General features: G+C 40.0%; 2 protein-coding genes across 15 annotated transcripts in view; one reads left to right on the top strand and one right to left on the bottom strand.

Moving 5' to 3' along the window:
• Nucleotides 1–27,658: 27,658 nt before the first annotated feature.
• On the top strand, nt 27,659–115,740 carry LOC117394444 (zinc finger E-box-binding homeobox 1-like). 5 transcript variants are annotated; one of them, XM_059019604.1, is made up of 9 exons: nt 27,659–28,353; nt 87,057–87,263; nt 94,018–94,077; nt 98,296–98,451; nt 103,619–103,821; nt 104,233–104,338; nt 106,317–108,118; nt 111,000–111,180; nt 112,821–115,740. In XM_059019604.1, the coding sequence occupies exons 1-9, from the start codon at nt 28,296–28,298 to the stop codon at nt 113,741–113,743; spliced, it is 3,696 nt and encodes a 1,231-aa protein (XP_058875587.1). In that variant the 5' UTR covers nt 27,659–28,295; the 3' UTR covers nt 113,744–115,740. The 5 variants fall into 5 exon arrangements, with proteins under 5 accessions (XP_058875587.1, XP_058875578.1, XP_058875603.1 ...); XM_059019595.1 differs by having other exon boundaries at nt 98,293–98,451; XM_059019620.1 differs by lacking the exon at nt 27,659–28,353 and adding an exon at nt 30,180–30,375 and having other exon boundaries at nt 98,293–98,451; nt 112,821–115,739.
• A 25,819-nt stretch (nt 115,741–141,559) lies between these two features.
• Nucleotides 141,560–144,179, bottom strand: part of LOC117394392 (rho GTPase-activating protein 12-like) — a 70,473-nt gene continuing 67,853 nt past the window's right edge. For all 10 annotated transcript variants that reach the window (XM_059019558.1, XM_059019559.1, XM_059019562.1 and 7 more), the window contains one exon: nt 141,560–143,374. In XM_059019558.1, coding sequence (XP_058875541.1) covers nt 143,200–143,374 — 175 coding nt within the window. In that variant the 3' untranslated portion in view covers nt 141,560–143,199. The remainder of the gene's footprint in view (nt 143,375–144,179) is intronic.

The raw sequence follows: 144,179 nt of genomic DNA, 5'->3' as shown, positions 1-144,179 counted from the left end.
AAACAGAAACTGAACTAATTCTTAAATTGCTTAAATTAAATGAATATTATCTCAAATGTGCCAACAATATGTTTACAATATTGTGAACACCATGCTTCTGTTATAATAAATGTTTAATATGTTCTTTCAACAGTTTATTTCCAATTCAGATACTTTAATCATTTTATTTTACTCCACTGATCTGTTATGAAGTCATTTAAGCTTTCAATGGAAGGTCCAGTTATTTACCTCTAAATACAGGCCACTGTTAACATATTAGAATGTAATAGCTTTATAGTAACTGAACTAATTATGACCTTTTTCTCTGTTCATACAAAATCCAGTTGAAGCAGGTTTTAAGACACCCTTTCCTTTTGCCAGTTTCAGTGTTGATTAATATGAGACACTACCGTAAGCATTTTCTAATACTCATTATTTTAAACCAATTTTTAGCTTAACGCTACGCTTTTCGTTCCCATTTCTTCTTGTCAGGTTCTAATTAATTCCTGCTATATATAGAAAATGTTTATTTTAATATAAACTCCTATCTTCTGTTATCTGAAAGGTATTTAGTTTGTTAATATTAACGAGATTGCTCATTATAGAGAGGATCTTGGCTTTTAAATCGCTGACCATCAAAAAACCCTGCTTCATTGGCCAAAACCAAGGAGTCATTTCCAATACTGCTTTTACTACCAGCAGCTAAAGACGAGGTTACAAATCAGTTCACTGTATATGTAAAGTTCATATTTCAAATGATTTTATAACATGTATTTCTAATTCAGATACTTCAATATAGCAGCAGTGTGGAGTAATGGTTAGGGCTCTGGACTCTTGACCGGAGGGTCGTGGGTTCAATCCCTGGTAGGGGACACTGCTGCTGTACCCTTGAGCAAGGTACTTTACCTAGATTGCTCCAGTAAAAACCCAACTGTATAATGGGTAATTGTATGTAAAAATAATGTGATATCTTGTAACAATTGTAAGTCACCCTGGATAAGGGCGTCTGCTAAGAAATACATAATAATAATAATAATATAGCAATCTCTTTCATCTCTTTCCCATTGATATACACAGAAGACAAGAGGTTAATTTTTAATTAGGCAAATGCAACCTTGAATATTAAAACTTAAGACTTCTCATACATTTACTTAATGTTATCATATTAGGTTTCTTATTTATTTAAATACTTTTGTTTTTTCTTACTATAAATTGAACAGAGTTAATTCTGGCATATTAACTCTGTCCATAGAGTTTGCCATTCTGCTCTTGCTGGATCAGAATGTTTTGAGGCTCTGAGTCTAATTAAAAAATATGCTTTTGCCTGATAAGGGAGGTTTGGAACTTTCAGCAGGTCGGCCTGAACTTTTGATACCAGGAGCTCTCTTTTTCAGACCTTACACAGACTTATTCAAAAGGATACAAAATACAGGGTCCTACAACATTACTATTAGCAATGTATTTCATTCTTATAGCATCCAATCCATATCTAATAAGTCAGCTTATTCACAGCAAGATTCGAATTCTCCTCCTCGCTCAGCTTGAAGTGGCTCTGCGAACACCATGACAGGCCTGTGCAGCCAGCGTTTTACATCACAGGTGTGGGCAACCAGGGTCTTTACTTGATTACCTGCAAAAACTTCAATCTTGTTAGCTGGGCCCCCATCTCTACATTCTCATTCCCATCATCAATGGGCAAACACATTTCAACTGAATCCATCAAAGAACTGCACACCCTTGCAACCGAGGCCTTCCATGCAAAAGGATTTAATGACTTATCGCACAAAAGAGACGTGCCAGAACCATCTGTGACACCTTCCATGTAAAATATATTGAGTGCAGTATTATCCACAGCACTTTCAGCCTGTTGGGTTACATCTACAAACTGTCCTGTAGCTGTGAAATTGAAGCAACCTGCTCACAGTACAGCTGGATTCAAGTGCTGTCTTCTGTCCATGTCTTGGGCAGTCGGGCATAGTGTTGTCAGCTAGTGATTGTGTATCTTCAGGGTGTGTGCATCCCACTCAGTTAACAGCCCTTTAAAACCTCAACTTTCCCTGGCAGGTGCTGCTCTGTGGTGGCTGTCGCTGTCAGGCTAAGATGGCTTCAGAAGAAAAGTTCATATATTCTAAGTCCCTGAAACTTTTTATTTTTTTTCCTGTCACACATGTATGCGCTAATCCCATTGCCAGCTTGCTTAGATCATCTTTTCGCATTCCTATTCATCCATATAAAGCAGGTGTGTTTGCAACTAATATGTTGGGTTTTTCACAACTGGGTAGGTAGGACTAACATATTGGCAATGTTGTAACGCCAGTACATACTAAGGCTGAATTAACTAACATTTAATTGATAATTAATTAATTTAATTACATTTAATTGATTTAATTGATCGTTGCCTCGTGCTGTTGTTTTAGTGTAATATTGACTGTGTAATTGTGTCATTTGATTTCTGAATGTATTGTGTCACCAAATGCAAAATAAATTCCATTGTTTTTAATACATTCAGAATCAATCATTCACTCTATGTAACAAACACAATTTATGGATGTCGTTTTTAGAGAGAGATATCAAGTAAAGTGTTATGTATTATAATAAATGCAAGGTCAAACAGGGTTGTTTCTTATAAAGTGGTGGACAGTGTCCAGTGTCCATACTGTGTTTCGTTTCACTCTAAACAGCGCTGACTTGGATGATGGTATACTGGTAGGTTTTTATTTATTAACAGTTTTACTGCTGATTTATTTTAAAACAAATCTCTCATGTAAGATATATTTTAAGAAAATGTAAATAAGGTACAAAATGATTCAGACATATATTGTCATTAGCAAATCAATATGACCCAAACTGGCCATAAAATTAAATTGTCGAACTGACTTTGTATTATAGCTTATATTATAGCTCAGCCCATCTTCATCTTGAAACTTTTCCAGCCTGAATGAAATTCTTACTTTCTTTAGTCTAAAAGTACTTAATTTACCTTTGTATGAAAAACCATTTTGCATAATTATACTGCCTTCCATTCAGTCTTGTACATTGTTCAGGAAGCACATCAGCAGCAATGCATAAATTAGCAGAAAGGCTTGTAAGACACTGCTAGACCCGTCTAGATTCTGTACTGTGCCGGAAATGATTAGTTACCATAAAAGAAAGAATCGAATTAGCACTGTCATCTTAAAGCAGGCAATCCAGATTATATCTTGATGTTCAGAAGAGATGATGATCCATGCTGTCCTGTGTTGGACTGGTCTGTGCATGCAGTAAAACAAGAAACTCAGAAGTGGATTGTATGGGTAAAGTAACTCCACACTACCTAAATAATGTGCATTGGAATGAAATCTCCCCTTGGTCCGGGTAGCAGGAGGGGGTCCATCACACTGGAGAGTTGGGTCCTTGAAGGTAGCAGACTGACTAGGTCAGCTAGATAGGACGCTTAGTGGATGAATAACATCAGCCGGAGGCAGCTTTTTTTTGTCCTTTTTTTTTTTTTTAGCATAAAACAGATTCCGGTTATCCCTAAAGGCTGAAGCGCACGCTCTTTCTGAGCTTGCTCACCACCTGACTTCATGTCATCATTTAAATACATCAACACTCTTAAAGGGGCCACATCCTGCTACTTCAGAATCGCTCTACACTCATTGACAGCATGTAATTGCAATTTATTTCATTCACAGTCACATCTTCAGCACTTGATGATTGTGCATAGTGTGAATAGGATATATATATTGTAAGTGCCACTTGTAGGTAGGGTTACCGCATGACTGCATGTACATTAGGACAGTTTGGGGCAGTTCAGGCTTTTCAGCTCACACCCCAATGCATTCTGGTAAGTGTAAAGACAGGTAGAAAGTACCAGAATGCATTGTAATGTGAGTTGAAAAGCCTGAAGTGTCTCACTATCCTAGTGCACATGGAGTCATACGGGAGCTCTACTTGTAGGTGTAACTCTACTTGTATGTGTATCTGGTCACCTCATTACAAAAAGGATATTGCTGCTCTAGAAAGAGTGCAAAGAAGAGCAACCAGAATTATCCCGGGTTTAAAAGGCATGTCGTATGCAGACAGGCTAAAATAATTGAATCTATTCAGTCTTGAACAAAGAAGACTACTCTGTGATCTGATTCAAGCATTCAAAATCCTAAAAGGTATAGACAATGTCAACCCAGGGAACTTTTTTGACCTGAAAAAAGAAACAAGGACCAAGGGTCACAAATGGAGATTAGATAAAGGGGCATTCAGAACACAAAATAGGAGGCACTTTTTTTACAAAGAGAATTGTGAGGGTATGGAACCAACTCCCCAGTATTGTTGTTGAAGCTGACACCCTGGGATCCTTCAAGAAGCTGCTTGATGAGATTCTGGGATCAATAAGCTACTAACAACCAAACGAGCAAGATGGGCTGAATGGCCTCCTTTCGTTTGTAAATTTTCTTATGTTCTTATATTCTTAACAGGTCGGGGGCCGGAAGACCATGCACAACATTAACCTTTGATTAGTGTTACCGTAGTCTATCTCCATGATGATGTATTTAAAATAAATATTTAATACATTTCAGGGATATCTCTGCCAAACCTGTGTCAGTATCCAAAGTCTTTTCGTGGTTTAAGGGTTCCAGTCATGATATAAACAGCAGCCTTCTCTTTTTTTACATGAAAAACCTTGTCTCACACATATGTGCAAGATAAGGAGGCGAGATAAGCTTTTAGGTGTGTGTGAGAAAACACAAGCAGCAATTAATAAGTGTATGCAAGACGTGAATCTGTTCTACACGCTCATAGTGACGCAGTCCCAGTCGAGGCTCATTCAGGTTATCACCATTCCTTATGTGTTGTTAAATATTTTGAATCAGAGTAAGTGATTCAGTGCTAACTGAAGTATCATGTCAAGTGTGATGTGCTTTGGTCGTTATTCTGGCACGTGAGAATTACTGTAACACTGAAGGCTGAAATCACAGGTTTTCAAAAACATGTGGAGAACAAAAGCATTCAAGGTTTAAAAAAAAAAAAATGTATTTCACATTAAATGTATTCTAGTTAGATTTCAAACCTACCTAAGAATATTATTAACTTTTGGTAATGTTGAGATATTCTAAGCTTTTCCATTCATTCAGCTGTAAAGTAGGACACGTTTTTAGATAGAGTGTGACATAACATGCTTGGTTTTGGTGTGAAAAAATACATGAGCATTGTATAAATATACAATAAACTGTAGAGTGGGCAAAACTTTACGTTGAGTTTTGAGCTGTACTGGGATTAGACAAGATACTTGACAAGTATACCCTGCTGCTTAATCCTGTTGTCATCTTATAGAATACCTCATATCAGCTTCTTGTATCTGTCATCTTAGCTTTTCTTTTACATGCAACGATCAGCAATGCACGACTTTCTTGTGTATGTCAATCATTACAAATGTGATCTGATTATATTTTAAAATGTAAACAAACCCTGGTTATTTTGATGTCCACTTTCAAAACAAGTCTTCAGAGCATGTATGTCAATGCAGGATTCCCATAAAAAGTTATTACAAACATTTTGGCTACTGGATTCTTTGGTGTATTAGAGTTTTACCTCATATCTGTAGATTTATTTCGTAAAAATGCAATGTTATGTTGATTGTGTGGCTTCAACTGTTTGGGAACACATATTTATAAGATGTAATTCATCATGTATGCTAGCTTTATTACTGGGTTGCTAAATATTCCTGAGGTGTAATGCCATTACATGCATTTGAAGGGCGAAGCACTGACTTAAATGAAATGCAGTGCTTGCTGAAGGCAAACTGAGAGTGGAAAGATTCCCTCACTATGCAAACACCTGTCAGTTTTATTTTTATTGCGGTTTCTACTGTAGTGCACCTCAAAGGGAATGATATCATTTTCCATGCAATTAAATCATTTGTTCCCCCAACAAGACAAAACGTGAAAGTTATCCTCAAGTCGGGCATTATTATTTATTTATTTATTTATTTATTAACAGATACCCTTACCCAGGGCAACTTACAGTTGTATACAAAGAATTACAGTACAATTAAGAGCAAGATACAAAATACAATGACTTTAGTCCTAATAAGAGCATGCAAAAATGTACTGGAAGATCATTGGGCATGCAACGGATTTAGAATTACTGATTTTTCCTCCACTGTATTTTTTAAAATCACAAAAGAAAACACGATGTGTATTGTAAAAATCAAATTCAACATCAATTTTATTAACCAACATTTTCAACATTTCATGTTTTAAAACCAGACATCTTGGGGCTTGTTATGAACATTTCCAAGCCCACAAAATCTTGGTTTGGTCGTAGTAGTCAGCATATTTGGGCACTAGTTCTTTGACTGGATCACTGAGCTATATATGTTCAGCTGGAGGTGCAACCTGGTTTGTACTTTATAATCTCTGCCAAATTCAACCTCCTACATGTTGCTTTGTTATTGGGTTTGCTCTGGGTTAATCACTATGGATGCCCACTTTGACAAATCCCCCCAAAGAAGCTGGATTTTAAATCCTACCATCTCTGATTTACACCAAACCTGGTTCTTGGGGTTGTTTCAGGCAAACAAGCCCACATTTACATTTACATTTATTGAGTTTTTCAAAACAAACCAAAAATATTAAATGTTGTACAGACAAAGCTGAGACCTTGACCTTTTCTTGGTAATTGTTTTGAGATTTAAATTTTTGGGGTTTCACTCTAAGGTCAAATGTCAAAAACTTTGTTAAGGTGTAAATTCCTTTTGTTTTCTTTCACATTTTGACCTCTCAATAACTTTTGTAAAAGGATGTATGGGAAAAAAGGAAATATGGTAAGCAATTAACCACAGTAACGTTGTAAAGAGTAGTTAGGGGTTGGTTGCACTTCAATGGAGTAACAGCTAAATAACTAATTTCTATTATATTTAGTAAGGTAACAGACATTAACTGCAGTCACATATTACTGAGCCTACTGTAGTATAAATATTAGGCATAAAGCCAACAGAGACAGAGAAGCCTCTAATACCTCTAGGATCATCATGGACCATCGGTGTATCAGTCTGAGGGCTCTCTCCAGGGGTTGAGGTAATCTGCTCAATTGCCAATCTCTGTTAATGATAGTGACACGTATTGTATCTAAACAATAACTTTCAATGTAACATGTAATGTGGGTATTTGGAACTAATCAATGGAAATTTTTGTTAAAATTTGAAGCATGGTCTGGTGTCATCCTTATAGCATAACAAAGTAGTTAATTCAATGTTTACCTTAATTCATAAACCTTACATGATGTTCAAGAGTGGGAATCCACAACCAGAAAAGTATTTTTTATTGCCGAGCAACCAACTTATTACAAAACCAATCCAAATATCTTCTTATAAGAAAGATTGTTTCAGTCCTATATGTGCTGTTCACAGGAGAATCTGTGGTTGATTATGTAATTGCTCAAATGATGCCACAAATCCTGAAACCTTGCTTATATCACACCACATTAACAAAGCTAATCTCATAACACATTGCATGCTTTTCTGAATCAAATCATTATTCACTGCCATGCCTGAAGCCTGACCTAATTGCCCCACCCATCACATGCTGATCACATTTCACAGGTCAATACAGAGTAACACAAAGTCTTTTAGATTTCCAGCAGAATTGCATTAAACTGCTTTCGCTAACAGACTGCAGGGAATAAATTTGGAAAGCCCATATCTTAAAATGTAGATACTGCATATTGGCATGAGTAAATTAATAACACATTCAAACTATAATTTCAAATTAAAATCTGTATACAGTGCTCTTGAAAACATGTCAGGCATTTTCCATCAATAAAATGAATACCTCCATAAAATACCCTTCATAAGAGTGTGACTGAGCTGTCCAATTTCATGACAAAACACAATATGGTCCACAGAGGGTGGAAGTCTTTTTTTTTGTTTTAAGTTGAAATGTCATGTCTGTCTTATGCTGCTTTTCCATTATCCCCTTGTGAATGTTTTATTGTTAACATAGCATTGATCTACCTTGCATTGCAAGGTAGAGATCATAGATTTATGAAACAGTACATATCTTTACCTAAACATTGATGTTAATTAGAACATAAGAACATAAGAATGTTTGGCCCATCTTGATCGTTTGCTTGTTAGTAACTTATTGATCCAAGAATCTCATCAAGCAGCTTCTTGAAGGATCCCAGGGTGTCAGCTTCAACAACATTACTGGGGAGTTGGTTCCAGACTCCCACAATTCTCTGTAAAAAAGTGCCTCCTATTTTGTGTTCTGAATGCCCCTTTATCTAATCTCCATTTGTGACCCCTAGTCGTTGTTTCTTTTTTCAGGTTGAAAAAGTCCCCTGGGTCGACATTGTCAATACCTTTTACAATTTTGAATGCTTGAATCAGATCGCTGTGTAGTCTTCTTTTTTCAACACTGAATAGATTCAAATATTTTAGCCTGTCTACGACATGCCTTTTAAACCCGGGATAATTCTGGTTGCTATTCTTTGCACTCTTTCTAGAGCAGCAATATCCTTTTTGTAGCAAGGTGCCCTTTGCTGTTGCATCAGTGTTTGCCACTCCTCCTATTTTTGTGTCGTCTGCAAATTTAACAAGTTTGCTTACTATACCAGAATCTAAGTTATTAATGTAGATTAGGAATAGAAGAGGAACTAATATAGATCCCTGTGGTACTCTACTGGTTACCTCGCTTCATTTTGAAGTTTCTCCTCTAATCAGTACTTTCTGTTTTCTACGTGTTAACCACTCCCTGATCCATGTTCATGCATTTCCTTTAATCATTATTGCGTTCAGTTTTAGAATTAATCTTTTATGCGGGACTTTGTCAAACACTTTCTGGAAATCTAAATAAACTATGTCATATGCTTTGCAGTTATCCATTGTCGATGTTGCATCCTCAAAAAAATCAAGCAGGTTAGTTAGACACGATCTCCCTTTCCTAAAACCATGCTGACTGTCTCCCAGGATTGTTATCATATAGGACATTTTACATTATAGTTTCCATAAGTTTCCATATAATAGAAGCCAGGCTTATTGGTTTGTAGTTACCAGGTTCAGTTTTGTCTCCCTTTTTGTGGATCGGTATTACGTTTGCAATGTCCAGTCATATGAGAGGAAGAAACTGCAGTATTCTCAACTAGCCACTGAAGCGGAATAGAGAGGATGGAAAGCCTGGGTTTACCCAGTGGAGGTGGGTTGTCAAGGATTTGTGGCACACTCTACAACCCGGTTTCTCAGAGATTTCGGATTCAGTGGCCAAGAGTTGCGTCGCACAGTGAAGAACTTATCTGAAGCAGCAGAGAGGAGCAGCAACTGGCTGTGGTTGAGACAGAAAGATTCTGGTTGGGATCTCAAGCACAATAGAAAGAAAGAAACGCTAATGTACGGGTAAGTAAGCTGGGCTGAGTTGAGTGGGGGACGGAGGGGGGTGGTGCTGGGACGCCAGAATCACCGTCGAGCCTGAGGTGTCGTGGGCTAGTCGACGAAACACCGTGGACGGAAGGTGCCCACTTGAAGACCCCAGAGATGTACCCTACTTAGATCAATCCAGACGGTTGTCATGCTGATGCACTGGGGAGACCGCACTGTGGTTGATCCCCGGAGCCAGCATCGCAGCCGTTGTGTGTGCTGATGCGCTAGGGAGGCAAAATAAGATGATCCCTGGAGCCAGCATTACACTTCAGCCATCAACACCAGGCAGAAGGATATCTACATCATCATATGGAAGGAAACGCAAATGGATGGAGACACAGATGGCTCATATTAGTTTACTGTAAAGCTACGTCTTAGTTGGTGCTTATCTTGGCGAGAGCCGAGTTCAAATCAGCATGAAGTTTAACATCTACTCTCGTGTAATGAAAACCGTACAACCCCTGTCTCAAGAGACTGTTGCATGATCTTGGTTAGCGGTTTGTAAATAACTTCTTTCATTTCTTTGAGTATTTACACAGGTCTCCTATTTTTATATATGAAAATAGAACACATCACTTTGACATCATTATACAAAAGCCCATACTCTGTGGGTAAGCGGACTCAGTCTGTAACCTGGCTAACAAAATGATTTTCTTGGATTATTGAGGGAAATAAATCAGCAGTGAATAATAGCCCTGCCTCAGTCCTCTGGCTCTCTTCAGTCAAGACAAGTGCTTCCAATGCTGATCTCAAAACATTCTTATTTTAATAGTGGTTGTAAAACATCAAAATGAAACACTTGGAGATTATATGATTTTAGTTTAATCCAGGAGTTATAGAACACTGATACGGTCAGCTACAAAAAAAAAAAAAAAGATTACATTTTGAAAAAGGTACACATTTTTACTCTGCACTCCTTAAGAAACTCAGCTTAGATTTACAGTGCCTTGCGAAAGTATTCGGCCCCCTTGAACTTTGCGACCTTTTGCCACATTTCAGGCTTCAAACATAAAGATATGAAACTGTAATTTTTTGTGAAGAATCAACAACAAGTGGGACACAATCATGAAGTGGAACGAAATTTATTGGATATTTCAAACTTTTTTAACAAATAAAAAACTGAAAAATTGGGTGTGCAAAATTATTCAGCCCCTTTACTTTCAGTGCAGCAAACTCTCTCCAGAAGTTCAGTGAGGATCTCTGAATGATCCAATGTTGACCTAAATGACTAATGATGATAAATAGAATCCACCTGTGTGTAATCAAGTCTCCGTATAAATGCACCTGCATTGTGATAGTCTCAGAGGTCCGTTTAAAGCGCAGAGAGCATCATGAAGAACAAGGAACACACCAGGCAGGTCCGAGATACTGTTGTGGAGAAGTTTAAAGCCGGATTTGGATACAAAAAGATTTTCCAAGCTTTAAACATCCCAAGGAGCACTGTGCAAGCGATAATATTGAAATGGAAGGAGTATCAGACCACTGCAAATCTACCAAGACCTGGCCGTCCCTCTAAACTTTCAGCTCATACAAGGAGAAGACTGATCAGAGATGCAGCCAAGAGGCCCATGATCACTCTGGATGAACTGCAGAGATCTACAGCTGAGGTGGGAGACTCTGTCCATAGGACAACAATCAGTCGTATACTGCACAAATCTGGCCTTTATGGAAGAGTGGCAAGAAGAAAGCCATTTCTTAAAGATATCCATAAAAAGTGTCGTTTACAGTTTGCCACAAGCCACCTGGGAGACACACCAAACATGTGGAAGAAGGTGCTCTGGTCAGATGAAACCAAAATCAAACTTTTTGGCAACAATGCAAAACGTTATGTTTGGCGTAAAAGCAACACAGCTCATCACCCTGAACACACCATCCCCACTGTCAAACATGGTGGTGGCAGCATCATGGTTTGGGCCTGCTTTTCTTCAGCAGGGACAGGGAAGATGGTTAAAATTGATGGGAAGATGGATGGAGCCAAATACAGGACCATTCTGGAAGAAAACCTGATGGAGTCTGCAAAAGACCTGAGACTGGGACGGAGATTTGTCTTCCAACAAGACAATGATCCAAAACATAAAGCAAAATCTACAATGGAATGGTTCACAAATAAACATATCCAGGTGTTAGAATGGCCAAGTCAAAGTCCAGACCTGAATCCAATCGAGAATCTGTGGAAAGAACTGAAAACTGCTGTTCACAAATGCTCTCCATCCAACCTCGCTGAGCTCGAGCTGTTTTGCAAGGAGGAATGGGCAAAAATTTCAGTCTCTCGATGTGCAAAACTGATAGAGACATACCGCAAGCGACTTACAGCTGTAATCGCAGCAAAAGGTGGCGCTACAAAGTATTAACTTAAGGGGGCTGAATAATTTTGCACGCCCAATTTTTCAGTTTTTTATTTGTTAAAAAAGTTTGAAATATCCAATAAATTTCGTTCCACTTCATGATTGTGTCCCACTTGTTGTTGATTCTTCACAAAAAATTACAGTTTCATATCTTTATGTTTGAAGCCTGAAATGTGGCAAAAGGTCGCAAAGTTCAAGGGGGCCGAATACTTTCGCAAGGCACTGTATCTACCTTTTTTAGTCCTGTATCTGCCATTGATCCTAGCAGCTAAAAAGATTTGAGGCCACTGAGTTAAGAACATAAGAACATAGAAAAAAAAGTTGGGGAACGAAAAAAGGCCATTTGTCTCACCAAGGCGCATCCCTTGTTAGCACATCACTCTCCCCTACTGGGGGGGGGGGTACTAATTTAAAAGCACAGAATCTAAGAATCTAGTCTTTTTATGTTCCTAGTGTTTGATATCCTACTACTTCGTCTGGTAGGCTATTCCATGCATTTATAACTGTGTAAAAAGTGCTTCCTAACTATGCCCACTTGTTCTTCTCTGTGCTAAATTTTTAGCGTCTTTTGACTTTATCTATATCATTTATGATTTTAAAGACTTCAATAAATCTTTATTTTATATAGCGCCTTTCATAGTGGACCATCATCACAAAGTGCAATCAAGTCCCCACTTTCCCTTCTTTTTTCTAGCCTGAAGAGATTTAATTATTTTAACCTGTCTTCATAGCTCATGTCATTAAGGCCTAAAATCAGCCTAGTTGCCCTTCTCTGTGTCTGTATTGAAGAAGACTTTTTTGTGGTGCACGACTTTGTTTTAAAATTTGTCTTTGTCATGTCAGCTGCTTTGGGTTTGTATTTTCTAAGATATGCACAATGCAAAACACATTGGACAGGAAACAACAACATGTATATGCATGGTAAAGCATATGCATGTATGGAAATCACAGACAGATCCATTGTACCCACCATAAATGCAAGAGAAAAGCATGGTAAACTAAAACATGTGCCAGGCAATCTTTCCATGGAAATAGGGTATAAGGGTTGTTGCAGAACTGTAAATAGAATTCATTTCAGTTTCAAGAGCAATCTGTACAGCACAAATCTGGCTGCCGACATGCTTATGAATAATACTTTTGAGCAACGCCAGTTAAATGAAGGATTTTCTTTAATATATCTCTGTTGTGAGCTCTGGTTTTATTGGTTATTACTTTTCTTTGGAGTTCTGACTTTATGATTTTATCAAATACTTCCGCTGCCAGCATTTCCAATAGCAGCATTTTCGCTGCCGGAGTGCCCCGCACCGCTGGCAGCATTGCCACTACCAGCGTTGCCATTGCTGGAGTGCGCCTGACTGCTAGCAGCATTTTTGCTGCCAGCGTTGCCTCTAGTAGCATTTTCACTGCTGCAGTGCCCCTCACCGCTGCCAGCATTGCCACTACCAACGTTGCCTTTGCTGGAATGCACCGCACTGCACCACTAGTAGCATTTTTGCTGCCAGCGTTGTCACTAGCAGTATTTGCGCTGCCCTAGTGTTCCCCACCGCGGCCAGCAATGCCGCTACCAGCGTTGCCGCTACAGAGGTGCCCAGCGTTGCCAAGGCCAGAGCAAGGGATGCTGCGGTTAGAACTGGGAGGAAGAGAGCAGCTGGCTATAGAGAGGGGGAAGGAGGTGAAGAGACCACCTCCACCACAGCCCAATCACCAACCCGCCCACAAGAATCCATGGGAGGGAGATGGACATGAAGGGAGGGGGGTGGTGTTTTAAGGGGGGAGGTGGCAAATAGTGACCATGTGTGCTACGCACAAGGGGGGCGGCGGGGGGTTATGGTCAGTATGGAAGGGTAAAGTCCTGCCAGTGCACGGGTGTGTGTTTGTGTGGGGAATATTAGGTTGGCAGGGAGGGGGTTACATTTCTCTCTGTCAACATGTGGAAATGTGGTGTATAAAATAGGTGTTCACGGGTGTTAGAGAAGTTGGTAGGATTAATGTTGGTGATAGAGGTGGAGGTCTGTGTTCTCTGTTCTGTGCTGTGCTGTCTTGTCTTGTTAACATTCATGAGTTTTTGTAAAACATTTTGTTTTGGCCATTGTGCCTTCTGTTTTGTCGAGTGTTTTGATCGTGTGATTTGTGTTTATTAAAAGAGCGCATTAGTGCAATTTAACTTGCAGCTTTCTGTGTCTGAGTTCTGTCTGTGCCAAATATCACCTGGGCTGTGACGCTGCTGCGCCACAGCACCCTAACATAGATCAACAAGATATCAAATAAGCAAAACATTGACATATGAACACTTCTTCTCAAATAGCCTAACCCTTTGGAAAAGGCTAGTGGAGTTAATGAGATGTTGAATTTTGCAGGTGAGATTTGGCCAAAGTGGCTCACAGATCTCCATGGCAACGTGACATTTGCAGCAGCAGGGACCACATATATGTCATCAGGTTGTACAGATTTTGCTGGCTAGGTGTAGGTGAGGATCCCTGAAGACACACTTTATCTGGGCCGTCAGGAAACCACTGCCTGGGAACAGCTGATCCTCCAGGCTGACGACACCAGGTGGCAATCCAGAACTCCAAATGGAACCCTTGCATGAGAACTCCCAAACCTCTGGCTGTTCTATAGTATACAATCCCAGACGAAACAGGTGAAACTCTCTGCTTCTATCAGTCATCTGCTTTGCAAGGAATCAATACTCATCTAAAGTGATTGGCATGATCACTTGCCATAAAAATTGAAAATGGTTTGTGTTTGTGGGAATCTATACCCTTTGATTATTTTGGAGAAAACATCACAGAAAGTTATGCATGCTGTTCAACAACATTTTAAATAGTATTATTTTTCATGCTTCTTCTTCATTAGAAAGTAAGTCAATTTCCTTGGAATATTGTTGTGGTTTTAAAGAGCATTTGCTTGTTTTGGATGTTTTCAGCCATCTTGTATTTTTCAAAGGCTGAACATGAAGATATCAGAAGTGGAGGGGGAGGTAAATCATAAGCTACACTACCTTGTTGTCTGAGAAGCAAACACAGCAGGAGGTTTTAGCTGGTGGATCTTCATGTTCAGCCTCTGTTTTGGGTACATGAGGTACTTTATTAGACTACTCAATACAAAAAAAAGAGCAACCCAGAGCTTGTTTGGTTCTATTATTATTATTATTTATTTCTTAGCAGACGCCCTTATCCAGGGCGACTTACAATCGTAAGCAAATACATTTCAAGTGTTACAATACAAGTAATACAATAAGAGCAAGAAATACAAAAACTTTTATTCAAGTGTGACAAACCACAATTCAATAATACAGCAGATAATAGTGATAGTTACATCAGGATATGATTAAATAGTGATAGTTACATCAGGATATGATTAAATACAAAATACTACAGGTTAAACACTTGGCAGATTACAGTATTCTGAAGTACAGGATTAAATGCAGTAAAATAGGGGGCAGATAAGAGCAAAATAAAGCACATTTAAATGAAGGGTGATAGTGTCCCAGGATACAAACAGAGGAGTTCTACAGGTGCTGTTTGAAGAGGTGAGTCTTAAGGAGGCGCCGGAATGTGGTCAGGGACTGGGCAGTCCTGACATCTGTAGGAAGGTCATTCCACCACTGCGGAGCAAGGGTGGAGAAGGAGCGGGCTCTGGAGGCAGGGGAGCGTAGCGGAGGTAGAGCCAGTCTTCTAGTGCAGGCGGAGCGGAGAGGTCGAGTGGGGGTGTAGGGAGAGATGAGGGTCTGGAGGTAGCTGGGTGCAGTCTGGTCAAGGCATCTGTAGGCTAGTACAAGAGTCTTGAACTGGATGCGAGCGGTGATCGGGAGCCAGTGGAGCAAGCGGAGTAGTGGAGTAGCGTGGGCGAAGCGAGGCAGAGAGAACACCAGGCGGGCAGCAGAGTTCTGGATGAGCTGGAGCGGACGGGTGGCGGACGCAGGGATGCCAGCCAGGAGGGAGTTGCAGTAGTCTAGGCAGGAGAGTACCAGGGCCTGGACCAGGAGGTGGGTAGCGTAGTTGGTGATGAAGGGTCGGATTCTTCGAATGTTGCTCAGGAAGAATTGGCAAGTGCGTGCCAGAGTGGAGATGTGCTGGGAATAAGAGAGGCAGGGGTCCAGGGTGACTCCAAGGTTCTTAGCTGAGGAAGAGGGAGAGAGTGTGGTAGATTCCAGAGGAACAGAGACAGAGAGATCAGAGGAGGGGGAGGAGGAGGGAAAGAAAAGGAGGTCAGATTTAGAGAGGTTGAGTTTGAGGTGATGCGAGTGCATCCAGGAGGAAATAGCAGACAGACAGGTAGAGATACGGGAGGAGATGGTGGAGTCAGAGGTGGGGAAGGAGAGGAAAATCTGAGCATCATCAGCATAGAAATGGTATGAGAAACCATAGGATGCGATGAGGGGGCCCAGGGAGCGGGTGTAGAGAGAGAACAGGAAAGGACCCAAGACTGACCCTTGGGGGACTCCAGTTAAGAGAGGGTGAGGTGTGGAGGTTGCTCCACGCCAGGTTACCTGGTAAGTGCGGTTGGAGAGGTAGGAGGAGAACCAGGCCAGAGCAGTGCCAGAGATCCCCAGGTCAGCGAGAGATGATAGTAGAATAGAGTGATCAACAGTGTCAAAGGCAGCAGAGAGGTCGAGGAGAATTAGGACAGAGGAGAGAGAGGCAGCTATATGGCTATGGGGGGGGTGGAGCTCACCATCAGTCCCTCATTACACAGTTGTTTTCCCATGCTTTTTCCATGGTTATACTTGCACTTTGTATTGACCATAGTTAAAAACAATATATTGCCACGTTTTTTAATATGCTTTACCACACCTCCCTGTGCTTTACAATGCTGGTCTGCACTTTATCGTGCATTCACGATGCATTATTACATTTTGCTGTGCTTTTACTATGAACATTTTTATATTTACGCTTGAATGGCATTATAGTTTTTGTAAGATGCCTTTATACTAGTTGACACCCGTTCAGCAAAGACATTATTTCTGCATTTCAAAAAATGAACAAAATACATCTCTATGCTAGAACTGGAATCCAAAGAAAATGGAAACACATTATTTTCCACAGACTAATAATTATATTTTCCAGACTGTGTGTGGTATGAACACCAAATGTGCCGGTATCTTTTATGTAAACTCCCCACCTCTTGATTTTGGCTTGTAGAGTAATTCCATTGTGTTGGCAATCCATGGACACCTATTAACTAAAGACAACTATAGTTGGAAGTACAGTATTATGATTTTCCATATTTCAAAAATCCACCAAATTGTTGACTTTTCCCCAAAGAAAATGTAAAGTCTTTTGTGTTTTATTTTATTTCGCTATTTTATTTTAAAATAATTAATCTATTATCTTTAAATCACACTGGTGCTGCCTTATTACACAAAATGAAAAATATCTAGTCCAAAATGTGAAACAAAATGAGTGTTTAAGAAACTTTAAATTATATCATCATGGGACTGATTTGAGCAACATCTACCCCTCTTTACCTTCTCCAGTCACAGTCAGCTTCTCCAGTCACAGCCAGACTCATCACAGCCAGCTTCTCCAGTCACAGCCAGACTCATCACAGCCAGCTTCTCCAGTCACAGCCAGACTCATCACAGTCAGCTTCTCCAGTCACAACCAGCTTCTCCAGTCACAGCCAGCTTCTCCAGACACAGCCAGACACACCACAGTCAGCTTCTCCAGTCACAACCAGCTTCGCCAGTCACAGCCAGACTCATCACAGCCAGCTTCTCCAGTCACAGCCAGACACACCACAGTCAGCTTCTCCAGTCACAACCAGCTTCGCCAGTCACAGCCAGACTCATCACTGTCAGCTTCTCCAGTCACAGCCAGACTCATCACTGTCAGCTTCTTCAGTCACAGCCAGACTCATCACAGTCAGCTTCTCCAGTCACAACCAGCTTCGCCAGTCACAGCCAGACTCATCACTGTCAGCTTCTCCAGTCACAGCCAGACTCATCACTGTCAGCTTCGCCAGTCACAGCCAGACTCATCACAGCCAGACTCATCACAGCCAGCTTCTCCAGTCACAGTCAGCTTCTCCAGTCACAGCCAGACTCATCACAGCCAGCTTCTCCAGTCACAGCCAGACTCATCACTGTCAGCTTCGCCAGTCACAGCCAGCTTCTTCAGTCACAGCCAGCTTCTCCAGACACAGCCAGACACACCACAGTCAGCTTCTCCAGTCACAGTCAGCTTCTCCAGTCACAGCCAGACACACCACAGTCAGCTTCTCCAGTCACAGTCAGCTTCTCCAGTCACAGCCAGACTCATCACAGCCAGCTTCTCCAGTCACAGCCAGACTCATCACAGCCAGCTTCTCCAGTCACAGCCAGACTCATCACAGCCAGCTTCTCCAGACACAGCCAGACACACCACAGTCAGCTTCTCCAGTCACAACCAGCTTCGCCAGTCACAGCCAGACTCATCACTGTCAGCTTCTTCAGTCACAGCCAGACTCATCACAGCCAGCTTCTCCAGACACAGCCAGACACACCACAGTCAGCTTCTCCAGTCACAGTCAGCTTCGCCAGTCACAGCCAGCTTCTTCAATCACAGCCAGCTTCTCCAGTCACAGCCAGCTTCTCCAGACACAGCCAGACACACCACAGCCAGCTTCTCCAGTCACAACCAGCTTCGCCAGTCACAGTCAGCTTCTCCAGTCACAGCCAGACTCATCACAGCCAGCTTCTCCAGTCACAGCCAGACTCATCACAGTCAGCTTCTCCAGTCACAACCAGCTTCTCCAGTCACAGCCAGCTTCTCCAGACACAGCCAGACACACCACAGTCAGCTTCTCCAGTCACAACCAGCTTCGCCAGTCACAGCCAGACTCATCACAGCCAGCTTCTCCAGTCACAGCCAGACTCATCACAGCCAGCTTCTCCAGACACAGCCAGCTTCTTCAATCACAGCCAGCTTCTCCAGTCACAGCCAGCTTCTCCAGACACAGCCAGACACACCACAGTCAGCTTCTCCAGTCACAGCCAGACTCATCACAGCCAGCTTCTCCAGTCACAGCCAGCTTCTTCAGTCACAGCCAGCTTCTCCAGTCACAGCCAGACACACCACAGTCAGCTTCTCCAGTCACAGCCAGACTCATCACAGCCAGCTTCTCCAGTCACAGCCAGCTTCTCCAGTCACAGCCAGCTTCTCCAGTCACAGCCAGACACACCACAGCCAGCTTCTCCAGTCACAGCCAGACACACCACAGTCAGCTTCGCCAGTCACAGCCAGCTTCTTCAATCACAGCCAGCTTCTCCAGTCACAGCCAGCTTCTCCAGACACAGCCAGACACACCACAGTCAGCTTCTCCAGTCACAGCCAGACTCATCACAGCCAGCTTCTCCAGTCACAGCCAGCTTCTCCAGTCACAGTCAGCTTCTTCAATCACAGCCAGCTTCTCCAGTCACAGCCAGCTTCTTCAGTCACAACCAGCTTCGCCAGTCACAGCCAGCTTCTTCAATCACAGTCAGCTTCTCCAGTCACAGCCAGCTTCTCCAGTCACAGCCAGCTTCTCCAGTCACAACCAGCTTCTCCAGACACAGCCAGACACACCACAGTCAGCTTCTCCAGTCACAGCCAGACTCATCACAGCCAGCTTCTCCAGTCACAGCCAGCTTCTCCAGTCACAACCAGCTTCTCCAGACACAGCCAGACACACCACAGTCAGCTTCTCCAGTCACAGCCAGACACACCACAGTCAGCTTCTCCAGTCACAACCAGCTTCGCCAGTCACAGTCAGCTTCTCCAGTCACAGCCAGCTTCTCCAGACACAGCCAGACACACCACAGTCAGCTTCTCCAGTCACAGCCAGACTCATCACAGCCAGCTTCTCCAGTCACAGCTAGACACACCACAGTCAGCTTCTCCAGTCACAGTCAGCTTCTTCAATCACAGCCAGCTTCGCCAGTCACAGCCAGCTTCTCCAGTCACAGCCAGACTCATCACAGCCAGCTTCTCCAGTCACAGCCAGACTCATCACAGCCAGCTTCTCCAGTCACAGCCAGACACACCACAGTCAGCTTCTCCAGTCACAACCAGCTTCGCCAGTCACAGTCAGCTTCTTCAATCACAGCCAGCTTCTCCAGTCACAGCCAGCTTCTCCAGTCACAGCCAGACACACCACAGTCAGCTTCTCCAGTCACAGTCAGCTTCTCCAGTCACAGCCAGCTTCTCCAGTAACAGCCAGCTTCTCCAGTCACAGCCAGACTCATCACAGCCAGCTTCTCCAGTCACAGCCAGACTCATCACAGCCAGCTTCTCCAGTCACAGCCAGACTCATCACAGCCAGACTCATCACAGCCAGCTTCTCCAGTCACAGCCAGACTCATCACAGCCAGCTTCTCCAGTCACAGTCAGACTCATCACAGCCAGACTCATCACAGTCAGCTTCTCCAGTCACAGCCAGCTTCTTCAGTCACAGCCACTCATCACAGCAAGCTTCTCCAGTCACAGCCAGACTCATCACAGTCAGCTTCTCCAGTCACAGCCAGCTTCTTCAGTCACAGCCAGACTCATCACAGCCAGCTTCTCCAGTCACAGCCAGACTCATCACAGTCAGCTTCTCCAGTCACAGTCAGCTTCTCCAGTCACAGTCAGCTTCTTCAGTCACAGCCAGACTCATCACAGCCAGCTTCTTCAGTCACAGCCAGACTCATCACAGCCAGCTTCTCCAGTCACAGCCAGACTCATCACAGTCAGCTTCTCCAGTCACAGTCAGCTTCTCCAGTCACAGTCAGCTTCTTCAGTCACAGCCAGACTCATCACAGCCAGCTTCTCCAGTCACAGCCAGACTCATCACAGTCAGCTTCTCCAGTCACAGCCAGCTTCTCCAGTCACAGCCAGCTTCTCCAGTCACAGCCAGACTCATCACAGCCAGCTTCTTCAGTCACAGCCAGACTCATCACAGCCAGCTTCTCCAGTCACAGCCAGACTCATCACAGTCAGCTTCTCCAGTCACAGTCAGCTTCTCCAGTCACAGCCAGACTCATCACAGCCAGCTTCTTCAGTCACAGCCAGACTCATCACAGCCAGCTTCTCCAGTCACAGCCAGACTCATCACAGCCAGCTTCTCCAGTCACAGTCAGCTTCGCCAGTCACAGCCAGCTTCTTATCCAGAATTTGAGAAAAAATGTGTTTCCATTTTCTAGCAACTGGAATTTTTTGAAATGCAGAAATAACATGTCTTTGCTGAAAGTCTTTTTTAATGTTGTTTTTATATTTGTTTTATTTTACTTTATTCTTTATTGCTATTCATTTCAAAACAATAATAGATGTGTCCAGGTTAATACTAAAGAAGGGGAGTTCAAGGCACTTCAATGTGCTAACTTGCAGGAAGGTGCACATTTGTGTGTTTTCCCCCCCACTTCATTTATTTAGTTTTGCTTCAGGTTATGCCATTGAATATTTCTTATTTTTAATTTGCAGTTTTTGTGGGGCATTTTATTATATTTGGAAAACACTGTAGACCCCCTAAAAAGTCGACCAAAAAAAATGAGTGCCCTTCCATAATGAAGCTGTGCCCCCCTTGGTGCCTCCTGTGTGCTATACTCTAGAATCACCACTGCTGATCAAGTGCAAACACACAGGAAGTTTGGAGGGTGTGTCCCTTTTGTCGTTATTGGAGCCTACCCTTACATTTCTGCATATGTCTAGAAAACAGCTTATTAAATTGTTATAAAACCTGGTATTAACAATATTTAACACAATTTATTGGAGTATTGGGTGTCAATGGGGATATATGGAGGTGTCGCTCTGTCTTTACATCTGTTCATCTGTATGCCACATTTATATTTTTACATATACAGTCAATTCTTATTAAGATGAAATCGAATTAAACAAATGTCCTGATACTGATGACTTTTCTACACGGTCCCAGCCAAATTTAGCAGTCACTTATAATAAATTACTTCTTATAATACAAATTCTCTTAACACAAATGTCCTGTTAGAGCAAATTATTTTGGAGCCCCACCAGGGAAGAAAACATGTATTAACTTGCATCCAGATTAGTGCCTCTGTACTGTATTAGCGCTGTTTTGTGACTGCTGATCCTATGATGCATTTGGATTTGCCACAGTGCTCACACAATGCCATTTCCATGAAGCATTGAAATGAGTGACAAATGCAAAAAACATGCACTATCTTTGCAGATATAAGTGGAGGTGCTCAAAGTGGTGGATAATGCACCGTTGTACAAGAAAAAAAAAATGCAGATTTCAAGATTCCCCACGAACACTTTCTCAAGCATTCTGAAAAACAATAATACAGGCTTAAGAATAGCAAAACTGTGGATGCAAGTAATCAGCGTCTCCAATTTGCTCAATGCCCTGATGTTGAGGACGCCGTGCTTTTGTGCTTTTAAAAATGCCTGTGATCAGAATGGGACATGCAGATTTCAAGTTGCAATGCATACTTTTTTAAGGTTCACGTACTACTGTATTTTCAAGAAAATGCACAATACATTAAAATGTATAATACTTTTTATAGTACTGTAATTAAAATTAGGTTTCAGTGTTACTGTAACCTCAACAAAAACTGAAAGCATGCATTTGGCTTAGACTCCTGATAATAAAAATGACATTTTTTTTGCTGGTCCCTTGAAATTTGTATTAATGAAAGTTGACTGTGTCTTGAGAACACAAGAAGTTATTCCACTTATTGTAAATCACTAATTAATTCTTAAATATTACTTATCCGATTGTCTTTGTTTTTCTCACTGTCTCAGAATGATCAAGAAGCCACTCTTAGCCTAAAAAGAGGTCTGGAGAGTGCACTTATAATTGGACAAGTTCCACGCATATTTTAACAATTCTAATAATAATACATTTAAAATGTGTTAGCATAAAAATGAAGACAAACCTGACAGAATCTAATTAAAATTAGATGATTACTAGGGTTTAAGACGTCCCAGGACAGGGGATGAGATTGCCCTTGGTTATTCTCCTGAGTTGGGTGCCATAAAAGTCCTTTGAAACAACACAAATGTGCAAAATCCTGATTTACATAATTAGAATCTGCGGGATTAGCAGTCTGGGGAAGTATCTAAGCTTACTACACACTATATTTCAGTTTGTTGTATTGCTGGATGCAGAACATCGACTTGCTTATAAAAAACAATGGCTTCTGGTGTCTTGTTATACAGTGGGGTCTTGGCAGCACTTACATGATGGCTTGGCAAGAATACTGATAAACAGTTTAATGTTTCTTCAGTGCATCTTTGTGTGTCGCCTTTATCCAAGGCGACTTACAGAGACTAGGGTGTGTGAACTATGCATCAGCTGCAGAGTCACTTACAATTACATCTCACCCGAAAGACGGAGCACAAGGAGGTTAAGTGACTTGCTCAGGGTCACACAATGAGTCAGTGGTTGAGGTGGGATTTGAACCAGGGACCTTCTTATTATTTGTGCCATCCATTAAATATCTCCTCATTTTTTGGCATTTTTTTAAACTTGTAGTCATTGTTAAAGAAAATTCTGCTTTAGTCATCCAGAGGCAAACCTTTCCTGGGGACCTGAAGATCCGCTAAAGCCGCAATGTAGACTGTGTGCCAACTATTCAAAAAGGGTCGAGAATAACCTGAATGAAAGCACCCAAACTGGGGCCAGGGGCAAGTCATCATTGATATTCAGTATGACAAGCATAATCACACCTTTAATTGAGATCGATTTTCATTAAAAAAAACAACAAGAAAAAGGCTTTCAAGATGCAGTATATACTTTTCCAATCTCACCAGCTGCTTTGGAAAAAAAATAAATCCTGCAAAATGAGCCAGGTACTTTCTGCAGACATAAAACTGCAGGATTGCAAGGGTTTCAACCTCTTTTACGGAAAATGAAGACCGCATTTAGAGAAATGACATTGAACAAGTAATTCCATGGAGGCAGAACAGTACAAAGCTAGTAGAGGCAGCAGCATGAACAACAGGATAGCAACTCCTTCAGACACCTGATACTCATCCAGGTACAAAAATAGCACATTCTGACTGCTAATGCTGCTCCAGTGACTTGGAATAGACTAGCAGTGGGCTTGAGAACACAGAGCAACCTGGGTATTTTGAGTCAAATGTACTTCCTTTATAATAAGAATGATGTATTTGTTCAATGTGGAAACTTTGATTATATGAATATTGATTCAACAGCTGTTTATCCCACTTAAAACATTTTTTTTTAATAGTATTGCCATTGTTCACCACTTTTTGGCAGTTAAACAAGGTTAGGATTAAGAATTTATAACAAAAGGTGCAACTGATTCATTGACTGGGGTTTCTCTGACATATCGAATTTTTTTAAGTGAATATATACCAAAACTTTTCAGTTTAATATGAACTTTTGAAGGCATTATTTACACAATCTTCTCTTGCCTACAAAAAAACAGTTTCTGTAATGGTGACTGCTAAAACTTGTATTCCATTGTATGAAGAACCAAAATCCCACCAAGTGATTCTTCATTGGTAACAAGTGTGTCAGTAACATAACAGCATCTGTATGTAGATTTTAAATTAGAACTAGCAGTGTGGTGAAAAAGCTGATGACCCTGCCTTATATGAGTATATACAGAATAGTACAGAACACGCATTAGCAATTCAATGTGTATTCACAAATTGATAAGTGATTCTCCAGGTATATACAAAGATGTAAGTGTGACAACATACAGAAACCTCCACTTATCCCCAGAAACTGATCCTCTCCTCCTCTGCAGCCTCCTTCATTTTTGGGTATCGATGGGTCCCGTCTCTTGGCCTTGGTTGACCGGTGACAGCTGTCAAAGGTCTCCCCTCATGCAAGGGCAGCTCCTCTCAGGCCACAAAGAGAGATCCAGGGCCACTCCTATCCTATCAGTCCCTGGAATAAATATCCTACCGCTTAATCATGCTGTCGTCTCCCTCTTTGAATTAGAAGATAAAAATGGAATCAAACTTGCATTTATGTAAGGGGCAGTGCTGTGTGATACACTGCCGTTTGGCATTCTGTCCTGCCCCCTGTTGGTGAGATGAGATGAGGTTACAAGCTCTATAACCATGAATGCAGAATGAGCCAGGCTCTTTTGCATTGTGGTTAAGATGCTCGCTTGCAGTGTGCAGGGTTGCCACTGCTCACAACTGAATCAGAGTAACCACCTGGTAGAGAAATGATTTGCATTAGGGTTTTTAAAGTATAAAGGCTTGCAGTTGCTGATGTTTAATTTAATGAAAATCAACTTCTAGAACAGTGTACTCTTAAAAGTACAAGTTTAGATCAATAAATTAGGGTCAATTGTGTTTTTTTAATTGAATTTAGCATCTGCAGTAAAAGAAAATACCTGCACAATGGGTGTCTTCAGTAACAGTAAATACAACATATCGACAATAATGAGCAACCATTTTGTTACAGACTTTCTAACAAGTCTGGCATAAACAATTTTGGCTTTACTTAATGAAACCCTTGTTAAACAAAAAACGAACACAAAAACGCAGAACATAGAAAAGAACAGTCCTACTATAGCAGCAGGCGCAGTTGACACTGCCTCAGGGTTTCTGATCACATCAGATAAATTCACGATTTTTTAAAATCCTTTAATGGATATGTCTGGTCTACTTTTAATGTTTTCATCCCTGCCATTCTCATATCCACTTTGACATCTGATACATTATTTTCCTTGTCCAGCGTTTTTTTAACCTGTTCTGTATACCAGTCTGCCAGAGGGCGGGATCACTGTATGCAACAGTCTGATTGGTGATGTATTACTGGTGATCCAGTCAAAACCGGCAATAAGGCAAAAATAAATTCTCAATCAAAATTTCCCGTTATACGGTAATTATAAATCCGGGTTCGTGAACACCAAAAACAAGTAAGGAGAGAGAGAGAGACATTTTAACTGAATAAAAAGATTTGAAAACATGAATACAAGTATAAGGCTTTTTTTGTCAGATGCAATAATCTATACTGTCTGTAGCGAATTCACATCTTGACCTTTAACTCGCAAGTATTTCTGGGGAAAATCGGTAGTATCTCCTGCCTAACTCAACTCAGGTGATAACTCGGGTAACTCGGAAAAGCATGGAACGCCTCCTTTTTCATTAACTCCAGTTGTCCATCAACTCAAGTTCTGGGAGAATTCAGACCAATTCGAGCGCACTTGAGTCGACCCGAGTTGGCTGTCCATGGAAACGATATTAGGGGCTTTTTAATTTTCCATTTACATGCAGTGGCACTGAACATTATTACACAGTTATCCTAAGTTTCAATAGACATGCTGTAATTTTATATTTTAGTACCATAGTCAGACTGGAAGTTCCCAGTAAAGTTGAATTCTTAAACAAAACACTGAAGAAGACATCTAGTCAAAATACATTTTTTTTAATATTACTAACTATTCTTTTAGTATTACAAATAAATACATACAATTTACACATAGCTTTTAAATTGAATACACCATGCAGCTATATGCAAGTTGATTGTCTGTTTTACCAGTGGCCACAGTACAGTGCAGCAAGAAGACAAGTGTAACATGTACTGAATATAAATAAAATAAACACAACAGTGAATATTGAAACTGGTGGTAACTGTGGATACGTGTTGATGCCTTGCTTTTGCATGCTGTAAACATACAGAATGATTCCAATGTGTGCAGTGAGATTACAAAGGGATACTTGTGACATTTCAGCTAGTAGGCCTTTATCAGACTGTGACAGTGAAGGGCAGGCTATGAGGCTTATTACAGTAACTTGCCTGTTTCCCTGAGAGCTCCCATTGATGCATGGTAGTGCCACATTCTTCAAGTAGAAATTAACATATTAACCTGGCTCTCTTCACAGATAAACGCTGATGAAGGCTCCTCATGCAAACATGTCAATTTAATTTTAACCATTTTTTTTCTTTTAATTTATCACATCTAGCTTTTTTTTTTTTTAAATATATATATATATATATATATATATATATATATATATATATATATATACAGTATATATATATATATACAGTATATATATATAAAATAAAGACAGTTACTGTATATGTATATATGTTTATAAAATGCAATTATGTAACTGGGTCTATAAACAACTCTGAACCAAACATGTACTCTGGTAAACTGGCTTTATCTTTTGTACATATTCATCTATAGTCCATTGTAAAACTTTTTTTAAACGAATAACTGCTGCAAAAACCGAAATTGAAACAATGCCAGAAAGGTTTTACTGCTCGAAAACAACGCTGTTAAACTGTTTTGTCACGGACAAGTGTTCAGATTTCGGAATTACGAACTCCTGGTAGCACAAGATTGTTCCTGCAGGTACGCAGTAGGCTTGCAGCAGAAATAAACGACTGATTAAATAGAACTGAGACACCATACTGTACACAGTGAAAAATGATCACAACAGGGCTACAGCAGATCTACACACTGCTTCTCAAATCACTCTTCTTACGACAAACGTACAATGTTGTTGTTTTTGTTCCATGGCAAATTGGAATAAGTGCCCAAAACAGCCAAAGTATCTGTGCTTGCACTGAAGTTGCAATTGTAGACTCCGCCTCTGTGTAATGTTGATGCAATGTGCTGCAACAATAGTGTAAACACATGCCAAGTTGTTTCCAAATGCCAAACGCCCTTTACACGGTGGATAAACACGTGTGAGTGTGAGTGTGAGTGTGTGTGTTCATAATGTATTGTGTCGTGCATTTAAGTAAGCTTTTAATATTAAAATATGCACATTTTGGACGGCTGGGCTCTGCTTCACACACTGTCATTCTAACTAACTTCTCACTAAGCTCCACTGACCCCCCCCCCCCCCCCCCCCCCCCCGGCATAGCGGTTTGCCAATCACCACAAATAAGAAGCAGAGCGCGCTAGGGGGTGGGCGAGGGATAACATCATCCCTGCTCCAGTTGAGACGCGTGACGGCCGTGCTCTGTGTTTTCACTCAGTGGCTCCTCCCTGAACGATAGCACCAGTCTGTCAGCTAACGGTAAAGTAGTGGGTGTCGGATAGCTAGCTCCGCAGAATGGAGACCCATTTGGCACCGGTGACGCATTCTTACCTTATCGACTTATACTATAGGCTAAAGTTAGTAGGGAAAAAAATGCAAAATTACAAAGTGTTTAAGCGTGGCTGCCACGCTTTCATCCCCAGGCGCCCCACCCTGCGCAATGTAAAGGGTTAATGGTTTCTGAAACGATACTTTTCCTACTGCGCTCGTAATTTGAGTTTCTGGTAAACGGTCACTACAGTGGAAGAATATCGCTTTGCGGTCCCTAGCGACTCGCCTACTATCTCTTGGTTCGCTTTCTCCCTCTTTTAATTAATTACCTGAAGATCTTTTTTTTCCCGTTATGAACTTAATATGTTGTGTGACTGATCAGCGTCCCTTTCCCCAGTCTCCCTTAGCAACATGGAGTCTGAGACAGGAACGAGGAAAGAGGAAAACAGCAACGAAAAAAAGAAAGCGATTGAGTTGGACAGGAGGGGAGGGCGAGGTGTAAGCAGTAGGAAGGTGATGTCGTAAAGCAGTGTCGTAAACCAGGTGCAGGGAGGGGAGGTGGAGAGGAGGGGGGCCAGGGAGGAGGAGGTGACTCCAGCAGCATTTAGACACAGCGAAAGGATCATGGCGGATGGCCCCAGGTGTAAGCGCAGAAAACAGGCGAATCCGAGGAGGAATAACGGTGAGTAAAACTACTCATGTTTTCGGGGGGGGCATTGGATTGGGAGAGGAGAAGGTGCTCTTTGGATCCCCGAGACCCCTGTAGTCGTGGGACGCTCCGATCTCTGTCTTTAGTGAGTTAAGTAGAGGAAAGTAGAAACTAAGGTCTAATGTATGCCTATGTGGTGTACCGTTATACCTGGCTTGCTTCTCTCTCTCCGCCTAGCGGTTCATTGCTCTCTGGACCGTTATACGCACCTAGTCCCGTTACATTGAGGGGTCGCCTTTTGTTTCCCCCATGTTCTCAGTTTTAGTTCAGTTTGACTTATTCTGATTTTATTGCTTCGTGTTACTATTGTAAGTTTAGACGCGAAACTTTAGACTGCTCTCTTTTCTTTTCTTTTTACGTTGATTGTGCTGAACCGAAACTTCTTACCTGGTTTACAGCATATCAAAAAAGAACTATCCCAGCGCCACTGCGTCGTTTTATTTTTGATTAGACGTTTCTGATATATATATATATATATATATATATATATATATATATATATATATATATATATATATATATATATATATATATATATAATCATGAAATTGCGTTGGTTCTTGATCATGGGGGAAAGGGGTGACGTTTATTCAGCATTGGTTAACTAGTTTCATTGTATAAAAACTTGTTACCTGAAAGACACAATTTGGGGTTGCTCTCTCACGCTCAGTTGCAAATGCAGGACACACTGTTGCTGCAAAATTAAGTTTTATATTATTAACCTTCGTTTTTATATAATATTAGAATTACATTTGAAAAAAAAAACATGTTGTCATCTGTTTTATGACGAAAACTTAAAATAAGGAGTGTGTACAGTTTAGTAGCATCTGAAGGTTATGTGATTAGCGATCATTTTTCATTTGTGCAATGAAAACTAAAGGGTCTTAATTTGGAAGCAAATATTTGACTGGACAACTTTTTAATGAAAAAAAAAGCCTGGTAAATATAGCGATACTTTTTTATTTTTCTCTTGTATGCTGAAAGATACCTGTTTGTATATACTGGGTGGTAACGTTTAGAGAAAGAAGAGGGGGGGGGGGGGGGGGGGGGGCTCTGCACAACTGCTGCAGTCTAGGATAAGGCTATACGGAATGCATGCACATTATTGCTCGCTTAAGACGGGGCTCCTGTGTTTACCCAATCAAAAAATAAAATCGAAGGGGGACTGTCAGGGTTCCTACCTTACTGGCTGTTACTATGAGGAATATGTTTTTTGTTTGTTGTTATACGTCTCTTTAGGGATGTGAAACCGATGTTTTGCAACCTTTTCCTGGCAATTGTAGGTTTCAGTGTGAGATTTCCTGTATGGAATTGAACTGTCGAAAAAAAAAAAAAAAGGTAGTCAAAATTGTCCACGACAATAAAAATAATAATGAAAAAAGTTGACATATTTTTAAATCGTTATTTAGGCGGGTGGGCAGAGGGGGGGTTGGGGGGGGGGGGGAAATCAATATATGTTTTCCTGTGACAAAAGAAAAACAAAACTTGATTTAGAGTTTGTTAACATTAAACTGGATTTATTTCTGCAATATTTTAATATTTATATTTCTTTTTGGGTGGGGATGCTTTGAATTGAATATTGTCTGACTGTGGGCAGATTATATAATCGCATCCCCTTTTATTTTCAGTATTAAAACTGTAAAGTCTCCTTGTTAAACGTATTTTTGTCACATTTTGGTGCGGTTTTTTTTTTTAAATGAACGTTAAGCAGCAAAAGAAAACAGGCTTTTCCTGCTGTTGCTGACGACATGTGTGTGACATGTGAGTGTTGAGCCACCCAATGTCTGCCCAGGAGCTGTAAACATGTTTACCTGAACAGGAAAGACGGGACTTTGCGCTTTCAAATGTCCTCATATAAATAAACCCGCTGTTCTAATTTTGGGAAAATTAAAACGTCAGACTGTGAAAAGGAATCGTTTCGTGAAAACTGACTTGTCTTTGAAAACAGAAGGGAAAGAGATTCTTTAACGCTGCAGCAAATGGCAACTTGTGCAGGTAGAAGAAAAAAAAAATGGTGTTTAGTTATCCTCCCGCATGCTGTCAGCCCCCTTCTGTCTGCTTCCTTCATCCTCATGGGAGGGATCTGTTTACCACGCTTGCTGTCAGATATTTTTTCTCCCTTTGTGTTTTAAATTAGGAAAACAGATTTGTGTTCGTTTCTTTTTTTCTTTTTTTTTTTACAAAAGCGTATTTGCACATACTCGTACTGTAGTAGGCTAGTCGAGAAATAAAGCGGTGGTTTGAATTGACACGTACTTTCCATAATCCAGGTTTGTACTGTACCGTTATCACGCCCGATAATGTTTTCCCTGCATTTGTTCCATTTGTAAGTGTATCATTTCCTGTATGGATTGAGGAGAATGGCGATGTGATTTAACGGATGCGGCAGTGTAGTGTATGCAGCTGCTCTATAGGAGACAGGCCAGGTAAGCAAGGTGATAGAACACGTTGGGATTTTTTATTTTATTTAGTTTTACTGTGCAAAATGTGTTATGCTATCATTTCAATCAAGATCATTATTGTTCCATTTTGTTATTGATGGATTAAATATTGTTGTCAGTTATTCTGTATTAGCAAATAACATTGCTGGGTACTTAGTCATGAAGCCATGATGAAATATGATGCAGCATATTGCTATTCAAATAGTCAATACTCACTGAATTAATTGATCTTGCAAGTCATATTAGCCATACAAAGTTTAAACTTAACAGTATATAGAGTAAGATCTACCAGATACTCAGATTAATACAGAAATAAATACATGTGTTTGCTTGATTGTTTGTTTACAGGTATTAGACAGATTATGTGAATTGATTTATATGGTATTTGTACAATATGTGTCATATTTAGTCTTAAGGCAATATTCAAACTTTTAAAACCTATCTATCTATCTATCTATCTATCTATCTATCTATCTATCTATCTATCTATATCTATATATATATATATATATATATATATATATATATATATAATGTGTGTGTGTGTGTACTTAATGTATTAATTTAGGACACACATTCATTGATATATAAAGATTACCTATCCCAAAACAAGTAAATGCTAGAATTATCCAGCAAATGAACAGGATAGTCCTAGTTAAAGCATATAAAAACACACATATTTTACATTGATGGTCCAATAAACAGTGTTCAGAAGTATACCTGCTATGCATTGCATGCTATCTATAATATACCCACCCAGTCGGATGAAGGTAGCCCAGAATGCAGTGTCAGCATCAAGGTGTTAACAACTGGCAGGATGTCAGGTGTTGGTGTGGAGGTGCTTGGGGTACTGCAGGTCTTTGTCAAGGCCACTTGTATCCGTTCTCAGTAGACTGGTAATTTAAGATGGCAGTTTGGGATTAGAAGAATGCAGCCCAAGTTAACATTCCTAGCAAAATAAACAGACCTCCTCAGCCCAAACTGTGTAGCTGGTTAAAATGGGGATTTTGATCCTTCATTAAAAAGGGATGCTGAAGGAACTTCAAAGGGGGTTCAGGGGGTGGGGGTGGGGGTGGGGGTGGGGGTGTGGGGGGGCTGTGGAGTCCTGCAAAAGGTTGGTGTTCACTACTTTGGGTAATTTATTATTGTCCTTTCCTAATTTTTAATGATGTTAGGGACCTCCTGCTGCATTTCTTAATTCGTTTTTAAAATGTTTATAGCATTTCACTTTAATGGGTGATTTGACTTACACATTTTCGATAAAGAAACACCAGAATCATGCCAAACCCTCATTTTTCAAGGGGGGAAATGTAGCCTTCTCTATTCAGCTTTTAAATGTCATCTGTTAACATTTAAAAGGTCTACACCTGGTGGGTATGGTTTACACAAAGAGGAAATTTTCATTTATCCTAAATTTTGTGCAGCGTCTATACAATGCAAGGCAAACATCAACAACAACAAAAAAATTAAAACAAAAAACAATTCCCTCTTTTTCTTTAGTTAAGTCAGCAGCCAAGGTACCGTTAGGTGACCTTTGACCTAAGCACCCATGCGTGCTTTAGGTACGATTTCACTTTCTCCACATTTCTTTGTGAACCTCAATGCATGTCGAATTGCGTGTGTGTTTAGGCCATTTTGCAGAAAGGGCCCAGAGGAATAACAAAGCACGGGGTTGTCTCAGGCATAATCCCCACATTTATCTTATTCTATTATAGTGTTGTGTGGGGGATGGGGTTGCTATGCTTCCTGAGGTGCTGGCATGGGCAAGCAAGTAGGTAGGTGATCAGTCTTTTCTTCTGGGCTTTGCATAACAACATAGCAGCTCCCTTGAGAGTTACATGAAGAAATGCATGGCTGGCTGGTTAGCTTGCTGGCCGATGCTCATGATAGCTATTTGCTCTCTGCAGAGCACTGTGTGGCATAACAGGACTATTAATTGGTTAATTATATGAAATCACCAAATATGTGTCATCTCCTGGGTGTTAAACAAGCTGGGGATGTGAGCATACATTATTCACTTTATCAACCCCACGCTGTAGCACGTGAACTTCAAAATGTGGTACACAGTTTACAGTTGTTTGGTTGCAAAACACTGCATAACAGAGCTGTTACTGTTCAGTAATTGTACAGCTGTTTGCTTCCTAGGCAAGAATAAATAAGACACAGACTCTTTATCGCCTTTCTTAGCTCATAGCACAGAACTGGTTTCACTTTTTAATAAGACAGTAAAAGCAATGCAGAGACATGTATAGGTTGTGTAAGCCTTGCATAATAAAGCGTGCTTCATAATTAACTGTTGCTGTGCAGACATTCATTGGACTTTTATTATTATTATTTATTTCTTTGCAGACACCCTTATCCAGGGTGACTTACAATTGTTGCAGGATATCACATTATTTTTACATACAATTACCCATTTATACAGTTGGGTTTTTACTGGAGCAATCTAGGTAAAGTACCTTGCTCAAGGGTACAGCAGCAGTGTCTCCACCTGGGATTGAACCAACAACCCTCCAGTCAAGAGTCCAGAGCCCTAACCACTACTCCACACTGCATTAATATATGGGTAACAAAATCTTTCTCGTTGAGTTGAGCTGTATTGTTTTTTTTCATTTCTTCAGAAATATTAACAGATTAGATTGAAATAGCATCAACAAAACAATGAGGTCACCCTTACTATAATACAACTAAAAACAGACACTAATAATAATAATAATAATAATAATAATAGTCATATAGGTATTGATGTTGTTATTTGGTAAAATATAATTTTCAGTAAATTGGAGTGTATAACAGTTTTGTAGTGCGCACCTAGTAGTTAATAAGGCAGCAGACGTTCAGTTGTCTGACGTCAACCTTTCAAAACAAATTCCTTTACCGGTACACAACAAAGCAGCATTACCTCAAAGTCGCTGCCAGTGCCAGTATAACCTGCATTTGTTTCACATATCATTGATAGGCAAAGACAAACTATGATTCTCAGGATAGAAAATACAAAAGAGCAGAGTTTACAAAAAAAAGGTTTAAAATTAGCAGACACAAGATTTCTTTGTCTGACAATGAACAGTTTTGAAAAAGTTCAACAGGAAAGGTGCTTCTTTACACTTCGAGGACAAGATTTTGATGCTAGTTAAAAAACGAAGACAAATAAAACACGCCTGTTAAAATACAAAGGAGAAACAACTTTGAGTAGTTGAAGGGCCAGCAAGTTGTTTTTTTTTTACTAGCCTGGGGCTATAATAACAGGTTGATTTCTTTCAGAAATAAAACACTTTACCTCCAGGTGTAGAAGGTAGCTAATGTTATAAATGACTTGTAGCAAACATTTCTTATGCCCTGTTTTATATAAAAAAAAAAAAATACAGAAGGATCTTAATTATTTTTTTCCTAAATCTAAGTCATTTTCATTTCCCTCCTGGACTGCAGTTCAATGTGCTTTATTGGGTTTTGTCAGACTGAATGCTTAAATGAGCTATTGTGTGTTGAGGCTTAGAGAGAGCAAAGCCTGAGGAGAAAAGACCTAGTTACCTTTACAGTTTGTCCGCTCTACCTCATACACTTTCTGTTTCAGAAGAAAGGGCCCATTCACAGGCCTCTGTATAGGGAAGAGTAGTCTTTTCACACTGTGCTTGTGGGAAACTTCTTTCCATACTATGCATTTGATTTGCATACGTCCATTCTTTAAAAAAAGAAAAGAAACGTCAAGCCCTCAGCACGTTAAGAATCAGTGGTACGTTGAAAGAATTTATGAAATCTCATTTCAGACCCTGCCTGTTTTGCTTGCTGCTCTGTAGTTGGCACTTTTAGGAGCCAAAGAGCTCATGCATTTTAAAACTGTGTGTCTCTACTTGGTGAAGATAACTGGTCATGCTATGGGCTTTGCATATAATTAGTTTATTCATTTTGACAACTTTTCACTTGTTAATTTAGATTTTCTGTCTATAGTTTTTCTGTGTTTTTTTTTTTTTTAAAACCTGCCTTTTGTCGTAATGGACCAAATAAAAAAATAAAAAATTGCTGTTTTGTCTTCCTTGGAAAACCTATAAAACTGCTCAACTTCGAGGAGACAGATCTGGGGATGGGCATTTACTGTACGGGTGGCGGCAGCTTTCAATTTAGCATCAAATAAATTCACTTGACTATAGCTTTGGCGAATGGTGACTTAAATTCTCAAGGGCTTATATGAGTCAGTATGGGTCTTTCATTCCTCATAGTGAAGACAGAAGACCAGGTGTCTGATATACCAAAAAGAACATAAACAAATTGGATTGTAAGTCATTTTTAAGAAGAACTACACAACTTTTAGGCCTTTGTTGAACTCTGTCTTATAAATATCTTAGTTTTAGAAAAACACAGTATTCCTTTTGAAACTGCTCAGACTTCACAAAGATTTGAATAACATTTTACTAATCTTTTGCATGAAACCTTAGCTTGTAGTCAGAGAGGCGGTTTCTGAGAAAAGGAGAACGCTCTGTTGGTACTGTAAGTGGTGCAGCCAATCAGTGATAAAGTAGTAAGAGGAGAAAATATATTTGTATTCAGCAGTAGGCCTAGATGTTTACGTAAGGGATCCATCTAAAATGCCTATAGCTCTCTTGTGCCCCCATGGTAAAATACGCAGAGCTGTATTAAAACCCTACCAAAGCTACCTGCGTATTCATTTTCACTGGTATCATTTTTACAGACATCAAATATCTCAACAAAAACTACTTGTAAATATAGAAGGAATTAAGACAGTGAAACCTAAATGTACATATGCCCAGTTGCACTACAGCATAACAGTGTAGTGGAATATTATTGTTCTGCCTCAAGTGCCCAAAACAATGCGTTATGAGCTCACCCAGGTGCTTGTCTTTGTTTCAGTCAACGCATGTGGTAATGCTTAATATCCAGCAGTGGGAAACTCCTGGGAATCCCAGGGGTGTTCCAGTCAGCAGCACAGCTGAATACACTGAAGCACTTAATTTTTTTTTAACCCTTTCTCAACATAAATCAGGGTCAAACAGGGGACTTAGGTGGAATACCTCGTTAAATGGGCCCCTGAGTTTTGTGTCACCTAGAACCGTGGTTATATTGTGGTAGAAAATGAAGAGTTGTTCTTAAGGATGACACGTCAAAGACTGCATAATTAGGGGCTTTACAATATACCATTGGACAAGCCCCATTTAATTAGCATCTTCTGGGATACTTGCAGTGATTCAGAGGAAGACTTTGTCTGGATAAAACCAGTGGAATAATGTTTATGGAAAATAGGTGAGCCATACTGTACAGTGCACTGCATGATTCGTCAACTGGAATATAGTACCAGACGTAAGAGTGTATGGCAAGAGTTTGTGCCAATTCCCTAGCCAGAGGAGTGGTTTGACTGGAAGAGCAGCCAATTCCCCATGGTCATCAATTTCAACATTGCTTAAGAACTGGCCATTAGAAAGCATACACTTAACAGTTTGGGTTACATGTATCAGTTCTCCATTACACATCCCACAGGGTATATATAGTGCTCTTCTGGCTTTGCAGCTGTGATTGGCTGGAGTTAATAGACCTTGAGATTTGAAATGATGTGGATTTTGGGGTTTGCCTCTTCCATCTGGTCTTGGTCTTATTGTACGTACCGTACGAATGACATGAAGTTATGGGGTGCATGTGATGCTACTGTATCAGAAAGTAACTAAAATGCATTGGTAATGATGGAGAATACTGCAGTGTTCCTGTGGTACCTTGGTGCTACTGATCCAATGTACTCCAGCATGCTGAACTTCCCTTTCTTGTTTTCATCGTTTTGTGATAAAACAGAAAACGAAAGGAGGTTTGTCCATGCAAATATCGTTTCAGTGTTGAGTGTTCTGAGTCACTGCAAAAATCTTAGTTATGTCATTGTTTTGGACGCTGAAGTCATGTTTATTATAGGTATGAAAAAAAATGACATCATAACAGATTCCAAAACTTTCTGGTTTGGAAACTGATCAGGTCTGTAATGTTTTCCTTTGTACTGAAGAGTTAAAACTAACAATTAAAAAGGAAATCAAGGTTCAATATCAGTTTTAAGGTTGCCCAAGCGTGTAGAGTGCCCTTTTATTGGAATGGTGACTAAGAGCAGCCTTTAAGTCACACAGTGTGATTAAATAGAAAAATTAGTCATAGAATATATTAGTCAGAGAGGTTGCATAACTCAACAGCATACAACTCTCTACATTGAAAAGCAGTGCTTAGGCTGAGAAATTAAACCATTTGCCTTTTAGAGGGGGTGACTTATTATCTGGCTTTATCAGGTATTAATATGAAGTTTTAGGAAACTTCTCCAAAAGAAAATCTGAACTGAATGAATTATTTGAAGGAATCTGCTGGTCTGATTACACCTTCTCCTTTTTATAAGTAGTTTTTGGAACACAGATGCTACTCCGACACCCCCTACCCTCGGTCAGTGGCGTGGCACGGCCCAATTGATTTTATGTACAAAGGCATTCTTCTGCCAGCAGGGCTGTTTTCTCTGCTCGTGCTGTAAAGTACTTCCTGTTGAGAGACAAATAAATAAATAACGTCAGCCTATATAGATTACAACTCCCAAAAAGAGACTGTAGCAAATAAACACGGATCCTTCAATGGTTTATGGATCCCGGGAAAAAAAAAAAAAGGTATGTATTTATTTTGCAAAGCTACAGTACAGTAGTCTAGGGATTCTCATAGACGGGCAACACAATGAATGTATTTCCAATGATTTAAAAATCATTAAAAGGGATGCCAGGTCAGATCCTGCTAATCTGATTTTGAGTAGTAAAAAACAAACAAAACTGCAGTACTACTGTCATTTTCACACCACATTCACAAGTCATCCAAGTACATGCATTACTGTAGTCTATAAGCTTCAGAACGACCCTGTTTCCCAATTCACAGTAAATATCTCTGCAGGCATCAAACATCTCAAGTACAGTATCAATATAGTCTATGTGATTATTTTTCTTCAGCAAACAAAAACTTACAAACACTTTACCAATTTACATATATCTAAATCATTAGGCTAAAAAAGGTTATTAGAGAGGGTTAGTGTTTGCGCTTGGATTGTGGATCAGTGAAAAATATTGAAATTTGAATTCCTGCTGACAGGATTCCTGCTCTAATTGTTTGTTACAGTATTTTATTCTAAAAGACTTGAATCCACTTACAGTAATAGCCTTAATTGGGATAGATCTGTAAATGTTTAATTACTGTAAGTTACAGTGAAACTCTTTCTTTCTATTGGAATAATCTTAAAGTACTTGTACATTAAAGCAGTGACTGTGAGTTAGGACGCTGTGTTTTGCTGCTGTTTTTAAAAGCGCTCAGCCACAATGCTAATGATTGGCAATGCGCTCTGTGGGTTTGGCAGCTGCATTTGAAACCCCAGTCCTTTTGAGAACAGGTGGTTCTGTGGTGGGTAGGAATTATATTACACGTCTCATAAATAACACCTTCCAAAAATGTGTTAAAACATTCAGATTTCAAAGTTATGTCAAGAGCGGGAATGCAGGGAGTTGGATTTGACACTGACTCTTAGCGACACTTGATAACACCCTGTGGTATGTTATTGCAGGAACTTTAATAGGTCTTGGTTTCAGAATACTTCAGTACTGTGGAGGCTGAAGGACACCTTACATGTAGACCCATGTTCAAAAGGTTTTACACTCAAACTCTTCCATGCTATCAGTGTTGCATCTGAGAGTCAGGTTTCAGCACATATATACCTGTTTGAGAAGGCGATTGCAGTAACTCAGCACAGGTTAAGAATGAGAGAACCAGATGACGATCGCCTTATTGATTAAAATACCAAACTATATTGGACAGCCCCTGGTACCAGAGAGAACTACCTTTGTGTTTGAACCAATTGCAGAAGTATCCTTGATTGATAGACGTCCAATAATATAAAACATTTTAATTTAAAATATTACAACATGTAACCTTTACTTGCAACACAGCCCCACTGCACTGCATTGTCTGGTCCCTGCCTTATAAAAAAGTGTTTGTGAAAAAAATGTAATAAAAAGGATCGCCAAGAACCAAAGGTGACCTGTCACAAAACCTCTGTCGGATTAACTGTCTTTCTACTCTGCTCTGCCATTGTGACATTTCAACAGACGAGACCGGCTTCTGCTGATGTTATGAATATGTTTGACTTTAGCTTTCTGTCTTCTGAATTTTCACACACCCTTGAATTCCACAGATTTTTCTACACTCGTTGCAGAATAGCACACAATGAGAATGATCTCAAAGATTGAATTAACCCTGGGTACAGCAGTATACATTGCACTGTATAATAACCATGAGTACAGCAGTATACATTGCACTGTATAATAACCATGAGTACAGCAGTATACATTGCACTGTATAATAACCATGAGTACAGCAGTATACATTGCACTGTATAATAACCATGAGTACAGCAGTATACATTGCATTCTGTAATATAGTCACCCAGAAATTGCATTGATTTCCCCCCACTTGCCTTGTCCATCTGTAGTACACAAAAGCAGAAAGCTGCAACCCAGTTACAGTCAAATCGTGGATTGATTACCTGTCCTAGATGTCTTTCTGCAGTAGCTTTTCAACTGTTGAACATGCAGTATTGTACGATACATTTCTGTATACCTTCTTTTTCACATGACCACACTTACATTCATTGTATAGAAGAGTGGTAATGTTGTTACTGCCAATAAAGGGAATGAAAATGGAAATTAAGTCCTTGGTTACCGTATCACAGATATAACGTAATAACCATGTCCTGTAGTTTTAAACCTACGTCCTGCACAGTAGACTCAATTATTTTCAACCTTAATATTTGTCAGCTAATCACGCATTTGTAAGGTGTGAGCGCATGTGACAGCGGTAATAAATGGCATTCCAGAAAACTTACAGGTCCACTGCCTGAGCATTTGCTGGGTCTGAAGGCACTTTATGAAACATAGTAAATGTGACAGCTTAATTTAATTGGCACCTGAAGAAAAGAAAGTGTTTGCTATATTCTGTTTAAGAAGAACACATATGTGAAGATGTCACATTAAATCTTGGAGCAGTAAATATATATATATTTTTTACACAGAATGAAAAAATATGGAAATGAATAGCACACTAAAATGTATTCATAAAAGCAGATGCAGTGTGTGTGTGTGTGTATATATATATGTTAGTGAGGAAATGAGGATGACAGCTAACAATGAAAACTGGGGGGGAAATTCTTAACAAATTTAAAGCCTTTTTGTGTTTCTAATCAACAAATACTGTACAAATGCAAGGTCAGATTTGATCAGAAAACTACTGGCTGGAAAGGTAGTTAAAACATGAACCACAGTATAGGTTCTACTTTAAAAACAAGATAAATGTGTGTTTCACAAACAAACCCGAACTGCGACTTCAAGGGGATACTGTTACGTAATTTGCTGTAAATTAAAATGGACTAGTTTGTTATATTTTGCTGTGTTTTAGTTGAGTACGTTGAAAATAGAAATCGAGAACCCCGGTATTTTTTATACATTACAAGAATTAACAATATTTTTTCCTGTTGACATGCTGCTACAGTAGGTCTTCACAGGTCACTGATTGCCTTGGTAACAGGCCAAGTCAAGAGACACTTGAATAAAGTAGCAAAGATAGAGATATATCTGGCATCAGACTGAGAGCCATACAGTCCCGGACAAGTTAAACTCTAAATGGAAAGCGTGGTGTGTATGAAAAACCAGGGCTACTCAAGGCTAACGTGTGAGTCACGTATCACTTTCCGTTTCAGTCATACATAGAGCTAATGTACATTTGTGTTGCAGGGGGACAGGTTAATGGTTACACTCTGGTTTACCTGATGTACGGTAGCTTAGACATGAATCTGAGAGCTCTGTTGAGGCCATGGGGGTGCTTCAGAGTTATAAAAAGTCACCAGGATACCAATGTTAAATATTAAAACAAACCTCCAGCCTCCCCAAAAAACAATACTTGACACAGGTTTTAACACATGCTTTATCATAAATTATAGATCTTGCATTATTTGTAAATGAAAATCATTCTATTGTCAGCCCACAGCATCTTCCAAATAAAAAAAAAAAGCGTCTGCCCTCTAGTTGTAGTTTTTGTGGTCTTTTCCTGTGGTTTTGTGGTAGTAGTCGTAGTAGCAAACATAGCAGATTCTCTGTGAAGATGTGAACCACATTTTTTTTTAAAATATTTATTTCTGTACTGTAACTTTTGTTAGGAAAAGTGAATTGCTTTTTTTAAATGTGATACACATTGTTTGGTTGTTTTTTGGTTGTTTTTTTTTTTGGTCTCTGGTGTACAGTTGTGGTCTTATGGTAAATTTGAGACAATTTTGATACCCTGTGTTTTTTATTCTTTTTTTTTTTATCATCGCCATGACAACTAACATTATAGTATTATGGTACCTTTGGGCAATTAATCAATCATCTATTACAGTAATATTATTTTATTCTCTATGAAGTATGTAATGTGTCTCATTTTTACCAGGTACAGTAAAGGGATTAAATGTGAGACCCCTTCATTTCACAGTCCAAAAAATGTTTTCCAGTGAGTAAAAAATAAGACAGCCCAGGTAATTATATAGGACAAAAAAAAAGTACTTTTTTCTCAGGGTCACCAAACCCGAACTCTTTCCCAAGTTTGCATATTTTATACTTCATATATATATATATATATATATATATATATATATATATATATATATATATATATATATATATATAAATAAAGTATAAGTATCAGCTTGTAGATAGAAGTTTAACAGAGTTTTGAAAAGCCCAAGAAGTACCGGGTACTAAGCTGATAACCAACCCCCACCCCTGCCTACACCGTGAAACATGTTCGAAGTCTCATGATAACATATCATTTGTTAAATGAATATTTATAGAACGGCTTCTAATCTAAAGGGGTGAGAAGTACAGGAAGGATGTGCTACACAATGCGGCCCATTGATGGTTTTGCTTACTAGTAAATACTGCAGTAAAGCAAAGGAATCTCTACAACTGGTAATATTAATGCACTGGTGATGGTTCATTTCAGTACAAGCTGGGCTTTTACTGGGGACAGACTATGATTAGTTCTACCGTAATCCCAGTAATTAAATCACCGTAAATTGTAATTAAACGGTTAACCTTTTGTTAATAGTTCAATGCTATTTAAATTGAACGACAGATTGACAACTGCACCTCAGGGTGCTATTTGGGCTTTGTTTGATATTAGACAGAACTGCTGATCTCCTGATCTGGATAAGCACTGTCCTGACAGACGTGCAAACGGGATCGCTCACTATGCAATGAAACGTGGGGTGGGTGGGGGGGGGGGCCTAAAACAGTTGTTTTCCAAAGCCAAAAGAAGACTTGTACAAAAGCTGTGGACTGCAAGCCAGCAATGTAAAATGTCTTCTATATTCAGCAGGAACGGAGCCGCAGAGCTGGTGATTCATACAGGTAGATAGTGTTGCCTTGTATGGCGATCCTGTTTTTATACAAGGTGGCAGGGCAGGGGAGTTATGAAATGAAAACAATGGCTTTGTTTACTTAGACAGTTTACACAAAGCAGATCAGACCTCAGCCGTGCTGCATTAGCGACTGACCCTGCTGCCTGCATGAGTGTTTATATTCCGAGGCAAAGCAGAACGCTCAAGTCAGAGCACAAAAAGAGAAAATGGATTGCACCCCCCCCCGCTACAGTATACACACAGGTAGAGTATGTACTGTATAGACACAACAGCATCTACTGTACCGTATGCATTCCCAGCTAAAATGAAAAACTCCACCTGATGTGTTCATATCAGGCAGTTACCACTTCCCTCTTGGAAAGTATTTGTCAAGGAATGCACATTAGTCCAAGCTAAGTGGTTGTTCTGGTCAGGGGTTTAGCTGTGGATTTCAATTGGTAGAGTACGGTTTGAGGGAGGCAATGACAATGTAATGAGATGTTTCTTCTTGTGATGTGCAGGTCCCTGGCAAGCGTTTAAGGGTACAGTGCATTGGCAGAGAACCGTGCTGTGAAACAGTACTGCACTGTGGGCTATGCTGCTTGCTTTAATGCTGGTTTGAATGATTATCGAAGTGTGCTTTTAAAGATTCGTTGTCCCTGAAAGGTTTCCAGATGTACATTTAGTTTATTTTATTTGTTAATGTTTTAACCAGGATAGGATCCAGCATTGCAATAAACAATCATGTGGAGTACATGTTCACTACCTTGGCTTTTTTTTACTTTTAGAAGGTTATTGTACTGGACCTCATTAAGAAGCTGAATATTCTACATAGAGAGGAGGAAGCCTGCTACTCTAGTACAGCAGGGCCTGTTTTGTCCCATGAATAGCCAGGGTCCCTGCACAGCTGAAGCCACGGTCACGCTGGGCAGTCTGCAAAGCTGCTCCGTAATGAAGTGCTGTCGAGTGCACAGAAGAGTACACAAGGGAAGAATGTAGGACACCATGTGCTCGCGCTCATCTGTCACAGTGTGGGTATCTGAGCTGAGTTCAGAGGTGTACTTTGGCATCCTGTACATATCTCACTCTCAGCACTAATTTGTGTTCTGTTTGGAGATGCTTTACCTTGACATATAGATGACTCGGGGGTGGGGGGGAAATGTGCCCAGGTTTTTTTTGAAGGATTACAAAGGGAAAACATTGCTCTATGTTAGTTCTTAAAGCTCCCTTATTACTCACAGTATGGGTCTAACAGTCCGAGAGGTAATTTTAAGCAGTTTTAAAATGGTTGGAAAAATGTCAGGATAGAATTGAATAGGGGTCGGCTCCTCCAGTTCTTCTGCCAGTGCACTTTTACAAATGATAGTGGAAACAGGAAGCCCTGTTTAACTGCGGCTCCACTGCACACCTCCAGGAGAACAGTTTGCTGAACTTCAACTGGAAGTGATCCAGTGGAAACCAAACTGGAAGCAGACGTTTTCATACCTGGAATGGATTTTTATGTGTAATAGTGTTCTCAGTTTGACAAGGAGAATGCTGTCAGGCTCTTGGGATAGAATTGCATTGTGGCTGCCTCCTTTATTTGTTTATGAATGTATGCATATGTTATATTTCTTTATTTCTATCCCTTGTTAGTGTGTTACATACATTCATACATAGCTTATTAAGAAATTGTTCAAATCTGGAGCTAAAGTAGTTGAATCCAGCTTGCACCTAATGGAACTTTAGGTGCAACCCCCCCCCCCCCCCCAAAAAAAAAAAAAACCTGTGTACTGGATTTGCAACACGATTTTATTATTATTGATGCGGTCAGGTACTGTAGAGCACAATTGCGAAAATTTAAATTTACAATACTGCAACTAATAAAAGAAAATAAATAATAATTAAGGGAGACAAATGGTGAATTAGGCATAGCGCATGTTGAAATACAGCTGGTCAAAGGTATGTGTTCCTACAGTAGCTGGGAGTATCCTGGTGTTTCTAACCGGCAAAAGAGTTAAACAAAAGCAGAACACTTCTGAGTGAATTTGCTTTTTCCTGCAGGAAAAAAAAAAAAAAACGATTGATTTTAAAAGCTGTTACCTCAACCCCCCCCCCCTCCCCCCTCCCCTTCCGTGTGTTCCTCTAGGTGACTGCTGTGTGACTTCAATTCTTTATGAGAGGAAAGGTGTGGAGGAAACGATTTTCAGTTTGACAGATGTGTTGGAGTCCTTCTCGAATGAGCCTGTGTGGATACGTGGAGTCCCAGTCAAGGCCAAGCGTCTCTCTAATTTGTTTCCAGCAAAGCATAGCTGGGCGAGGTTAGCCTTCTAATCTAAGGTAGTCTGCGCACTTGAGTAATAGGGGCCTATGCGAGTTTCCAGGCCTTGGGCTTTCCGAGAGCTGTCTAGCCAGGAAAGATGAGACATGATTACAGCTATGACTGGAATTGGGAAAGAAGTTACCGCATGGGTAGTAGGAGCAGCAAAGGCCTGGCAAATTAGCATGGAGCTGACTAACTGTGCAAATCCGATGAGAAGGTGATAGGGGCTTTGAAAAACAGGCTTGACCTGCACCATACTGAGGGACGAGGTGAAAGGATGTCGCCTGCATCTGATTTCAAGTAATTAAAAAGGCAGTTTTTCAGATTAACAGTCAACAGAGCCAAGCGCATATATGTAACCTTTAGACAACACAAAATCAATTTACATTATTATTCTCAAACCTTTCCTTGTGGTGCATTTTGGTGCAGTTTCCCATTATGGTACTGTACTGTACGCTTTGTTTTACAAAAAAGCACGGACCATATACTGTAGGTTGTTGTATTTCGTGTTGAATACTTGTTTTGGTGTGGCCTCTTGGGACAACATTTGAAATGATATTTCAAATTCAGTTGTCCCAAGAGGGTCGTCTCTACTGTATGGCATTGGAAGCGTTGCTATAATAAAGGAAATAAATATACAGTACTACTGGTCCTACTAGAATTCTGGCTTTGGAGCCACAGTGCTGTGACCTCTCGAGTTCCTCTGTAGTGTCAAGGTAGTTGACCCTCACGTAACCTGGTTACCAAACAAACAAATAAATGGCTAAATAGATCAACTAAGTTGACCCATGAATCACAGCAGAAATATATTGTTCAGATGCATCTTGCTGACGTTGTGTAAGACCACACTAATGAGAACCTCTTCAGCTGGGTGTTCTGTTTTATAATTCAAAGGACTATATTAATTTAGTAAAGCTGTTGAATGCAGTGCTACAATAGTTGCTATTACATTTCAGTTACCATGGAACTGCACTTTATGAAAGTAAAGGGAATAGGGAATTCTTTAAGCTGTTACAGTAACAGTTTTCAACTCGCTACAGTGACATCGGGTGACTGACGGGAGACACAGCTATAGATGTTTGCCTCCAAAGGCAGTTGGAAGTAAGATTTCCACAGAACACTATCTCAGCGTTTGGAAACCCACTTCAATCTCTATGTCAATCGCTATAAGCCTGTAAACAGTTCCCCATGTGAGTACTACTACAGTATGTGCTTGACTTTTTGTCATTCTCCACAGTCTAAGAACTAGTGTTCTGTAGTTTATTAAGCACACAATAAGTGTCAATAAGTAAAAGCAGACTCTTTGTGAAGAACCAAAGAAAAGGGAAGCATGGTTATGGCAATACTGTATTGGATATTGAAGCCCCAGATCATTCCATAGCTGTATTGTCTTGTATAAGAAAGCAAGGTTAATCATCTGTATTATTCCATTGCTGCAGATTTGTAAAGGTAGGGCACAGTATTAGGTTGTCTGCCTGTTCTAAATTTGCATTTACAAGGTATTGTTCGCTAACCGTAACATTTAATGTCAACCTACTGTTACTTAATTCACCACATGTCATTTAAACAGTGTGGCTCCAGGCATATCAATGGCATGTTCTACCTGTACCTGATTTGGGCTTTGTTAGTTCAATCAGGATCATTTGCAGCCTAAATTTCAAACAGATGTCCTTTCACAGTTCTGCTGTTTGTCCCTTCTTATACAGCAAGAGTATATGAAGACAGTGAATAATGGATGAATAATGTAGCTTTGTAATGAAGTATTTTGTGAGACAAAGCCAGTCGTCTGAAAAGCAATGCATACTAAGCGGGGAGTTTGGAAGTGCTACCAGCGTTCAGACAGGAGAGCATTTGAAACCTCCTCTAATGTATTCATAGAAAGTGTTTAGTGGTCTGCAGCACTGGGATTAAACTGTGACAGTACATTTTTATGTTGGGGGGAAAATAGAGGCATTTGAAGAATGCTACCCAGCACTTCTATACAGTGGCTGGCTCTGCTCTGTTGCCTGTTTTGAATGAGCGTTTTCGTGAATGGTTTGATTGCTTTAGATGTGAACTTTGACTTTAATGACCATTTTAAAGAGCAATTAACATGTCATGCTTGGTTAGAAGTGGCTTTCCATTTGCCAGCTCTGATTCCTTACTTGAAACCTCCATCATTTTCATGGAAATTGCAATGCTTATGGAAGCTGTTCTGAAGAATCTGGGATTGTACTCAGAGCAGCAATAACCCTTGTTATGTTTTTGCATTGACACAAATTTAAACAATACAGCCTACAGTAGTTGGAAAGATAAGTAAACTCCATATCACTTTTTTTTAGGGTTCACATACAGTGCTTGTTGATATACTGTAGGAATTTAGTACATTTTTAAAGAACACTGAACGGTTATGAATACTTTTGGGACCCAAAATCGAATGCTGTTTTCTGAAATGGTGATGCCATCATACCATCATCATTTAAAGTGTGCTTCTGTATGCCTGGAAGGGTTAGGCCAGGGCCATTTTGGCTTGTTTAAACAATGGATTTCACTATTTCTCTGAAATGTACCCATTGCCGGGTAAAATGTACTGTAGTTCCTTTTGAGAATTCCAATTTCTGTTAATAAACTATTTTTTAGCACTTAAAAATAAATACAGCAAACATTTGCTTTACTGATGCACTACAGTACCTGTTGTATTTAAGAAGCCTGTTTACAGTAGTTTGCTTCCTGTTAATGATTGAACAGACTGCACAGAGCGCCATGATTTCTTTAAAATGTATTCAATGCAAAAAAAAAAAAAAAAAAAACCAGCTGCTTCAGAGATCGGAAATATTTCTGCTTAAGATTCAGTATAAAAATGGGACGTTTTATTTTTATTTATGTTTAAATAGAATGTCTTTAAAAGGTGGACATAAAAGCTAAAATATTCAGCAATTTAGCATTTACTGTTGTTCCGGTAAGTATTTAAATATTTAGGAATATTTCTTGTATAATAACTAGAGAAAAATGATCAATTTTGAATGTAACAACACTATTTTTTCTGTTAAATTGTGAAATATATATTTTTTAGACCGTAAAATGCAGTGAAATAAACAGTTTTTCTTACAGTGAAAAAATACAGCCCAGATCATTAAAACAAATAACAAAAATGCACTTCCTTGATCTAAACAGTGATTGAATCAAATACTTGCACTTATTAACTCAAATAATCTAGCTGGTATTTCCCTATTGGGCGATTTATGCAAAGTTAGTAACCATATATATATATATATATATATATATATATATATATATATATATATATATATTGTAATATAGCGGGTTGTGAGAGACGGCAGGGAGGGGGTTAAAACCTCCCTGCAAAGAAAAACTTGTGAGAATGCACCGTTTTGTATTGCTTTGTTGTTTTATTTAATTTTCTAATTGATTTGTTAATTGTTTTATTATTAATGATTATCCGCACCTGGGCATTATTAAAAATTAGATCCAGGTGCGGAAGTTTAAAAGGAGAGCAAGCAGTCTGCTCGGGGCTGCTGAGTGGAAGGAGGCAGTAGGTGCGCTGTCTCCGAGTAGCCAAATGAAGAAAAAGTAAGTGCTGTTTGAAACCAGTGTGTTTAGGAAGGACGGGAAAACAGCTTAGCTGTCCCGCGTTAGTCAGGGTGTTCCTGAAAGTCGAGTTAGTGCTCCAGAAGAGCTAGGTGTTTATTTTGATTTTTGTATTTGTTGTGTTTTCTGTTTATTAAAAAAATTGCGCAAACGCGCTTGGAAAAATCCATTTCTGTGTGCCGGGTCTATTCTTAAAGGGGCAACGAACCCAAGTGGGTGTGAATCGTTTACAATATATATATATATATATATATATACACACACACAGGTAGTGGACAAAAAAATGGAAACACCTGGGTAAATGAGGGACACCAAGTATATTGAAAGTAAGGGCTTCCACACAGGTGTGGCTTATGCATTAATTAAGCAAATAACATCCCAGCATGCTTAGGGTCTTGTATAAAAATGCTGGACAGGCCTGGTTGCCTATAATTATGGCTAGCATGGCTGCAAGAGGAGACCTCAGTGACTTTGAAAGAGGGGTGATTGTTGGGGCGCGTTTGGCAGGAGCTTCAGTGACCAAGACAGCTCAACTTGCTGATGTTTTACGAGCAACGGTGTCTAAGGTGATGTTGGCATGGAACTCTGAGGGAAAGACATCATCAGCAACAGTGGGCGGAAGCACATACTCCAGGATCGTGATATCCGTGCATTAATTCGAAGTGCAAAGCAAAACAGGCTAGCAACTGCAGATCAATTGACTGCGAGCAGCCAGTTTCATCAAAAACGGTCCACCGAGAACTCCACAGAGCGGGATACCATAGTGGCCCAACGCCCTATTAAGTGACTTTATATTGGTGTTTGTATGTGTGTGTGTGTGTGTGTATATATATATATATATATATATATATATATATATATTAAATTAATTTCTAACTGTGACACTGCAACGTAAATATCTGTACATTCTTTTGCTAAGCATATTGCTTACAGAACGCTGATATTCACAAAATACTGTATGAAAAAGTTAAGATGGAAGTAAACTTTGATCACATTTTTAGTTCTAGTCGATGAGGATATTTTAATAGCGGAATTTCAAAGAGACTAACTTTTTAAATAAATAAATAATGAAGGAAGGGGCTAACTCGTTAAGTTATTGGACAATACCTTCGAGTTAGTTTAGTTACAGTATTCTCATTGATATCATATTTATAGAAAATATGAACATTCATATGTCATGAAAAAACGTGATATATATAAGTGTGGCGGAAGGATCACCATCTCATTTGTTATTGCCGTGTCTGCCGTTGAGATAAATACCATCATGGTTTTTCTTGACATATCCTCTATACTTAACAAACCTAGCGAAATAGGTTTCTAAATTGTAGGGTGTCACTGTTACAATAGAGCCCATTGTGTTTTTATTACAGTATGCAGACTGTGATATACAAACCTGATGAGTTAAACCCCTGCACCAGTTCACTCATTTAGATTTGACCCATAGCACTACACAAGCAGCCAGTGCCTATATACGATACAGTACCTGCATAGCAGTCTTTTTGTCTGTTTATTCAATTGAATTCTCAGATATGTCATTGCTTTTTAAATGATTAACCTAGTGATACAGAACCAAAACCAAAACCAATCAGCACTGCTGCTAGGAGGGATTTTCTGTGGCTGCCAGAGTAACAGCATCAGTTCCTGAAAGCGAGCACAAATTGGTGCTCACAGTTAGCTGGAAGGTTTTTGCAATGTCTGAGAATTGAAGATATATATTTTAAAAATCTGTGGATCCCCGTGAAAGGCTTTTCAGCAGCTAGTTTTAGAAACACCTCTAAGTGACATCCTTGTTAAGGTGGGCCAGTGAGAACTATTTGGTCTGGTTCTGCTTATCAGTCAGTGCCATGGTGTGAAATATTGGGCCTTGAAGCCAAGATTAAAATTTCAGTAAAACCGAAAGTATGTTTGCAAAATTATTACCACACATTTTGTGTTATGTCCCTTTCCCTTTTATTCCATGTGCCTTTAAAACGAGTTGAGTTTAACTGTGTTATTGTAGCATTTCTTGTTTTCTTTTTTCAACAGCCGTTAAACTGTACTTTTCTTAGACTTAATGCAATCTCCATTTGGAAGCATTGAATCGTTTACCTTGAATATCGGTGCAGTAACAGTACAGTATTACTTACTACTGTACGTTCTGTTTTACTTTTTTGCGTTAAAACTTTCAAACTGAGCTCTTATGTCCCCTCACGGTCACAATCAAGACCATTACGTTTTCAGCATTGTCCAGTCAGTGGGATCAGATACTGTAGCTGTTCTGTGGGACTGGGAGCTCTGTGGGTGTCTCAACTCAGGCGCTCACAGGATGCTTGTCTCCATGCTGGGTTATGGGGCCTAAACAAGCACTATAATGGCCATGTCCCTTTACCCTCCCCCCTGCCTTGTGGAGGCTACAGGAACAGCTCTAACAATGCTGGCCTGCCAAGCTAGTAAATGAGACTCGGCTCCAGTAGAATATCCTCTTACTGCCAGATTGGATTTCATTCCCTTTGAATTACAGTAGAGACCCAAAATAATCTACTCTTAAATTTTAGGAAACCGGACAAGCCAATGGAAAACAACGTACATTAATATACACAAAATCACAAAAGGATATAGAGAATTATTAGAAAAGAATATGTCATCGGAACAGTCTGTGCCTTTAAATAATGCATGTTTATTTTTGTCTTTTTACACTGCACAGCCGTACTAATTTTATTGATTTTTTTAATCCTGAAAATGATGGGAAACTTTAATGAAAGAAGGAGAGGCCTTGTGGAAACAGTTCAGGCTTACATTGCAGATTGTGAATTGCATATGTTTTAACGGAAGCATTTCATGAATTTGTTTAGCAAATAGTTTTCCTTTTAGGGCAGCATGTTTAACTCCACTGTGGGCCCCTGGATGCCTGCGGAGGCCCCGGTCTGCTTCTTCGAGTCATCAGCCACAGCATTGTTGTCATAGAAAAAAAGAAAGCAGATGGTCTATGAATCCACAGGAGAACAGGAGTTCTCGTCTCTAAAGAGTTAAAGGATTTCATTACATTTTGCTTGGTCAGACGGTATCATTGCATGAGCCACAGGGGGACACACCAAGAAAATAATACATGAAACACAGCATAGCAGTGGGCAAAAGCCCTGTAGTCAAGTCCACCTCAGTCAGGCACGGAGAGCCAAACTAAATGCTTTCATTTGTAATTACACCAGTGATCAAAGACAGGTGGATGACATTATAATGTCTAACTTTGTGTTTTTTGCCATCCTTGTCAACCTACATTTGATTTTTTGTTTCCCAAAAAAGGTTTTGCTCTGCAGTTGTTTATACAGCTGGCTTTGCCTGCAATGAAGTTTAACAATGTGGTACATTTGAAAATGTGAATGTGTCTTTTATATTAAATACTGTAGACGGCTTTGAGGGGGAGGGGGGGGGGGGGGGGGGGGGGGGAATGCTGTATGTTATCAAATATGATTGCTTTAAACTGTACGAAACCCACAGTGAGAAGACTGAAATCCACTCCATAGTCAGTAGATACAATGCAGCTTAAACATCATTCTTAATAAAATGGGCAATGTCGTGGGGGTGAAACTTCTGCAATGAGGCATACTGTATATAAAAATCAATGCTAGAGGTGAGTTTGTTACAGATTTGCAATGGAAAACCTCTGGCAGACTTACTGTTTTGGGGGAGAAGAAATTACCAGTGCACACCCCTAGGAGATTGTGGTCCAGTTGTTAAGAAAAGGGCTTTTAACTAGGAGGTCCCCTGGTTCAAATCCCGGCTCACTCACTGACTCACTGTGTGACCCTGAGCAAGTCACTTAACCTCCTTGTGCTCTGTCTTTTGGGTGAGATGTTGTTGTAAGTGACTCTGCAGCTGATGCATAGTTAACAAACCCTAGTCTCTGTAAGTTGCCTTGGATAAAGGCATCTGCTAAATAAACAAATAATAATAAAAAATAAAAAGTGCACCCCTAGTGGTTGTTTGTATCCTGGCCTGATTAATGAAATTCTACTCTGCTCAGGCTTGCTCAGAGACAGCGCCAGAGGGTAAACAAGCCAAAAATCTAGGAGTACAAATACAATAATACACAATGATCAGGAACGCATGCTGTATCATGTGATAACAAACTGATACAAAATGTGGTTTTTTTTGGTTTTGTTTTGTGTTTTTTTGTTTTTTAAACTAAAAGACTCAGTTATGCTGTACATTCGGATACGCCGGACACAATGCATGTCCCCCAATAATAACCAATTAAGTGTGACACGAGGACACTGTGAATTGCATATGCCAAAGAGACACACTGGAAAAAAAAGTGTTATACTGACACCAAAGACAGGGCGAAAATAAAATGAAGGACAGATACAAGTAGACTAAGTATTGTGTATAGGGAACTGTGACAGGGTGACTGATGGTCTGACGTGAGGCAGAAGCAGAAAGGGAAAATAAACTGACACCAGGGAGTACTGCAGGTAAAAGAAAGAATCGGCTGGCTGCCGTTTTTATTAATAACAAAAATAAATAAAATATTTTAACCAAAAAAACACTTGCTCACAGAGCGAAAATAAAACAGTAAACAAAACAAAATCACGAACACAAAAGTAATAAACAGAACACCGGTCAGGCTGGGCAGTAGCCTTCACTGATCCTGTGGTATTTTTTTAAACTCGTTTTTTTTTTTTTTCTCTCTCTCTCTCTCTCTCTCTCTCAAATTCAAATTCAAATTCAAATTCAAAAATGCTTTATTGGCATGACGAGAGCGCTCAGGTATTGCCAAAGCTTTTATAATACAAAACCGAAATAATAAAACGGAAATACAATTACAGAACATAACAAACACAAAAAACCATTGTTCCCTTCCCTTTGAACGATATAACTCCCTCCCTCCCTCCTCATCACCAGTACCCCCTGGTCGTGTATGCAGGGTGTCACACACTGTCCCTCAGGTTGTGGCAGGCAGACACATACTGTGCTGCTAGATTTGCAGTTCGCTCCTCCTCTCCTAGAAGGATGGGGATTTTACTAGAATTGGAGAGGAGGTTAAACTCTGCCAATTGTTTTTTGAATTGGGGGATATATCTCTCCCGTATCTCTGTGTATTTTGAGCAGGACAACAGGAAGTGCATTTCTGTCTCTACCTCTCCCAGATCACAGTGACCGCACAGCCTTTTTTCTTTGGCAATCCAGGTTTTTTTGTGCCGGCCAGTTTCGATGGCCAGGCTGTGGTCACTGAGTCTGTACTTGGTCAGGATCTGTCTATGTTTTGTGTTTTTGACCCTGACCAGATATTCTGCCAGGGTAAATTCTTTTTTTAGGGCCAGATAGCATTGTAATTTATTGTGTGATTCAATTTCGTTATTCCAATGTACTTTATAATTGTTTTCCAGATTTAGATTAATTTGTTTAATTTTTTGTGCTGGGAGTTTTTTGTTGGTGGTGTTCTGAAGCTCGCTGGTATTAATTTGACTTATTTGGCTGAGCTTCAGTACCATTCTACTGAGGGGATTCTCTTGTGGGGGCTCTCTCTCTCTCTCTCTCTCTCTCCTCTCTCTCTCTCTCTCTCTCTCTCTCTCTCTCGCTTACTCTCTCCTTCCAACACCCACCGGAGCTGGAGAGCTGCAGTCTTTTTATAACAGGTGACCATCTCCCGATTAGCAACAAATTAAATCACCTAATTAATTCGGGAGATGGCCACCTTCTGCACGAGTTTACTAATTACCGTGTGGATGGGGCTTCCCATCCACACTACTAAATAATAAACAAACGGCTACGCCGTCATTTAAAATACAAAACAACCGGCGCTTCGCCGTCATAAATATAATACAATAAAAATAAATAAACAATACAAAATAAACACGGGGGCGGAGGGGGACCCCGCTCTAAAATAAAATAAACAAAACAATGTACAGGGCACCTTGCCCTGTTACAGGAACACATTAATGTTATTTAAGCACAATGATTTATACATTTTAAAATAAATTGAGCACTAGAAATGTATGTGATTTTTTTTTTTTTTAATATATATATATATATATATGCCTCTAATCTACCAGTTACAGAAAATGTGTGGTATATTGCACCACAGCCAAACAATGTTAAAATCATGCATCTTTTTAAAACCATGATTCATTTTTGTACTGTGTACAAGTGAACTAGAAATAACCAACCCAGGCCCTTGTTGATTCCTTCCATATTTATGTCTATTTTAAAGCAATCTTTCATCAGCAACCAGCTCCAGTTTCATTGGAATGACGAGATCTACTTTTACTGACGGTACCATTCATTCTTGGTCCTGACATGACCTAAATCTGTGTGTCCCAATTTAAACAAACCTGCCTCCTCGACCTTTGCCAAGACTGGATGCCTTACATTCTCCACCCTTGTGATGCTGGAAAACACCACTCAAGTAAAGCTGCTGTTTTAGCAATCACCCAATGCCACTTATAGTGTTATAAGCTGTGTTTGAATATGTAGTCACATACAGGCCTGGCAAGTTTCAAAACACTTGCTACAGTGCACCTTTCCACAGATTAGTTACGAGCCATTGTGGGATTGTCCTGCCCAAAAAATGGGGTAAACACCCACCCTTGACAAAAGTACCCCCCCCCCCCCCCCCCCCCCAAGATCTCAAACTAAAATTTACATCCTATCTCTTTTTATAGGTTTTTAACACTGTATAGTACACCCACTCAAACAAAACAAAAACATGTACGGCAGCTGTTTGTAGGGGGCTTTTTACACATACACCCTTCAAAGACATTTAGACCTCTCTACTGATATATTGACCCTGTACAAATGCAGAGGCAATCATGTTTTATTTGGCATGGTGCATTTCCAGTTCTGAATTTCTGGAGAATGAAAGGACTATATATATAATGTTCATATTTTAGTTAACTGTACTTTTTAAAGGCTTCACAGTTTGTTTACTTTATGCATTGTACTTTTTGTTAAAGAGTTAAAGACAATTTCTTTTTACAGTGCCCCAGTTGTACTGTAGATGGTCTTTCCAAATCTTCCCTGCAGCATTGGTGAATAATTAAAACATGTAGAGTAGTGGAGCAATTGCCAGTATAAAATATGCATCGCAGTCCCTAAATACCCTGTTGTTTTAGACTTGAAGCAAAAGAGGCCACGTGCTTTAGACACGAGCTGCAGGTATCCTCCCTCTTGTGTCATGGGGATTTCCCACACACTCTCCTGAAATGGTGGTCTTACTCCCACGGCAGCTGGATGTCAAAGCGGCAGTGCTTGCCTTGGACAAAGAGGGTCAAGTGGAGAGAGAGCCCCCGCTGCCGGCTGGAGATAATTGACTGGATCAGATTCTTCTGTTAGGTCAGGTTGCTGCTTGGGACTTCTAAAATGTGCTAGACGTGCCGTTCTTGCAGCTAGGTTCAGCCTACCTTGACAGCTGGTGTGCTTAGGTAAATTCAATCAGTGGATATCCAGGTTGGGCTCTGTCGCCTGTGGCTTGAAATTCTATCACACAGATTTTTTTCTATTTGTTTAATACGAGAGCAGTTTAAGACCTAAAGTAGCTTGTTCACTGAAGCGGTTTCTGAGCTGCTGCTCTCTCCAGCACGGCTGCTTGAGCGGTTGTCAGAGAACTGTGGTTTGGAGGGGATTGCGTAACACCTGAACTCATTATCCCCTAGTTCATTTTAAAGTGATTAAGGAAAAAGTTAACCCTTTTTTTTCACAATCTGTCTTATTTCCTTGGCAGAGCATAATACCTTAGTCCTGGTGCCATTTCACACACAGTTTTGCTCCTGTAATTAACACAGCAGCATTCTGCAAAAGATGACATTTTGTCAGCTCCCTACGCAGTAACTAAGATCAAGATGTTTATGGTAGAGGAGCAGCTTGCAAACTTTGCATTGTGCTAGAAAGGTAGGTGAATGAAATGTTTGTGTGTAACCTACGAGGAGCTGTTTGCCAGTTGGATGTAAAAGCGGATAAAAGCCCCAAAAATATATCAGGGCCCAGAGTCAGAGCATAGTATCCCAGAATGCGACTTCTTCTGGGAGTGACAGTTGTGTCACTTTTTTTGGCAAACATCCCAGAAGACAGTTACTGATTATTCTACGTGCAGTTGGAGGCATCCGGTAACTGGTGATGCAATAAATAAGCAGTCCTCCCAAGTCACACATACAGTACATGGCTTCCAGGATGGTGTATGGGAAGCATGATCGCACCTTGGAACCATCTTTAGAGTCACCAAAGGGCCTGGGGATGTGGGAATGCTTACAGCAGGCCAGCTGGTTGTTTTTTCACTGTGTGGGAAGAGCAGGTTACCACTTCAAGTTCAGGTTAACAGGAACACAGGTTTTACCTGTCTTTTGAGATGGTATGTCTCAATGTATTATGTAGTGCAAAACGTGCAGTCATACTATTAAAGGCTTCCCTGTCAGGGCATTAAGCAGTGGTGCAGCAGTTGAGTAAAGTGATCCTACTGTAAAACCGCTCAAGGTACAGTACAGAGAGTTACATGTACGGAGCGCCAACATGAAGAAGATCACCATGCTTTCCTTACATGACACGACAGTCGTCTGAATGTTGTCCTGCATGTACAGTGTCAGTAAGCCGAGCATCTGACGTGCAAACAGAATGAGATTTAGTGCTTGCAGTTCCATTGTTAAAGTGCACTGGAGGCAGTGAATATAGACATACACAGCAGAATGCAAGCTCATAACATTTCTCAGTACTCAGTACTCAGTGATGATAATGGAATGTTGCGACGGATGACTAAGTGTAATGTGCGATGCTGTCTACAGTAGAATGGATTGACCTGTATTCTGCTCGGGGTACTTATTTTTTTTCTGCAGAGAAGAAAAAAAAAAAAGTACTTTTATTACAGCCCAGGCAGGAAATGTAAACGTCCGCAGCTGTGAGGTAGGTTTGACTAATGAGTAGAATTAAAATGCTCCTATCTTGGAGTCTGCATTGCTTCATGTACTGTACTCTTCTCTTGATTGTATCTGTTCCCCAGCCCCACAGATCTTGTAAGTGACTGTGTTTTGCTAGATAGGCAGACATCTCTTGCTGCCCTGATAGAACGTGCACAGTTTCTAGTATGGATCACTGGGCAGGTTATACTGCGGATCTCCAAGTAGACATAATGCAGTGAATGGCAGCCTTTATATTCGTTGGTGACAGACGAACAGCTTAGCAAATCTGGATGACGCTAAAGCAATCAGTGTTAGTGAAATAGTATTTCAGCTGACTGCAGGGTAAGTTTTTAGGGGACTAGTTGCTAGGATTTTGTGTAGTGTGCTATTTTTTGTTCATTTTCTTGTACTGTACGTTAAAAAAATCTCTTTAAAATAGCATCAATAATACTATTAAACTCTTTCTGTGATATTTACTGTACTATTTGAACTGCCACTGCTGGTTATGCCAGGTGAGATTGTATTTTGTTTAAACTCTTGTTCATGGTCCAGGAGAGGATTACAATACTCTTGGAGTGTACCAGGAAAGTTAAAGTTGAATTGTTGTTTCACATAGAATGCTAAATGGAGTGTAAAAACCCTGGTGCTTATAGAGTTAAGGTAATAGACTGTATGCTACATTCATTATATTTGTTTGGCTTGAGAGCAGTACAGTAAGGCTAACATGATTTATTAACAGTGCATTATGCTTCACAACATACCTTTTCGTCTGTGACCCTGATATAGTTTGTCAAGTTGGGATGTACCGTATACTGTACTACTGTATCAAAAGCATTTCAGTTCTATGAATTCCTCTTAAAGGCTGTGGTATGCAGGTGGAATAATCCAGAGGTGGGACAGTGGAGGTGTTGTTGTATCGAATCTGTCTTTATCTCCATGTTTAATCAGCTTTAAGCTTCTCGTGTGCTCAGGTGCACCTAGGCAACGTACTACATATCTGATTCTCAGCTGTTTGGGTAACGTATCTCCTTCCGAGAAATGAGCATATATTAGGACTTGTGGGCAGCTTTTCAAACTGTCATTATGCTATGCCGGTATAGAATGAACACTCTTCTGTATGTGGAAATTCCAATAAAAACAGCTGCCTTATGAACTTCGAATACAGTCTGGGTTTATTCAGTGACTGGTGAAATACATGCCTTTCAGGTTCATTTTGGTGGTTATATTGAAGCCTGGGCTGTAGCATATGCACTACTTTAGAATGCTGTTCTGGGGGTCGTTTTCATCAGATGGTTTTTCAGAGTCAGTAACCTTAATGCTTAAACTGATTGCTCCTGTTCCTTCAAACTGTAGTAAACAATCCCATGCTGTTCGTGACTACATTAGTCTATTATTGAAAAAATGCAACTTGCCTTATACATTTTGTTGTTGAACTTGCAAACTCATAAAATGTCTCAGTAATACAAAACTGCATCATACAGCCCAATCCTTTGATTTGGTTTGGAGCCCATTATCTTCTATCCGGCGGGATTCTAGGTCCAAGGACGCCTTGTTTTACCTTGCTTTGCACATAAAAGCAACAAGACAAGTGAACAGAACTCTCCATCAGGACAGATGAACAGAACTCTCCATCAAGACAGGTGAACAGAACTCTCCATCAAGACAGGTGAACAGAACTCTCCATCAAGACAGGTGAACAGAACTCTCCATCAAGACAGGTGAACAGAACTCCCCATCAAGACAGTTGAACAGAACTCTCCTTCAAGACAGGTGAACAGAACTCCCCATCAAGACAGGTGAACAGAACTCTCCATCAAGACAAGTGAACAGAACTCTCCACAAGACAAGTGAACAGAACTATCATACTGTTTTTTGGTACAGTGTTGTTTTAACCCTATTCATCCACAGCAGGGCTGTCCAGGTAGCTCTTGAGCCATCTATAGCTCTCTGATCTCCCCAGTACCTCTCTTGTGATTTACAAGTGGAATATTGTAAGTCGCCCTGGATAAGGGCGTCTGCTAAGAAATAAATAATAATAATAATAATAATAATAATAATAATAATAATAATAATAATAATAATAATAATTCCATTCAAGGCTTTTAATTGGGTTTAAAAGACCAGAGCACAAGGGTAATTGGTAGTCTTTGGCAGAAGCAAGTACAGTCAAAATGCAGCAAAACTGACGCTGTGTTAAACAGGATGCCATGTTAACCCTTATCTGTGTCTTTGCTACTACTATTCCCTCAGGTGTTTCGTTTTACTAAACTTAGGTTACAATATTTCATTTTTCTGTTAAAGATACAGTGTATTTAAGAACTCCCTGGTCATCGATATGTCCAAGACGGTTGGACAGCTCTAACCTACAGTAAATTAGCCCAGAAATAAGAAGTCCCAGAGCTTATGAAAAAGCTGCTAGGCAAAGTATGAAGCATTTCAGTGCTAAAGGTAAACTGTATCTCTTTTTAAATAGTTGAAGTGACAGGTATAAGAACATAAGAACATAAGAACATAAGAAAGTTTACAAACGAGAGGAGGCCATTCAGCCCGTCTTGCTCGTTTGGTTGTTAGTAGCTTATTGATCCCAGAATCTCATCAAGCTCATAGTGTAATGGGTAAAACCGGTGAACATTTACTGTACTACACAGTGGAAATATATATATATATATATATATATATATTATTATTTTTTTACTTCGAATAAAACAGAAAACAATTCCATTTTGTAGATCAGTTGACTCCTACGGTACAATAACTAACTGCAGCCTAGAGAGAGCGCTCCCCTGTGCTCTCTGAGACTTGCCTAACAACCGTCACCCAGTTCCTGCCATTCTCTGTGAAAATACACTGAGCTCTCTGGGGAATGAATGCACTCATTCTCCGCACCTGGGCCGAACGGAGGAAGCAGCTGGGAGTACAGATTACATTTCAGAATGGATCTAACATGTCTGACTAATGCATCGTTTTTCACTATTTCTTTAGTTACAGCGTCTCCATCTGACACACTTCAGAGTATTTATAATTAAGTATTTTATCTGTGTTTAAAGGGTGGATATTTATCAAAACAGTCCCAGATATAGGTTTTGTATCATTCACTTCAGAGTTTTACAATAGGTTTCCTTTTTTTTAGCTACTTTTTTTCACACTTCAAGACAAAAATTGAAAATTAAATGTATAAAAACTACCCCTTTTTAAAAAAAAACAAAAACATTTTCAGTATTGAAATATGCATGATTTCCTTTTAATTTCACAAGAACACTGATACATTTCACAAACATTCATATTATCTTAAACGTATTAACAAAAAGAAACGGTAGTAATTCTAAAATGGAGCTTACGTTTAGGATTTATGGCTGCTTGAAGCTACGGATGGCCTACCCTCAAAACGTTCTACAGTAATTCATTAAGCATTTTTTTTTTTTTTTGGTTTCTGGATGATAAAGAAACACTGTATGCTGTTTACTGTAAAGCTGCGTCTTAATTTGTGTGTATCTTGGCGAGAGCCAAGTTTAAATCAGCATTAAGTTTTAACATCTACTCTCATTTAATGGAAACAATTTACTGTTTTATTATACAGTTTTTCTTTCCCAAACATGTTTTAAAGGGTAAACTGAACAGAGATGTGGTGTGGTATGAGTGGTGAGAATGTTGTTTCCATGGCCCACATGCACACCACACCACGCCCATGCAGCTGTGGACCGAGCTGCTGAAGCTACCCTTTGCTGGTTGTCAGGGGGAAGTCCCTGGCTCGGAATGGCAGCAGAGCACTGGGGGTTTCCTAAAGAGGACTGTTTGACGAAGCTTCTGGTGGGAGAGTGTATATGAGTATGTGTTTGGTGGCCTTCTTTCTGACACCTCCTTCCAGCCACTTAAGGTAGCGATGAAATGCTGCTTACCTGTACAGTGCTTGATTTCTCTTGCAACAGTCGTTCCGACATACTATGTGGAAATGCTATAGCTAGAGGTTCTACAGTGGCAACAACGCAGCCAATATGCAGCTGGAATTAACTTTTCTTTTTGTCTGCTGTCACTTAATTCAGTTGACTGTGTTTCTAGTACATTAATTTTTAACCCTTTCATTGGTGAATTATTTTTGTCGAGCATAAGCTGAAACTCCTTTACTCAGTATATATGACAACAAGATTTATTTTTTTATATATGTTTATACGTTACCTCAGACAGGGACCTAGGAGTCCCGTGAGGTTCCAACGTGATTTCCGATGCCAAATTATAACATATAGTGCTAAGATAAGGCAGAACCTTGAGGCCCCCCAGGACTGAAAGGGTTAAACGGTTTTTTTTTTTTTTTTTTGATAGCTTGGTATGAACTCGTGGTACTCTGTTTTTACAGCTGCTGACTAAATCAAAGATGAAAAGGGAAATGCTACTGTAAAAAAAGGAGGGTTTAGTTTCTCTCTTTCTTTTGTACATATCCTGTATCATACAGTATTTGCACGCTTTATGAGCTTAATGTGGTGCTACAGTATAGGTGATAGGGCTTTTGTGAAACAAGTGTGATTGTGTCTGTTGTTTGCACTGACATGATTTACAGGAGCAGGATGTGGCAGGAGTTATGGGAGCATTGTTATTTCCTGCCTTCTGTTACTCAGCTGTACTGGTCAGGAGGATTACATTCCTTGCCCTTTAGTGACCTCAGGGTGAGTGAAAACCAAAGATCAGCAGAGCTTTGGCAATTATGTGAAGTAGAAGCTTATAAGGCATTAATGGACACATTGTAAGGCAGGCCACCACATCCCACATAAAAAGGAGGCTGCTCTTGTTTAAAACACAATACAACTCCCCCCCCCCCCCCCCACACACACTTAAAAAAAAAAAAAAGAAAAGTATCTAGGTAGAGACTCAAATCCTCTGAAGCTTACATAAAAGGTACATTTTGAGCCAAACCCCAATCGTCATTTTCCGACCACTATGTTGCATTAGGTTCAGTATATGTGCTTGAGTTCTCATAATTTCCATCATAATTTTCAATACTTCAACAGATCATGCTGTTGTCCAAAATACAGGACAAAACCGCTTGATAAGAAATAGAGATTTAATTGATATACAGTACAAGGGTTTTGACTGGTTCTGATAATGTTTGTAGTTCTTGTTCCATGGCGTGCAACTAAAGGGTTAACAGTTTCAGGTGTCCACATTTCCTAAAAGTACTATCTTCAATAAGACAGGAGGAATCATCATATTAGCAACAGAAATGGCCAACATGGTGATGTGTAGCTACTGTACAGTAATTGGCCAGCATCTCACTATCAAACAGCCACTTGCTATTTTCCAGTTATGACACCTTGGGGAAGACGGTAGAATGAAACTTCTCCTCTACAGCAGATCGAAACCCATTCTCAAGTTTCATTTTCTCAAGTGTAAACCAGGGTTTTCCCTGATGATCCGGTAGGTGGAAGCAATACAGTACCTTAAGCTTAATCCCATTCTTAATGTCTATTTTACTGCTATTTCTACCAGTCATTGCTATATGAGAACTCTTTACAAGGGCTAAACACAACCTCAAACTTTACTGGCTGGCTTTATGAATATCAGCAGGGTGACCAGATGTCCCGGTTTAGCCAGGACAGTCCCGGTTTTCCATCAAAGGTCCAGGTGTCCCGACATTTTTCTCAAAATCTCGAAAGTGTCCCAGTTTTCAGCCACTTCCTGTAGCGTGACACACTCCAAATACCTTTTTGTAAAAATAACGTAAACAACCGCTTCCTATGTAACTTAGTTCATGGCACCTGCAGTGAAAACTAAATAAAATAAAAAAGGTACGAGAGTAATGGTGGTTAGGACTCTGGACTCTTGACCGGAGGGTTGTGGGTTCAATCCCTGGTGGGGGGACACTGCTGTTGTACCCTTGAGCAAGGTACTTTACCTAGATTGCTCCAGTAAAAACCCAACTGTATAAATGGGTAATTGTATGTGAAATAATGTGATATCTTGTAACAATTGTAAGTCGCCCTGGATAAGGGCGTCTGCTAAGAAATAAATAATAATAATAATAAATAATCAAGAACATTATTTTTCTAAATTGATTAACACAGATATGCGTGCATATTCCTCAGTCCGCAATGCGTTTTCATTTAGTTTATATTCAATATGAATCTACAATTATGTGTAATACAGTGATTTTGTAGCTGTTCAGATCTGGTGCGATTTAGCCTAGACAGAGCAGAGAGAGGTTGCAAGCATCCAAATCTACTACTTGGGTTAAGCCACATCACCAATGTCAGTAAATACAGTCATCTGACGCAGTGAGTAAAAAAAGAAAAAGAAAAATGCCAAACCGCGAATGCATATTTAATGGCGATCTACATAATGTATTATTATTATGTTTAATAATAAACTAGATATAAAAGTAGCAATACGTATGACACAATATGGCAAGTTAAACTAATTAGCCTCAAATTATACACCCGGGAGTGCACTGAAATGAGCTACTTAACAAGAAGATAATATTAAGAGTGAGGATGGCTATTTAAATAACCATTTAAATATACTATTTTTAAATGGTTTCATTAGTCTTATCAATTATTTAACAATGTGTCCCGGTTTTGAGCTTTGAAAATCTGCTCACCCCAAATATCAGGCAGGCCTGATTGTTAAAATATTATTATTATTATTATTATTATTATTATTATTATTATTATTATTATTATTATTTAATTTTTTACACCGATTCAGTGTCATCAGGAAGCTAGACTTTTCTGTAGCTTTCCTCTCTCAGAAGAGAATGAGTAGGGCCTACCTGTCAAAAACATTTTTCGGAGGGGTTTGATTTAAGTTCACTCGGTGGGATCAGCAAAGTTCAACAGAGCGAGTCCTTCTGTTACACCTCCCAATCCACGATTTGATTTAATCAGTTCAATGTAATTTGCCTGGCTTGACCAGCGTTAGCTAGTGATTTACAAGCAGAGTCATTCCATGGGCAGATGTGGGTGGATGCACACAAAGCTACTGGCTCCCTAATGCTGTTTAATTAACCCTTTCCCTCAACATTTAGGGTCTAATTGACATGAATGGGAAATCCGGTCTTAAAGTGAGCTGTGAGCCCTGAAAAACGTAACCACATACGACACTGAGCATAATGTCTCCTGCTTAGCTTGGTTCTGTACACACACCCAACATAATTATAAAGCTGTTTGGTACAGAAATATCACATTTCTATCTGTGGTGTCTCTCAGTCTCATCGTGTTCCAATATCAAGCTTGGATGCCATTTACAGTCTGCAATCCTGTCTGGAACTGGATGCTACACAATGGTCATAGACTGCCTGTGTATTTTATTGCTCTGTATAATTCTATTCATTTATTTTTTCACCTGCCACCAGTATTGTCCTGTTAATAAAATACATCGACTGTCCTCCAGTCTTTTTTTCTGCAGTTTGAGCTTCGGCACTTGCCTCCTAATGCCCTTTTTAGAGACTCAGCCTTCAGTTCACCCCCTTATGTACAATAACTTCCTCCCTCAGAGAAAGTTTGAGTGCAGTTGTAACAGTGGCTGATGGAATTTTAGTTCAAACCGGTTTAACAAACCAATTTCAATCAGATAGGGACATTATTTTTGATTTAATATAATAATAAAATTAAGATGTATTAAATTGTAATAGGGGATTTTGATGCGGAATTATATTTTCAAAAAGCATACATGAAGACTTCCATCCAGTGCAGTATGTCAAAGGTACGTTTCTTGTTGGGTTTGCCTCTTGCTTTTCTGTGTGCAACACAGCAGCTTCAGTTAATTCTTATTTATGCTCTTGTGCCTTGTCTCTTTACCTTCACGGCCTATCATGTTCGTCGATTGCTTATGGTGAAGGCTGACCTTTATCACCAGTAGGAAGTCTGCTCATCCCATGACTGCTGCTGCCTCATCTTCAAGCACAGAACATTTCCTTTATTTCACTCGACTTGGCAGGCCCCGATACACCGACTTGACTGCTTGTGACACAGTTTGCCCCCAAGCCAGTTCTTGCACAAATGAGCATTGTAGCTGACAAGCCAGCTTTGTCTCTCAAGTCATTAGCAGTTTCTTGGTGGTGAGTGTGTGTGTGTGCTCCTGCTGGTGAATGCTCTTGCTGGTGAATGCTTTGCAATGCTCATCTAGTAGCAACCAGAACCATTACTGCATTTATCCAGAGCAGGTTTATGCATGAGCAGCCCCTCCATCACACACCTTCTCTAGAGTGGTTCTTAAACTTTTTGGGCCACTCCCCCCTTCCTCTTGTCTGTGGTACTTGACCCCCCCCCCTCCCCACACGCTGGTAACATAATAATAATAATAATAATAATAATAAATGTCCGTGGGTTCTCAGTATGTCACGGCTGTGCTTTTTGCAGGAACCAGCCTCCGATAAGCAAACAACACAGCAAATTACAGTTTACCGATTGTGACCAACGCTTACTAACGTGCACACCACGTATGTCGATAAACAACATACATTGCCAGATGGCAGCGGACTTCATCCAAAAGTATACAAGCTTAAAAGGCAGCAGTCAGATGCACAGCGCCATCTACAAACTTTTACATGCATGGAGGTGTCAGCAGAAAGATTTGTTTTAAGTTAATATACCGTATAACGGGACATTTTGGCTAGTATTAAATTCGGCAGATTTGCTATCTTGGAGGAGTTTTTTCACAGCACGTTCACAAAAAAGTCACAGTTTTGCATTTATACTTTTTAATTCCAAAAACATTTAAACAAATGTTTACTTAATTAAATATGTCTGCTAAAACAGTATCGCGTTTACAGTAACTCGTTAAAGCATCTACAATGTAATTTGCAGCAACCTGGAGAACAACAAAGAAGGCCTTCAGTTACAGTATTTATAGTTCACCGAAAAACAGAAGCCCTATGTATAAGGCATGAAAAGTTCTACAGCACAATGATTAGTAAAGCAGTGAAAATGGTACTACACCAATAATGTGCGATTCATCAAGGTAGTTACACAAATTCTTATCAGCCCAACTTAAACACTGAACCTGCATCTTAATGGGTGTGCTCACATTTAACTGGTCAGTCAAATGGCTGGAATGTTCTTGTCTAGACTTGTTTTTTAGCTTGCTTTTTTCTGATAGTAGTCAAGACAGCAGCTTAACTCTGCAAGTGACGGCGTGTGATGTAGGCATGACATACCTGGAAGACTGCAGGAAGCCGCTCTAAAAATAACCAAGAGATTTCCTTACGCTTCAAGTGTCGGTCGCAAAAATCTGTGCTGCCCCCATCTGTTCCGCTCATTTCAGTCTGAGGTAGTCTGCACACAAACCCTTTTGACACTTTCAGCTTGTAGCTGACTAATATAAACCCAGCATTGCACTTACTAAAGAAAAGTAAAAAGGAGCTTTTGAAAATTGATTTTTTCATTTCTCAGAACTTTACTGCAAAACTGACCAGCAATAATGACGAGGCTGTTTTAAATTCTGAAACAAATGCTGCCATTTGATTTGCTTGTATTAGAACCCACTGGCAGGCATACAGCTGTACTGAAATATTATTCCTGTGCAGTACAAGTCTCTAACATTGATTATAAGTTGTATTAGTGTTGGGTTTGTGGGATGCTGGGTGGAATTTGCTGGGATTGTGTACAGCTGGTTTAAGTTTACTTCAGTTCTGACTGGCTGTATGTTTGATTTGGCTTAAGTTTACTTGAAATGGACTTCAGTTCTTGCACTGTATAGTAAATTAGCATACCGACACGGCCACTGCCCAGATTGTTTACTATCTATATGTAGGTCACCAAAGTGACCTGGGAGGGGACAGAACCCTGCATTACCTTACAGTATTGAAAATGCATGAACACAGATCAAAGGTATTTCAAAGATTTACAGTAATGGTATTCTGGTATGGCAAGGCTCAGGGTCTTAAATATAATTAAAAACACTCAGCAGCTTGCCTGTCCTAGAATAATAATAACCCTAACCCAAAATTGACATCTCATCTTACAGTGTGTGACTGCACTGGAAATCTCTGGTCACCCTCCCCTTTGAGAAATGGATGATCACGGTTTGGGATGTAATATGGAAAAACACACTCCTGCTCTTAGTTCTTGCTGTTAGTATGTGCACCCGGGAGTGCACTGAAATGAGCTACTTAACAAGAAGATAATATTAAGAGTGAGGATGGCTATTTAAATAACCATTTAAATATACTATTTTTAAATGGTTTCATTAGTCTTATCAATTAATTAACAATGTGTCCCGGTTTTGAGCTTTGAAAATCTGCTCACCCTAAATATCAGGCAGGCCTGATTGTTAAAATATTATTATTATTATTATTATTATTATTATTATTATTATTATTATTATTATTATTTAATTTTTTACACCGATTCAGTGTCATCAGGAAGCTAGACTTTTCTGTAGCTTTCCTCTCTCAGAAGAGAATGAGTAGGGCCTACATGTCAAAAACATTTTTCGGAGGGGTTTGATTTAAGTTCACTCGGTGGGATCAGCAAAGTTCAACAGAGCGAGTCCTTCTGTTACACCTCCCAATCCACGATTTGATTTAATCAGTTCAATGTAATTTGCCTGGCTTGACCAGCGTTAGCTAGTGATTTACAAGCAGAGTCATTCCATGGGCAGTTGTGGGTGGATGCACACAAAGCTACTGGCTCCCTAATGCTGTTTAATTAACCCTTTCCCTCAACATTTAGGGTCTAATTGACATGAATGGGAAATCCGGTCTTAAAGTGAGCTGTGAGCCCTGAAAAACGTAACCACATACGACACTGAGCATAATGTCTCCTGCTTAGCTTGGTTCTGTACACACACCCAACATAATTATAAAGCTGTTTGGTACAGAAATATCACATTTCTATCTGTGGTGTCTCTCAGTCTCATCGTGTTCCAATATCAAGCTTGGATGCCATTTACAGTCTGCAATCCTGTCTGGAACTGGATGCTACACAATGGTCATAGACTGCCTGTGTATTTTATTGCTCTGTATAATTCTATTCATTTATTTTTTCACCTGCCACCAGTATTGTCCTGTTAATAAAATACATCGACTGTCCTCCAGTCTTTTTTTCTGCAGTTTGAGCTTCGGCACTTGCCTCCTAATGCCCTTTTTAGAGACTCAGCCTTCAGTTCACCCCCTTATGTACAATAACTTCCTCCCTCAGAGAAAGTTTGAGTGCAGTTGTAACAGTGGCTGATGGAATTTTAGTTCAAACCGGTTTAACAAACCAATTTCAATCAGATAGGGACATTATTTTTGATTTAATATAATAATAAAATTAAGATGTATTAAATTGTAATAGGGGATTTTGATGCGGAATTATATTTTCAAAAAGCATACATGAAGACTTCCATCCAGTGCAGTATGTCAAAGGTACGTTTCTTGTTGGGTTTGCCTCTTGCTTTTCTGTGTGCAACACAGCAGCTTCAGTTAATTCTTATTTATGCTCTTGTGCCTTGTCTCTTTACCTTCACGGCCTATCATGTTCGTCAATTGCTTATGGTGAAGGCTGACCTTTATCACCAGTAGGAAGTCTGCTCATCCCATGACTGCTGCTGCCTCATCTTCAAGCACAGAACATTTCCTTTATTTCACTCGACTTGGCAGGCCCCGATACACCGACTTGACTGCTTGTGACACAGTTTGCCCCCAAGCCAGTTCTTGCACAAATGAGCATTGTAGCTGACAAGCCAGCTTTGTCTCTCAAGTCATTAGCAGTTTCTTGGTGGTGAGTGTGTGTGTGTGCTCCTGCTGGTGAATGCTCTTGCTGGTGAATGCTTTGCAATGCTCATCTAGTAGCAACCAGAACCATTACTGCATTTATCCAGAGCAGGTTTATGCATGAGCAGCCCCTCCATCACACACCTTCTCTAGAGTGGTTCTTAAACTTTTTGGGCCACTCCCCCCTTCCTCTTGTCTGTGGTACTTGACCCCCCCCCCCACGCTGGTAACATAATAATAATAATAATAATAATAATAATAATAAATGTCCGTGGGTTCTCAGTATGTCACGGCTGTGCTTTTTGCAGGAACCAGCCTCCGATAAGCAAACAACACAGCAAATTACAGTTTACCGATTGTGACCAACGCTTACTAACGTGCACACCACGTATGTCGATAAACAACATACATTGCCAGATGGCAGCGGACTTCATCCAAAAGTATACAAGCTTAAAAGGCAGCAGTCAGATGCACAGCGCCATCTACAAACTTTTACATGCATGGAGGTGTCAGCAGAAAGATTTGTTTTAAGTTAATATACCGTATAACGGGACATTTTGGCTAGTATTAAATTCGGCAGATTTGCTATCTTGGAGGAGTTTTTTCACAGCACGTTCACAAAAAAGTCACAGTTTTGCATTTATACTTTTTAATTCCAAAAACATTTAAACAAATGTTTACTTAATTAAATATGTCTGCTAAAACAGTATCGCGTTTACAGTAACTCGTTAAAGCATCTACAATGTAATTTGCAGCAACCTGGAGAACAACAAAGAAGGCCTTCAGTTACAGTATTTATAGTTCTTATATGGTCCTTAAATTTAAGGTAGTTTTAATCAGCTCAGTTTTATACGGTACACAACTAATTTATTTTAACGTTTTGTTTTGTTTATGGACTTTGCGATACTTGCACGATGGGTGTAGTATGTACAACGTATCGACAATAACCATCAACCATTTTGTTACAGACTTTCTAACAAGTCTGGCATAAACAATTGTGGCTGTTACTTTAATTAAACCTTAAAAAAAAAAAGTTAAACCTTAAAAAAAAAGCTAAACATAAAAAAGAACAGTCCTACAGTAGCAGGCAGTGTAAGCCTCTTGGTTTCTGATCGCATCATTAATTCCAGATTTTTTAAATCCATTGAAGGAAATGTCCGGTCTTCTTTTAATGTTTTCAAGCAAATTGGCTTACCTGTTCTGTTATTCCAGTCTGGCAGAGGGCGGGATCGCTACGAGTACTGTATGCAACCCTTGATTGATTAAAGTATTATTGGCGATCCAATCAAAAATGCCAATAAAGCCAAAATAAATTCTCCAGTTATACCATAGGTTAATATGTACGCGGTAATAAAAAATAAATAAATAAAATAAAATACACATCCCTCCATGATACAGTCCGTGCCCCCCAGTTTGAGAAACACTGCTCCAGCATCGATGCCTGAGTAAATTCAGAACACACTTCTCTTGCAGCACGTTCTGTATATTTTTCTACTGAATAACTTTTAGAATTAATAGTAGGGCTTACTACTGTATATGTCAGATGTGTGTCTACACGGGTTCTGTTACAAAGTTCACAGTATTTTACAAACTGAATACAAGGGTTGGAAAAAAAAGCCCTGCAATATCTAAAGTAACTCATGTAGGTGTGTGAATGGGCTGTGCTTAACAGATTAGTTTGTTTCTGTAATATGTCAAAGCAGAATCTCCTTGTTGCAACTATAAAATACTTAGATTGGATGATTTATGAGCACCTCTGTGTTCAGTCAATAATTACTTGGAATTCAGTATTAAAACATTGGTTGATACAGTCAAACCCGCTTGTATCACTTCAAGGGGCCGAGCATCAATAAGCGGAGTGACTTGATCAGGAGTTCATCAATAACAGAACAAACCAAACCACCACGTTCACATTTAAACCAAGTTAACAAGTTTTCTGAGTCCTCGTACTTCCATGTGCAGATTCTTTCAGTAGTAGAAGCCACTTGAGAGCTGGGATAGACTCTCAAAATTGCATTCTTGTTTTTAAGAATCTTTGAGATCGTTGATGGGTACTAAAAGTTTGTAAGCGAGAGTTTTTTTCTTTTTCTTCTCTCCTTTCTCTGACAGAGCAATTTATTTCAGCCTTTATGGCTTTGTATAAATCGTTTAGTTTCCAAGACTTTTTTTCATTTTGATATGCAATGCTCTAAAAGCACTGAACACACTCTTGTGATCTCCTGGAGTCAAGCTGGGTGATCCTGTGAGCACACGACTGTCGAGTACAGTGTATACAGAACGTGTTGATAATACAGGACAGCTGGTGCAGCATTTTGAAGTGATATTAAGTGGAGTTAAAATCAATTGTATGACTGTTACATTTCCTTGATATTAAGCAGAGTGTGAAATTAACCAGAGTGATATTATCAGGAGCTTGTTTCCATTGACTCCCATTATATTGCGGTCGGGACATTTCAATGTGATGATAATAAGCAGGGTGTGATATTAAGCAGGTTTGACTATTTTAAAATGTGTATCAGTCTTTGTGACCGAACTGAAAAAATAAGTGATGCAGAAAATGAGAATTAAAACATTTCCTCCTGTAATAACACGACCACCCAATTACATCATATCAGTCCAGAGTCTGAGAAGTTTTTTTGAGCAGAACACTGTACCCTGAGCTGTAGGATGACTCATCAGATGCACATCTTAAATCAAGAATTGTTGTGGGATACTAAGATATGGGGCTAGGCTGGGGAAACCCCGCCTAACACCACCCAGTTCACCCCCTTTGCAGAAAACAAGAGCACCAGGGATGGGATTTACCATCACCTGTTCTCAGAATGTAGCAGCTGAAAAAACGTGGGCCCACCCCAGGTTGATAGAACCAGTTCATTCCAGTTTCTACACTCCCAACAGCGTGACCTGCTGCTCCAGTGTGCACCACTGACATCTGCTATAGATTTGCTTTAATCTGATGTGATCATTTAGATGATGAAATGGACAGCAATGTGTTGGAAGGGTATGGAGGGTTCTGTTGTTGAGAAGGTTTTAGACGTGTACATGGGTGGATCATTGAGTGATAAATTGAAAGTATTTGTTTTAGCTCCATACTACTGTACCTCCCCACTAGTCTCAGTTAAGCGTTTAGTGCTGTTAACCCTGTTCGTTCATTAGCCTTCAAATGTGTTGCTATCCACATCCCCGGGCTGCATGAACGAGAGTCTTGTGGAAAGAATGGCCAGGAATCCAGGGCTTGAATACAACCACTGCCACTCACTCAGTGCGTCAGGCAAGTTCATTTGTGCATCAGGCATACCAAACCGCACAGCACTTGCATCAGAGCGCAAACCCACCTGCAGTAATGTAGCATTCTAACTGCAGTGGTCTTGAATGAATGCAGTCGCTGTGTTTGCCGAATTTACTTGCTGGCCGTTTTGGAGGCAAGCTCTGTCACAGTTTCTAATCAGTTTGTTGCATCGCTTTGCTTATATCATCTTGTTTGTCTTTATTTCCCCAGGCTTTCCCAGCCTGCACTGCTTTGAGAAGGCTTCCTGCTGGAAATGGTATTTTCAGTCTGTCTCCCTTTGGGCGTTTTAAACTAAATCTCTTACAGTAAACATTTTCTGCTTAAAAGGGATATGTGACTGAAAATAGATACAGTGAAATACAAATCAATAGAAATGTTAGATTCTGTGTTCCTTGTCCTGTTGATAAACCCTCTCTTGTCTTGATTATCTTTCCATCATATTAATCATGTGTTTACAGCACCAGTAGTTAAATGTAATAAATCTGACAGATGGAAAAAGACTCAGCAAAAACAAAACAGCATGTTAGGCTCTACAGTAGGTGTTTCAAATCGATTTTAACCGATACAAAACTACCCCGATACAAAAAATATGAAATCGGTGTATAGTTAAGGAACACCAGAAAAATACTGGAAATCGTTACTCAATTAACGTTGACTTCACCCCTTTCCCATTTAAAAAAAACAAAAACGTACTACAAAAAAACAAAAACAAACTACCTTTCCAAGCAGTTGGGCAGTGTCCCTCCTTCCTGACTTGTATCTATCATTGATTCGTTCTGAATACCTTAAATCCATCCTAACTACATTTCTATTAGAGACTCCACTTGCGAGATTTAAAACAAGATTACAATTAGAAGGCTTGTTTGCAGATTTAAAGCTATATTACAGTCAGGTAGAATAAAACAGAATTGCAAATTGTGGCGAAATGTAAAAAAAGACCATGACACACAAAAAAGCCCAGAAAAATGTGCTGTGACCATAAGGATTTCGTTGTGGAAGACAGCAAAGGAAAGAAGGTACAACTTAAGTGTGCAAGTACTGTTGAGTTATAATACAGATTTAACATAAAACACCCAAACATTTTGGAAAGTAACCGAAAACAGTAATTTTATACAGTATATAAAAAGCGAAAGCATTTACATAAAATTCGAAAATAGCTGAAAATAAGCACCGAAAAACAGAAGCCCTATGTATAAGGCATGAAAAGTTCTACAGCACAATGATTAGTAAAGCAGTGAAAATGGTACTACACCAATAATGTGCGATTCATCAAGGTAGTTACACAAATTCTTATCCCAACTTAAACACTGAACCTGCATCTTAATGGGTGTGCTCACATTTAACTGGTCAGTCAAATGGCTGGAATGTTCTTGTCTAGACTTGTTTTTTAGCTTGCTTTTTTCTGATAGTAGTCAAGACAGCAGCTTAACTCTGCAAGTGACGCAGTGTGATGTAGGCATGACATACCTGGAAGACTGCAGGAAGCCGCTCTAAAAATAACCAAGAGATTTCCTTACGCTTCAAGTGTCGGTCGCAAAAATCTGTGCTGCCCCCATCTGTTCCGCTCATTTCAGTCTGAGGTAGTCTGCACACAAACCCTTTTGACACTTTCAGCTTGTAGCTGACTAATATAAACCCAGCATTGCACTTACTAAAGAAAAGTAAAAAGGAGCTTTTGAAAATTGATTTTTTCATTTCTCAGAACTTTACTGCAAAACTGACCAGCAATAATGACGAGGCTGTTTTAAATTCTGAAACAAATGCTGCCATTTGATTTGCTTGTATTAGAACCCACTGGCAGGCATACAGCTGTACTGAAATATTATTCCTGTGCAGTACAAGTCTCTAACATTGATTATAAGTTGTATTAGTGTTGGGTTTGTGGGATGCTGGGTGGAATTTGCTGGGATTGTGTAAAGCTGGTTTAAGTTTACTTCAGTTCTGACTGGCTGTATGTTTGATTTGGCTTAAGTTTACTTGAAATGGACTTCAGTTCTTGCACTGTATAGTAAATTAGCATACCGACACGGCCACTGCCCAGATTGTTTACTATCTATATGTAGGTCACCAAAGTGACCTGGGAGGGGACAGAACCCTGCACTACCTTACAGTATTGAAAATGCATGAACACAGATCAAGATTTACACAGATTTACAGTAATGGTATTCTGGTATGGCAAGGCTCAGGGTCTTAAATATAATTAAAAACACTTCAAGTCAGCAGCTTGCCTGTCCTAGAATAATAATAACCCTAACCCAAAATTGACATCTCATCTTACAGTGTGTGACTGCACTGGAAATCTCTGGTCACCCTCCCCTTTGAGAAATGGATGATCACGGTTTGGGATGTAATATGGAAAAACACACTCCTGCTCTTAGTTCTTGCTGTTAGTATGTGAAGGTGTGGTTTCCTTTTGCTGTCTTAGTCTTGTCATGCTATCAATCACAATAATAGACCTAACAGACCCAGTAAGTCTATTTTATATTTTCCACTAAGACAGGTGATGTCTTCTAATTTGGAACAAGTGTGTCTCTAACACTGTAATCCTGAGATTAAGTAGAGGGAGACCTAATGTGCCTCTGTTTTGAATTGGTGCATCTCAGTTAGGTATTACTGCTACACCTAAACTTATCGAGAACAGTAAATAGATCATTGATATGAGAGCTTTTCAAAACAGGAAACCGATCAAAATCCAGATTGCAAAAAGAGGATGTAAATGTTCTAATGGTATTTTGTCTTTTGTCTAGGTAAAATATAAATTCTTAATAAATATCCAAGTCTAAACTGCAATTGTGTTAATTTGTGTTATTAAATGTGTTGGTAAAATGTATCATTTAGCACACAGGAGTCCTTTTAGCAGTCACAAGCCCCCTAAATTGTCCTGCCAAAAGATTAAGAATCGCTACCGAAGTCAAGACTGCCTTTTACAAAGTGCAGTGTACCTTTTACAGCAGTGGCACTGGAGTATTTTGGGAGAATTGGCATGAAATATATGTTCATAAAAGCCAAGTACTGAAGTCCAGGCCTTTTTATAGATCTAAAAACTTTTACTGAGTCACCTAGCCTCAGCTTTGTGGTTTTATAGTTGTATCCTCCCTGTACTTACGAGTCCGTTTTAGGGCATGCTGTATCACTCCAGTGCACTGTCACCCCCCAGAGAGGAAGAGACATGATTGGAGTAGCCACAGTTTCCCAAGCCCACAGATAAGCCATGTCCAGTCTTCCTGATCAGCAGGCAGCTGCGACTCGGAGTGATCCCTTTCACCTTCCCTCCTGAAGGGCAGCCACTGTCTAGTGGAGACTGAGTGGCAGTGAGGAATGAGTTCCTGCTGCTGTGCATGGCTGAGAACTCCAAGCCTAAGGCTTCCTCAAGCTGAACTCGCACCCGGTCCTCACGGGCAGGGGCTGTGTTAACATTCACACTCTGAGGCTTCCCCAAGCTGAACTCGCACCCGGTCCTCACGGGCAAGGGCTGTGTTAACATTCACACTCTGAGGCTTCCCCAAGCTGAACTCGCACCCGGTCCTCACGGGCAGGGGCTGTGTTAACATTCACACTCTGAGGCTTCCCCAAGCTGAACTCGCACCCGGTCCTCACGGGCAAGGGCTGTGTTAACATTCACACTCTGAGGCTTCCCCAAGCTGAACTCGCACCCGGTCCTCACGGGCAGGGGCTGTGTTAACATTCACACTCTGAGGCTTCCCCAAGCTGAACTCGCACCCGGTCCTCACGGGCAGGGTCTGTGTTAACATTCACACTCTGAGGCTTCCCCAAGCTGAACTCGCACCCGGTCCTCACAGGCAGGGGCTGTGTTAACATTCACACTCTGAGGCTTCCCCAAGCTGAACTCGCACCCGGTCCTCACGGGCAGGGGCTGTGTTAACATTCACACTCTGAGGCTTCCCTAAGCTGAACTCGCACCCGGTCCTCACGGGCAGGGGCTGTGTTAACATTCACACTCTGAGGCTTCCCCAAGCTGAACTCGCACCCGGTCCTCACGGGCAGGGGCTGTGTTAACATTCACACTCTGAGGCTTCCCCAAGCTGAACTCGCACCCGGTCCTCACGGGCAGGGGCTGTGTTAACATTCACACCCTGAGAGTTCCAGGGAGGAGGCACAGCGTCGCATTTCAGAAGCGTGTCTGGAGCCAGTGCTCCCAAATTACACATTTCCTGGAATTGTCACCTTTTACTTGCTAAAGTATTCGACCATCAAAACTTGCCTGCCTACAATATTGCCTTTTTTTTCTGTATTTCTCTTACAATGTCCTCTGTCCATAATGAAAGGAGTGGCAAATGCTTTTTATGTCTGCGTATGAAATGTTGAGTGTTTTTTAAGACGTTTTTACCAAGGTTGTTCCATTCTTAATTGTTAATTTGTGATGAATGCACACTAAAATGAATAGCGGTCTTAGCATCAGGCATCCCCTGTTGAGCACTTCACACTCCCGTCTTAAGAAAGACAAGAGGTGACCTAGGAAACCTAATTAGCTTCTTAGCTGAGGCAGAAATTATGCGCTGGTAAGTTGTCATTTACAAGTGAAATTACAAATCTGAAGCACCTTTATGAGGAAAAAAGGCTTAATTCGTTTTTGTTTATTCAGTTTTATATTGAATATTCATTTGAAAACTCAATTTGACCTGATCCACGTTTCCTTGAGAGAAGCAATGTGAAGATGTGATGTTTTACATACAGTGTATAAAGCAGATGGTACAGTACAGAACTTAATGGGCAAGCTTCCAGTCAAGCAATGGGTGTACATTAGAGATTCCTTCATGTCTCTGAACACTACATTCAGATATTATATTTACTGTACTTAAGTAAAGCAAGATAAAAAAAAAAACAGACCAGTAGTGATATTTGTACTGTACAAAAGTCGGCTTCAGTGTGCTATACAGTTTAGGCTATTTATGTGGTTTGGTTTGAGACAGGAAAGCTGTCAGACTCATTTTAATAATACATTATGTTTGTCTGTACAGTATGTCAGTTTTAACACAGTTATTGATGAGGACAGCTCAAGTTTTCAGCAGAAATCCAGACACTCTGATTAAAGAGATAGCAAGTAGTCTGTAGACATTGTACTGGCATGCTGGCTCCACTGAAATCACAACAGAGTCATGGGCACCATAGCTTTGGGCTACTACTGCTACCTACATCTACTATATGGGCTAGTGGGCAGAAATGAGATTTCAGAGGCTGATCTACAGAGTAATGAAGAAATCCATTTTTCATGGTGATTGTGTTTTCTTTCTCCTGCTGTTCACCTCCTCAGGCTCCTGGCAGACCGGTAGCAGAGGAAATCACATATCCCACTTTGTTACACAGAGATGCATGTTGCTTCAGTTCTGTCCAGGGATTCATTTGGATTTGTAATACATGCGCTGGGCGTTTTCTTTTCATGTAACCCTTTCCCCCACATATTGGCTGGCATCACCCGCAGCTGCCCTCGTTATAGTGCAGGATCTTTCAGGACCCTTTAATAATCAGACTGCAGTTGACACATTCTTGGATGGCTTTGTCGTGTTGTTTTTTTTTTGTTATATTATTTATATTTAAAGCCCACTGGGGTTCTTGTCTTCCTGAAAAAATGCAATTGCCTGACTTTCAGTAAATAACTTGCGACTAGGAGTCAAGGGTGTGTTGAATGTGCTGTGTGCGGTTTTTTTTTTTGACAAATTCAAACTGCAATTGTAGAATTCCTAGTAATCAGTTGGCAGGTGAAAGGTTGACATGCAAATATTTCGAGCCAAAAAAATAACCGGCTTCAAAACAAAAGGTTATTTTAAGTTTCATCTTCTCAGAAATGCCCACAGTTTCTTATGGAGATTTAGGCTGTAGAGTTAGGTTCAGATAAAGAGCCTGGCTGTGCATACTGAATGGGGAATTTCTCCTTGCTGATAAGAGACCAGATAGGTACAGCAGAGAGCTGTCTGCTAGCACCTTATATTACTGCCTTAAAAAAATGAGTTGCTTCCATGCTGTTGAGTGCCTTGTAGAACTGCAAAGCGAGCGCGTATCTTCATTGGAGCCCCTGCTATTAGAGTCAAATGAAATTGTTCTGCTCTTTTAGAACTGTCACGTTTTTTATTGACTTTTCCATCCCACGGAGCAGTTGAAAATGCTCTGGAGTTTACCTCATCGTAGGAGCTGTAGGTGGGCAGATTCTCAGAACCCGTCCTTTCCTGTCAACTCATTGGGCTGGGAAGTTCTGCAGTGAGGTCACAAACCCCCAATGGGTTTGAAGGAATGATTAGATTGACTACCAGCTGGTCTTTCACTGCCAGCAAACGCCCACTCTGAAAACACACCTGCTGTTCAAACAATGTGTGGGCCTGAGAGAGAGAGAATAGACAAGCACTGTATTTACAGTATGTTCCATGCTCATCACTAGGCCTATATAAATCCAGGATTGGTTGATTAAATCAAGTTGATTTTAAATCACTTGATTTACTACCTATTTTGTATAGTTTCTCAAGGAAAAGACATTAAAAGTATGCTTTAAAAAACATTTTATTAACACAAACATCTTAAGATCTTACTGTCTATAATCTAAAACTCTTAGGGCTGTATTCTGATAACAGCGCAAATGCGAGTGCAAGCGTGAATGGCGCTTGCCCCCGATTCAGTGGTGCATAAATGGAGTGAAGAAAATACGGCACTGAAATGGTATTCTGAAGACATATCTTGTCCCGTTATTGAGCGCCTGCCCCATCATTAACATATTCACCGGCACACTTCTGATAGACAATTGAGCACTGTGTTAAGACCTGCTGAAACCAGGTTTATTTAGTGGTGCATCAGGAACTTCAACAATTGAACACACTATAAAAAGCAAAGTAGTCCTAAGTAACAGCTGCATGTATTTGGACTGACACAGAAAGAGGAAATCAAAGAAAGAAAAGTAAAGGAATAGAATGACTGGGATGAATGAGGGGTATTTTTCTCTGGCATACTCCATCGCTAAATTCTTGTACTTCACATATTGTAGTTCACATTTAGAGGATGCCACAATGATAAATAATTTGATTTATTTATGTATTCATTTCCAACATCCTTAAATTTACATTTTTGAGGTACTGTAACTACGGTACTACAAAAAAAAAAATCATAATTAAAATAAATAAGTAAATAAATAAATAAAATCAGAAATATAAAAAAAAAAATCTATTTAAATAAATAAAATCTGATCTTGATTTTTTTTTTTTTTTTTTAATCACCATCCCTGTATAAATCGCACAGTCCTGCTTTATAGTCTAGTTAAACCTTAAAATACATTACCTATGAAACATGAGAGGGTACCACACCACCATAGAACCCCCCTCTCCTCCATCTTGGTCTTCAGAGATCTTCCAATGCTCTGTGTGCCAGACTGTGTCCATGTATCTCTCTCAGGCTGGGGCATGCATCTCCCCTGAGTCCACAGTTATAAAAGAGGAATGGCACAGCATGTGCCCAGTGGAGTTCAAGCTGGTTTGGGACCAAGTCTGGCAAAGAAAACAATGGCTGCCCTACTGCATTGCACCTTGAGATACTTTTCAAAGTGAAGAACATGTATATTAAAAGATCAACTGGGCAGTAAACATGATACTGAAACACAGGGACCACACCCGCCGGCGCTCTCATTTACTGGGCCCCGATGCAACTTTGCTATGGTTTATTTTTCTAATCCCAGTGGAACAGTTTTATAGCTCTGGCGGCTGGTACTTCTATGTTTTGTTACATTTAGTGATTGAAGTGGACTCAGAAAAAAAGAAAAGGGCTCAGGGCTGGGCCCCCAAAAGGCTGGGCCCATGTGCAGTTGCATCCCTTGCTCCCCCAGTTGGTATTACCCTGTTTCATGTAGTATATGTAGGGCTTCTGATTTTCGGTTTTAACCGATAAAACCCGATAAAACACCCCTGATACAAAAAAAATTAAATCGATGGATAGCCAATAAACACCGGAAAACACCGGAAAAACTGTGGAAATGGTTGATCTATTCACGTTGACTAAATAAAAAAATAAAACCTACTACAAAAATAATAATAAATACATTTCCCAGTGCTGCTGGGCAATGTCCCGCAATGTAACTGTAGAGTTGCTATACATATTTTGACACACAAAACTAACGCTCAAGCATTTTGGAAAGTAACCGAAAACACTAATTTCATACAGTATATCAAAAACGAAAGCCCCAAAAAAAACAGATTTACATAAAACTCGAAAATAGCTAAAAATAAGCACCGAAAAATAGAATTAATAAAACCCGAAAAACAGAAGCCCTAAGTATATGCTGTAGGTAAAATCACCACTTTTCTCAGTTTGTCAGAATCTATTTACAGGCATGCAGAAATGTGGCATTTACTGTAAGTCACAAGATGGGATGTCTATTCATTGCGTCTTCCTCTATGCTAATGTATTTAAACTGTGACCATCTTATTAGGTTGGCTTGAGCAGAATGGAAATCGTGAGGGCATAGAGGTGTGACTTCACTTTGTCTGTAAAATGGTGCCCAGTTTTACTGTATGCTGTGTAACAGTACTATCTTTTAATATTTCTTAGCCATCTTAGTCTCTGTCAACATACAGAAAATCTGCATAAAGATATCCTAAGAATACAGTAGTTGTCACTGCACTGTTGTCATTGATTTGCTTCAGTAGTGCAGGAATATGTACAGTAGGCTACCTATTTGAATGCATTAAATTGTAGTGATGTGAATATTAAAGAAAAATGCCTTTTTTTTGCACAAAAGGTCATAGAGGTTTCACAATGGAAATTAATTTTGTACTGTAAACCGCCAGCTGATAAACGGTTTTATATATTGTTGTTGCCATGATCACAATTGCTTGCCCTGCTCTGTTATTTGATAAGCGCTGTGTGCGATGGCAGGAGTCCCAGCAGTGCATGATGTGTTTCTGAGTATTCCTGGGCATCTGTAGAACCCGTTGGCAGAGGCCTGAGTCACTTCACAGAATTGAAATGGTTTCGCAGAAGAGGAGGAAGAAGAAGAAGAAGCTGGGCTCCCATCGTGGCTTTCTTTAAATAACGCTGAAACAGGTCTGAAAAAAGGGCTGGGATATAACAGCGCTGTGTCTGAGGGGAGAAGCGATGAGCTCCTGGAATAAATACCCACACTGAAGGCTGGATGGTTGTATGATTATATAGATAGTATATTAAGAAGGAGTGAGATACACACAATATGATTGATTCCAACTATGTATTCCAGTATGAGAGCTTAGGGTCATCCATGTGTGGATTGCTTACCTCACACACCAGGTACTTTGTGAGAAATGCAAATGTGTGCATTGGAACCAGTGTCATTGATGTCCTTCCAGGTAGGAGATGAGTTGGGTTGGATTTTTTTGTAACACGAGTGTGTGTAAAAGTAGAAGTACTGTACTTTACTTTGTCTTCCCTCATCTACTGTATGATTTCCTGTCTGGTTTCTTTATAGTCCATATTTGTAATGCTGCGGCTCACAGTCAACATCAAAGCTTGTTTTTTGAGCATGTGCTGCTGTCGGTAACTGGCTAGAAGTAAAATACTGCATGTCAAGCATGTTTGAAATGTAAAGGCAACGGTGATTAAATTATTCCTAATGTGTTTTTTTTGGCGAGTACTATAGGGCCATGCGCTGTAGGTTTTAGACTGCAAAGCAAATGCATTACATTGTTGAGGCACATTCACTGTGTTTATGGCTAGGCTACTGTCAAAGTTATAATCTTGAAAAGTGTTTTTTAAGCACTATTAAAAATACTTTTATATAAAGCATGTTCTTAAACTGTGTTCATTTTAAGTTCATAGTAAACATAAAAATGGAGAACGCACTTTTTTTTTAAATTGTTTTTCACCAAGTTCAGATCTATTGTTTCAGTATATAAAAAAAAAAAAAAACTTTACAAAGTACTGTACTACTGGAGATACAGTAGTAGAACTGTACAAAATGTATATGTCACATGCACATTTTTATCTCGGCTATATCTTGGTACAGTAGAACCCTATATCCTATCCTGTAAGATACGATACCCTCTATATACCGATGGACTGCCAGTATGTGTCATTTACACGTGCTTCTGCCAACTGAACAGTACTGATGGAAACTGATCAATGCACATTTTATTAAGGGTCTAAAACAGTACATTCAGCTCTTAGGACAAAATGGATGTGGTTGCAAGCGTTTGGGAATTCCGTTTCACTTTTTACATGCTATCACTTCACTTAACTCCCCAGTTTAACCATGTTAAATAAAAGAAAGCAAGGGATTAATAGAATTACTCTACCATTAAAAAGCTGAAACAAGATTTTTTTCACCAATCTCCAAAGCCAGTTTGTGTTTGTGTGTGTGTGTGCGCTTTCTTTGCTGTCTCGGGTTAACACACACAGGGCAATGAAAACCTGTGGAGCCCTGGAGCCAATTAAATCAGATATGACAGGCACTACTGTATAGTGCAGGTTCTTGAGGGTGTTAGTGTCAGTGCCTTGAAAAAGTCACCAGATAGGTTTAGCTACAGTCAGACGACACGTTGCAAACCACTCCCTGTATCTGGATGTGGTTGAATTACACTGTGAATAATGGCCTACTTGCTCAAGGTACTAATTTGTTACTGGGGGGGGGGGATATTTAATTAACGTTATTTCACAGTACCTTGTTGGATATTACAAACAGCAGCCTAGCGTTGTAAGTCAAGCCTCTTCCACAGCAGTGTGAGTCACATCCAAAAGAAAAAGAAAGGAAAAGTAACCATGTGTTTGCTTGAGGACCTAAAGGGATTTCCCAGGTTTGTGTCTCCACTTATCCCCTTCATCCAAACAAGTCGTGCTTGATTAAGATCTTGAAACTCAGCACACACTAGTGAAGCCTGTGACTGCAGCTTGTAGCAGTGATGGACAACTTAGGTACTGAGATGCCATGCTGGCAGTGGGATTTCAACAAGTAATGAAGTACTCAGACTTGTCTCAGGAATAAAATAATTTCCTGTGAGTCAGAGTATTTAGCAAACCCAACCGAAAGGTAGTTCAAACAAACAGATGTGTGCCTTGTACCCTACAGTAGCTCACTGCGGAGGCTGTCATCTATTGGTTACAGAACCAGTCAGTCCGAGACCATGCCCCTAATTAGTTGAGAGGAGTGAGGGATGAAGAGAAGGGAATGACGGTCTGGAAGATAAACTGAACAGTTTAGCAGCGGCTCCTCCATTGAGAATCCCAGCCCCCCACAGCTTCCACCCTCCTGGTTGATGATGATGATGATGCCTAAGGGAAATTAAAAGTTGAGTGGGGGAAGAAAAAAGAAAGAAATGAAAGGACAAGCAATGACTAATCAGAAAAGATATATTTTTTTTAAAGACTTCCGAGAAGCAGCTTTGCAAAGAGAAGCGAGTTGAGTCTGACGTGATGGAAATGTCAGAGTGAAGTGAAATAGTAATTAGCTAACAAGAAAGGAGACAGGGCCAGCACTAGCTGTCGCTCATTAAAGTGATTTTAATTGCTGCTGTACTGTATTGCACATCTCTGCCTGTGTGATATGACTGGAGTTCCAGGTGTGTGTGCGTTTTCAAGGGGTTTTCAAATTCCAGTTTTTAATTTGAGATTCTTTACACCACTACAGGTTTTCGCTCTTGTGCTTGTTTTTTTGTGTGGTGTATAGGGGCAGCAGTGTGGAGTAGTGGTCAGGGCTCTGGACTCTTGACTGGAGGGTTGTGGGTTCAATCCCGGGGGGGGACACTGCTGCTGTACCCTTGAGCAAGGTACTTTACCTAGATTGCTCCAGTAAAAACCCAACTGTATAAATGGGGAATTGTATGTAAAAATGATATCTGTATAATGTGAAATAATGTATAATGTGATATCTTGTAACAATTGTAAGTCGCCCTGGATAAGGGCGTCTGCTAAGAAATAAATAATAATAATGGACTATAGTGTAATCTAACTGTTGCTGTCTCATTTAAGCATGTGTAAAGAGGTATAATTATCAATAGAAATGCACTTTTTTTTTAAATCTCACTTTATACGTATCTGCTTTGTGAAAACCGCACTTACTATTTTTGCATAATAAAATGTGAAACACCAATTACAGTATGCTACTGTTTTATTAAGAATAGACTTACAAAGCTAGTAAATTGTATACAGTGAGTTTAACAGTAAGTAGGCTATTAGAAATCTACAGTATTGTTCATGAGACAAGAACTCAATTTTAAATATTATGTTTTCAGTTTTGCTCATAATATTTTTCTAAATGACGTAAGCCCAGTATGAATGTGTATACTGATATTCAAGAGGTATAGAAAGATAAACATGGTTGTAAATGTGATGGATATTTGTTCGATAGCTCCTGACAGTTAACAGAGAGAAGGGCAGCTTGTGATTTGAGGAGGCACTCTGAGGATATAAAGCTGTTACTGCAAATTCTGTAGTAATTACATTTGCAGCCTTTTTTCTGATCTTTGGTAATTGATTATCAGGATATTTCAGACAATCTCCTCCCCACCTCATCTGCTGTTGTTCAGACTCACTCTAGTGATTAAGCTGCAATCAGACTGTTTTGACCATCTGCAAAGGTAACCGGTTTCAGTCACTTAGTGTTGAATTTGAAATATATGCTTTCCCTTACGCTAAAGTCCCTTTCACACTGGCAATCCTACCCGCGTCCGGACCCGGGTCCTGGCTACCCGGGTCATAATCCTGTGTCGTGTGAAACCACATTCCTGGGTCGGGTTAACCCGGGTCCCAGTGACCCAACTCACGATGTAGGTCAACACGCTTTGACCCGGGTTGAGCGAGACAAAATGCTTGACGGACGTTCGTGAGCCAACATAATAACAAACACCCACGTCTGTGTTAAAGTTTCACTTCCACAAGGAACGTTTCTGTTTATTCTGTTTAGCCAGATTTTTGTTTTGCTTACTGTCTTACTGTTCTTACTGTCCTACTTTGTCTAGTCTAAGTCACCTACATTATTATAGGATTGCAGTTAAAACAAACAGAAGACTTGAAAAGTTTACTGCTCCGCTTTCTAACCAGTAGCTGTTTGGTACAGATCCCAGAGGTGGGTTCAGTTTGAATGTTGACAGATCAATGCCTTGTGAGGGTGGGAATAAGGAAATTCATTGAGACTGACAGCTATTGTGTTAACACTAAGTGAAGCCGTATAGCTGTGACGTTTGAGAGGAGGTCAGTCAAGAGTCTGAAAGCTTGCGTTTTATGATTCAAAATGACTAAGGGTATTAAGAGTAAGAAATTAAAACTTTTAATTAGAACAGTGGTTTTGTGTTTCTGTCTAGCAACATGACCTGAATTCCGTAGATCCTGAACAAATAAATCGGGTTGTTGACAGTTAAGTTTGTGCGAGACATAACCGTGGCTGTAGTAATCCCATTGTGGCACTGGTACAGTAGTTTAATATTAGACACACCGGCGCATACGTCACACCAGTGTATTAGTCATGCCCACCTTTTTAAGGGCCCCGCAAAAATGCCTAGAAAATCGACTTATTCAGAGTATGTACAGCAATTTGACTTCATATTCTGTACTGTAGCCGCGTCAAGAGAAGAAATGAATCATTTCAGCTTCACGCTGTTTTAAAAGCCTACACAGCAAATTCCCCCAGGTCGCATTCCTCACTGATGTTGTGTGCATCAGCAACCGTAACCACAGGTAGAGTCAATCAGAAAAATCAATAAAGGACTGTAATAAATTGAAGATCTGTACAGTTCATGTATGAATTAATCAGTTTACTGGCATAGTCGGACCGATACTCTGCAGTACAGTGTCTATTGAATGTCCCCCTGCCTTGCTTTAGTAAAGCATTTTGTAAGCTAGGTTAAAAAAAAAATACCTGAAGATGCAGCACTCTGCATTCTAATTACATGCTGGGTTAGCTTAAACCGTTCAGCCAGCCAACGCACCCTCTGCTGCTTAGAGCCCCTAAATCAATACTCCATTTTCACCTCCTGCTTTCCCTAATTAGAACTGCACACCTTGCTACACACTATATAAATCTTCAGCACTACATGGGATTAGAATGGTAGGGTTCACAGCCACATGAACTAAGTATATTCTCCAAATAATAACCAGCTGCATGAACAAACTTGCTGATGTGCTGAAGGTTGAAATCCAGCTCAGCTACAGTAGGTTTATATCTTGTGGTGTTATCAAACTTTTAATACATTTAGTGTAGGGCTGTTTTGCCTTAAAGGTTACTGCAACTGAATAATAAAAACACTCTTGTTAATGGCTTAGAAAGGCCTACCAAGGTGCATCGTGGCCTTTATAGGCCTAATGCCTTGGAGGTAATTTTGTATTATTTGCCTTAACCCTTTAAGGTATAAGGTACAGATGTGTCCCACAAATAAAATGATGCTAACATTTTTTTTTTTTTGCAATGAGGTGCTCGAGACAGTGTTTAAAATGTACTGACAGATTGGATCTGGTCTTTCAAATAGTCTCTAATGTATTTAAGAATAAACTGTTTGACCAACCGCCCAATTCCATGTGTACCTTCAGGATTTAAGGGATTCAATAATTCCCCAGGAAAATTAAGCACAGCCAAATAATTTCTGAATGAATTAATACATTCTGAGTTCAAAGGTTGAGGTCAAAGGAGCATGTTATTTTTTCCAATAGTTCAATAATTTGTAATTTGTAATGAGATCTTTTTTTTTCATTACTTCAAAATGTACGTAAAAAGCTGTTGTGTATAATTTGTGATTCTCTTGTCTCATTGTTGATTGGGCATGGTTAACGTAACGGTCATAGATCCCATGTTAAATATTTATGTCTAGAACTCTGGTTTTCAAGTAATTTAGTGAATTACAGTATTCTTACTTTCATATATTGAATCCAAACAGGTCAGAGTTACCTACAGTATGCTTACAGTACAAGCTGAAAATGTTTTGTATTAAAAACACACAATTGTACTATCGACATCTGAGAATATTCAGTTGTGTGTTCACAACAATCTACAGGAGGAGTTTCTAAAGAAGTTACAATCATTTATTGTATGTATGAAATCCAAGGTGCTTCTTTGAGAAAGTGCCCTGCAGTGACACAGATATGCTTGTGTGCTGTTAGCCTCTTTCTGACTTGCTCTTCTTCTTGTTCTTCCAGTTACCAGCTATAACAACGTGGTGGAAGCGAACTCCGATTCAGACGATGAAGACAAGCTGCATATCGTGGAGGAGGAGAGCGTGACAGACGCTGCAGACTGTGAGAACAATGTGCCAGACGATGACTTGCCAAGCAGCCACGCAGTATTACCAGAGAACGGGCAAGGAGAGGAGGAGGAGGAGGAGGAGGAAGAAGCTTGGGAGGAAGGTAGGCAAGCCCAGTATACCGCATACTTGGATTAGGATGGGATTAGGATATGGAGTGTCACCAGTGAAAGTGTATTTTTTTTCATCGGAATCTCATGTTTTTAATTGATCAAATCAGAATCTCTCTCTCTCTCTCTCTCTCTCTCTCTCTCTCTCTCTCTCTCTCTCTCTCTCTCATTATTATTATTATTATTATTATTTGTTTACTTAGCAGACGCCTTTATCCAAGGCGACTTACAGAGACTAGGGTGTGTGAACTATGCATCAGCTGCAGGGTCACTTACAACTACGTTTCACCCGAAAGACGGAGCACAAGGAGCACAAGGAGGTTAAGTGACTTGCTCAGGGTCATACAATGAGTTACACAATGAGTGGCTGAGGTGGGATTTGAACCGGGGACCCCCTGGTTACAAGACCTTTTCTTTAACCACTGGATCACACAGCCTCCCCCCCCCCCCCTCCCTCCCTCCCCCCCCCCCCCCCCCCTCTCTCTCTCTCTCTCTCTCTCTCTCTCTCTCTCTCTCTCTCTCTCTCTCTCTCTCTCTCTCTCTCTCTCTCCTCTCTCTCTCTCTCTCTCTCTCTCTCTCTCTCTCTCTCTCTCTCTCTCTCTCTCTCTCTCTCTCTCATAAACAACACAGGTAATGAGCTATATTTTATGCTCAAATATATGGGAAAACCATATTCTTTTATTCTAATACAATTGCTCAGAGAAAAGGTTTTTTATTAACAAGTAATAAAAAAAATTCTCAAAAAGATAGGTGTCAGAATTATTGGCACCCCTAAAGATTCTTATAAATAAAATCAAACCAAATTAAATTAACATTCTACTTCTTTAAGTTCTCAGTCTTAAGGAACTGTATTTTGGCCTTCCATGGCTTCCTGTTTCACTGGGGTATAAAAATGAGGTAACACACATATGAAATCCATTTGTCATCCATCACCATGGAGAAAGGCAAAGAACTCACAAATGAAAAGAGACACATGGTTGTTGACCTCCATAAATCAGGCAATGGGTACAAAACAATAGCTAAAAAACGAAATATACCACTTACCACTATTAGGGCAATAATTAAGAAGTTCAAAACCACTGGAACAGTGGTAAACTTGCCTGGTAGAGGACGCAAGTGTATCTTGCCCCCACGCACAGTGAGGCAGATGGTTCGGGAGGCAAAGGGAAATCCAAGGGCCAGAGTTGGAGAATCACAGAACTTGGTTGCATCTTGGGGTCACCAAGTCTCCAAATCTACAATTAGACACCACCTCCATGCCAATAGGCTATTTGGAAAGGTTGTCAGAAAAAAGCCTTTATTGAGAGCAACCAACAAACGTAAGCGCCTGGAGTTTGCTAAACGGCATTGGCACTTCGATTGGAACCGGGTGCTATGGTCAGATGAGACGAAAATAGAGCTCTTTGGCCACGCACACAAGCGGTGGGTTTTTGCGTCGAAATAAGGACGTGTGTGCAGAAAAGAACCTCATACCTACTGTAAAATATGGTGGTGGATCTTTGATGTTATGGGGCTGTTTTGCTTCCACTGGTCCTGGTCATTTTAGCCTAAAACCTGGTTGCCTCTGCCAGGAGGCTGAAACTTGGCCGCAAATGGATCTTCCAGCAAGACAATGACCCCAAGCACACATCAAAATCCACAAAGAAACGGTTAATTGACCACAAAATCAACATTTTGCAATGACCATCTCAGTCTCCGGACTTGAACCACATTGAAAACCTGTGGTTTCAATTGAAGAGGGCAGTCCATAAGCGCAGACCGAAGGATATCAAGAATCTGGAAAGATTCTGTATGGAGGAATGGTCTAAGATCCCTCCAAATGTGTTCTCCAATCTCATTAAAGAATATATATAATGTATAAAAATATATGCAGTCATAAGAAACCCATCATGGAAGAATACAAGACTCTCCTCCTATCAAACATAAGAAATTAAAAAAGGAAATGAGCCATTAGTTCAACACTTTACAAAAAATTAGATTGCAATTTGTAGTTTTAGAAGAAATAAAATTGCATAATGTACAATACAGAAAAATAAATGGATATAGACTCAATACCATGATGGTTTAAATAGGAAGGAATAGTAGATCATTAACTATGTAGTAAATGACATCACAAATATAAATATATAAATAAATGTGTATAGTTACCATGGCATCAAAAGCCTGTAAGTACCTCCCTTCACAAAAGGTATGTTAAACAAACCGAAACATTGGAAAGCAAAAGCTAACACACCCACAGGCGCATACCACAAGAAGAGTCAGAAGGAAATCACTTCAGAGAAACTGCCCATCTTTATAAAGCACCACAGGAAGCCATTGTAGCCTGAGGCCAGACACCAAATGGTCTTTGTACCCAGTGGAGACACAAAGTGACTCCAAGAGGAAGCACTCCTGTTACCCCTTTCAAACCCTGAAAAGCAGATGAAGTCCAGTTCCCAGGGTCTTTGGACTGGGCATGCATGTGTTCATTAGCATTGACCTCAGTACCAGTTCTCTCTCATTGGATCTGAGTGCTGTGTGCTTATCTGGTGTCATTTAGAAACAGGATAATTCTGCCATAAAAGCAGCAAAATGAACCACATTTGATTTTCACTTTAAGATCGCTGCAGTATTTATAGCACTCTTCCGCACTGAGCCATTGCTATTGTAAAATTCAACTGAAGGGAAACACGGTTACATGATTTGGCCACCTGGGGCAATGTGTGCTATGCAAGTTACCCTGTTAAAACCCCTACATGTTCTTATTAAACACAATTCGAGGGAATGAGTGCAGTGTTAGCCGTCATATTTAGTGCTTTTGGTTCTGCGCACATGTCTAGCGAAACCTAAAGAAAGTATTTGAAAAGTATTTGTATTTGAAGACTCTTGGCATTTAACTGAGATACTTTCCAATGCTGTTTAAAGCCTAGGTGTTTATTTCTTCTGTCTGTCAGGGTATTCCTCAGAGCTCTTTAAATAACGAACACCCCTCTTTAGGAGCTTTACTGGTAAAGAAGCCATGCCTTTAAAATGGGAGGAGTTTATTAACCCTTACAAAAGTGACATTCCATTTAAACACAGTACAGGCTTTGCAGAAAGATCTTTCTTAACTGTGTGTGTTACCACAGGGTATTAGAAAGTGTGCAAAAAAAAAGTTTCAAGCCCACCCTGGCAACACTACAGCAGTGGATTAATGCCAGTTTGAGATGATTTTGTTTTCTTTAGTTAACTTTGATTCTCTTAATGAAGCTAAGTCCATTTTGCAGGTGCAGAACTGGAAACCATGAAAGTGCTACTTACAACTCCCCATTGCCCACCATTAATATGCCCCTATGTTGTGTGAAACATCACATGAATTCAACTGGCTCATTTTATTCAAGCCCTCCTGCATCGTACAGCAGTCATACCCAATCTCTACCAGCCAATCACAGACTTGGCAAATCGGAGACAGGAATGCCACATGAAGGACAAATGGATGCTTTATATTTAGGAAGAATAGTACGCAGACGACAGTGGCATTGCTATGTTTTTGTATTTCTCAGGGTTATACTGACTTTAATAAAAGCTGTAATATGTTTTGATAAACTGGAACAGCTTTTTTTAGGTTGGTAACAACCTGCTTGGGCCTATGTTTGATTTTTAAATTTCCCTCGGTCATAATAATGAGCTGTAATGACTTGTTAGCCAGTGTTTTCAAATTCGTTTCTGAAGCAGGGCTCGCAGTGGCTCTTATCTCGGTCCCTGCAGAGCAGTATGGGGACATGGAGAAAGTCACAGACAAAGGAAAAAGTGTGAACAAGATGGTTATGCATATGGCCAACCTCACAGGAAGTGGTTTTCTGCGTGAGGCTATTGTTATCAGCTTGGCAACACAGAGGTTATACAGTGTAGAGAAGTAAGTAGTTGCCATGGGTTTTATACTGAAATAGCTTACCTTGTATTGTAGGACAACATCTTTCATATTTTTGTGAAATTACAGTCTACAGTGAAGTGAACTAAAAAAAACAGTAGCTATTTCTTGAAATCCTAGATTGCTGTATTATAAATACTTTGAGAACAAGTCTCCAATCTATTTAACCCAAATCGTTATCACCACGTTTTTACCACTACTAAGAAACAAGTTCAGACTACAAAGAAATTGCTTATTTGTAGTGTTTTGGAGTAAAGGGCTAGATAATCTAGTGCTTTGTTGTTAATACTAATCTCATGGAGCAGAAGAAAGGAGTTATTCTAGAGATTCAGAGCATTGTGTGTCTGTCAAAGGGTAGCACATGCTGCACATACAAATGGTGTGGTGTCAGTACTGGTCTACTGTACCTGCAGCACACAGGAAGTGAATGGGTGTGGAGAAATGGTTTAATATATTTGCATTGTTATTTTCAAGGAGAATTTCTATCTCTTGCTGCTGATAAAAGACTGCACAGAGAATACATTCATGACATCCACATGTGCAGGACTACCGGCAAGTGTGAACATAGATTTTTTTATTATTATTATTATTAAAACAACAATAAAACAGACCACACAAAGAAAGAACAGAACAATAAAAAACTGATTTTATTTCAGAATGCAATATAAAAAACTAGTAAGGTTCAAGTTGTTTCTCCCAAGTTTTGGTTTTGTAATGTGTTATGCTACACTTGAGTACTTCAAAGGAAACAGAAGCTGCAGTGTTTTCTACATCTCAATAAATTGTGTGAGAGTAAAAATATGTAGCTTTGAACTTTACCACTAAATATTTAGCCTATGAAACACTTGAGAATACCTTATTAAATGTATACAGCACCACACCTATTTTCACTTTTCAGTGTATTTTAATGGCGTTGGCTCATTTTGAAACCAATACAAGATAAACAAAGGTTTACATCCCCTCAAGTTGAGCTTTACTGTAATCAAGAAAGCAGAAACACATGTGGCGAAATGAGTGTGCCATCATCAAGTGTTTTTATCAGATTAGCTTTTTTCCATTTCTAGTCATTTGTAACTGACTCCCTCAAAAAAAAAAACAGGTGGTGTTCATACTGTGGCATTTAGACTGAGCTGTTTCGATTTCTATTGAAATTTACCAAAGAAACTGAACAAACAAACATGAGATGCAAATGCTAATACCTACATGCTTTGCATAAATTCAGCTCTTTTTCTACTTGTGTCTTCCCGTACAGTGAGAGATGCCATTTTAAGCCAGTAATTTGTTTTTATTATCATTTAAATTCAGCTTCAACAAAACGGTCATACCTACCTTGAAAGAAGCAGGACAGCCCCTCCTTACGAAACGAATGCCTGAAATCAACTCTGCCCCACATGAAGTCCAACGTATTCATGTTTGTTCCATTCATTTGTATCTTCCTATCCAACAGCAAGTGGTTAAACATTAAAGGAAGGGACCCTTTTAGAGTGCTGCTCCATGCTGGTGGTACCTTGCCTTGTGACTCACTACACCAGAGGCGTGCTATATTACACAACAGCCACACACCCTGGAGTGCGTTATTGTGCTTACACTATTATATTTAATTTATATTCAATACAAACCACTAGTTTTATGGAATGTATCCTACAAAACTACAAAAATGTAGTAAAATCAAACGCCCTGCCATGTCTGATACACTTCGGTAGGTAAGTGTGATGTTTGAAATTGCTGTGCGCCTGCAGTAATCAGTCTCTGGATTCAAGGTGCTCTCGCTGTGGCAGACCAGATAGAGAGTTTGCTGATTTTAAAGAAAAGGCATTCAGGGAGATTGGTTGACATTTTAAATGTGTACCATTCCGTTTGCTTTCTGACAGTGTTAGATGAATGAATGAATAAATATAAGAAAAGCTGATATCGAAGTGGCCTGTAGCTCTTAACCACCTGCTGTAATGGCAGTGAATTTCAATTGAAAAGCTGTTGATCCAGACATGCTTTGATCTTAATGCGCAAATACCGTTTGAAGAATCTGATGAGGCAAAAACGTTCCGACCTGTGCGTTGTTGGGAATTGCCAGCATGGTTAGAATAACTAGATACTGGGCTCCATTTCCAAACCCATTTTAGAAACATGAATATATTTAACTTTTTTTTTTACCCACCCAATTCATTTTTTTTAACCCTTTGAGTCATGGTGGGACTTTATTTTAGTGTTGTATGTTAACGTCATCGGAAATCACATTGGAACCTCACGGGACTGAGGTTCCAATGTGTGAGGTCTGAGGTAGTAAATATATGTAAAAAAAAAAGGTGTTTTGTCATGTTCTCATGTAGACGCAATAAAGGAGTTCCTTTTTGAATTATATAACTTCATTTCGACAAAAATAATACAGGTCTCAAAGGGTCAAAGGATAAGCAGCTTGTGATAAGGCAGCTAATGGTGTCATAAAGCCAGCTGTTTTCTAATGAGGTCCACTGCCCAGAAGGCCAAACTATGGAACATTGACGCAAACAGACGCACTTTACATACTTCAGCTTTATCCAGGACTATATATATATATATATATATATATATATATATATATATATATATATATATATAGGGAGACTGTATTGATGGACATGCTGGTAGCAACAGCATTGAGGGAGGAGACAGATTGGAGGGGCACCTGCTATCATGCTTCTTGTGAAGTCACTGAGGTCCTTCTGCTTGTGCGTAATTGTTCTTGAGTAGATGGACACAATGCTACTCTCACACAATTCATATAGGCAGGATTGCATGCACACTAATGAATTTTCTCATTTCCCTTTGGTCAGTCAGATAGTATCTTTTCCTCATGTCAAGTTTTCGTTTTGTCACTCCAGAAACAAAAGGAGAAGACACCTTGGGGCCTGAAGCTCAGCCAGGGGACGTTGGATTTAAAGGTAGGAATGCGTCATATTTATGCATAAATAGGTTCAGTAACATAAAACAGCAAATTGTAATACCGCCAACTCTGTCACAAACACAATGCAGCATCTGAAACGTTTGATTAATTAACTTTGAGTTTGTTCTTTTGTAGAATGTGTTTCTTGAAGATGTTATAAAATATTACTGCATTGTGTCAGTCAGATTTCAGATTGTTTTCCTTGTTTGTTAGATTCGAGAATCTTAATAACTGAGCCATATAAATACCTTATTTGTCAAAGCTGTCATGCTGTAGATGCAGCGGCAGCAGCAGCAGTGCTTCGTTTTAAAATCACAAATTTAAGCAGATCTGGTATATTCTTCAAACATGTACTTTTCTGCTAGCTTGCACTGCATAATTTAACTGTGGAAAAACAAGGTATTCAATCACTCTGTGTCAAGTACATTTACCCATACAGTTCTAAGCACTGGTGCGCTTTGAAACAACTGAATAAACAGGACTGTATTTTTTTCACTTTCAGATCAATTGCTAAATATGTGACAATTTATAGTGGATCAAGCAAGCAAAATCTTTTTTACAAACTGTTTAGGGTTCTTACTTTCACGATGGGGATAACTCGAGGTCACATGTACTTGCACAAGTAAGTGCATTAGTGCATCGCTAAACCAGACAAGTCGGGATATATATGGATCACACACATTTTATAGTGCTGAATTTATTTTAAATGTATAAATCATTGCACTGAAATAACATGCATGTGTTCTATGTACACATTACATGATGTCAAAATATGAATCTGTACAGTGGACCTATGGATCATGCAATTCACAGTGACCTAGCATCACACTTAATTGGATATTATTGGGGGACGTGCATTGTGTCCGGCATATCCGAATCTACGGCATACTGGTGTCTGTATTAGCGAGGGACTGCTGTAGCTTCAATGGCTGCAGTGATGACATCTTCTCAAGTCCTCATTTTTTCTTGTTTTGTTCTTTTGAATTCAGATGTACAGGAAGTGGATTTCTTTGTAACCCCACCTTTTCGTTTCTTGTTGTTAATACATGGTCACCAATGTAAAGAGCTATTGCATACAAAAAAGGAAAGAAAGGGGCAGGATTGGGAAGGGAGGCTCGATATCACCTTCTCTTCTGCCTCAAGAAACCACACAAAAACCCCAGATAATAACTGGGTAACCAGCATAAAAATAAGCGGGAACTAAATAATATAAAGCTTCAAAACGTGAATATAATTCTTCTCTCTTGGGCCTCCCTCAAGCAGAGACTTCTCCCAGCGAATTGCGCGCGAGTTTTGTAATGTGAACTAGATGCTCACCAATGGCGAAGATGAAACCACAAAGCTCTTGTGCTCTTTAATTTCTTCCCTGAAACAAATAAAAAGGTTTAGCCGTGCTATGCTCCCCAACTGCAATGATTTGTTCTATTAGGTCATTGGGATGAAGACTGTTGTTAAGACTGCAGATTGAGATAATGGGAAAGGCTGTCTTTTTTTATTCTCGTTCCCACTTTCCCAAGACCTGGCTCCAGCACAGTGTCGTGTTATTTAGGAGGGGTGGGGCAAACTGGCAATGGTTTGGTCCTGCTAAAAGCATTTAGGAACCTAGCAACAGTTGATGTGTTTAGCGCTGTTTCCCAGTGGCTTGCCGTTGGAAGCAGCACCACCTATGAAGTTTACTGATGTTACAGTTTGGAATCTTGAAGACTGATCTGTTGAGGTCATGCAGTTTCAGCACTTCTGTAGGTTCTGGGTGTTTACCAGAAGAAAAAGATTATTTTTTTTTAAATCTTCCTTTACGAAAAGCTTCCCGCAAACAAACCTTTTTCAAAATATATTAATTGCACAAGAGTGGTGAAAAAGGTAAACAGCGACTATCATACTTCTTTTTTTTTTAATTAAAAAATATCAACAGGAATACAGAGTGTTTTTCGTTCATTTTATACTTTAAGTATTTTATACTTAAACATCGTCTGTTTGGCCGTACTAAGTGTTTGACCGTGACTGCTGTATTTAGTAATATAGTGATAGAATAACGGTAGTAACATAACTTCACCACATTGTGTCTTTTCAAAGATTACATTCAGTTTTAAGCTTGAAATGAGCTGTTTCTTTGGTGTGCTGGGGAACAGCACTGCACACACTAACAGGGAGGTCATGAGGATTGTTTTGTCAGTCCTGTAATGCTAAACCTGTGGTCTTTCTAATTACATTTCAGCCATGTAATTACATTTCTCCAGTACAAATATTTGACACTGATGTATCTTGTGTCAGTTATACAGTGGAGAAGTAACCCTGCTCTTGTGGTTTGATGCCAGTGGGGTGTGTGGGTGTGTGTGTGTGTGTGTGTGTGACTGTGTCTTGCAGATGACTCTGCAAAACTCTGCTGTGGATAAACTTTTTTCTTTCATTTGTATTTGTACTTTTCACTGCCTGAAAAGTGGATCATTTGTAAATAATTTATCTTTGTTCCCAATGAACAGTCTAACCTAGAACAGAACATTTCGTGCTGTGTTAAAATACAGACATGAAACAGAATTGGTCGGGCTTTGTGGTTCAGTGTCAGCCGTAAGGTACGAATCGCTTCAGCCCTTGGTGTCCAGATCGGTATACTGTACAGTACTACAGTATCCATGATTATTTCTGATTTAACTGTCAACTGGTATTTTTCATTTCCTTTTGGAAACGCTTCTCATTAGTTGTGGGTGTAACTATGAAGAGAGGTGTTCAGGTATGTTCAGTAAAAGAATAAAGTCCAGGAGATCCTGGTCCAAACTTAATCTCAACCACCAGCTGCTGATGTTTATACCCCCACCATTTGGCTGCAACAATTTAACTGCACACCAATGAGTATATAGACCACCTGCTGGGCATTTAACACATTACAGAATTACTCTTTCCTACTGGTTGTGGGTTGGTCATTATTGGTATCATATGAATATGCACACTGTAACTCCATGGTTTAGTGGCAATCTACACCATAGTAGTGGCATTTAAAGGTCTATGTGTAGATATGTATGTGTCCTCTCTACTAGCCCCTAACTATTAGACAGATAGAGTCCAGGAATTGAGCAATGAGACCTAACTCCTCTCTTAACCTTTGTAGACTCCAGGGCAGGGTGCTGGGTCAGTGTGGGAGCATTTGCAGTATGTGACTGTCTGTGCTGCACCTAGTGCGTCTTGAATAAATATAGGTTTTTTTTTTTAGGTTTTTTTTTTAATATAAACCTTATGTGTCCTTGCATCTTACAAAGTGACATCTGGTGCTCATTCTCTAAGGGGATGTGTACTTATGACACCCTGCACCCCCTTCCAAATGTCCTTGTCAGTAGGCCCTGGTTCTGTTCTATAAAGATATTTCACCTGTTTGATATCTTTTAATATACAGTTCCAATGATGCTGCAGGGCGTTGCCCATATCGTGGATGACGTCAGTTTGATCCACTGAGTATAAGCCATGTGTATTACACCCGCAGTGTCTCTCAATTATTTTCAATTTTAGACCAGACCTGGTCGTTTGGCATGTCTGCTAGTTAACTTACTCCACAGTTCAGCCTGTCAAAACTATTTCTAAAGCAAATTCAACTTACTTTGGGATTATAAATATAGAAATCAAACCTAACTTTGTTTAATATAAAATACATGAATCAACTTTTTTTCAATAACAAATCTAAAACTTATGACTGGTTCTCAAACTGGGGGGCGCAGACTGTATCCTAAAAGTTACAAAATCTTTATTATGTAACGGAACCTCTCTGCTCAGGTTCGTTTGCACCCTTCAAACAACTGACTCAGACACAGGAACTGGACTTTAGCACTTTCGTGCACTTTTATTATTTACGCAAAACAAAATAACAAAACACAAACCTAACTCCCAAACTAACTTTTTCACAAACATATGAGCCGGATGGCTAAGCCATCTACCGGTTCACCAAAACACTTGTAACACAAACAAGTTACACACAGCACACAATATTCCCAGTACCTTCTTTTTCTTCCGACCACAAAGGTCTTTGGCCTTCACACAGACAGCTCCAACAGACATTTGTGACCTGCTTTTATACCTGCCTGCTTAGTCACAGGCAGGTGTCCCTCATTAAACAACTCCAACCCTATGGCATTCTGGGGGATGTAGTCTTATATCAAACCCCAAGACTACACTTTTTCTCTCCTCCCCCTACTCTGCCACATTATATATATTTTTTGTTCTCCTTCAGTAGACGATGCATGTGGCTCAGAAGCTGAAGATGAACAAAACAATGACCCGATCGTGGAGGAAATGCTGCAGCAGGCAGACACTGCTGTCATCTACCCAGAGGCGCCTGAGGAGGAGCAGAGGCAGAGGACACCCGAAGCCAGCGGCCATGACGAAAACGGTAAGCACACCCCCACAGCCTGCAGTAAAAGAAACGTACTGTACCTTTACAACCTGCAGCAACAGAACCGTACTGTACCTTTACAACCTGCAGCAACAGAACCGTACTGTACCTTTACAACGTGCAACAGAACAATAATGTACCTTTACAACCTGCAACAACAGAACCGTACTGTACCTTTACAACCTGCAGCAACAGAACCATACTGTACCTTTACAACCTGCAACAACAGAACCATACTGTACCTTTACAACCTGCAGCAACAACCATACTGTACCTTTACAACCTGCAACAGAACAATACTGTACCTTTACAACCTGCAACAGAACCATACTGTACCTTTACAACGTGCAACAGAACAGTACTGTACCTTTACAACGTGCAACAGAACAATACTGTACCTTTACAACCTGCAACAGAACAATACTGTACCTTTACAACCTGCAACAGAACCATACTGTACCTTTACAACGTGCAACAGAACAGTACTGTACCTTTACAACGTGCAACAGAACAATACTGTACCTTTACAACCTGCAACAGAACAATACTGTACCTTTACAACGTGCAACAGAACAATACTGTACCTTTACAACCTGCAACAGAACCGTACTGTACCTTTACAACCTGAGCAACAACCGTACTGTACCTTTACAACCTGCAGCAACAGAACCGTACTGTACCTTTACAACGTGCAACAGAACAATAATGTACCTTTACAACCTGCAACAGAACAATACTGTACCTTTACAACGTGCAACAGAACAATACTGTACCTTTACAACCTGCAACAGAACAATACTGTACCTTTACAACGTGCAACAGAACAATACTGTACCTTTACAACCTGCAACAGAACAATACTGTACCTTTACAACCTGCAGCAACAGAACTGTACTGTACCTTTACAACCTGCAGCAACAGAACTGTACTGTACCTTTACAACCTGCAGCAACAGAACCGTACTGTACCTTTACAACCTGCAGCAACAGAACCGTACTGTACCTTTACAACCTGCAGCAACAGAACCATACTGTACCTTTACAACCTGCAGCAACAGAACCGTACTGTACCTTTACAACCTGCAGCAACAACCATACTGTACCTTTACAACCTGCAACAGAACAATACTGTACCTTTACAACCTGCAGCAACAGAACCATACTGTACCTTTACAACCTGCAGCAACAGAACCGTACTGTACCTTTACAACCTGCAGCAACAGAACAATACTGTACCTTTACAACCTGCAGCAACAGAACAATACTGTACCTTTACAACCTGCAGCAACAGAACCATACTGTACCTTTACAACCTGCAGCAACAGAACCGTACTGTACCTTTACAACCTGCAGCAACAGAACCATACTGTACCTTTACAACCTGCAGCAACAGAACCGTACTGTACCTTTACAACCTGCAGCAACAGAACCGTACTGTACCTTTACAACCTGCAGCAACAACCATACTGTACCTTTACAACCTGCAACAGAACAATACTGTACCTTTACAACCTGCAGCAACAGAACCGCACTGTACCTTTACAACCTGCAGCAACAGAACCGTACTGTACCTTTACAACCTGCAGCAACAGAACCGCACTGTACCTTTACAACGTGCAACAGAACCGTACTGTACCTTTACAACCTGCAGCAACAGAACCGTACTGTACCTTTACAGCCTCCAGCAACAGAACCATACTGTACTTTTACAACCTGCAGCAACAGAACCGTACTGTACCTTTACAACCTGCAGCAACAACCATACTGTACCTTTACAACCTGCAACAGAACAATACTGTACCTTTACAACCTGCAGCAACAGAACCATACTGTACCTTTACAACCTGCAGCAACAGAACCGTACTGTACCTTTACAACCTGCAGCAACAGAACAATACTGTACCTTTACAACCTGCAGCAACAGAACAATACTGTACCTTTACAACCTGCAGCAACAGAACCATACTGTACCTTTACAACCTGCAGCAACAGAACCGTACTGTACCTTTACAACCTGCAGCAACAGAACCATACTGTACCTTTACAACCTGCAGCAACAGAACCGTACTGTACCTTTACAACCTGCAGCAACAGAACCGTACTGTACCTTTACAACCTGCAGCAACAACCATACTGTACCTTTACAACCTGCAACAGAACAATACTGTACCTTTACAACCTGCAGCAACAGAACCGCACTGTACCTTTACAACCTGCAGCAACAGAACCGTACTGTACCTTTACAACCTGCAGCAACAGAACCGCACTGTACCTTTACAACGTGCAACAGAACCGTACTGTACCTTTACAACCTGCAGCAACAGAACCGTACTGTACCTTTACAACCTGCAGCAACAGAACCGTACTGTACCTTTACAACCTGCAGCAACAGAACCGTACTGTACCTTTACAACCTGCAGCAACAACCATACTGTACCTTTACAACCTGCAACAGAACAATACTGTACCTTTACAACCTGCAGCAACAGAACCATACTGTACCTTTACAACCTGCAGCAACAGAACCGTACTGTACCTTTACAACCTGCAGCAACAGAACCGCACTGTACCTTTACAACGTGCAACAGAACCGTACTGTACCTTTACAACCTGCAGCAACAGAACCGTACTGTACCTTTACAGCCTCCAGCAACAGAACCATACTGTACTTTTACAACCTGCAGCAGAACCGCACTGTACCTTTACAACCTGCAACAGAACCATACTGTACCTTTACAACCTGCAGCAGAACCATACTGTACCTTTACAACCTGCAGCAACAGAACCGTACTGTACCTTTAAGATAAGAGTTTATGCCCCGTTTCCACTGCCTGACGCTCCTGGCTATGGCTGCCCACTGCTCACCCAAGCGGCTGAGCGTGGATATCATCTGCTCAGGGTTTGCATCTCATACTCGATGTAGCCAAACTGGCCGCAAAGGAGTGTGTCATCACCAGGGATCCTAGGAATTGATTTGCTGCGGAATAATGCAATTTTTTGTTTTACATTTGCAAAAAACATGCAAGGCTTTTTTTGGTTGTTTATACTATTTGTTTATTTAGCAGACGCCTTTATCCAAGGCGACTTACAGACACTAGGGTGTGTGAACTATGCATCAGCTGCAGAGTCACTTACAATTACGTCTAAATCAAAAGACGGAGCACAAGGAGGTTAAGTGACTTGCTCAGGGTCACACAATGAGTCAGTGGCTGAGGTGGGATTTGAACCGGGGACCTCCTGGTTACAAGCCTCCTCTGTTATAACCAAATCAATACACTTATCATATATAATCAATAACACAGGCAATTTTGCTTTAAATTTAGTAAACATACTTGTTCAATAAAACTGCTTCTGGTGAACGAGACACACTCACGTCACACTCATGCTGAAACGTAGCTACAGTTTACTTCAGTGCATTTTTACTACTCAGCAAGCTGTTTAAAGATGCAGAAAATGATAAAAATCACCCCTAAAGTTTGGGTCAATGAGTTTGGCAATAGCCATCCAGGTGACAAAGACTAACTCGAGATAAACTAATATAAATACTATTTTTTGGTTTTTATTATTGTTACACGGACATATTTGTAATGTTTAAAGTAAAGTGTTACATTTGTTTATATTATTGATTGATGGCACTCTGGTGAGCTTGTAACTTCCTTTGAATTTGAAAGTGTACCAGTAAGTACTTTCTGTAAAAACTAACTGTTATTCAATAGTAGTGTTTGTGTATCTTATAATCTGACCGAGGGGGGGGGGGCTCAATTTCAGCCTTCTATTTTAATTGCAGAATAACGTGGATTTTTTTCATCACGTGGCTAGGAGGGGTTTAAGCTCTTTGTTTATGGCCATGCTGAGACATGTGGAACTTGATATATAAAAATGAAAAGAATGAAGCGATGGTCGCCCCATTCCCCCCAAAAAGAGGCATTTTTTTTCCTTACACGGAACTGCATTGATTATTAAGGCATTTCTTTATGATGTGTTATTGTTTTACGTTTTACTTTCTATCCATCTTCTTTTGGAGGGTTAATTTAATTGGGTCTTGAGAAAGCCGTCTAAAATCATATGTAGTGCCATAATGAAAACAGCAATGAACGTTCCTTCAAGTTCAGCTTCCACTGCCCAGACTTCTTTGCTCTAAAGCCACGGTTATCGCCGGTTTCTTTAAAACAAAACACAATGCCATCCCACAATCCCCCATTGACTTTTGCCACACATTTCCTAGGTTGGCCAGGTTTGTAAAAAAACATGAAACACTCTTTTGATTTCAGCGGCTAGCCGTGGGCAGCTGAAGCCTGTAGAACCAGGCAGTGGAACTGAAGCATTTTCGAAAGCACTCTTGTATGACTGGAGGCAGTAGAACTCTGTAGGGAATCTGCATTAAATCTGTGAATTAGGACTTGTATTGACCATGCCTGGATCCTCCCTATTTGAGAATGCATTACAGATTGAAGCACAGACAGATCACTTTAAAATTCAGGCAGATTTGATACATGTAATTTAATTTAAGCAGGAAAGGAACTACAATTTATCTGAGATCAAATAGACCAACAAAATGGGGGTGGGGGGGGGGGGGGGGGTAAATTTTTTTTGTCTTTTTTTATATTTGTTTTGTACTTTTTTTACATTTATGGTAATCAGAAATCCCCAGTGATTTTTATTATTTTTTTCAGAAGTTGTTTGCTTGACACTTGACTAATGCAAAGTTCCCCTGAAGAATAAATAAATCACTAAGTTGCATTGAGGAGCAGTTACCATTAAAAAGATTGTATTGCTTTGTTTTATCACTTGCTTGGTCTCCTTGTTGCATCTCCAGTATCAGTCTGTTTGAAAAAAAGCTATTTTCCCCTTCCTGGATTGAGGGCTTGTAATTTTCTGATTTCACTTCATCCTCAATCCAGATCATTAGGAGACATTCAAAAGTCTGTCAACTCCAATTATTTTTTCCAACCTTGCAATCACGGACACTGAATGGCTTTCGAATTCCCCCTACACTTAAAACACGCTCCTTGAATATCGATTCCTCCCTCTGGAAGATAGGCAGTGACAAACACATGATTATTATTTTCAATTGAAATGAAGTGGGTGAAAAGGGAAAGTGTTTCAATCTGTAAAGCGTTCTGCGAGTGGGGGTTTATTTCTTGTTCTTGTTTTATCCGGCACAGGGACGGCAGATGCATTTTCTCAGCTGCTCACGTGTCCGTACTGTGACAGAGGATACAAGCGATACACGTCTCTGAAAGAACACATCAAATACAGGCACGAGAAGAATGAAGACAACTTCAGCTGTTCCCTCTGCAGTTACACGTTTGCCTACAGAACACAACTTGAACGTCACATGACGGCGCACAAATCTGGGCGGGATCAGGTAGGGTGTTTTGATTTTTGTTTGTTTGTTTAACAACCATCCCCTGTCCAAGCCAGGCCTTTTAAATATTTTATTGAAGCTCCAGTAAATAATTCAAGCCCAGTATTGGAACATGGTACAGGATTGTTAAAGTGCCACAAGTGAGCACGGTCCTGAATCATAATACTGCCATTAACTGAATGTCTGTTTTACTGTAATTTAAGATTTATATCCAGATATTATGAAATAACAATTGTACCTTGTGTACATGTTAGTGTTGCTGTATTTCAGTTACAAAAGCCAGGATTCAATATCTGGTTACCTGGTGTCTAGCCAAAGCGTAATACGTAGATCAGCTTACAAACAAAATGTGGTAAAACAGATTTTTGTGTAACCTGAGAAATTGAAAATTTGTATTAATTTGTTTTGTAGCGTCATGTAGCACAGTCTGGGGGTAATCGGAAATTTAAGTGCACTGAATGTGGAAAGGCATTTAAATACAAGCACCACCTAAAGGAGCACTTGCGTATCCACAGTGGTAAGTACTGAATCCCAGCTTTCAGCTGCTTAAACACTAACTAAAAGTCAGGCAATAGATTGTCAAGACCATTATTAACCTTCATACTGAGTTGTCATGATGGGTGGCAGAAACAGGGATTCTGTCGTTCTCTACAGAAAGTGTTACTAGACATTATCTTTTAAGATGAAAATGATTGCATGAAATATTTGAAGAAAAAAGGAGAAATCATTACAGTCATAGAAAATCTATGAAAAATGTATACTGTTCCTGTGCTTTATTGTTTTATATATATTGAGAGAGAGAGAGAGAGAGAGAGAGAGAGAGAGAGAGAGAGAGAGAGATAATAGATGGGCTTCAGTGAGTTACAGGAAAATAATTCTATCTAGGGTTTATGTGACGTCATAAACTATGAGACCGTTAGGTCAAGTAGTTTATAAACTGTCACAGAAACCCAAGATGGCATTATTTTCCTTTAACTCACTGAAGCCCATCTATTATTTTTTATAATACATGGATATTAGTATTTGTAATAAAAAAGACGAAAAATGGGTGTTAAGGTTCAAATTGCAACTGAATTTAATGAATAATAATAATGTAAATTAAGTCAAATATTAAAGAATCTTTAATATAATGTTCTTTTTGATAATTCAAGAATGGTGAATTAAGCTGGGTAGATAATGAACTGTAAAAAATAAAGTATTTTTAAGGAAAAGGTGTTTCAATGGGGTATATTATTTGTCTCACTCGCTTGTTTGGTGCTCCCGTTTGTGGAGGATGATTGTAAATCTTCACAGAGATTTGTTAAGTGCCTAAAAACCACAAATTGTGGGTGTTGTCGAGTGATTGAAAACGAGACATTTTATGTTTGAAAGTGGTCTCAGGGTGCACAGGAGTCAAATATGGGTCAAAGGTCAAGTATAATCTTCTAGACGAATATGACATTTTGACATCACTACTGTGGTATTACGCCTTTTTTTCGAATGGATCAGGATGCAAATATAGCCTTCATCCATGTGTGTATATATATATATATATCGTATTTACTCAAATTTAAGTCACCCCTGAATTCAAGTCGCACCCCCAAATTTGAAGACATAAAAAAAGTTGAATTCAAGTCACACTTAACTCTTAATGATAAAAACACAATAATAAATGATTAAATTACATTTTAATTTCTAGGTGCCAGCAGGGAACACTGTATTACTGTACATTAAAGCATCAGAGTAAGTCACCAACTATTACAAATGGGAAAAGAAAATAAGTACAGTTCAGTCCTTGCAGTATTGAATGGCAGTCCTTGCAGTATTGAATGGCAGTCCTTGCAGTATTGAATGGCAGTCCTTGCAGTTTATGGTAGCTGGAAAAGGGTAAATTACTTTTAACTTTATTTCAGTCAGCTTTATTGTCCTCATTTGTTTAATTTGGCCAATGTGACTTTCTGTAACGTTCAGTAAGCGAAAAGAGCAAAAAAGATGACTTCTTTCAAAAGCTGCATCATAAAATCAGTGTGAAGTCCTCCATGTAGCCATTGTAATATAGCGGTATCAGGAGTAATTACTGTAGTGGCATTACTGTGTACAGTAGCTACCTTTCAAGCACGCCAGAATAATTGACATGCGCAAATGTAAATTGGTCCCTTAACTGAAAAGCCCTGAATCAAAGTTGCTCCCCCCTAAATTAGAAGTTTTATTTTGGTCAAAAAAGTGTGACTTAAATTTGAGTAAATACGGTACATATTTTTTAGTAAACCCCTTTTCTAAAACATTTTGCAGTCATGGATGAATGCAAAAAAAAAAGCCACCCTGGCAACTAAACTGCTGTCTTCCTGTCATAAAATTAGTATTTTTTTTTTTTTTCTCACACAATTTAAAAAGATTGCATCCTAATTAGCATTATAAAATGGAATTCTTCAACCCAAGCTTAAAACGTGATTCATGGTGAGTCACAAAATGTGCCAGCAGTTGTATTTATTCCCATTCTTTCTCGTTCTTTCCAGGGGAGAAGCCATACGAATGTCCAAACTGCAAGAAGCGTTTTTCCCACTCCGGCTCCTACAGCTCCCACATTAGTAGCAAGAAATGCATCGGTGTGATTCCTGTGAATGGACGGCCCCGGCCGGCGGGCAAGACATCTCAGTGCCCTTCTCCATCCCTCTCTTCATCGCCCAGCACCCCTGCCAGAACACAGCTCCGGGAGAAGGGCAACAACAGCAAGCCTTTACAAGAACAGCTTCCCGTCAACCAAATCAAAATCGAACCTGTGGATTACGAGTACAAACCAATAGTGGTGACCTCTGGAATTGGCTGTGCCACGCCTTTGCAAAATGGGGCTTTCAACGGTGGCACTCCACTGCAGACCACAGCTTCACCCCAGGGTGTGGTGCAAGCTGTGGTCCTGCCAGCTGTTGGGCTAGTCTCGCCTATCAGCATCAACCTAAGCGACATTCAGAATGTTCTTAAGGTAGCCGTAGATGGGAACATTATCCGTCAAGTCCTAGAGAGCGCCCACGCCAATGCAGCCAAAGAACAAGGTGGAGTCCAGCCAGGGGGCCATTCCCTCATCTCAGCATTCAGTCTTCCTTTGGTCGATCAAGATGGAACAACCAAAATCATCATCAACTACAGTTTGGAGCAACAGCCCAGCCAAGTCCAGATTCTGCCACAGAGCTTGAAGAAGGAGAACCCTAGCCCCGTCGAAATCTGTAAAACGGAGAAGTTACCCGAAGACCTCACTGTTAAGCCTGGGAAAAGCAAAATTCCCAAGTCTGAAAACAGTAGCAGCACATGTCTGCTGTGCGATGACTGTCCAGGTGGTTTGGATGCACTTCAAGAGATTAAGCACTGTAATTTGAAAAGCGAAGGTGGAATTCTGACTTCTCAGGTTAATGGAGAGAATGCAGAGAAAACAGATTCCACTGTTTCGTCCCCCACCGCTGAGGGAAGTCTGTCCCTCGGCCAGCCCCCCTTAAAGAACCTCCTGTCACTCCTAAAGGCATACTATGCCTTAAATGCACAGCCTACCACAGAGGAACTCTCGAAGATTTCCGATTCAGTAAGCTTACCACTAGACGTGGTAAAGAAGTGGTTTGAAAAGATGCAGACTGGGCAGATCCCTGTGGGAGCTGCCAGTCCTTCTGAACACGAGGCCATTTCTTCTGAGAGTGATGAAACTCAGAATAGTTTAGATCCCGCAGGAGATGTACCGGACAGCACGACAACCACAGAGAGGCCACTTCAATTGACTAAAACCCAAGTTATTTTAATAACCCCTTCAAGCGTGAAAACAAATGGCTCCAGAACTAACACACCTTCCCCATCACCACTAAATCTCTCTTCAACCGGGCCTGTGCTCGTGAAGACAGAAGAGGACACTGAGGAAGGGACACAGGCGGAACCTCTTGACCTATCACTACCAAAGCAACCCAGAGAGGAAATGGAACAGACCACCAGTGCCAGTGTTTATCAGAACAGTGTTTACTCCGTTCAGGAAGAACCCTTGAACTTAACTTGCACAAAGAAGGATCAGCCACAAAGTGACAGTATTAATACAAGCCCAAGTCCTGTTTATGTTTGCCCACCAAGTGCCAATCCCATTAACATTGCTAAACCCACAGTTACCACTCAGCTACCTACGATTGTGGCCATTAGCGAACAGGGCAGTGTCCCATGTCTGAGGGCTCTGGGTACCAACCAACAGACTATACTAATTCCACAGGTTACTTACACATATTCCACTTTGGACACCAGTCCTGCAGTACCAGAAGCCCAGCAGAAAACAGTGCAAGCGAATGGAAGCCAGGTTTGTAAACAGGCCTTAAAATACCTCTCAACGTATTTTAGAGTTGCAAGGTAATGACAGTAATGTGGTAAAAAGAAATCCATAAAACTAAAAAGCTTTAACTTTCTTTGTTGTCCCTGTAATAGAGAACAGTAATGTCACCTTGAAGCACGGCAAGCTTCAGTACTTAGAGGAATTTAAGAAGATTAGGTGCTGAGGGAAGAGGTGTTGGTTGCTCAGTACTGAATACTACTAATGATAATAATTTATTGAATTTATAAAACTCCTTTCAAGAGATCTCAAGGCGCTGTACAACAGTAACAATACAACAAACCCAGCAAAACAAAAATAAAATCAACACCAGTACAATAAAAAATAATAATAATAATAATAATTTAAAAAGCTTTAGTATAAAAGTACGTCTTCAGGCAAGATTTAAAAACATCAATACAAGGGGCCTCCCTTACAGTGAGTGGCAGTGAGTTCCATAGGCACGGGGCATAACAAGAGAAAGCCTGGTCACCCATCGACCGCCACCTAGCTTTAGGAACCACAAAAAGATTTTGATCAGCTGATCACAGGGCACGAGAGGGAGCATAAACATGTATGAAGTCTTTCAGATATTTAGGAGCCAAGTCATTAAGTGCCCTTATATGCTCAGATCCAGCAGTTCTAGTTAAAACCCAAGCTGATGAATTCTGTACCAACTGGAGTCTCTGAAGGACCCTGCTAGACACCCCAGCCAACAGACCATTACAATAATCAATGTGTATGGAAATAAAAGCGTGAACCACCCTCTCTGCATCTGAGATGGACAGAGACAGTCTTAAACGCGCAATATTACGCAAATGGAAGTGACATTTTTCGTGATGTTTTTACTGTGTTAGAAGGCCCTGTGCTGTTGGAAATGCCATCGTTTTCATTATGAATGTACACTGAGATCCTGTCTGCTTCAGGGACATTTAAGAACCCCTGGCACAGCGTTGGTGACAATCAGTGATAAACCTTGGCCACATTCTGATAAGGTCAGAAATGATTCCACTTTCCTGGCTGATTTTATTCTGAATGTCTTAAATTCCCAAACCAAAATAAAGGGGCACCGGATATACCTCTCTTCCCTGTGTAAATACCATGTAACTGTTATCCATGGTCTGCACTTCTCCCTATAAAGAGCAATAAAAGCACTCCACAGGCCCAGCTCCTTTGCAGAGCCGCTGTTTGGTGAAGAAACAGCAACTGATTCCCAATGTCTTAAAGGGGTGGAGGCTGAACAGTTTACCTCTCCCCAGCCCCTCCGAGGCATTTGAAATGAGCTGCTGTTCCTCGGGCTCAATGCATTCTGTGGAGATTGGAATAGCTGCCAAAAATACAGCGCACAATACCAGCGTACTTCCTGAAATTCTTTCGACTGAAGACTGAGATGGTGCTTGGGATTAGAGTCTTACCGGAATGTGAATGCCACAGCAAATGTATAGCTTAGTTCCAACAGTGTCAGTTCCATTCATTTGTTTGTCTTCTGCAGTGCACCTACTGTACCAAGTACTTCTGCCCTGACTATTATTATTATTATTATTATTATTATTATTATTATTATTATTATTATTATTATTATTTATTTATTTCTTAGCAGATGCCCTTATCCAGGGCGACTTACAGTTGTTAAAAGATACCGCATTATTTTTACATATAATTACCCATTTATACAGCTGGGTTTTTACTGGAGCAATCTAGGTAAAGTATCTTGCTCAAGGGTACAGCAGCAGTGTCCCCCACCTGGGATTGAACCCACGACCCTCCGGTTAGTCCAGAGCCCTAACCACTACCCCACACTGCTGCCCCATGGGCTGTACGCTATCTTCACTATAGACCGGCTATCCTCAGTAAGGTATCCCCTTCCAGATAGAGGCAGTTGATCATTAGGATTCAGAGACCAATCTCATTTCCCCGTGCTACACAGGTCAGGGAATTGTAGGATTTATTTTGATTGCTTTGAATTGACCAAATAAACCTTGCTACTCAATTGCTAGAAGAAATGCTGCATATAACTGTTCCCATTGGAGCGTGCTGTTTTATAGTAGATCTGTTCATTCGTACATGTAGCAGAGCATTTCCTTGTTTTGGGGCTGCTGCTGTAATGCCAGGTTTAGTTGGACAGACTGTTTTTTTTCACTGTGAGATATTCCCCATTCTCATTTCTGTGCCGAACAGTGACAATATAGTTTGAAGCTTGAAAAAAAAAAAATAAATTGTGCCATTACAGTAAATGTCCTCCCTGCATGTTAGTTTGTAGCGCAGGCAGGCAGTAGAAAGTGGTGGATTTCTACAAACGTGATTTCATTGCTGTGTTTTGCGTCTCCAGTAGCCTTTGCTTAGAGAGTTGGTGTCAGTGCAGTGTGGTTAAGAGCCTTCATGCTGCTGTAACTGAATAGCAGGCATCGGCTGGTGAGAGAGCATCTGCACCAGTCTCATGTCACACAAATGGAGACTGGAGGAGTTTTCAGACTCATTGACCTTATTGTCAAATTGCTTAAATTGCCAAGGACAAAAATATGTTTAAAAATGTATGCATCCTGTAATTTCACATACCGCTAATGTGTTCTAACTCCTGAGTGTACAGTAACACCAATCATTTTAAAACACATTTATAAGAATATTGTACTCCAGATGGACCAAAACTGTTGATTTTTCGATGCTCGGGCCCTGGGAGCTCTCATCTACAGTCGGTAATAGGATAGCCTGGACTCGAACCAGCGACCTCCTGGCTATAAGGTGCACAGATGCGCCACTCGGGAGCCCCGATTTTTGGTTTTGAAACCTCAGATGGGGGTGATTTTTAAGGCTTTTAAGAAAAACAACCACAAATTTAAAAAAATCAATAGGCGATGATTTGTTTTATTGATAGGAGGAAAGGCAAGAGACAAGCTCCGAGGGCGTCTCAACCATCGAAGATCAGAATGACTCCGACTCTACTCCTCCAAGGAAGAAGATGAGAAAAACAGAACATGGCATGTATGCCTGTGACCTGTGTGATAAAATATTCCAGAAGAGTAGCTCCCTTTTGAGACACAAGTATGAGCACACAGGTATGTGGAAAATATTACCTCACAACTTCAATGTATTATTACACTCAACTGTTCTGTGTGCTGTTCTTTTGCTGTTTCTTTCTGCAGAGCTCTAGAGGAGAAAGCGACAGGAATTTTAAAAACGTTACCTAGGCATGCTTATACCAAATATAGGGTTAGACACATGGAATCAATAAACGGAAACTTACTAACATTGCAGTTGGTATTGTGTGCACTCATTTGCAGAATGACATTCATTTCCTTACATACAGTAGAGCAAATAGTGTTTTTAAAATGACTGATCCACAACGTACACTTGGAGATTTTTACATTCTGTTCTTTACATTATTGCTTAGCTGCTCCTGAAGATTAGTTTCCTTTATATAAGTTTACATATTTTGAGGGGAGAAAGGTGCTATGTCTGCTATGGCAAATCAGTTCAAGACTTTCATTTCAATTATCTTTTCAATGTATGTATCAATATTATTTTAAAGTGTCTCATTGCAAATACCACAGCCTCCTAAAATAGTCTCTGCTTACTGCAATTCCTTCCACTTGTATCAGCTGTTTGATCCCGAGACACTGCTGAAATGATGGAAATGAAACAACGTTGGCTTTTAAAATGACAGATGAGCTGCTAATGTTCAGTTACTTTTTACTGCAGGTGATTTGCTTAAAATAGTTTAGTGATAGCAGTGCATTCTTAAAAGCAGTTCTCATTTTATACAATAAAGTGCTCCACTAGGTATATGATGTGTAACTTTATACTTATCAGGAAGACTAGACCAGATGATTTGCAGCTGCTTGTTCCTATTGGAATTTTTTTTTTTTTTGTTCCCTGTTTTGCAGTGATAACCGTAATGCCCGAACAGAATCACCTGGTGGATGCAATTAATATGAATAAGATTGCAGGGTTCTTATATTTGTGATGCTTTATGATCTCCATGCAGCTTTTCTGTAAATGGAAACATTTACAGAAAAGCTGCTTATATTCACTTTGCATTATCCTCCTTTTCAGCCCAAAGTGTGACCAATTACCTGCCTCGCAACACTGCCCCTAGTGGATTTAAGAAATACTACATCTGTTCTATTTCTTAATGCTGTACTTCTTACTGTCACTAGAGGCAGTATGTTGGAGGTGCATGGGTTACTGTTTACACTCGGGTGCACCAGATTTACTTTAAGGCTAGACATGGCGGTGAAGGGTTAGCCCTTTCAGTCCTAGATGGACCTCAAGGTCCCACCTTATCTTAGCGCTGTAGGTTAACGTATGCCGTCGGAAATCACGTTGGAACCTCCTAGGTCCCAGGCTGAGGTAGTGTCGCAATATATGTAAAAATATATATATATATATATATATATATATTGTTTGCCCTGTTCTCATGTATATTCAATAAAGAAGTTTATCTTCAGCTCGACAAAAATAATTCAGGACTGGAAGGTTTCATTGAGGCAACAGGGTTGCTTTAAACTCCAAGCAGTTTTAAAAAGACCAGGATGTGATGACTGAGACCTCTGATACAACATGAATCTCAACAACAAGAATACCAGCAGAGGTCCTGCACCCCGTTGCAGAGTCATTACACTGGTAATTGGTGTATTCTGATTTGGCCACACATAATCATGATACTGACACCATTTTTTTTCCTTCTAATTTCCAGGTAAAAGGCCTCATGAGTGTGGAATCTGCAACAAGGCTTTCAAACACAAGCACCATTTGATAGAACACATGCGACTGCACTCAGGGGAGAAACCGTACCAGTGTGACAAGTGTGGCAAGCGCTTCTCTCACTCAGGCTCCTACTCGCAGCACATGAACCACAGGTACTCCTACTGCAAGAGAGAGGCCGAGGAGCGCGAGGGCCCGGAGCTCAACGAGGAAGAGGAGGAGGGGGAAGGGCCCGGAGCCACAGGGGAGATCCTCCCCCAAGAGCAGCTGTCAGACAGTCGGCCCGCCTCTCCTCCCTCGCTCCTGGACTCAGACGACAGAGAAAGCAGCACACGCGGGGAGGAGGAAGAGGAGGAGGAGACAGAGGACGAGGAGGAGGAGACGGAGACGAAGGAGGAGACGGAGACAGAGGAGACAGAGACGAAGGAGGAGACGGAGACGAAGGAGGAGTCAGAGACGAAGGAGGAGACGGAGACGAAGGAGGAGACGGAGATGAAGGAGGAGACGGAGATGAAGGAGGAGACAGAGACGGAGGAGAAGGAGACGGAGGAGACGGAGACGAAGGAGGAGACGGAGATGAAGGAGGAGACAGAGACGGAGGAGAAGGAGACGGAGGAGAAGGAGACGGAGGAGAAGGAGACAGAGGAGACAGAGACGAAGGAGGAGACGGAGACGAAGGAGGAGACGGAGCCGAAGGAGGAAGGCGAAGATATGCAAGTAGGAGAAAAGGAACACGAGGATTCAGAAGAGCATCAGGAAGAGAAAGGAGAGAAGGAAATGGAGACTGAAGAGGGGGCAGGTGAAAAGGAAATGGGCACCGACGAAAATCCAAGTGAGATTCCGGGGGTTAACAGGGAGGATTCAGAAGAGGAAAAAACGCCAGAAAAAAATGACGGTGACAAAGATAAAATATGAAATGTAATGGATTATTTTTCTGAAACAGAAGAAAATAATTACAAAAAAAACTGAGCGTTTACTCTATACAATATAAATGTTATTGTTGAAAACGCGGTAGCTTGGATGCTGTGTTTCAGTTCACTACTGTGTATAAATCCAGGTGTGCCTGAATCTCGAAAACTAGTAACTTTTCCACAGGAGCATTTTCAGTGTTAGAAATAAAGTTTGTAAAAATACAGGAAGTTTAACAAAAAACAAAACAAAACAAACAAAAAAAGTTGCATATACTGACTTTGAAAGCTAGAATCAACAGGTTTTAGATGATGTTTTATTACGAAGACATCCTGGATCATTTCTTTTATCAGTGTTATTAATTTCTTCATTCATGTTATAACCTTTTAAGCTGTACAGTTGGGAGAGATTTCTATACCTTTTTATTGCCAACGAAGTTTGCTAAATCAGTATTTTATTAAGTTAGAAAGAAAGAAAAAAACCTCTGCACTACAGAATCCCTGGTTTACCGAAGCAAGCAACATGCTTCAGTGTTGTCTACCCTTCAGTATTATTGCATTAGGGCATAGTTTAGAATAGCATTCGTTTAACTGGATTGTTAGCCTTAAAAAAGCGAGTCCTAAAAAAGTTAAAGATGTCAGGGACAGAAAATAAATCAATGTGGCGATTGATATTGTAAGGAGAAATTCCATGCAGGGAACAGACTATCAAAGCCAGTGTGTTTTTTTTTTTTTGGTTTTTTTTCAAGTCAGTGTTCAAAGTTCAAATGAAGAAAGGTGAGGGACATTGTTGAATCCCCCAGCCTTAATGCAAGACCTTTGTGCTGTAAGTGCCATTGAACAGTGTTATTTACAATAAATGGCCATCGCCAGTTTTAATGCAGGACCCATATTCACTCAAATGTGTTTGAGTGATAGTCTGTTTGACCATTGTCTCAAGCCTTGTCAGATGTTGTTTTAAGTACACCGAGCAAAGTGAAGTGAAGTCAATTATGTTTTTTTCTATGTATAAATGCTGCATGAATTCTGGTTTGGCTAATGCCTGGAAAGGAAAAAAGAGTCTCAATTACTAAGGAAAAGCATTGTATAAACTTCCTGCCACATTATATCTGTCCATTTTGGATATTAATGCACTTGCTTCAAGCTTATGACAAGCTAGCCTGTATTTCAAATAACAAATGTTGGTAAATGTGGTCCCAAAATATTAAGTGTTAGCTGGGTTTACCTGTCAGTATTATTTTTAATTCTGTTGTTTTATCTTTTAGGGTTTGCAAAAAAATGCGTACTGTATGTTTTAAAGAATGGCAGTATTAATACCATACTCACTTCAGTTTAGTTTTAGAAAACTTTTATATTTATGTGTCTTATTTTTATATTTCTTTATGGTTATTTATTACACAATGTAGTGTATAATACTGTAGTTTGTATTAATACAATAATATATTTTAGTATGAAAAATAATTTGGAAGGTTGATAAGATTTCAAAGCTCGAAGTGAAGCTGTTTGGTGTTGAGGTTTCTTTGAAAAGTATTATGTTAACATTTCAGCTTGTCTAGCAAGATAAACCCCAAGAACAAAAAAAAAATTGCAAGTTGTTTATCTTTGCATTCATATTCAAGCTAGTTTTAACGTTACCCATTTTATTATGAAGCTACTGAATCTGAAAACTAACTGTGTGACTAATAGCATGAGAATTTGCTGTTTTATTGAAGGATTACCCTAACCAATATGCTGTATAATGTCCTTTTACAAAGCCAAAAGTATATTCATGACATACTTTTTTTATGTTGTATGTGTGCCAATTTGTTTCTTTGTATGTCTAATGCAAGGCTACACCTTTTATAAGTTCCCTGTTAATTTGTGGTCATTTTTTATAGTTTTTTATTATTATTATTATTATTATTATTATTATTATTATTATTATTATTATTATTATTATTATTATTATTATTATTATCCGACTCCCCGTATCACAATAAAATACATCAACAAAGCAGTCTTGACTTGTGATTATTGTCTTCGTGTATTTAAGATTAGTGGTCTGATCTAACTGCTCCCTGATGAAAGTAGTCTGGTTTTAAAACCAGGGCAGATACTGAAAAGAATTGGGATTGTCCTGGTATTTCACAGCGACAGCTTATTTAAAAAAAAATTGTAATCCGATTCATGAAACAACATGATGACAGTGCCATGTTACAATCAGATTTTTGGAGATGGTAGTTTATTGGTATGCTTCACATGTCAAATAATATATTTAAATGAACTGGGCCCTTATTATAATATCAACATACAGTAGTACTGTCCCAGTATGGATTACAGATACAAACCAACACAGATTAATGGAATTAAACACTAAATGCTCATCTTAAATATATTCTTACAGCAGAGGCACTTATTCAAAAATCAGTTTCAGAAATATACAAAGCTTACAGGGAACACATTTAAAAGCATCAGACCTCAGTCTGCATAAGCTGCTGTGTGTTTGCACTGCCCAGGGTATTGTGCTATTGAGCCCACAACAAAAATCAATCATTTGCACCTGTATAAACACACACACACTCACACACACACACACACACACACATTGCATTTAATCAGAACAGGGAAGTCATGACGATCTTAGACAGTTCCATCTGTGATGTCTTTTCCTGTTTGGAGCCCTATGGGCTCCTTCTGCCTGAGAATGCCTTACTAGCTATTCTCACTTTAAAGAACCTGCTCTATCATTGGACAAGCACTGGCCAATAGTATGTGGGCTAAGGCCTACCACATCCCATCTATAAACTCTACTACCAGTGCAAATGCATTTACAGAATTAAATCCGGAGGCGAGGGGGGCTTGCATTCTACTGGTGGTCAACCATTCCAATGATCTCTTAAAACAAGACACTTCCAAATAATCCTAAATGCTGGCGTTGTACTGTTTATCTTTTCAAGTTCCAGTTCTATAGATAAGGTTTAGGGGAAAGACAAAAATAATGGTTTAATAGCAGTGCATTACATTAAGAGCCTGTGGTGTCAAGAGGATTTCTTGAACCAAGTCTAATGGAACAGAACAAGTGTTTTCAGCAGATTTCGTACTCCCAGTAATGACTCTAGCTAGACGGTTCTATTCACTGCTCAGTCTGTCGAGAATATGGACAGAGGGTGCCAAATAAATGCCACTTTCTAGCAGCAGTCACAAATGAGTTTATTACCGGTAAAGGAGATGCACGTCGATCTGTTTTCACAGAAGAGCACTTGCTGTGTGTTTGTAGTCTTTGGAAAGCTGATTCCTTCAGTCTTCAATGGAATTCGTAAAGGTAAAGTTTGGTTGATAAATGTTTATGCTATTCAAGCTGTTTGTACACTTTGACAGAAAAAAATAGAGAGAGAGAGAATAATGCATGGAGTAGTATGTGATATAATTTAATGCCCACCCAAGGGGTGGGATGCTACATAAACCCAGAGGGTGGGCATTCCGTTCTCGTTCATCACACACTACCCAGTGCAGTGTTTCTTATAGTCTCTGGTGTGCAATTTTTTTCCTGCTAGAGTTCTTAAGTTCTGTGTTGCTTGTTGTGAGGGGCTCACTCTACTTAGTCTGTGTCAGTGAGTTATTGGTGTTAATGAGCCTATTGAAGTCATTGCTCACCAGTTAATATATATTTAGTGTTCCACATTTTCATTTTTTATCTTAATAAAAATGAATAAATCAATTAATTCAGGGATTATTTTACCTGGCGGATCTTTACTATGCATCTTCGACGTGGCCTCTTCACAGTCGTCTTTTATCTAGAACCTTGAGCTCAGTCAGTGAATTTCAGCAGCACACCACTGGACTGGAATGGAAGCAAAGACATTGGAAACTAGTTCCGGTAAGGCACTTCAGTAGAATAGACACCTTTTTTGTATGCCCTCTTAAGCAGTAAAAGCTGCAGGTATTCTAGCGGTTTAAACTGTCATTTCGGAGCTGCACTGGCATCAAGGGTTTCTGGGTTACTTGTGTCAAGCTTGTTTAGCTTCACTTCACGTGTTCCGTATTCTATACTTTAGGAGCAGGTAGCGAAAGGGCCTCACATGACTTTCTACAGAACAAATGCAGGCATCATGCATCATGCATAGCTGAAGGGAAACATACAGATAAAAAACATTCAAAACATTTAAATGGCATATTACACATGTAATAAACATTCATGATAATGGATTCTTTATGTTGCCCAGTCATCATGTGGATCTGCAGTTGTCTCCCTGTGATTAGCATTGCAGCTCAGTTGATCAGATTAAGTCCAACTCCCCCCAACCCCCCCCCCGGTTCTTTCTACCAATGGAAATCATCTATAGTTAAATATAACTCCTAGAAAGCTGGCCTTGTCCTTTTCGACTGTTGGCTCTTTAATAATCACTGCAACATGTCGACAAAGATGCGGGCGCTGGTGGCTGTTCTAGGAATCTGTAAGACGATTGCCTGCAAGTATTTTAGTCAACCTCTGACCCCAGAAAGTTGTGCTTCCTGTTCTGGAATGGTTCAATCTGGGAGAATGGTTCAACTGAAGCAAAGTCAATGCAGACTGATAGGGTTACCAAATTTTCAGAGTGAAAAACTGAGGTTTTTTTTTTTTTCTTCAATTCATTGACACCATAGCAACTCTGAAGCTATTAAAATAACTGTATATAATAGCACCTCTAATCAAGTTGAGAGTGTATTTCTCACACACTATCAACCTGATTAGGGGTATCCACCGAACACTTACAAACATACAATAAACAATTAATTGTCATCTGACTAAAACATGTTAAATGTACAAAAAGCTAGGTTAGAAACCTTTAAACATGTAAAATGTAAATTTAATAGCAAAACTGGGACAAATTAATAATTTCACAGTTTCTGGCCGAGACAGAAAATGAAGGCTCAATAAGGCTATTCCAGTTTTCCCAGGACGTCTGGTAACCCTAAGACTGATGCAGCATGTGAAAAGACACCATCTCAGTCAGTATCCAGGCTGTCCCCCATCACCTCCTGCAACCACATTTACCTATCTGAGCATTTCTTCCTTGCATTTTTATCTCTTGTGAAAGCCAGTTTAAACTCTTTTATTTTCAGCTAAACTGAACTGCGCAGTGCAATCGGAAATGTGCAATCATCTCCTGGAGAGGGTACAAGGCCATGTGTTTGGGGAAGCGGGCAGCAAATCAGATGACCCTGGCAGGCCTGAGGCTTTACACTTCAAAAAGACCTTCTCAAACTATAAGTCAAACTTGAAAGGCTTGACAACTAGGGAATGAGTTCATTAGTACTTAAAAGAAACGTGGTAACGCAACTAGACAAACTGGCTATAGTTTGAAGTAAACACAAAGGCAGGCATTCTGAGAGGAATGAAACAATTGTGACGTTGTTAAACTAGTCTTTGCAGGGCGCTAGTTTCTTGTTGATTTTATTAGCTACTGCCTTTTCAACATTTTCATTGTCCCGTGAAGTATTAACTGAATTTGCCAGGGCACAGTGACAGTTACTGCTGGATGCCATACAGTACATTTGCACATCAGCACAGATTGCTGACACACAACTCTACAGCTGGCACATAACTTTCTGAGCTGGCACAGTGTGTTTCAGTCTTACAATCAAGACAATTCAAGAAAGGCAGGCATTTTAACTGTAACTAATGACATTTTATTTTTATTATTATTATTATTATTATTATTATTATTATTATTATTATTATTATTATTATTATTATTATTATGGTCCTGATGATGATGTTTATATCAATAGTCAATAAAGATTGCAATGTATAATTATTGGATAAAAACAATTGCAGTCAAAAAGAGAATAAAAGCCAGTATAATAAACTGAAATATAACTTGCTTAAGGACAAAAATTCAAAGCATTTCCAAGCTATACTTTTTTGGAATACGTTTCACTTTTTGAACACAGCCTGTGGTATCAAGGAACCTGTCCGTCACGTATTACTCAAGGAGAATAACAGCAGCATTGTTAATTTGTTGCTAGCTGTCCATTTATCTCACCCATTAGGCTATTAATGGAAACCCTGATCTAAAGACTTTCACACAAATTAGCTTTGTGTAAACCAGGAACACCAGCCACGGAGGAGAAAGCCTTTTCCTTGAACTGATGCTGTGACTTTCAGCTCAACACATTTAATAGCCTGTCAGACTGTATGGCAGAATGAGAAGATTTCACAATTCCATACAATGCTGCCAGTTTATGACTGTAGATATGCAGCATGTCAAGCCACCTCATGTCATTGGAAACATGGGGTGCCAGGTGACTAGTGACATTAGTCCATTGTGAAGAGCTGTGGGCGTGGCAGAATCACACCGCCAAGCCAATTGCCTCCATGCAGCTTGGATCTGGACAGCCAATGCCAGCGAGCTATTGGCCCGTGGAGGACAAAAGCCAGCCCTGCAGCTGTATGCTTTTAAAAGCTCACCAGCCAGTAGAAACAGTCTCTGCTGATTCTGCTTCCCTAACTTGCTGGCGTGCCAAGCCAATGCCACATTGAAATCCCAAGGCAAGATCGGCAACATGGCACAGCCAGGATGCAAACCTGCATTCCTATGATGGCATGATCCATCCTTCATACCAAGTGGTCCTACCTTTAGCAGGTGAGGCATTCTGGGATCAGGGCTTTAGCATGGTTTGATTTTTCATCCTGTTTAAATGCATTACTTATAATCTTTTACATATATAATAAGAACAAATAACCATAAGAAAATTCACGACCGAGAGGAGGTTATTGTTTAACTGCATTATTAAAAGTACTTGGGAAGTTGTCTTCAGTAAAGAGGTCCACTTCGACACCCGTCTTTACCTCGGGTGTAATTGCAGGTTAATTCCAACTGACCATTCCCCCTAAATTCATTGCTTTCTACAAGCTGTGGCTAACCCTTTAGAAACAGCCCTGCTGCTTAGACAACACAACACGAGTTAGACTGAATCCAGACCAGGGTCAATGATAGGAATAAGGGTTGAATTCGTCATTAAATAATGGTTACTTCATATAGGTTCAACCCAAATTAAAAAATGTAATAGTGAAGCGACAGTCTGTTTGCAATAACACTGCTAATGGAACTTACGAGTACAGATCGAATTTTTCTGCTTCGCTGTGAAACAGAGGTCATAGTCACGTGAGTATGTTAATAGTAAGGTTTTCTTAAGCTCTTTCACACAGTTCTGTTTAAATGTTAAATAAACTATAACCCTTATTTTTTAATGTTTTTATTTGGTTCGCCCAATTATTTTAGCCCTGCGCTTTTGCCAGGTGACCGACTCGGGGATCCCCCAGTGCAAGATTTTAGTAGAGCCATTTCACAATGCCATGGCCTGTGGAGAACCCTGCGCCAGGAGGTTGTCTGTGAGAGCACTAATCAGACAGGAATTAAAATGAAACGCTGCATATACAATATATAGCCATTTCACAAGAACCCAGGGAACCAGTGAGACAATCTAGCTTTTAAATGATAGCCTGTTCTGGTTGTAAATTAGCTCTCTGAAGCAGGTGTGCCGCAGAATGGGGTGTATTATAAACTATACCCCAGGTAACAAGCGTTTACAAAGGGCTCACAACTTTTACATGGGACTGTAAAGCTTAACCGAATTGGATTAATAAATATCCACATCCCTTTGACATGGCTGCCAGGCGTAACACTGCAGCGTTTTTGTACTGTTGTTGAAGCTGACACTCTGGGATCCTTCAAGAAGCTGCTTGATGAGATTCTGGGATCAATAAGCTACTAACAACCAAACAAGCAAGATGGGCCGAATGGCCTCCTCTCGTTTGTAAACTTTCTTATGTTCATATGTTCTTATGTTCTTACTGGAATGTGTGGAATGTTTCTTGTATTGTATTTCGATACTGTTTACTTCCCCTTTCCTAAAATCGTTTAAAGAAAAACATGAAACCGATAGAGTAAGCTGAATTGTGCAATTGCCAGAATCCCTGAAACAGAGATCTGTTGATTTATCTGGGCTTCTATGAGACATTCTAAGACAGGATACAGATTGTACACTTTCCTCTTTCTGGTGAATAATTATTATTTGTGTTCAATTCAATACATGTATTTTTAAAGTCATCTGTCAGCGAGAGTGCAGCAGATAGCAGGTGAAGGATGCAGTAAAATCATGTCAACACTGTGTTGCATCAGACTTGGCGGCACACCAAAACTGAATGTAGCCACTCTGTGCTAGGACCACTGAATTATTTAGACTGAGGGATGGTATCCGGGGGAGGGCTCCTGAACACTTCATTAGCACACCTATTTAAACTCCACATCAACTCATCGGGATCTTGCTTAAGCAATCTGTGCCGCTGCTTTCATTAGGGAAGCATGTGACCACAGCACCACACCACCCCCTTGTTCAGAGAGTGGTGCACCTTCTTCTGAAGCAACAGACCAAATGCTTTAGAAACCCTATCAATGAATAACCCTTGATTGGATACAGGGCTAGCATAGTGTCTGGGCTCGGGGCACATCCACATACACATACAGTAGTGCTGAATTGAGCTCATTCAGTCATTCAGCATTGTTTTTTATTGCATCTTTCTATTGAGTTCCCCATGACGACTTCTGTGCCAATCCCCCCTTTTTTGTATATATCCATATGGTAGATTACAACTTTAAACATGTCATTTATCATGTACCTCCAACTGAATACCACCTGCCTAAGCATTTGTCATGCTAATGTATGTTCCCGTTAAAGAACATTTTTGTGTCTTATAGGCATGATATTGTTTAAAGTTCAATATAAAAGACATTACTCTGTTGCTAGTTTTTCTTCACTCTGTTCTGTTTTGTTGGTACAATTATTTATAGCACCATGCTTCTGAATCCAAACGACTGATGCCTTAAAGCAAAAAAATCCACATAAGCCATGTTTTTGAATGTAACCATTTTTCTCAGCGGTTAAAGAAAGCACAGATTCCAATTTTCGAGCTATGCTAGCAGGAGTAAATGTCACCAAGCCTGCATCGCTTTGTAGCAATTTATGATTGCCGAGGAAAGCTCAGAAGGTGAGGGAGAAAGAGAAAACTGATTACTGTGTGAATACCGAGAAAATATGTTCATGATATTTATGACATTCTGCGCTATGACGACACCCAGCCTGTATGCGAGGCAAATCAAAATAAGCATCGGTTCCCAGCGTGTTGGGGTTTTGAAACGCACAGATTCACAGCTGTTTTGAAATCCCCTTAGTGCCACTGAGACAAATGATCCAAGTCAGGCTGTGCTAACAGGGTCAGTTTCAGAGGCAGCACAGAGCTGTGAGTGATGCGGGATCACCGGAGCTTCAGTAGTTTGCACATCAATCAGTGTACCGTGGAGCTCCTCGGGGTGGCCCACCTTCACCTAATTTCTTGCACTGTAGGTTAGAGCCATTCCCACTGAAAGAGAATGGAAATATTTAAACAGGCTTATTTACGCTCTCTTGAATTGACCTTAAGAAAGGAATACGATAAATACGAAGCCTGAAAGGAATGCTGTCAGCAATGATTTCAAATCCATTTCTTTAACTGTTATTTGTTTTATTAACATTGATTTACCTTTTATTGTGCTTAGAATCTGTTGGTTTTCCATATTTTTTTTTTGTTGAAGACTGAAGGAATCAGATTTGAGAGAGAGAGAGAGAGAGAGAGAGAGAGAGAGAGAGAGATACAAGCCTACCTTTATAAAAGTTTACCATTTTTTTCAATATGCTTTACCATATCTTTCGTGCCCTGTACAATGCTTGTGTATGCTTTGCCATGCTTTCCTATGCTTCTTTACACTTTCCTATGCTTTTATTATGGAACACTTTTATAAGGGTATTACTTAATGATAACCATCACTAATTCTCCACGGAAAGTTGTCAGTGGGGGTCTGTTCGTCAGCATAAAACACCAATAATTTGCCCATTCTTGGATGCTGAAGCACAATATGACTGAGGATGAAATCTGATGAAATCTGGGGCAGGGCTCCTGAACATTTCATTAACACACCGATTTAAACTCCTCTTCAACTCATCAGGATCTTGCTAAAGTAATCTGTGCTGTTGCTCTCATTAACGTGTTTGCAGGCAGTCTCCCTGATGCAAGGGAAGCATGTGACCACAGCACCACCACACACCACACGAGACCACCCCACACAACCCCACACAACACCACACCACACCACACAAGACAACCCCAACAACCCCACACCACACAAGACAACCCCACACAACCCCACACCACCCCACACCACACAAGACAACCCCACACCACCCCACCCCACACCAAACGAGACAACCCCACACAACCCCACACCACACGAGATCACCCCACACAACCCCACACACCACCCCACACCACCCTACACCACACAAGACAACGCCACACAACCCCACAACACACCACACCACACCACACCACACCACACGAGACAACCCCACACAACCCCCACCACAACACGAGACCACCCCACACCACCCCACACCACCCTACACCACACCACACCACCCCACCCAACCCCACACCACCCCACACCACCCTACACCACACCACACCACCCCACCCAACCCCACACCACCCTACACCACACCACACCACCCTACACCACACCACACAACCCCACACCACCCTACACCACACCACACCACCCTACACCACACCACAACACCCCACCCAACCCCACACCACCCTACACCACACCACACAACCCCACACCACCCTACACCACATCACAACACCCCACCCAACCCCACACCACCCTACACCACACACCACACAAGACCACCCTACAAAACCCCACACAAAACCACACCACACCCCACCCTACCATCCCACCCTACACCACACCAGACCACACCACCCACCTCATACGACCCTATCCCACACCATACCACCCCACACAACCCCCCTGCACGCAAGCATGCAGCAGAAAAAAAAAACTTTTGATTTGACTAGGCAGCTCAGCGGGGTATTGCTCCTTCAATGTAGTTGCAAAGCAGAGAAGGAGAAAAAGACTGCAAGACTGAAAACTCTTCAGATGTTCAATTTAGACCACAGAATGCAAGTATTGATCAGTCTGGCAGCAGCAGCAGGGAAAACAGCACTGTATGTGTGTCTGTCTTTATCAGCATTGCAGCCTACTACCCCACCCCCAGCCTATCCCACAATCCCCCTTCTGTTATTATAGCGTGCATGCAGCTCCCAGCGCGTTGATGCTTTAATTAGGCTTTTTTATCACCTCTAATCCTTGAATCTCTTTAATGGGTTATCCATGCATCATGGGCGCACTATTTCTATTTTCAGCCAGTGACCTTTAACTCAGTAAATACTCCCTGAATTACATGAACTGCAACCCCTGCTTTGGCCCTTCTACCCAGGAGGTAACTGCTGAGTCTTCTGTGACCATTCACTCAAACAAGACTCCTTGTTTTCTTCCTCCAGCGAGGCACCTTTTGCATTACGACCGGCTACAGGCTGATAAGCTATTAGTGACACAGAATTACCCTGTTCACACTGACACTGACAAAACCATTTATGTGTTGTATATTGGTATATACTGTGCCGTACAAGTGTGTACTCTGTAATCTCTCTTTGCATTTGCCGTACATATTGTATTTTTGTGTGTGTGTGTTTTTTTTTAATCATACTTACATATTTTAATAGTTTATGTTTTAACCCATTAAGTACCACATTGATTTTTCTTTGAAAAAAATTCAGCTCAAGCTATATTTATGTACCTTGATAATTTTAAGTCAATATTTCTACACAGAAGAAAATGAAATCCTGCGTCTTGGCTACAAACTGCTGCGTCCTACTTTGAGGACAATCAAGTTAGACATGCCTGTAATCAGAGCAGTGGAATTTCAAGCCAGAAAATGCATCCCAGTAGCATTTTCTGACATCATTGTGTACCAAATTTTGCATACCAGGCAGAAAATGCATCCCCATACTGCAGGGTTCATTTATAGACGTTACAACACTCAATCCCATAAGAACATAAGAAACGTTACAAACGAGAGGAGGCCATTCAGCCCATCTAGCTCGTTTGGTTGTTAGTAGCTTATTGATCCCAGAATCTCATCAAGCAGCTTCTTGAAGGATCCCAGGGTGTCAGCTTCAACAACATTACTGTGGAGTTGGTTCCAGACTCCCACAATTCTCTGTGTAAAAAAGTGCCTTCTATTTTCTGTTCATACCTTCGAAAAAACTTACTTGAGATCACAACAGTCAGCAAATGTGATTTTACAGAAAAAGAAAAACATGTTCGCTTGAAAAATGTTTTGGAGCGACCAAAAAAACAGAAAATACTTTTCAGAATATTTCATATATGTTAGGACCCCATGAAGAAATACAACCCAGTCGGGATCCAGACGACCATTGGTTGGTTCCTCTGTCAATCTTACCATGCATCGACCAACGGGAGCCAGCGAGAATTGTTTTTGTATTTTGCTAGAAAAGTCATTTTAAACAGAATAACTGGAGAATATTATTATTATTATTATTATTATTATTATTATTATTATTATTATTATTATTATTTTGTATAATTTATAGTTTTATTTGGGAAAGAATTTCATTTCTTCCGATTAAAATGTTGTTTTATTTCCCAACCTGGCTTTCTTAACACAGCAGGAAGGCAGAATATAAATCCTGTACAATTATTTGGGCAATAAAACTATTTCAACTGAACCTCGCTAGTTTAGATGATTTGACAGAGGCTGGGATGCAAAAAATAAGTAGGTGGGGCAAAAGAGTGAGGTGGGGATTACTGAAACAGGTACTGCGCTGCCCATGTGACCGGCAGAGCTATTGCACATGCTCATGTGACCAAGGGATGCATTTTCTAACATTGCACTGGCTTTGAAGCTCAACACATGGAGCTTTATCATTACCGTGGATAGGAAAACACCAAGAAATATATACTTTTTAGGCTTCAGTTTCTTATTTTATATTGAGGCATCATAAAAGCATCTGAAGGGCTATATTTTCAGAATTAACTGTTACATTTAAAGTTGCGGTTCTCAGCATTAGAGTCAGTTATCATAACAATATCATTAAAGAGACAATGTAAATAACAGGTAGATGCCACATAAAAATGCTCCAAAACAATTCCAAAGTAGCCTGTCCTCCAAAAAGGACAATGGCATTTAATAGGTTAAGACCAATATAAAAAACGTACAATGGGATTGTTCTTTCACCTCCTATAACCTCCAGTGGTTGACAAGGGCAAACTTCAGGAAAGATCCATGTGTAACATCAAAATTGCTACCAGGAGCAAATTTGTTTATGTTTTCAATTTAAACAAAAGTAATTATACATTCTTTTGCTCACTTCCAAATAGACACTCACAGTATTATTAACAATGCAGCTGTTGGTTTTGTTAGCAGCCCCCCTTGGTGAAAGCCCAGGCATTCTTGTCATTTCAAACTTCATCTAATCACATCTAAAATGAGTTCAGCAATTAGCTGATTTAGAAAAAAATCTATAAATAAAATGCATTTCATGATCACTGCAGAGTTTTGTGCCTTAATGTATCATTGGCTGTATTCAGAAAAAGCATTTATTTTACAGGACGCACATTTTGACACATTTATGTGATGTTTTCCCATGACAGTGATCCTGCGAACTAACAGGACACACTACATGTCATTAGTGACCAGGTGGGTACACAGTAGTTTCCATTTCCTAATACTTTCTCCTTCACATGCACTTCTGTGACTGGGAGGATGAGAATACACACAGTAACAATGTGCATTGAATATAGTTTTTGTTTTAATCTTAGTAAGTTGCCCTTGCAGATGTATTGTATTTACTGTCTGGGGACATGCAATATTCAGTCGTTCTACTTGTGGAATTGATTACTTTATTATTATTATTATTATTTATTTCTTAGCAGACGCCCTTATCCAGGGCGACTTACAATCGTAAGCAAAAACATTTCAAGCGTTACAATACAAGATTACTTCCTGCTCCCTCCAGGGGTCACAAATGGAGATTAGATAAAGGGGCATTCAGAACAGAAAATAGGAGGCACTTTTTTACACAGAGAATTGTGAGGGTCTGGAACCAACTCCCCAGTAATGTTGTTGAAGCTGACACCCTGGGATCCTTCAAGAAGCTGCTTGATGAGATTCTGGGATCAATAAGCTACTAACAACCAAACGAGCAAGATGGGCCGAATGGCCTCTCGTTTGTAAACTTTCTTATGTTCTTCTTATGTTCTAATGAATCTGGTTTACAGCAGATTCTGTTCCAACGCTCCCAACAACAGCACAAGCAGGGAAAGGGGTGTGTCAATAAGCTGCCACCACTTGATTCACGTTCTGTGAACACGTCTGAATTACATGGTTAAATAAGTGCCACTGAAACTGGGTAGGAGTGCAAATTAATTCACGGCAGCTGATGTCACCTGTGTTTTGGTTGGATGAATATTATTTATAATTATGAAAGAGTCATTGGCTTGAATTACTTCCCCATACGCAAGCCTTTATATGGACACACAGTATGCTGTCTTCTTTTTTCTTTTTTTTTTTTGGTTAGAAAAGGGGGTTATTGCCCCCCCTTGTGGTTACTGAGTGATATACTGGCAGAGACACACTAAGAAAGCTCCATATGCTGCACTGTATTACAATGTTCAATGTGATACAATGTTCTTTTTTTGTTAATTGTGATGAAAGTAACGAACCTCGTTGAACCTTTTCATACATAGTTTTACTTCTGCCACATTTTTTCCTTTTCTGTTTCAGCTGAAACGCATTTAAAATGTATCACACCTTTTATATCTCATAAATGCTTTCAGCTCTAGCCCCCTTTTTCAGTTGTATTTTAATGTAATACTGTCTTCTTCGCTGTCAGCTGATGCATATGCAGTTTTGGGTGGCACAGTGTGCTCAGAAAACTACAGCTGGGTACAAGTGAAACCAGCCTAAAACCAACTCAAGCCAGTTCACACCAGTCATACTGGACAAAAGGTCAGCCGGACCACTGCCTGGTCATGCGAAAGTCAAGACACTCCATTGAATAGAAAAATATTACTGTGGAGTGCTGCAAAAGAAGAAGAAGAAGAAGAAGAAGAAGAAGAAGAAGAAGAAGAAGAAGAAGAAGAAGAAGAAGAAGAAGAAGAAGAAGAAGAAGAAGAAGTCGGCTGTAATTCTATTGAGGGGTTCTGGTGACAGTTGCTGTTTGGTTTGGTATTGATGGTAGAACTTATTTTAAAAAATGAAGTCAGCAGTTTTATCATCAATCTTAGTATACACAGGTCTCGTGCCATCACCTAATCTTCTTATACACGAGTCTCATCCCATCACTGTGAAGAATACGACTGTAAAACACACAAGTTCATAGAAAAATTATCATTCACCATGTATTATAATAAGAATACCATTTTATTAAATTTGAATTTTGACACCTGTCTTTTATTGGAGTGTTTCAAGTGATGGATTTGTTCGCTATCACGTTTCCCACATTGTGGAAGCAGTGTGAATGGCTCTAGCAGCAGGTAAATGTCTAGCTTGCTGCGCGCTTCCCCTCTAGCAGCAGGGAGGGCAGGGTTTGTTTCACACAGGGCAGACAGATGATATCTTTTCCATTACATTCATGGACACACACATTCAATGGAAATTAAAACATTCACTGATACTGGTATTAGTAGTTTCACTATAGAGGCTGTGCATTCTTTTAGGAGTTCATACAGAATGCTTGTGTGCTATACTGTACATGGGTTATATTTAAGGTTTTGAGTGGTGTATTAAAATTATGGTTTGTAATGGATATATTTTGTATTCTTTGGTTCTACTCTTGCATGGCAGGCCCTGCACATGTCATCTCTAAATATGGTGCGTTTTTGTATTATTATAAAGTATGCATTTAATGTGGCAGTGCTGGGGTTAGAAAATGGGCAGGTGCTAATTGAGACACCTCCAGAGAGTTGGGTTAGAGAAAGGGCTGAGAGCAGCAGGTTGTGCTTGCTAATTAATTCATGGGTCTCAGTTTACCAGTGGAACACAAAACAACTTCAGTATGAAAAGTGAGACTATAAAAGATAATGAAGTGTGTTTTAGGTTAAGGTGAATTGGCAGGAGAGTATAACATGCAGTTTAGGCTCTCTACCGGACCCTGAGGGGTGCTCCCATTCCAAGCTTTCCAGCACTGAACCAGCAACCTAATGACAGTAATAATTTCCAACTGTGTTATCTTGTGTATAAACACTGCTCTTAGGAAATATCCCATTGTTCGATAGCCTGCACTCTTAGAGGATCAATCTAATTTCAAATGTGGACATGCTTTGTGTGCAAATGCATGTCCATGCATAATGAAGAATTACTTCAATGTTTAAAAAATGTAGAATCAAAGAGTATGCTGTCTTCATCCTCATCCAGCCACACTTTGTATTATGTGCAGGAGCCTTTATTATTACTGAAATGTAAAAAATAACTTTTTGTTTGCTCATGTTTGAACAAACATTTCCTAATGAGCTCAAGACGGATTCAAGGAGCTGCAGTGTACTTGAGGTAGTTTACAGTGCATCCCAGTCTACACTGAATAAGAGTACAGAAGACAATCCCAATCCATTAGCACTGTAACTGGATCACTGCATCAAAGATATTGAAACTAATTAACTGTGCGTCTGCAACCTAGAGGCAGTAGCACAGCAATGGATTTCAAATAAATAAAAACATTGGTTTGTGTAGCACCAGTTTGACACTTAAACAGCAAAAAGTGATAATAAGAAATATGTTATTAGATTTTTGTTCTGCTCTAAATTATATTAGAGTCATATAACAATACAATATAACAATTAGCCATTAAAATCTAATTTTAAAAAAAGGAACAGTGTCTGTTTGTTACTAATCGCTAGGGGGAACTATTAGGAGACCAAAGTTTATTTGGTTTAAAAATTAGACAAAAGCCATGCCAGAGTTCTTTAATACTGACAGACCCAATTATGCGATTAATAACACAATACATCACATTAAGGTCCTTTCTTAATAAAAACGTCTGCTCCTCTGCGGCAAGCCCAGTGAACCCTTGGTGGTTGTTGTTATGGTTGTTGTTATGTGAGTTGTATTCAAATAAGAATCGTTTTGCTGTTGAATGTTTAAAAAGGTTTATTGTTTGTTTGTTGAATAGTCATGGTTTAAGCATTTTACAACCAAATAATATTAAACTATTGAAATGTCAAAGCCTTTAGGTCCTTTAGGATCTGGTGTCATGCAGGTCGGCTATGAGATTTCACACTGCTTTTGATAAAGCAGGGTTGACCTGGGTGACAGACGCAAGTGCACAATAGGCGTATCAATGCCCTGGAATCAGTTTGTTACGGACGCTTCCATCCAAGCTTCTCTGGATTGAACCGTTGACCCAGATGTTGATTAGAGCAAATGTTTCTGCCTCATGCTGCATCTCAATCAACAACAATATGGCTAAACCAAATAAACAGAAAATGAAACTTTCACGCAGACGTGGCTGTTTGTTATTTTGTTGACTTAAGAACAGCCATCATGCATTTTGTCTCGCTCAACACGGGTCAAAGTGTGTCTACTCACCTGAGGTGGGTCACTGGGACCTGGGTCAACCCAGGTACATGGTTTCACACTACACAGGATTGTGACCTGGGTAGCCAGGGGTGCCAGTGCGAAAAGGGGCTTTAGTCGTATGATTTAGCGATAAGTATACATAATGAACACTGCTGTACATGTAACTGCAATGTAAGTTGGTTAATGTGCTTGCATCTGTAAATTCTGTTTCAGCTTTAAGCATTGTGATCACAAAGTGCCTTGTGTGACATCACAATCTGCATGCCTAGCATTGTTTATAGAGGCACCCAGGCCACACCCCACATACACTTCACTGCAGACCTCTCACCCCCTGTGCATCCTGTTGTCTTTCAGAAACTGTCCAGGTCAGCCAGTGCGAATGATGTGACTGGATATTTCATTCATTTAGACTAGAAACAAAAAATCAATAAAGTGAACACTTAAAAAAAGAATAACAGAGTAGGTTTAAGTCTAACATTTAAAGACGACGTTATCTTTACCTAAACTTGCTTATTCCTTTTGTTCCACAATCCACCCACCCTTATCTCCCCGACACTCAGATTTGCAGTGTGAGGGATCCTGTTTCATCAGGTTTGCACCCCCCCTACCCCACCCCCTTATACATTCCGAGCACATCTCTTTGATTTCCCCTGGCGCTCTGCTCGGCAGTGTAAACTAAACGTTTTACAGGTGTTTCTGCTGTTTTACATCATTAAATGCTGCAGATTTGGAAACCTGGGAGCAATTTGCTGTCAGTCAGTTCTGTATATGTAAGCAGTGCTGTATATACAGTATATATTTCAGGATTTAAATCTTCTGTGCATGTTCAGGTCCATTCACAAAGCGTTTTGCTCCAGTGCAAAGCTGACAGTGTATATATATATATATATATATATATATATATATATATATATATATATATATATATATATATATATATATGTTATTACTGGGTCCCATTTCTTTGCTTGTTCTTTACTCTTCGTGTGAGAACATCGAAGCACAGTAGATTACAATCACTGCTGTTTCTTGGCACCAAATCACTTTGTGTGTTGGTCAGTTTTAATCCAATGGTCAAACTGTATAGTCACACTTTATTCATGCTGTCTTACAGTATATATATATATATATATATATATATATATATATATATAAGAACCATTAGTCTGTGTGTTCATAATAAGTTCAGGTAAGAGGCCAGTTGCCATGGTTTCTGTGCATGAACTGTAATGTGTTAAATTACAAGAGGTGATACTATTGAAAACACTAATGGGAGAACACCCCTCTCCACTAGAAACACAAAGACATTCCAGAACAAACCACCAGTATGTCAGCCCCCCCCCCCCCCCCCCCACTTACACAGTACAGTCACATTACTAATTCTCAAAATGAAAAGATAAAGAGATACATGTGCATCTCATCCTAGCTCATATTTGCTTGTCAGAATATTTAAAGTGAATGTAAATAATCCCAGAAATGTTCCAATACATGTACATCTTTTCACTGTATTGGTCTCAAGTGTGTATTTTTTTAAAAAAAAATCTGTTTTTAGCAAACATCTATTTTCAATTTCAAACATGATATCTATTGCTAAGAAATCTCTGTTTGCAGGATTTTGGGAGGTCTTGCACTTTTATGGGCATTTCACCGTGTGAGTGAAATGGTCCCCATCTTTCCAGGGCCTTCCTGCCCTAATGACTTACATGAACTGCAGCCAATAAGATGCTTACCCCCCAAAACACCGCTGAGGCTAAATGACCTAGGAAGTACAAGTATAACTGATTTCCTGGAGGGCAAGGCAAGCAATCTGATAACTTTCTTTAACTAGTGCAGTACTAAAATGAAAATAAATATCATGTGTTTCTTTCAAAACTGCACATTTGAGACCTATATAGAACTACGGCCAAAGGTTTTGCATCCCCCTATAGAATGAACTCATTTTGCTTCATAAAGTCGAATGAAACCTGCTGAAAAACGTTAACATACGGAATTACATACCGCTTTGTAGTTTTCCATACACGTAACAAAAAACTGACAAATTGAAAAATGTGACATTTCAAAATCAAACATAAAATACTGTACTACTATTATGGCTTCTGGTAGACTTTTACGGTATTATTTTGTTATATATTTGATTACATGATGTTAAATAAATTATGTTCAATATATATATAAAATTGTGTCTCAATCGTAAAAGTCTAGGTGATACAAAACTTTTGGCCACAGCTGTGGTGAATGAAAGAGCTTGACAGATAAGATTTATGAAAGTACTTTCTTAGCTACAATCACTTTAAGCTTTGGGGACCTTTTAAGGTGAAAAAACAAATGGTCCTGTAATTTGTAATAACATTACTGCAGTATTAGCTGTCAGCCAAAATGAGTTCAAAGTCCACATCACATACTTGCTTACATGTTTAAAGCCTGTCCAATCAGACCCTGAGGACGACTTAAGGTAACCAATGAAATATGAAAGCCAGCCTCCACTTGGCCAGGCCACGCTAGGGTGTCTAAGTCATGTGTAAGTCAGGTAGGACACTGTTCAAGGATCATTTAAACCTGGTTTGACAATGCTATTCCTTATCGGCAGTAAGGAGCACAGATCATCCTGACAAGGTCAGGACAAACATTTCAAACTCCCCTCTAAACAATAATGTCAGTGCTGTTGATGTAACAAAGAAGGATGTGTGCTAGTCTATTGTACAGCAGCACTGTACAAAAAAACAACTACTGTGTTTTCAAATTAAAAGATGCTTATGCAATACAACATTGCATTTTTATAACACCTTTCAAAACCAGGATCTCTCAAAGCGCTGAACACATTTTAGCAGAGCAAATATGATTACAAAATAATATTTGATAAGAAACATTTTAGTTAGGCAGCTATTTTTAAATCTATCTGAGTTTGCAGTACACTGTGTTAAACAATAAGCACTGTAATGCCCTACAATTGAGCAATGCATTTGAACAGCTAGCTAACTCCTTCCATGTCTGACACATCTGGATTCACTTTACAAGGTAAAACCTCTTTTGCCACATTTCACAATATAGGGGTTAAACAAATATCACTGATTTCATCGCAAACTTATAAACAAGTCATTAACAAATAATGAAACACTGCTAGAAGTAAGCTAGTATTCAGTTAATGAACAGAAACGCCCCCTGTTAAAATAAAGAGTAACCAATTGTGACAAAGTGGTTTGCAGTGCGCAGGTGTCGGGGTGATGCAGTGCTCAAGACAAAGACAAACAACAAAGTACTGGTTTATTTGTAATCCCAAGTCTGATGACAACAGTAAACAATAAAGAGAACAGGCAATACACAGCTTTGCGTACTGCTCCGTTTAATCCGGTATTTAAACACCCACAAATAACACAAACATGATCACAAGTCCACAATAACTGCTGTAGTGCTCGTGGTGCAAATACAATTAATGGTGACACAAGTGCAGTGTTGTCCGGGTTTTGTGCTGGCCTTTAGCGACAGCTCCAGATCGTGTTAGCCGTCTAATAACAGCAAACAAGTATATTTTAAGACACGACAAAACAATCAAAACTCTCATGATAACAGTACAGTTCTCCTTCTGGTTCAGTGTTAACCATAACAAAGGGACAGATCACCTCGCTAGGGCCCCTTATGTACAGTCAATCACGCCCCCTTGGTTAATGATTGCAACCGCTTCTCCAATCCGTGGTTGCCACATTGCTTCCCTTCCGGGTCGATGATTTGGTGTACCGTAGCTCCGCCCCCTTTCTAGATGGCCAACTTCTACCCAACCCTGGGAATGAATTGTCTGGCCATCCAGTCCAGGGCACTCTGTTCCCTTTACACAGCACCCTCACAGGTCAGGAGGGAGATTTATCACCAAGAATCATTCTGTCTCTGTCACACCAATATTGTGAAAAACATGCAGATTGGTGGTCCCTCGCCTGTCTTTTTTATGTAAACAGAAACCCTGACCTTTATCTAATCATGTGTTATTATTATTATTTATTTCTTCGCAGACACCTTTATCCAGGGCGACTTACAGTCGTAAACAAAAATACATTTCAAGAATCACAGTACAAGTATTAATACAATTAAGAGCAAGATAAAATACAATGACTTCAGTTCTAGCAAGTACAAGTATATGACAAAATACGATTCAATAACGGAGAGATAACAGCGTCAGTGATAGTTACATCAGGATATAATTAAATACAAAATACTACAGATTAAATTACACTTGACAGATTACAGTACTCTAAAGTACACGATTATATGCAGTAAAAGAGGGAGCAGATAAGAGCAAGTGAAGCGCATTTAAGGAAGGGTGATAAGTGTCCAGAGGGAAAAGAGGAGTTCTACAGGTGCTGTCTGAAGAGGTGAGTCTTGAGGAGGTGCCGGAAGGTGGTCAAGGACTGGGCAGTCCCGACATCTGTGGGAAGGTCATTCCACCACTGCGGGGCGAGGGTGGAGAAGGAGTGGGCTCTGGAGGCAGGGGAGCGTAGAGGATGTAGAGCAAGTCTTCTAGTGCAGGAGGAGCAGAGAGGTCAAGTGGGGGTGTAGGGAGAGATGAGGGTCTGGAGGTAGCTGGGTGCAGTCTGGTCAAGGCATCTGTAGGCGAGTACAAGAGTCTTGAACTGGATGCGAGCGGTGATCGGGAGCCAGTGGAGTGAGCGGAGCAGTGGAGTTGCATGGGAGAAGTGAGGCAGAGAGAACACCAGGCGAGCAGCGGAGTTCTGGATGAGCTGGAGCGGACGGGTGGCGGACGCAGGGAGGCCAGCCAGGAGGGAGCTGCAGTAGTCTAGGTGGGAGAGTACCAGGGCCTGGACCAGGAGCTGGGTGGCGTAGTTGGTGAGGAAGGGTCGGATTCTTCGTATGTTGCTCAGGAAGAATCGGCAAGTGCGTGCCAGAGTGGAGATGTGCTGGGAATAAGAGAGGCAGGGGTCCAGGGTGACTCAGGGGTTCTTAACTGAGGAGGAGGGAGAGAGTGTGGTACATTCCAGAAGAACACAGATAGAGAGATCAGAGGAGGGGGAGGAGGAGGAGGAGGAGGAGGGAAAGAACAGGAGGTCAGATTAGAGAGGTTGAGTTTGAGGTGATGCGAGTGCATCTAAGAGATAGCAGACAGACAGGTAGAGATACGGGAGGGGATGGTAGTCAGAGGTGGGGAAGGAAAGGAAAATCTGAGCATCATCAGCATAGAAATGGTATGAGAAACCATAGGATGCGATGAGGGGGCCCAGGGAGCGGGTGTAGAGAGAGAACAGGAGAGGACCCAAGACTTACCTCTGTTGAGAGAGGGCGAGGTGTGGAGGTTGCTCCACACCAGGTTACCTAGTAAATGCGGTTGGAGAGGTAGGAGAACCAGGCCAGAGCAGTGCCAGAGATTCCCAGGTCAGCGAGAGAGGATAGTAGAATAGAGTGGTCAACAGTGTCAAAGGCAGCAGAGAGGTCGAGGAGAATTAGGACAGAGGAGAGAGAGGCGGCTCGGGCAGAGTTTAGTGAGTTGGTGACAGACAGGAGGGCGATTTCAGTGGAGTGAGCACAGCGGAAGCCAGATTGGTTCGAGCAGAGAGTGGTTGGACAGGAAAGCAGAGAGCTGGCGATGTACAGCCCGCTCGAGGGTTTTGGAGAGGAATGGTAGGAGGGAGACAGGACGGTAGCTCTGGAGGGAGGTGGGGTCGAGGGTAGGTTTTTTGAGGTGGGGAGTGATAGAGGCTTGTTTGAAGGCAGAGGGAAAGAGACCAGAAAGGAGAGTATAAATTGTATAAATGGGTAATTGTATGTAAAAATAATGAGATATCTTATAACAATTGTAAGTCGCCCTGGATAAGGGTGACTGCTAAGAAATAAATAATAATTACTGGACAAATCCTGATAATGATATACTGGTATATTTAACAGCTTTATAATAATAATACAAAATAAAAATAAAAAAAACACACTAAAAACCATTTCATACGCCTCCAATAAAATGTAAAAAGTGTAGATAAACTCTGAGGTACAGTATTTACCTGGAGGCTCGGAAGCCAGCCAGTAATATATGAAGTGACACACTAAGTCAGCACTTTAGCAGCAAGGTATAATTAATGTTTGCTTGTAATCAGCCTCTTTGGATGCCAGCAATCATTGCAGACTTGGGCGAAGCGAGAGAAGCCGAACCCCTGCTGCTCTCAGCTGTCTGGAACAATAATTATTCTGTGTTGCGGCACCACTGGGAGTCTGGCACCGTTTATCTAGGATGTCATCCACCCACTGGTTACCTGAGATAGGGCAACCTCCAAAGCAGCCAATCACAGTCCCCCTGCTTTAGTATGCATGTTGGAGACCGAGGTAATGGAAAGATAACATGCTGTAGTTGCTCCTCTCTCTCTCTGCTTTGTGAAAGCAGTGTCCGATGGCTTAATTAAGGTTAAAATAAGATCTTGTTGGAGAGACTACAGCCCTTGTTAATCTCACATAAATATGGAAGCAATACAAGTGCATGAGGAAAGAGGAATAATCGACTCCTGCTGAGTTTCTATTAGGAGCTGTCAATGACTAGGCTTGGAGCACATTGGACTGTAGGATGACTGTTTAGCATTCATGACCTGCTGCCAAAGCCTTGTCCACGTTGGGATTCATTTGAATTTATTTATTTTTTTCTTTTGCTTACAGGACCAAGAACCATTCAAAAACTGTTCTAATGAGAATCAGTGGCACACACGCCTCTTGAATGAAATGCTAAACTTAAGGCATTCAGGGCTGAGTAACACAGCTGACAGGTAGAAGAGGTCTGTGTCCTACAGGATACGGTACTGTGTGCTGTAACTCACCGACACAATGCTAACCAGCGGACTCTGCTTCTGCAACGGCTACCAATTCTAAAAGGGCATGAGAAAAGTCACCAGATTATATTGATTTACTCAGCAATAGTTTCTACTGTTCTGCAGTATTCATGTATATGCTTAATAACAGGTTTCAAATAACATGTTCTTTCATAAAAAGAATTTCCATCCATGTGATCGCACTATATTAGAGATATGCAATGGGCTTCAGCCAAAACTTTACAGATATAGCTTGTAAATTTGACAGGTTTGTCCTGCGCACAAATCCAGTCTTGTCACTTGACATCTAAAGCATATTACCAGGCTAGTGCAGATCTTCCAGTACCCTACTTGCACAGGGGTTGTCGGTTTCTGTATAGCATCAGTCTTTTGGTTTCCCTGACATACTATACATCGTCTTCTGGTTTTTCCCCATCCACAACTAAGCCCTGGTGGCTTACACAATGCTAAAGGTCTGAAGGTAATACACATGAAATGTAAATGGTCAATTCAGTAACTCAGAAAGGGTGAACTTTATAGTGCCATGATTTACAAATGCACTTTTAAAGAAACCGGTTAGGTTACGGGAGCAGGGTTATTGCTACCTGTGGAAACTGGAACAATCCTGGAGCAGGACATCATTGGTCCTTATGTGCTGCCTTCCCTTTTAATGTTAGATAAAGCAGACACAGACTGTTTGTTTTAGGATTTGCTTTTACTTCTGCCACTGCTCAAAGACTTTTCCAAGAAGCTGCATGACAAATAGGGAGCTTTGTGTGTGTCAGCCCTTTAAGAAACTGGGGTTTAGGACAGTTCCAAACTTTCTAAAGTTATACAGTTTTAGAAATCAGGACCAGTCAGTGGCTTAATTTTGAAGAAATAACTAAAGAGCTTATTCATGACCCTTGGAGCCTACATTTAAACCAAAAACAGTCTGGAGGCAATATATGTCATCTGATGTAATGGACTTTCATTTAAATAAAGTCCAACTGCTGTACTGCATTAGTATTATAATTGTGCAGGGTGTGCCCTGGAGGTATCTGACCACAGAAAATGAGATTATGTTTATTTCATGAAATGTACTATAGTTACCTAAAAAGATATTCCACATCTTGAAAGGCTCAGGATGTAAAGTGGCAAGTTCATATCCCTGGCCCAGTAAACACAGGGAATAATAATATTGTTTTTTCCAGCTTAGGAACTGTAACTCCTCACCACAAGATTAAAAAAAAAAAAAATTCTACCAAGGAGTCGATATTCTGCAATGCATTTTTATAATGGATTATATCAGGAGGGGTGCCAAGTGTCACTTAAGAGGATGTTCGTTATTGTGGGCTGCAGTGTTTCGATTCCTACCAACCCCAGAAACAACAGAGTGCTTAAATGAGAAGAAAAGGGCGGGAGAATGCTGCAGTTCAGTTTTTTTTTTTTTAAATATATTTCAGAGCCTTGTGCATTTGGAGGCATCCACAAAAATGCCCATCTGGATATGAGTGCTCTTAAAGCATTGTGGAAATAACAGTGCCAGGTCTTGTTACAGCCTTCCCATTTTATTAAATATTGCTTTCTTAAAATCCTGTTCAATGTAGTTTATATGGCGACCTGACAACATATTTCCTGCAAACTTCAGTGCCACCAAATACTACATGGCAAGTAGCCCATGAGGGCATGGTTTGGACGTCTCCACCTGCCCAGTTTAATTACTGTAAATTAAATAAGCGAATGCTTAATTTAATTTCACAAAAGTGTGCTAGTTTAAGATTCATGAATATCTAACCTTTAGAATCACAATCTAAAAAAGACATTTTTAATAGAAACTGGAAAGAGGTTTTGTGTTAATTGTGCATCTATACACGTCACCAACAAACTTGTGCAGCGTATTTCAGAAACCAAAAACACCTGTGCCGGTCACCTAGTTCTAGAAAACAATAACTGGTGAGCCATTTTCATAGAGATGTGCCTTGGTTTGAGACAGAATATGCAAGTGTTCAAAAACATTCAAAAAAATAAAATGCTCTGAATAATTACTGCCGCCAGCTTTCCAGGCAAAGCTAATCAACACCACAGACACAGCCTCCCGTCAGGTAATTTAACACTTTATCTGGTTTCATCTTGATCTGGACAGTATGCAGTGAGTGAGTGGGAAACGTCTTTAGTCAGGATGTAGATAATATCCGTCCTTTGGAGGAGATGTAAAACCAAGGCCCTATTTGTAAGTGACTGCAATAGCAGTTGTGATGCATAGTTCACCCCAAGTCTCTGTAAATCGCTCTTCAGTCAACCTTTGAACTAATTAAAGGGATTTAAAAAATACTTGTACCCCCAAAAGCTGTGAGCACCACTCGACTGTCCTACAGAAAATAGACACTTGTTATAGAATAGTGTACAACAGTGTTCAAGCAGCGTCTGTTTTTACTGGCAGATATTTTGGTTTAGTTTAGGGATCTGGCTATAAACAAGCCATAACAATGCTATTAATTTACTACAAAAGTTATATATTATGATTAGAAATAATAACACTACATGGCAATACATTGTTTTGCTATAACATGTTAAATGTACACAATTACATTATTAATTTATAACCACAAAAAGGATCCCTAAACTAATGATTTTCCAATATTATAAACATAGAATACACACTGTATTAGCAGTACTTAAAATCAAAACAAAAATCAAGAGTTACACCTACTGGAAAATCATTCTGTTTATTAATTCACTGAAACCATCATTTATCACCCTTACTGTTGCAATATTTGGCTCTGTGATACTTGGCATTAAGCAATTTACATCTTATTAATTCCACTACTACACCCAACACATTAGCAGATGGTTATATTATGTTCTGCAGGGTTAGAAACTTCCACTCGTCCTGCACCCAGTCCTGGATTTCAGAACTCCCCTCGTTTAGGTGTATCACTGAAATCAACAAGGTGCCAAGAGTTTGCACAATCAGGCCCCTGTTAAACCTGCTCTGAATTGATCACACTAGTCATTTAAATAATATACTTCCCTGATGGTAGTTTGTAAACTCAGGACTGGGTGTAGGGCTGATATAAGTTTCTAACCCTGTAACTGTTATATATTTTTTCATCAATGTTTTCAGTCATCATAGGAAACACTTACTTAGGACTTACAAAGCAAAAATCAGACGATGGTGGACGTGCTATTAACCCCTGGGCCTTTTTAAAAAAATAATTAATTTAATGAATTAGTTATTTAGCAGACACTTTTATTCAAAGTGACTTAGAGACTAGGGGGTGAACTATGCATCAACAACTACTGTTGCAGAGTCATTCACTTACAATAGGACCTCAGTTTTGCGTCTCATCCGAAGGACGGAGCACAAAGAGGTTAAGTGACTTGTTCAGGGTCACACACAGAGTTAATCAGTAGCTGAGTGGGGATTAGAACCGGGGTCTTCCTGGTATCAAGCCCTTTTTCTTTAACCACTCCTTTGGAGTGTCATCACTTGGGGCCAGGGATAATGAAAATAATTCCAAACAGCAGACTTTAACAGAAAACACAGTGTCAATTTTGTCTTTTTTTTTTTTTTTTAATTCAGATTACATATATCAATGTCACAAACTGCAGTTAGTCTAGAAAATTACATTAAAAAAATGTGCAGTTGACCATGCTCCCAGTAACAGATAAACTTCCCAAACCATTTTTTTCTTTTTTTAACAATCAGTCTATGTTATTGAATATTTATATATTTATATATAAAAAATAAAAATGAAGGTGATTCTTTTTTAAACTACCATCACTCACCACCAAAGTATACATACAAAGTTCATTTATGGTTAGAGATTTGTACAATAGATTCCACTAGGCAATTTCTCAACATTAAGCTGTACATATCAATTATTTTAAAAGGCTATTCAATACTATTTCCAGTACCATTTTTCATAACAGGTAATTATTGCCCTGGAAATGGGAGAAAAAAATTAAAAAGACAGAAAGTGCACAAAGTTAGTATTTATCTATAATAAAAGTTGTCCTAAGGAACTCAAGTATCCTTTTAACCCTAACCCAGCAAAGCACCAGAAAATACTGTCTTAAAGCTAAATGGCTTGCAAATAAACTGTTATTGTAGGAGTGAAGCCTACATTAGTTCATGAAACTATACATTAAATCTATGTACACTTGCTAAAGATGATCAGACCATTAGCTTATTTACAACAAATTTCATTTCGTAACACAGGTTTTGATTATTTCCTCAGCATTCAAGACATTTCAGTTGTATATGACTGGCTGACACAAGGACCAGTTTCAATTTAACTCAGGGACATATTTATAGAGCATTGGCACAATGATAAATGCATAGAACTGCAATGTGCTAATTCCATATGAACACGCACCCTAAATGCTTTAACAGGATTAACTTGTTTTTGATCAGTAGTAGTTTAACAAGTGCTTACAATACTGTGAACATTCCCAGTATTATAATAATAATAATAATAATAATAATAATAATAATAATAATAATACAAAACAGAACCCAGGTACCCTAGAAGTAGGATACTCTCTTCCTTTCAGCACATCCAGTCTGATATTTATTTAGATGAAATAAAGGTGTGCTGTGATGCACTGCCGGGCAGCAACGTGCCTTCGGATTGTGATGGGCTGAGGAATCCTTCCAGTCCGAGCGGTCACTGTGCAGAAAGCATGTACATGCACACAAACAGCAACACTCAAAACAGAACACTTTATCCAGACAACGCTAATATAACAACCTTTATTTTTTCATTTTATAAATTGCTGATGCAACCAATGCCAGAAGGCAGTGGCTTTCGAACCCTTACGGGATGTGCAGTGAACATCCTCGAGACGTCCAATTGTCAATACTGGCCAAGGAATCCAGTGTATGCAACTTACCCGCACTATTAACTTGTCATTGCAACTTAGGCTAGGATTAATCTCTATTAACTGTACTGTCTTGTTAAGTATTTGCAATGGATTGATCAATTTTCAGTAGGGTAAACACAGGCTCCTGAAGTAACAGCATCTACTTGCAGGAATGGCAACCAAAAGAAAAAATATAGCTCCAAAACGTTAAGTGAAAAGTTTTTAGAACTTTTTTTTCCCTGCTTGGTCCATAGCATAAGTCACAAGTGTAAGCTTTGATTGCATGGTACATAGCTTGGCAAGTTTGTCCCATTCTCATGCAGTTTTACCTGCTGAAAATGCTCTCGTATTCCAGTAGGATCAATTCTACAATCTGGTTCTGATACACCATATGTACTGCAATGTTTCCAGTCTCTGTCTCGGGTCTTAGGAGAGTCGGGCCAAACACTATAGCAACACTTTGAGTGTTCATTCGGTTCTCTTCTCCATGCTCTATAACTCTGAAACAAAAGACATACACAGATAAATGTAACACCACACATTCATTAGAGTCTTCTTCAACACTGTCATTACTGAACAACTCTGTTTAGGTAGATCAAAACATATCCTAACAGAAAAGGAACAAGCAAACTCATGCAACCTTTCCAGCTCATGGCATGAAGACCACAGGTCCTGCTGGAATTTAATTGTCAATGTGTTATTTATAGCAGTGGTTCTCAAACTTTTTGGACCTCGCCCCCTTTCCTCTTGTCTGTGGTACTTGACACCCCCCAATCATTGAAAATATCCATAGGGACACCAAAATTTACAAGGAGCGGTTTTATTTGGTCTTGTGGTGGCTGTGGACAAAGTGATGATCTGAAACACTGCTGTGAAAAGCACCTTCAGTGAAGCACAGGGGACTTTTTATAACTGCTTTCATACAAATTTAAGTCACAGGTTTTCCACCGAGTACTATATTTCTGAATGTCTAACTGGAATGCCTAATTGCACAGAGCATTTGTGCAGACACTTGAAATCACTGCAAGTGTCAATCTGCAGGCTCAACATGCAACTGAAAATTCTCTTGTACTAAAGAACGAGGAGGATCGTGCCAATTAGGACAAAAAACACCAATTATGGCTCTGCTTACAAGAAGACATCATGAGTAATCATACTGGTGTGCCGCCTTGAAACTGAACATTTATAATGTTTCTACACTTATCAGCAGGCATGCATCCACAGTGACCTTTACTGTTCCTTCTTGCTACTGTGCAATCCACTCTTGGCTGAAAACTAAAAGTAACGTAAACCTTTAGACAGTAA

Source organism: Acipenser ruthenus, chromosome 3 (assembly GCF_902713425.1).
Source record: "Acipenser ruthenus chromosome 3, fAciRut3.2 maternal haplotype, whole genome shotgun sequence".
NCBI classification, from domain to species: domain Eukaryota; kingdom Metazoa; phylum Chordata; class Actinopteri; order Acipenseriformes; family Acipenseridae; genus Acipenser; species Acipenser ruthenus.
This window is presented reverse-complemented; position numbering and strand designations above follow the sequence as displayed.

Coding starts and splice junctions, on each gene's coding strand:
- LOC117394444 (XM_059019595.1), top strand. CDS start 28,296: ATGGCGGATGGCCCCAGGTGTAAGCGCAGAAAACAGGCGAATCCGAGG. Junction 28,354..87,056: donor GAATCCGAGGAGGAATAACG/GTGAGTAAAACT, acceptor TTGTTCTTCCAG/TTACCAGCTATAACAACGTG. Junction 87,264..94,017: donor GGAAGAAGCTTGGGAGGAAG/GTAGGCAAGCCC, acceptor TTGTCACTCCAG/AAACAAAAGGAGAAGACACC.